The following is a 126,375-nucleotide window of genomic DNA, read 5'->3' as shown; positions in this document are numbered from 1 at the left end:
ACATCAATCCGTGCTTTGACATGTATTGTACAGTGACCTGTGTTTTTTTCTGTGTGTTCAAGGACACAGTGAAAATAAATAAATTGAATAAACCGGTTGCAGTCCACAAAGCCAACCGCTTTGTGCTCTGCACCTCGGTTTGTGCCCAGATTGTGCACCATGTAACTAGCAAAAGTGTGTCAGACGCGGCCTAAATCACTTAGCGCCATGCGCTTTAGACGGTGCACCTTCCACCGTCTAAAAAGGGCCCTTTGTGTGATTAACCAAAATAAAGTGTTGTTTAAGGAAAATTGAATGGACTTTTCTCCTTTATTATAGGAAAGTTTATGTGGTCAGTTAAGACCCACAACACAATCGATGCAACAATAATTGCATATTTATCATATGAGAAAATACAAACATTAATTTTTTTTTTTTTTATCAATAGCCTCTCATGGTCTTATAATATATTTGCCTGTTCTGATCATCAAAAGCAATACAATTAATTAATACGTTTTCTACATTGTAGATCAAGTTAAATGCGGTCTAAAGTACATAAAATATCGAAGTGTTTATATATATATATATATATATATATATTATGGTTATGGATGAATAATAAGTGAGAAGGAAATTGTACTGTTACTTGTTGTAGCGGCTCAAAGGACTAATAATTAATAACTAATTAATATCAAATTATGTAACAATAATCCATAACTCAACTCCCAAAAATACTCCAAAAAAAAGGAAGGCAAGGAAGAAGAGAGGAAGAAAAAGAACCTCTTAGTATGCCTCTCTGTTATATAGAAAAACATTGTATTTCCTTCATCTGTGATCGGTGGTATGGCTTTAACAGTGTGTGCTCAGGGTTTATAAGCAGTGTAGCGGCTCAAAGGACTAATAATTAATAACTAATTAATATCAAATTATGTAACAATAATCCATAAATCCAAGTTTTGCATCGTTATTACAGACATCGGTGTAAAAGCTGAAGGAGAGTGAGGGCACTCATCTTCGGCTCCTAGAAACGATTAGTTCATTACTAAATAACAGAATTTAGGTTTACCTTAAATTCAATGTTGGACGCCACCCAATTTTGACAAAACAGGGAAAACTTATAATTAGTTATTAATTAATTAAGGCTTGTGATCTCAGGGTTGCTACGAGGTTCTTGGCCACGGTGTACAGTGACTTTACCATTTCATACACACACAAATCACAGAATCAAGGTCTTTATAAATGAGATATTTATTAAACTACTGACTACATGACTAAACTACTAAATAGAAAATACATGAATGAATGAGGAATAAATGAGAGAGCACAATGAATAGGTTGCACAATGAACAATCTCTAAATAGGATTGACATTAAGTCAAGTCAAATCAGTGACCGTATCTTTGGAGGTTTATCAACTGATTGAACGTATAAAACACCATTCGGCAGAGTTTGAGGAGCATCATGGAAGACTGTGAAGCCATTTAATATTAGTTTTAACTGTAATTTTGATTAAGGATCCTAGTTTAGTTCTAATGCTTATTAAATCTCTTGATTAATTTCACAATTGGTCATTTAGCATCAGTTGTCTGACATCAACTCTTAACACTTGAAATAGTATTGTTCACCTGACGATGATCAGAGTGGCAGCAGCAGAAGTTCTTCCTGGCGGCCTCAGCATTTTGGGTCCCACGTTGCAGACTGCAGGCTTTGAGTCTGTGTCTCTCCATCTCTCTCAGCAGCAGCTGGAGCGTCTCTTCATGTCCTTTGGATGAGGGGGGTCATAATGGCAGCTTTGCCATATTCAAAGTCTCTTCCGTTCAAAGTCTTTGTCTCTAACGTCATCTTCGTTCAAAAGTTTTACTCAAGATAGTTGCAAGATTTGGCTCTCAGGCAAGTTCAGTGCAACTTAGGATTCAGGATTCAGGAGTCGCAGCAGGCGGTGTTTTCTGGCCCAGCATTCCGCAGGGCAGCATCAAGGTGAGAACCAGAGGCGAAGAGCACAAGCAGCATTAAGGGATCCTGGCTGGCAGGACTCAAAGTTCTAATTGTTTCCGAAATCAGAAGTTTTCTTTACGGGTTGGTTGGATGTCCCTTCCAACATGCTCGGTGTGGCTAGAACTCTGCAGCGGGCCTTGGGCGGCCAGACGGCAGGCTTTACCCCCCTCTCTCCGGCCTTCAGCCATTAGGCCAGAGAGAGGGAGAATCACATCAGTACATCAGTCCTGGGGTCTCAGCAGAAGAGCCACAGCAGAAGACCAGTCTTATCCCTTCTCCTTGGGTATTATCTTTTGTGAAAGGGGTGTTTTGCATTGGCAGGAGCTGCTGAACACTCCCCATCATAAACCATCTGTTGATTCTTTCAGTTAAACTTCTTTTACAAACTTAATTTTAATTCGCTTCACCTTTTTAACTCTACCATATTTGAAAGTTTTGCTCTCTCTCCTTTGAAACGATTTTTCTGCTTCCAAGACATCAACTTCAACAACTGACTGTTCACTTGCTGCGTAATATATCAGACAGCTTTTACAGCGTTTCTCATAGGACCGTGTCTAGCTTTTTGGGGGCCTTATGCAAGATAGTGTTTGGGGGCCCCTATTTTGTGAAGCTACTCTACGTCAATTAATGCAATGGATAGCATTTTCCTCAAAAATGTTTATTTTAAATTCTGCAAACAAAGTTTTTAAACATGAAACATAACTCAACATCGTGATGGGATATATAACCTCAAATTTACATCACAGTATGTTTTTTTTCCTTTTTGCAGTATCAGTATTATATCGCGGTATTACAAAATGAAAAGGGGTACTCTAAACAAAACATGATTGTAGCTCTTTTTGCTCTATTGTCAATGTCAGGGAACACATCTTAGCAGAGAAAAAATGTTTTTTTTAAAGAAACTAATGTGTTCAATGGTGCACAATAGGTATGAAGATGAGGTAAAGGCCTGCGTCATGTGTTTTGGGAGGAGTAGCCTGCACTATTTGGAGCTGTGAGTGAACAGAGCAACCTGGGTCTGAGCAATAAAGAATATTTGTGGAAATAATCTAAGACTTTCCCTATTTATTGCAATACAACAAATTATACCAGATAAATACACTGTTTTCATGTACATATAAACAATGAACAATATACTTAATATTATTTAGGACTTTTAAAGCTGCAGTAGGTAACATTATTAAAACTAACTTTTTGCTCAAACTGTGACTTTAAATGTGCTGTAGTACATGAGAGAGATAATGAGTGAAAAAATCCTGTTCCTCTGGCTCCTCCGACTGCTCTTAATGGCATCTGAAAGAATCCAATGCTCCCGAACCACATCAACCAATCAGAGACGAACAGTCTCTCAGGCTGCTGTCAATCACACGTTGCACAGCACCACTCCTCCGCGCGTGCTCACACGATCAAGCTCACTTCATTGTGCGCAGCGTCAGCCCATTTGTGTCCACAAAGGCTAAACACAACCACCGGGAATGAAAAACTGCACATCCCTCCATCCTTCAACATCAATCCGTGCTTTGACATGTATTGTACAGTGACCTGTGTTTTTTTCTGTGTGTTCAAGGACACAGTGAAAATAAATAAATTGAATAAACCGGTTGCAGTCCACAAAGCCAACCGCTTTGTGCTCTGCACCTCGGTTTGTGCCCAGATTGTGCACCATGTAACTAGCAAAAGTGTGTCAGACGCGGCCTAAATCACTTAGCGCCATGCGCTTTAGACGGTGCACCTTCCACCGTCTAAAAAGGGCCCTTTGTGTGATTGACCAAAATAAAGTGTTGTTTAAGGAAAATTGAATGGACTTTTCTCCTTTATTATAGGAAAGTTTATGTGGTCAATTAAGACCCACAACACAATCGATGCAACAATAATTGCATATTTAAAATATAAGAAAATACAAACATTAATTTTTTTTTTTTTTATCAATAGCCTCTCATGGTCTTTTAATATATTTGCCTGTTCTGATCATCAAAAGCAATACAATTAATTAATACGTTTTCTACATTGTAGATCAAGTTAAATGCGGTCTAAAGTACATAAAATATCGAAGTGTTTATATATATATATATATATATATATATTATGGTTATGGATGAATAATAAGTGAGAAGGAAATTGTACTGTTACTTGTTGTAGCGGCTCAAAGGACTAATAATTAATAACTAATTAATATCAAATTATGTAACAATAATCCATAACTCAACTCCCAAAAATACTCCAAAAAAAAGGAAGGCAAGGAAGAAGAGAGGAAGAAAAAGAACCTCTTAGTATGCCTCTCTGTTATATAGAAAAACACTGTATTTCCTTCATCTGTGATCGGTGGTATGGCTTTAACAGTGTGTGCTCAGGGTTTATAAGCAGTGTAGCGGCTCAAAGGACTAATAATTAATAACTAATTAATATCAAATTATGTAACAATAATCCATAACTCAAAGTTTTGCATCGTTATTACAGACATCGGTGTAAAAGCTGAAGGAGAGTGAGGGCACTCATCTTCGGCTCCTAGAAACGATAGTTCATTACTAAATAACAGAATTTAGGTTTACCTTAAATTCAATGTTGGACGCCACCCAATTTTGACAAAACAGGGAAAACTTATAATTAGTTATTAATTAATTAAGGCTTGTGATCTCAGGGTTGCTACGAGGTTCTTGGCCACGGTGTACAGTGACTTTACCATTTCATACACACACAAATCACAGAATCAAGGTCTTTATAAATGAGATATTTATTAAACTACTGACTACATGACTAAACTACTAAATAGAAAATACATAAATGAATGAGGAATAAATGAGTGAGCACAATGAATAGGTTGCACAATGAACAATCTCTAAATAGGATTGACATTAAGTCAAGTCAAATCAGTGACCGTATCTTTGGAGGTTTATCAACTGATTGAACGTATAAAACACCATTCGGCAGAGTTTGAGGAGCATCATGGAAGACTGTGAAGCCATTTAATATTAGGTTTAACTGTAATTTTGATTAAGGATCCTAGTTTAGTTCTAATGCTTATTAAATCTCTTGATTAATTTCACAATTGGTCATTTAGCATCAGTTGTCTGACATCAACTCTTAACACTTGAAATAGTATTGTTCACCTGACGATGATCAGAGTGGCAGCAGCAGAAGTTCTTCCTGGTGGCCTCAGCATTTTGGGTCCCACGTTGCAGACTGCAGGCTTTGAGTCTGTGTCTCTCCATCTCTCTCAGCAGCAGCTGGAGCGTCTCTTCATGTCCTTTGGATGAGGGGGGTCATAATGGCAGCTTTGCCATATTCAAAGTCTCTTCCGTTCAAAGTCTTTGTCTCTAACGTCATCTTCGTTCAAAAGTTTAACTCAAGATAGTTGCAAGATTTGGCTCTCAGGCAAGTTCAGTGCAACTTAGGATTCAGGATTCAGGAGTCGCACCAGGCGGCGTTTTCTGGCCCAGCATTCCGCAGGGCAGCATCAAGGGGAGAACCAGAGGCGAAGAGCACAAGCAGCAATAAGGGATCCTGGCTGGCAGGACTCAAAGTTCTAATTGTTTCCGAAATCAGAAGTTTTCTTTACGGGTTGGTTGGATGTCCCTTCCAACATGCTCGGTGTGGCTAGAACTCTGCAGCGGGCCTTGGGCGGCCAGACGGCAGGCTTTACCCCCCTCTCTCCGGCCTTCAGCCATTAGGCCAGAGAGAGGGAGAATCACATCAGTACATCAGTCCTGGGGTCTCAGCAGAAGAGCCACAGCAGAAGACCAGTCTTATCCCTTCTCCTTGGGTATTATCTTTTGTGAAAGGGGTGTTTTGCATTGGCGGGAGCTGCTGAACACTCCCCATCATAAACCATCTGTTGATTCTTTCAGTTAAACTTCTTTTAAAAACTTAATATTAATTCGCTTCACCTTTTTAACTCTACCATATTTGAAAGTTTTGCTCTCTCTCCTTTGAAACGATTTTTCTGCTTCCAAGACATCAACTTCAACAACTGACTGTTCACTTGCTGCGTAATATATCAGACAGTTTTTACAGCGTTTCTCATAGGACCGTGTCTAGCTTTTTGGGGGCCTTATGCAAGATAGTGTTTGGGGGCCCCTATTTTGTGAAGCTACTCTACGTCAATTAATGCAATGGATAGCATTTTCCTCAAAAATGTTTATTTTAAATTCTGAAAACAAAGTTTTTAAACATGAAACATAACTCAACATCGTGATGGGATATATAACCTCAAATTTACATCACAGTATGTTTTTTTTCCTTTTTGCAGTATCAGTATTATATCGCGGTATTACAAAATGAAAAGGGGTACTCTAAACAAAACATGATTGTAGCTCTTTTTGCTCTATTGTCAATGTCAGGGAACACATCTTAGCAGAGAAAAAATGTTTTTTTTAAAGAAACTAATGTGTTCAATGGTGCACAATAGGTATGAAGATGAGGTAAAGGCCTGCGTCATGTGTTTTGGGAGGAGTAGCCTGCACTATTTGGAGCTGTGAGTGAACAGAGCAACCTGGGTCTGAGCAATAAAGAATATTTGTGGAAATAATCTAAGACTTTCCCTATTTATTGCAATACAACAAATTATACCAGATAAATACACTGTTTTCATGTACATATAAACAATGAACAATATACTTAATATTATTTAGGACTTTTAAAGCTGCAGTAGGTAACATTATTAAAACTAACTTTTTGCTCAAACTGTGACTTTAAATGTGCTGTAGTACATGAGAGAGATAATGAGTGAAAAAATCCTGTTCCTCTGGCTCCTCCGACTGCTCTTAATGGCATCTGAAAGAATCCAATGCTCCCGAACCACATCAACCAATCAGAGACGAACAGTCTCTCAGGCTGCTGTCAATCACACGTTGCACAGCACCACTCCTCCGCGCGTGCTCACACGATCAAGCTCACTTCATTGTGCGCAGCGTCAGCCCATTTGTGTCCACAAAGGCTAAACACAACCACCGGGAATGAAAAACTGCACATCCCTCCATCCTTCAACATCAATCCGTGCTTTGACATGTATTGTACAGTGACCTGTGTTTTTTTCTGTGTGTTCAAGGACACAGTGAAAATAAATAAATTGAATAAACCGGTTGCAGTCCACAAAGCCAACCGCTTTGTGCTCTGCACCTCGGTTTGTGCCCAGATTGTGCACCATGTAACTAGCAAAAGTGTGTCAGACGCGGCCTAAATCACTTAGCGCCATGCGCTTTAGACGGTGCACCTTCCACCGTCTAAAAAGGGCCCTTTGTGTGATTAACCAAAATAAAGTGTTGTTTAAGGAAAATTGAATGGACTTTTCTCCTTTATTATAGGAAAGTTTATGTGGTCAGTTAAGACCCACAACACAATCGATGCAACAATAATTGCATATTTATCATATGAGAAAATACAAACATTAATTTTTTTTTTTTTTATCAATAGCCTCTCATGGTCTTATAATATATTTGCCTGTTCTGATCATCAAAAGCAATACAATTAATTAATACGTTTTCTACATTGTAGATCAAGTTAAATGCGGTCTAAAGTACATAAAATATCGAAGTGTTTATATATATATATATATATATATATATTATGGTTATGGATGAATAATAAGTGAGAAGGAAATTGTACTGTTACTTGTTGTAGCGGCTCAAAGGACTAATAATTAATAACTAATTAATATCAAATTATGTAACAATAATCCATAACTCAACTCCCAAAAATACTCCAAAAAAAAGGAAGGCAAGGAAGAAGAGAGGAAGAAAAAGAACCTCTTAGTATGCCTCTCTGTTATATAGAAAAACATTGTATTTCCTTCATCTGTGATCGGTGGTATGGCTTTAACAGTGTGTGCTCAGGGTTTATAAGCAGTGTAGCGGCTCAAAGGACTAATAATTAATAACTAATTAATATCAAATTATGTAACAATAATCCATAAATCCAAGTTTTGCATCGTTATTACAGACATCGGTGTAAAAGCTGAAGGAGAGTGAGGGCACTCATCTTCGGCTCCTAGAAACGATTAGTTCATTACTAAATAACAGAATTTAGGTTTACCTTAAATTCAATGTTGGACGCCACCCAATTTTGACAAAACAGGGAAAACTTATAATTAGTTATTAATTAATTAAGGCTTGTGATCTCAGGGTTGCTACGAGGTTCTTGGCCACGGTGTACAGTGACTTTACCATTTCATACACACACAAATCACAGAATCAAGGTCTTTATAAATGAGATATTTATTAAACTACTGACTACATGACTAAACTACTAAATAGAAAATACATGAATGAATGAGGAATAAATGAGAGAGCACAATGAATAGGTTGCACAATGAACAATCTCTAAATAGGATTGACATTAAGTCAAGTCAAATCAGTGACCGTATCTTTGGAGGTTTATCAACTGATTGAACGTATAAAACACCATTCGGCAGAGTTTGAGGAGCATCATGGAAGACTGTGAAGCCATTTAATATTAGTTTTAACTGTAATTTTGATTAAGGATCCTAGTTTAGTTCTAATGCTTATTAAATCTCTTGATTAATTTCACAATTGGTCATTTAGCATCAGTTGTCTGACATCAACTCTTAACACTTGAAATAGTATTGTTCACCTGACGATGATCAGAGTGGCAGCAGCAGAAGTTCTTCCTGGCGGCCTCAGCATTTTGGGTCCCACGTTGCAGACTGCAGGCTTTGAGTCTGTGTCTCTCCATCTCTCTCAGCAGCAGCTGGAGCGTCTCTTCATGTCCTTTGGATGAGGGGGGTCATAATGGCAGCTTTGCCATATTCAAAGTCTCTTCCGTTCAAAGTCTTTGTCTCTAACGTCATCTTCGTTCAAAAGTTTTACTCAAGATAGTTGCAAGATTTGGCTCTCAGGCAAGTTCAGTGCAACTTAGGATTCAGGATTCAGGAGTCGCAGCAGGCGGTGTTTTCTGGCCCAGCATTCCGCAGGGCAGCATCAAGGTGAGAACCAGAGGCGAAGAGCACAAGCAGCATTAAGGGATCCTGGCTGGCAGGACTCAAAGTTCTAATTGTTTCCGAAATCAGAAGTTTTCTTTACGGGTTGGTTGGATGTCCCTTCCAACATGCTCGGTGTGGCTAGAACTCTGCAGCGGGCCTTGGGCGGCCAGACGGCAGGCTTTACCCCCCTCTCTCCGGCCTTCAGCCATTAGGCCAGAGAGAGGGAGAATCACATCAGTACATCAGTCCTGGGGTCTCAGCAGAAGAGCCACAGCAGAAGACCAGTCTTATCCCTTCTCCTTGGGTATTATCTTTTGTGAAAGGGGTGTTTTGCATTGGCAGGAGCTGCTGAACACTCCCCATCATAAACCATCTGTTGATTCTTTCAGTTAAACTTCTTTTACAAACTTAATTTTAATTCGCTTCACCTTTTTAACTCTACCATATTTGAAAGTTTTGCTCTCTCTCCTTTGAAACGATTTTTCTGCTTCCAAGACATCAACTTCAACAACTGACTGTTCACTTGCTGCGTAATATATCAGACAGCTTTTACAGCGTTTCTCATAGGACCGTGTCTAGCTTTTTGGGGGCCTTATGCAAGATAGTGTTTGGGGGCCCCTATTTTGTGAAGCTACTCTACGTCAATTAATGCAATGGATAGCATTTTCCTCAAAAATGTTTATTTTAAATTCTGCAAACAAAGTTTTTAAACATGAAACATAACTCAACATCGTGATGGGATATATAACCTCAAATTTACATCACAGTATGTTTTTTTTCCTTTTTGCAGTATCAGTATTATATCGCGGTATTACAAAATGAAAAGGGGTACTCTAAACAAAACATGATTGTAGCTCTTTTTGCTCTATTGTCAATGTCAGGGAACACATCTTAGCAGAGAAAAAATGTTTTTTTTAAAGAAACTAATGTGTTCAATGGTGCACAATAGGTATGAAGATGAGGTAAAGGCCTGCGTCATGTGTTTTGGGAGGAGTAGCCTGCACTATTTGGAGCTGTGAGTGAACAGAGCAACCTGGGTCTGAGCAATAAAGAATATTTGTGGAAATAATCTAAGACTTTCCCTATTTATTGCAATACAACAAATTATACCAGATAAATACACTGTTTTCATGTACATATAAACAATGAACAATATACTTAATATTATTTAGGACTTTTAAAGCTGCAGTAGGTAACATTATTAAAACTAACTTTTTGCTCAAACTGTGACTTTAAATGTGCTGTAGTACATGAGAGAGATAATGAGTGAAAAAATCCTGTTCCTCTGGCTCCTCCGACTGCTCTTAATGGCATTTGAAAGAATCCAATGCTCCCGAACCTCATCAACCAATCAGAGACGAACAGTCTCTCAGGCTGCTGTCAATCACACGTTGCACAGCACCACTCCTCCGCGCGTGCTCACACGATCAAGCTCACTTCATTGTGCGCAGCGTCAGCCCATTTGTGTCCACAAAGGCTAAACACAACCACCGGGAATGAAAAACTGCACATCCCTCCATCCTTCAACATCAATCCGTGCTTTGACATGTATTGTACAGTGACCTGTGTTTTTTTCTGTGTGTTCAAGGACACAGTGAAAATAAATAAATTGAATAAACCGGTTGCAGTCCACAAAGCCAACCGCTTTGTGCTCTGCACCTCGGTTTGTGCCCAGATTGTGCACCATGTAACTAGCAAAAGTGTGTCAGACGCGGCCTAAATCACTTAGCGCCATGCGCTTTAGACGGTGCACCTTCCACCGTCTAAAAAGGGCCCTTTGTGTGATTGACCAAAATAAAGTGTTGTTTAAGGAAAATTGAATGGACTTTTCTCCTTTATTATAGGAAAGTTTATGTGGTCAATTAAGACCCACAACACAATCGATGCAACAATAATTGCATATTTAAAATATAAGAAAATACAAACATTAATTTTTTTTTTTTTTATCAATAGCCTCTCATGGTCTTTTAATATATTTGCCTGTTCTGATCATCAAAAGCAATACAATTAAATAATACGTTTTCTACATTGTAGATCAAGTTAAATGCGGTCTAAAGTACATAAAATATCGAAGTGTTTATATATATATATATATATATATATATTATGGTTATGGATGAATAATAAGTGAGAAGGAAATTGTACTGTTACTTGTTGTAGCGGCTCAAAGGACTAATAATTAATAACTAATTAATATCAAATTATGTAACAATAATCCATAACTCAACCCCCAAAAATACTCCAAAAAAAAGGAAGGCAAGGAAGAAGAGAGGAAGAAAAAGAACCTCTTAGTATGCCTCTCTGTTATATAGAAAAACACTGTATTTCCTTCATCTGTGATCGGTGGTATGGCTTTAACAGTGTGTGCTCAGGGTTTATAAGCAGTAAGACATTGTTTCAACATCAGAGCCAAAGTCTGTTCACTTCATGTGACCACTATAAACTACCTTTTCTGTTTTCTGCACCCTAAGAAAACATTACATGAATATATCCCTTTAAACATAACTGCATAACAACCAATTTGAAAAATGCCATCAGCAGCTTTGTTAGAATTTTGAGAAGCTGGAACATACGATGAGAACTCTGGAACTGTGACATCAACATGAACATTTGCTCATTTGCACTCAACCACCTGAACCGAGTAGCACCTCTCTCTGTGAACAAAGAGAAACCGACAACTTTTGAAAACTTTAACTTTATTGTATTTTACAACTTTGATTTCATTAACTACAAAGACAACTTCATCAGAAAGTTCTACAAGTCTGAGACTACAACACAGTTTCAACTTCGACTTCTACTGTAAAGTAGTGCATATATTCCTGTGACCTTTGCTGCCTCTCTGAAACCTTCACTGTGCCAACATGTATCCAAACTGGGTAAGATCTTGTTATTTTTTAGCCCTGTCTGTCAAAGCCAGGCTACTTTGAGCTGTTATTTCATCAGATTTTGACGAACGCTTTTCTTGAAAGAAGATTCATTTTATACAGTTTTTATAATGTTTCTTAACTTTAATAATTTATTGAAACCAAAACAACTCTAGTGCAACAGGAAGATAGATGGTGCAGAATGTCAGTGGTCATTTTGTGATATGATTAGAAATACAGCAAACACTTGTTTTCATCTGTGGTGTGGAGATCAGTATGTGTTTACGGTGTTGCTCTCTCTGTCCAAGGAGTGCTGTCCTTGTAGCTTCTTTTGTATGAATAAGTACACATAAGACCATATTTTTTAGCAAACAACCACATGTATGTTTCTCTTTCAGGCATTTAGGCCAATGTGTTTTGGTGCAGCCGTTAACGGCCAGATAAGACCCGCTGTTGCCCAGCCGCAGCAGCCTCAGCCGCTCACTCTAAACTCAGTTGTTCAGGGACTGAGGGAAGCCTTATTCTCTGCAATAACCGAGATAGAGTCTCTGAAAGAGCAGAACAAAACTCTGAATGAGAAGATTGGTCTGCTTGAACACAAGCAGGAGGAAGTGAGCCAGCTCAAGGAGGAGGTCAAAATGAAAGATGACCTCCTAAAAAGGGTCACTAAAAAGAGGCGAAAAAGAACCAAGGCCCACATCGAAGTCCTATACCTGCTCGCCGTAAAGGAGAAAGAGCTGCAGTGGAAAGAGGAGCAGTGGAAGGCAAGATGTGAGGCTCTGGAGGAGAGCCTCATTGACAAGACCAACCAGCTGCAGGTATGCTACCTCATCACAGGGTTTACCTCACAATAATGACTTGTTGGATCGTAATACATGTTGCAGATTGAGCTTTTGTATGTGCAGATAAATAAACGGGTTCTCTTTTTGCAGAAGCTCGTCATCAACATTAATGAGCAGCAGCCTGAAGAAGCCAAAGAAGAGCAGGTGGAGAAGGAAACTCTCCAGAATGAGAAGCAAAAGGAAGAGAAAGAAAGGATGACAGAGGAGGAAGACGAGGAGAGGAAAGAAGGGAATGAAAAGATGGAAAAGGAGGACAAAGAAAAGGTGAAAGAAGAGGACAAAGAAGAGATGGAAAAGCATGAGAAAGACAAGATGAAGGAAGAAAAGTTGAAGATGGAGCCCAAAGAAAAGACGGAGCTCGTTGGAAATCAAAAGGAGGAGAAGGACACAAAGACGAGTGAAAACAAAGAAATGAACGAGAAAAAAGAGAGGAAGGCAAGGAAGAAGAGAGGAAGAAAAAGAAAAGAGGGTAGCCACGGCTAAACCTCCTTCCTTCAGAAACCCCTCCCCCCTTCCCCTACCTGAACCCACTCCCCCTCCCCTCACTTCCTATCCTACCCCCCCCTTACCCCTTACCCTCCTATCCTACCCCCCTTACCCCTTACCTCCTATCCTACCCCCCTTACCCCTTACCCTCCTATCCTACCCCTCTTACCCCTTACCTCCTATCCTACCCCCCTTACCCTCCTATCCTACCCCTCTTACCCCTTACCTCCTATCCTACCCCCCTTACCCTCCTATCCTACCCCTCTTACCCCTTACCCTCCTATCCTACCCCCCTTACCCCTTACCCTCCTATCCTACCCCTCTTACCCCTTACCCTCCTATCCTATCCCCCCTTACCCCTTACCCCCTCCCTTCACCCTTTTCCCCACCCATCCAAACTTCAAAATAAGAAATAAAGAAATTTATTCACTTCAAATAAAACAAAAGCTAGAAACAGAATATGATTATCACAAAGCAAACGCTAATTTCCCTTTATGCACCTCTTAGTATGCCTCTCTGTTATATAGAAAAACACTGTATTTCCTTCATCTGTGATCGGTGGTATGGCTTTAACAGTGTGTGCTCAGGGTTTATAAGCAGTGTAGCGGCTCAAAGGACTAATAATTAATAACTAATTAATATCAAATTATGTAACAATAATCCATAACTCAAAGTTTTGCATCGTTATTACAGACATCGGTGTAAAAGCTGAAGGAGAGTGAGGGCACTCATCTTCGGCTCCTAGAAACGATAGTTCATTACTAAATAACAGAATTTAGGTTTACCTTAAATTCAATGTTGGACGCCACCCAATTTTGACAAAACAGGGAAAACTTATAATTAGTTATTAATTAATTTAGGCTTGTGATCTCAGGGTTGCTACGAGGTTCTTGGCCACGGTGTACAGTGACTTTACCATTTCATACACACACAAATCACAGAATCAAGGTCTTTATAAATGAGATATTTATTAAACTACTGACTACATGACTAAACTACTAAATAGAAAATACATAAATGAATGAGGAATAAATGAGTGAGCACAATGAATAGGTTGCACAATGAACAATCTCTAAATAGGATTGACATTAAGTCAAGTCAAATCAGTGACCGTATCTTTGGAGGTTTATCAACTGATTGAACGTATAAAACACCATTCGGCAGAGTTTGAGGAGCATCATGGAAGACTGTGAAGCCATTTAATATTAGTTTTAACTGTAATTTTGATTAAGGATCCTAGTTTAGTTCTAATGCTTATTAAATCTCTTGATTAATTTCACAATTGGTCATTTAGCATCAGTTGTCTGACATCAACTCTTAACACTTGAAATAGTATTGTTCACCTGACGATGATCAGAGTGGCAGCAGCAGAAGTTCTTCCTGGCGGCCTCAGCATTTTGGGTCCCACGTTGCAGACTGCAGGCTTTGAGTCTGTGTCTCTCCATCTCTCTCAGCAGCAGCTGGAGCATCTCTTTATGTCCTTTGGATGAGGGGGGTCATAATGGCAGCTTTGCCATATTCAAAGTCTCTTCCGTTCAAAGTCTTTGTCTCTAACGTCATCTTCGTTCAAAAGTTTTACTCAAGATAGTTGCAAGATTTGGCTCTCAGGCAAGTTCAGTGCAACTTAGGATTCAGGATTCAGGAGTCGCACCAGGCGGCGTTTTCTGGCCCAGCATTCCGCAGGGCAGCATCAAGGTGAGAACCAGAGGCGAAGAGCACAAGCAGCATTAAGGGATCCTGGCTGGCAGGACTCAAAGTTCTAATTGTTTCCGAAATCAGAAGTTTTCTTTACGGGTTGGTTGGATGTCCCTTCCAACATGCTCGGTGTGGCTAGAACTCTGCAGCGGGCCTTGGGCGGCCAGACGGCAGGCTTTACCCCCCTCTCTCCGGCCTTCAGCCATTAGGCCAGAGAGAGGGAGAATCACATCAGTACATCAGTCCTGGGGTCTCAGCAGAAGAGCCACAGCAGAAGACCAGTCTTATCCCTTCTCCTTGGGTATTATCTTTTGTGAAAGGGGTGTTTTGCATTGGCGGGAGCTGCTGAACACTCCCCATCATAAACCATCTGTTGATTCTTTCAGTTAAACTTCTTTTACAAACTTAATATTAATTCGCTTCACCTTTTTAACTCTACCATATTTGAAAGTTTTGCTCTCTCTCCTTTGAAACGATTTTTCTGCTTCCAAGACATCAACTTCAACAACTGACTGTTCACTTGCTGCGTAATATATCAGACAGCTTTTACAGCGTTTCTCATAGGACCGTGTCTAGCTTTTTGGGGGCCTTATGCAAGATAGTGTTTGGGGGCCCCTATTTTGTGAAGCTACTCTACGTCAATTAATGCAATGGATAGCATTTTCCTCAAAAATGTTTATTTTAAATTCTGAAAACAAAGTTTTTAAACATGAAACATAACTCAACATCGTGATGGGATATATAACCTCAAATTTACATCACAGTATGTTTTTTTTCCTTTTTGCAGTATCAGTATTATATCGCGGTATTACAAAATGAAAAGGGGTACTCTAAACAAAACATGATTGTAGCTCTTTTTGCTCTATTGTCAATGTCAGGGAACACATCTTAGCAGAGAAAAAATGTTTTTTTTAAAGAAACTAATGTGTTCAATGGTGCACAATAGGTATGAAGATGAGGTAAAGGCCTGCGTCATGTGTTTTGGGAGGAGTAGCCTGCACTATTTGGAGCTGTGAGTGAACAGAGCAACCTGGGTCTGAGCAATAAAGAATATTTGTGGAAATAATCTAAGACTTTCCCTATTTATTGCAATACAACAAATTATACCAGATAAATACACTGTTTTCATGTACATATAAACAATGAACAATATACTTAATATTATTTAGGACTTTTAAAGCTGCAGTAGGTAACATTATTAAAACTAACTTTTTGCTCAAACTATGACTTTAAATGTGCTGTAGTACATGAGAGAGATAATGAGTGAAAAAATCCTGTTCCTCTGGCTCCTCCGACTGCTCTTAATGGCATCTGAAAGAATCCAATGCTCCCAAACCACATCAACCAATCAGAGACGAACAGTCTCTCAGGCTGCTGTCAATCACACGTTGCACAGCACCACTCCTCCGCGCGTGCTCACACGATCAAGCTCACTTCATTGTGCGCAGCGTCAGCCCATTTGTGTCCACAAAGGCTAAACACAACCACCGGGAATGAAAAACTGCACATCCCTCCATCCTTCAACATCAATCCGTGCTTTGACATGTATTGTACAGTGACCTGTGTTTTTTTCTGTGTGTTCAAGGACACAGTGAAAATAAATAAATTGAATAAACCGGTTGCAGTCCACAAAGCCAACCGCTTTGTGCTCTGCACCTCAGTTTGTGCCCAGATTGTGCACCATGTAACTAGCAAAAGTGTGTCAGACGCGGCCTAAATCACTTAGCGCCATGCGCTTTAGACGGTGCACCTTCCACCGTCTAAAAAGGGCCCTTTGTGTGATTAACCAAAATAAAGTGTTGTTTAAGGAAAATTGAATGGACTTTTCTCCTTTATTATAGGAAAGCTTATGTGGTCAATTAAGACCCACAACACAATCGATGCAACAATAATTGCATATTTATCATATGAGAAAATACAAACATTAATTTATTTTTTTTTTATCAATAGCCTCTCATGGTCTTATAATATATTTGCCTGTTCTGATCATCAAAAGCAATACAATTAATTAATACGTTTTCTACATTGTAGATCAAGTTAAATGCGGTCTAAAGTACATAAAATATCGAAGTGTTTATATATATATATAAATATATATATATATTATGGTTATGGATGAATAATAAGTGAGAAGGAAATTGTACTGTTACTTGTTGTAGCGGCTCAAAGGACTAATAATTAATAACTAATTCATATCAAATTATGTAACAATAATCCATAACTCAACTCCCAAAAATACTCCAAAAAAAAGGAAGGCAAGGAAGAAGAGAGGAAGAAAAAGAACCTCTTAGTATGCCTCTCTGTTATATAGAAAAACACTGTATTTCCTTCATCTGTGATCGGTGGTATGGCTTTAACAGTGTGTGCTCAGGGTTTATAAGCAGTAAGACATTGTTTCATCATCAGAGCCAAAGTCTGTTCACTTCATGTGACCACTATAAACTACTTTTTCTGTTTTCTGCACCCTAAGAAAACATTACATGAATATATCCCTTTAAACATAACTGCATAACAACCAATTGGAAAAATGCCATCAGCAGCTTTGTTAGAATTTTGAGAAGCTGGAACATACGATGAGAACTCTGGAACTGTGACATCAACATGAACATTTGCTCATTTGCACTCAACCACCTGAACCGAGTAGCACCTCTCTCTGTGAACAAAGAGAAACCGACAACTTTTGAAAACTTTAACTTTATTGTATTTTACAACTTTGATTTCATTAACTACAAAGACAACTTCATCAGAAAGTTCTACAAGTCTGAGACTACAACACAGTTTCAACTTCGACTTCTACTGTAAAGTAGTGCATATATTCCTGTGACCTTTGCTGCCTCTCTGAAACCTTCACTGTGCCAACATGTATCCAAACTGGGTAAGATCTTGTTATTTTTTAGCCCTGTCTGTCAAAGCCAGGCTACTTTGAGCTGTTATTTCATCAGATTTTGACGAACGCTTTTCTTGAAAGAAGATTCATTTTATACAGTTTTTATAATGTTTCTTAACTTTAATAATTTATTGAAACCAAAACAACTCTAGTGCAACAGGAAGATAGATGGTGCAGAATGTCAGTGGTCATTTTGTGATATGATTAGAAATACAGCAAACACTTGTTTTCATCTGTGGTGTGGAGATCAGTATGTGTTTACGGTGTTGCTCTCTCTGTCCAAGGAGTGCTGTCCTTGTAGCTTCTTTTGTATGAATAAGTACACATAAGACCATATTTTTTAGCAAACAACCACATGTATGTTTCTCTTTCAGGCATTTAGGCCAATGTGTTTTGGTGCAGCCGTTAACGGCCAGATAAGACCCGCTGTCGCCCAGCCACAGCAGCCTCAGCCGCTCACTCTAAACTCAGTTGTTCAGGGACTGAGGGAAGCCTTATTCTCTGCAATAACCGAGATAGAGTCTCTGAAAGAGCAGAACAAAACTCTGAATGAGAAGATTGGTCTGCTTGAACACAAGCAGGAGGAAGTGAGCCAGCTCAAGGAGGAGGTCAAAATGAAAGATGACCTCCTAAAAAGGGTCACTAAAAAGAGGCGAAAAAGAACCAAGGCCCACATCGAAGTCCTATACCTGCTCGCCGTAAAGGAGAAAGAGCTGCAGTGGAAAGAGGAGCAGTGGAAGGCAAGATGTGAGGCTCTGGAGGAGAGCCTCATTGACAAGACCAACCAGCTGCAGGTATGCTACCTCATCACAGGGTTTACCTCACAATAATGACTTGTTGGATCGTAATACATGTTGCAGATTGAGCTTTTGTATGTGCAGATAAATAAACGGGTTCTCTTTTTGCAGAAGCTCGTCATCAACATTAATGAGCAGCAGCCTGAAGAAGCCAAAGAAGAGCAGGTGGAGAAGGAAACTCTCCAGAATGAGAAGCAAAAGGAAGAGAAAGAAAGGATGACAGAGGAGGAAGACGAGGAGAGGAAAGAAGGGAATGAAAAGATGGAAAAGGAGGACAAAGAAAAGGTGAAAGAAGAGGACAAAGAAGAGATGGAAAAGCATGAGAAAGACAAGATGAAGGAAGAAAAGTTGAAGATGGAGCCCAAAGAAAAGACGGAGCTCGTTGGAAATCAAAAGGAGGAGAAGGACACAAAGACGAGTGAAAACAAAGAAATGAACGAGAAAAAAGAGAGGAAGGCAAGGAAGAAGAGAGGAAGAAAAAGAAAAGAGGGTAGCCACGGCTAAACCTCCTTCCTTCAGAAACCCCTCCCCCCTTCCCCTACCTGAACCCACTCCCCCTCCCCTCACTTCCTATCCTACCCCCCCTTACCCCTTACCCTCCTATCCTACCCCCCTTACCCCTTACCTCCTATCCTACCCCCCTTACCCCTTACCCTCCTATCCTACCCCTCTTACCCCTTACCTCCTATCCTACCCCTCTTACCCTCCTATCCTACCCCTCTTACCCCATACCCTCCTATCCTACCCCCCTTACCCCTTACCCTCCTATCCTACCCCTCTTACCCCTTACCTCCTATCCTACCCCTCTTACCCCTTACCCTCCTATCCTACCCCTCTTACCCCTTACCCTCCTATCCTACCCCTCTTACCCCTTACCTCCTATCCTACCCCTCTTACCCCTTACCCTCCTATCCTACCCCTCTTACCCCATACCCTCCTATCCTACCCCTCTTACCCCTTCCCCTCCTATCCTACCCCTCTTACCCCTTACCCTCCTATCCTACCCCCCTTACCCCTTACCCTCCTATCCTACCCCTCTTACCCCTTACCCTCCTATCCTACCCCCCTTACCCCTTACCCTCCTATCCTACCCCTCTTACCCCTTACCCTCCTATCCCATCCCCCCTTACCCCTTACCCCCTCCCTTCACCCTTTTCCCCACCCATCCAAACTTCAAAATAAGAAATAAAGAAATTTATTCACTTCAAATAAAACAAAAGCTAGAAACAGAATATGATTATCACAAAGCAAACGCTAATTTCCCTTTATGCACCTCTTAGTATGCCTCTCTGTTATATAGAAAAACACTGTATTTCCTTCATCTGTGATCGGTGGTATGGCTTTAACAGTGTGTGCTCAGGTTTTATAAGCAGTGTATCGGCTCAAAGGACTAATTAATAACTAATTAATAACAAATTATGTAACAATAATCCATAACTCAAAGTTTTGCATCGTTATTACAGACATCGGTGTAAAAGCTGAAGGAGAGTGAGGGCACTCATCTTCGGCTCCTAGAAACGATTAGTTCATTACTAAATAACAGAATTTAGGTTGACCTTAAATTCAATGTTGGACGCCACCTAATTTTGACAAAACAGGGAAAACTTATAATTAGTTATTAATTAATTTAGGCTTGTGATCTCAGGGTTGCTACGAGGTTCTTGGCCACGGTGTACAGTGACTTTACCATTTCATACACACACAAATCACAGAATCAAGGTCTTTATAAATGAGATATTTATTAAACTACTGACTACATGGCTAAACTGCTAAACAGAAAATACATAAATGAATGAGGAATAAATGAGTGAGCACAATGAATAGGTTGCACAATGAACAATCTCTAAATAGGATTGACATTAATTCAAGTCAAATCAGTGACCGTATCTTTGGAGGTTTATCAACTGATTGAACGTATAAAACACCATTCGGCAGAGTTTGAGGAGCATCATGGAAGACTGTGAAGCCATTTAATATTAGGTTTAACTGTAATTTTGATTAAGGATCCTAGTTTAGTTCTAATGCTTATTAAATCTCTTGATTAATTTCACAATTGGTCATTTAGCATCAGTTGTCTGACATCAACTCTTAACACTTGAAATAGTATTGTTCACCTGACGATGATCAGAGTGGCAGCAGCAGAAGTTCTTCCTGGTGGCCTCAGCATTTTGGGTCCCACGTTGCAGACTGCAGGCTTTGAGTCTGTGTCTCTCCATCTCTCTCAGCAGCAGCTGGAGCGTCTCTTCATGTCCTTTGGATGAGGGGGGTCATAATGGCAGCTTTGCCATATTCAAAGTCTCTTCCGTTCAAAGTCTTTGTCTCTAACGTCATCTTCGTTCAAAAGTTTAACTCAAGATAGTTGCAAGATTTGGCTCTCAGGCAAGTTCAGTGCAACTTAGGATTCAGGATTCAGGAGTCGCACCAGGCGGCGTTTTCTGGCCCAGCATTCCGCAGGGCAGCATCAAGGGGAGAACCAGAGGCGAAGAGCACAAGCAGCAATAAGGGATCCTGGCTGGCAGGACTCAAAGTTCTAATTGTTTCCGAAATCAGAAGTTTCCTTCACGGGTTGGTTGGATGTCCCTTCCAACATGCTCGGTGTGGCTAGAACTCTGCAGCGGGCCTTGGGCGGCCAGACGGCAGGCTTTACCCCCCTCTCTCCGGCCTTCAGCCATTAGGCCAGAGAGAGGGAGAATCACATCAGTACATCAGTCCTGGGGTCTCAGCAGAAGAGCCACAGCAGAAGACCAGTCTTATCCCTTCTCCTTGGGTATTATCTTTTGTGAAAGGGGTGTTTTGCATTGGCGGGAGCTGCTGAACACTCCCCATCATAAACCATCTGTTGATTCTTTCAGTTAAACTTCTTTTACAAACTTCATATTAATTCGCTTCACCTTTTTAACTCTACCATATTTGAAAGTTTTGCTCTCTCTCCTTTGAAACGATTTTTCTGCTTCCAAGACATCAACTTCAACAACTGACTGTTCACTTGCTGCGTAATATATCAGACAGTTTTTACAGCGTTTCTCATAGGACCGTGTCTAGCTTTTTGGGGGCCTTATGCAAGATAGTGTTTGGGGGCCCCTATTTTGTGAAGCTACTCTACGTCAATTAATGCAATGGATAGCATTTTCCTCAAAAATGTTTATTTTAAATTCTGAAAACAAAGTTTTTAAACATGAAACATAACTCAACATCGTGATGGGATATATAACCTCAAATTTACATCACAGTATGTTTTTTTTCCTTTTTGCAGTATCAGTATTATATCGCGGTATTACAAAATGAAAAGGGGTACTCTAAACAAAACATGATTGTAGCTCTTTTTGCTCTATTGTCAATGTCAGGGAACACATCTTAGCAGAGAAAAAATGTTTTTTTTAAAGAAACTAATGTGTTCAATGGTGCACAATAGGTATGAAGATGAGGTAAAGGCCTGCGTCATGTGTTTTGGGAGGAGTAGCCTGCACTATTTGGAGCTGTGAGTGAACAGAGCAACCTGGGTCTGAGCAATAAAGAATATTTGTGGAAATAATCTAAGACTTTCCCTATTTATTGCAATACAACAAATTATACCAGATAAATACACTGTTTTCATGTACATATAAACAATGAACAATATACTTAATATTATTTAGGACTTTTAAAGCTGCAGTAGGTAACATTATTAAAACTAACTTTTTGCTCAAACTGTGACTTTAAATGTGCTGTAGTACATGAGAGAGATAATGAGTGAAAAAATCCTGTTCCTCTGGCTCCTCCGACTGCTCTTAATGGCATTTGAAAGAATCCAATGCTCCCGAACCACATCAACCAATCAGAGACGAACAGTCTCTCAGGCTGCTGTCAATCACACGTTGCACAGCACCACTCCTCCGCGCGTGCTCACACGATCAAGCTCACTTCATTGTGCGCAGCGTCAGCCCATTTGTGTCCACAAAGGCTAAACACAACCACCGGGAATGAAAAACTGCACATCCCTCCATCCTTCAACATCAATCCGTGCTTTGACATGTATTGTACAGTGACCTGTGTTTTTTTCTGTGTGTTCAAGGACACAGTGAAAATAAATAAATTGAATAAACCGGTTGCAGTCCACAAAGCCAACCGCTTTGTGCTCTGCACATCGGTTTGTCCCCAGATTGTGCACCATGTAACTAGCAAAAGTGTGTCAGACGCGGCCTAAATCACTTAGCGCCATGCGCTTTAGACGGTGCACCTTCCACCGTCTAAAAAGGGCCCTTTGTGTGATTAACCAAAATAAAGTGTTGTTTAAGGAAAATTGAATGGACTTTTCTCCTTTATTATAGGAAAGCTTATGTGGTCAATTAAGACCCACAACACAATCGATGCAACAATAATTGCATATTTATCATATAAGAAAATACAAACATTAATTTTTTTTTTTTTTATCAATAGCCTCTCATGGTCTTATAATATATTTGCCTGTTCTGATCATCAAAAGCAATACAATTAATTAATACGTTTTCTACATTGTAGATCAAGTTAAATGCGGTCTAAAGTACATAAAATATCGAAGTGTTTATATATATATATATATATATATATTATGGTTATGGATGAATAATAAGTGTGAAGGAAATTGTACTGTTACTTGTTGTAGCGGCTCAAAGGACTAATAATTAATAACTAATTAATATCAAATTATGTAACAATAATCCATAACTCAACTCCCAAAAATACTCCAAAAAAAAGGAAGGCAAGGAAGAAGAGAGGAAGAAAAAGAACCTCTTAGTATGCCTCTCTGTTATATAGAAAAACACTGTATTTCCTTCATCTGTGATCGGTGGTATGGCTTTAACAGTGTGTGCTCAGGGTTTATAAGCAGTAAGACATTGTTTCAACATCAGAGCCAAAGTCTGTTCACTTCATGTGACCACTATAAACTACCTTTTCTGTTTTCTGCACCCTAAGAAAACATTACATGAATATATCCCTTTAAACATAACTGCATAACAACCAATTTGAAAAATGCCATCAGCAGCTTTGTTAGAATTTTGAGAAGCTGGAACACACGATGAGAACTCTGGAACTGTGACATCAACATGAACATTTGCTCATTTGCACTCAACCACCTGAACCGAGTAGCACCTCTCTCTGTGAACAAAGAGAAACCGACAACTTTTGAAAACTTTAACTTTATTGTATTTTACAACTTTGATTTCATTAACTACAAAGACAACTTCATCAGAAAGTTCTACAAGTCTGAGACTACAACACAGTTTCAACTTCGACTTCTACTGTAAAGTAGTGCATATATTCCTGTGACCTTTGCTGCCTCTCTGAAACCTTCACTGTGCCAACATGTATCCAAACTGGGTAAGATCTTGTTATTTTTTAGCCCTGTCTGTCAAAGCCAGGCTACTTTGAGCTGTTATTTCATCAGATTTTGACGAACGCTTTTCTTGAAAGAAGATTCATTTTATACAGTTTTTATAATGTTTCTTAACTTTAATAATTTATTGAAACCAAAACAACTCTAGTGCAACAGGAAGATAGATGGTGCAGAATGTCAGTGGTCATTTTGTGATATGATTAGAAATACAGCAAACACTTGTTTTCATCTGTGGTGTGGAGATCAGTATGTGTTTACGGTGTTGCTCTCTCTGTCCAAGGAGTGCTGTCCTTGTAGCTTCTTTTGTATGAATAAGTACACATAAGACCATATTTTTTAGCAAACAACCACATGTATGTTTCTCTTTCAGGCATTTAGGCCAATGTGTTTTGGTGCAGCCGTTAACGGCCAGATAAGACCCGCTGTTGCCCAGCCGCAGCAGCCTCAGCCGCTCACTCTAAACTCAGTTGTTCAGGGACTGAGGGAAGCCTTATTCTCTGCAATAACCGAGATAGAGTCTCTGAAAGAGCAGAACAAAACTCTGAATGAGAAGATTGGTCTGCTTGAACACAAGCAGGAGGAAGTGAGCCAGCTCAAGGAGGAGGTCAAAATGAAAGATGACCTCCTAAAAAGGGTCACTAAAAAGAGGCGAAAAAGAACCAAGGCCCACATCGAAGTCCTATACCTGCTCGCCGTAAAGGAGAAAGAGCTGCAGTGGAAAGAGGAGCAGTGGAAGGCAAGATGTGAGGCTCTGGAGGAGAGCCTCATTGACAAGACCAACCAGCTGCAGGTATGCTACCTCATCACAGGGTTTACCTCACAATAATGACTTGTTGGATCGTAATACATGTTGCAGATTGAGCTTTTGTATGTGCAGATAAATAAACGGGTTCTCTTTTTGCAGAAGCTCGTCATCAACATTAATGAGCAGCAGCCTGAAGAAGCCAAAGAAGAGCAGGTGGAGAAGGAAACTCTCCAGAATGAGAAGCAAAAGGAAGAGAAAGAAAGGATGACAGAGGAGGAAGACGAGGAGAGGAAAGAAGGGAATGAAAAGATGGAAAAGGAGGACAAAGAAAAGGTGAAAGAAGAGGACAAAGAAGAGATGGAAAAGCATGAGAAAGACAAGATGAAGGAAGAAAAGTTGAAGATGGAGCCCAAAGAAAAGACGGAGCTCGTTGGAAATCAAAAGGAGGAGAAGGACACAAAGACGAGTGAAAACAAAGAAATGAACGAGAAAAAAGAGAGGAAGGCAAGGAAGAAGAGAGGAAGAAAAAGAAAAGAGGGTAGCCACGGCTAAACCTCCTTCCTTCAGAAACCCCTCCCCCCTTCCCCTACCTGAACCCACTCCCCCTCCCCTCACTTCCTATCCTACCCCCCCCTTACCCCTTACCCTCCAATCCTACCCCCCTTACCCCTTACCTCCTATCCTACCCCCCTTACCCCTTACCCTCCTATCCTACCCCTCTTACCCCTTACCTCCTATCCTACCCCCCTTACCCTCCTATCCTACCCCTCTTACCCCTTACCTCCTATCCTACCCCCCTTACCCTCCTATCCTACCCCTCTTACCCCTTACCCTCCTATCCTACCCCCCTTACCCCTTACCCTCCTATCCTACCCCTCTTACCCCTTACCCTCCTATCCTATCCCCCCTTACCCCTTACCCCCTCCCTTCACCCTTTTCCCCACCCATCCAAACTTCAAAATAAGAAATAAAGAAATTTATTCACTTCAAATAAAACAAAAGCTAGAAACAGAATATGATTATCACAAAGCAAACGCTAATTTCCCTTTATGCACCTCTTAGTATGCCTCTCTGTTATATAGAAAAACACTGTATTTCCTTCATCTGTGATCGGTGGTATGGCTTTAACAGTGTGTGCTCAGGTTTTATAAGCAGTGTAGCGGCTCAAAGGACTTATAATTAATAACTAATTAATATCAAATTATGTAACAATAATCCATAACTCAAAGTTTTGCATCGTTATTACAGACATCGGTGTAAAAGCTGAAGGAGAGTGAGGGCACTCATCTTCGGCTCCTAGAAACGATTAGTTCATTACTAAATAACAGAATTTAGGTTTACCTTAAATTCAATGTTGGACGCCACCCAATTTTGACAAAACAGGGAAAACTTATAATTAGTTATTAATTAATTAAGGCTTGTGATCTCAGGGTTGCTACGAGGTTCTTGGCCACGGTGTACAGTGACTTTACCATTTCATACACACACAAATCACAGAATCAAGGTCTTTATAAATGAGATATTTATTAAACTACTGACTACATGACTAAACTACTAAATAGAAAATACATAAATGAATGAGGAATAAATGAGTGAGCACAATGAATAGGTTGCACAATGAACAATCTCTAAAGAGGATTGACATTAATTCAAGTCAAATCAGTGACCGTATCTTTGGAGGTTTATCAACTGATTGAACGTATAAAACACCATTCGGCAGAGTTTGAGGAGCATCATGGAAGACTGCGAAGCCATTTAATATTAGTTTTAACTGTAATTTTGATTAAGGATCCTAGTTTAGTTCTAATGCTTATTAAATCTCTTGATTAATTTCACAATTGGTCATTTAGCATCAGTTGTCTGACATCAACTCTTAACACTTGAAATAGTATTGTTCACCTGATGATGATCAGAGTGGCAGCAGCAGAAGTTCTTCCTGGCGGCCTCAGCATTTTGGGTCCCACGTTGCAGACTGCAGGCTTTGAGTCTGTGTCTCTCCATCTCTCTCAGCAGCAGCTGGAGCGTCTCTTCATGTCCTTTGCATGAGGGGGGTCATAATGGCAGCTTTGCCATATTCAAAGTGTCTTCCGTTCAAAGTCTTTGTCTCTAACGTCATCTTCGTTCAAAAGTTTAACTCAAGATAGTTGCAAGATTTGGCTCTCAGGCAAGTTCAGTGCAACTTAGGATTCAGGATTCAGGAGTCGCACCAGGCGGCGTTTTCTGGCCCAGCATTCCGCAGGGCAGCATCAAGGGGAGAACCAGAGGCGAAGAGCACAAGCAGCAATAAGGGATCCTGGCTGGCAGGACTCAAAGTTCTAATTGTTTCCGAAATCAGAAGTTTTCTTTACGGGTTGGTTGGATGTCCCTTCCAACATGCTCGGTGTGGCTAGAACTCTGCAGCGGGCCTTGGGCGGCCAGACGGCAGGCTTTACCCCCCTCTCTCCGGCCTTCAGCCATTAGGCCAGAGAGAGGGAGAATCACATCAGTACATCAGTCCTGGGGTCTCAGCAGAAGAGCCACAGCAGAAGACCAGTCTTATCCCTTCTCCTTGGGTATTATCTTTTGTGAAAGGGGTGTTTTGCATTGGCGGGAGCTGCTGAACACTCCCCATCATAAACCATCTGTTGATTCTTTCAGTTAAACTTCTTTTAAAAACTTAATATTAATTCGCTTCACCTTTTTAACTCTACCATATTTGAAAGTTTTGCTCTCTCTCCTTTGAAACGATTTTTCTGCTTCCAAGACATCAACTTCAACAACTGACTGTTCACTTGCTGCGTAATATATCAGACAGTTTTTACAGCGTTTCTCATAGGACCGTGTCTAGCTTTTTGGGGGCCTTATGCAAGATAGTGTTTGGGGGCCCCTATTTTGTGAAGCTACTCTACGTCAATTAATGCAATGGATAGCATTTTCCTCAAAAATGTTTATTTTAAATTCTGAAAACAAAGTTTTTGAACATGAAACATAACTCAACATCGTGATGGGATATATAACCTCAAATTTACATCACAGTATGTTTTTTTTCCTTTTTGCAGTATCAGTATTATATCGCGGTATTACAAAATGAAAAGGGGTACTCTAAACAAAACATGATTGTAGCTCTTTTTGCTCTATTGTCAATGTCAGGGAACACATCTTAGCAGAGAAAAAATGTTTTTTTAAAAAAAACTAATGTGTTCAATGGTGCACAATAGGTATGAAGATGAGGTAAAGGCCTGCGTCATGTGTTTTGGGAGGAGTAGCCTGCACTATTTGGAGCTGTGAGTGAACAGAGCAACCTGGGTCTGAGCAATAAAGAATATTTGTGGAAATAATCTAAGACTTTCCCTATTTATTGCAATACAACAAATTATACCAGATAAATACACTGTTTTCATGTACATATAAACAATGAACAATATACTTAATATTATTTAGGACTTTTAAAGCTGCAGTAGGTAACATTATTAAAACTAACTTTTTGCTCAAACTGTGACTTTAAACGTGCTGTAGTACATGAGAGAGATAATGAGTGAAAAAATCCTGTTCCTCTGGCTCCTCCGACTGCTCTTAATGGCATTTGAAAGAATCCAATGCTCCCAAACCACATCAACCAATCAGAGACGAACAGTCTCTCAGGCTGCTGTCAATCACACGTTGCACAGCACCACTCCTCCGCGCGTGCTCACACGATCAAGCTCACTTCATTGTGCGCAGCGTCAGCCCATTTGTGTCCACAAAGGCTAAACACAACCACCGGGAATGAAAAACTGCACATCCCTCCATCCTTCAACATCAATCCGTGCTTTGACATGTATTGTACAGTGACCTGTGTTTTTTTCTGTGTGTTCAAGGACACAGTGAAAATAAATAAATTGAATAAACCGGTTGCAGTCCACAAAGCCAACCGCTTTGTGCTCTGCACCTCGGTTTGTGCCCAGATTGTGCACCATGTAACTAGCAAAAGTGTGTCAGACGCGGCCTAAATCACTTAGCGCCATGCGCTTTAGACGGTGCACCTTCCACCGTCTAAAAAGGGCCCTTTGTGTGATTGACCAAAATAAAGTGTTGTTTAAGGAAAATTGAATGGACTTTTCTCCTTTATTATAGGAAAGTTTATGTGGTCAATTAAGACCCACAACACAATCGATGCAACAATAATTGCATATTTATCATATAAGAAAATACAAACATTAATTTTTTTTTTTTTATCAATAGCCTCTCATGGTCTTATAATATATTTGCCTGTTCTGATCATCAAAAGCAATACAATTAATTAATACGTTTTCTACATTGTAGATCAAGTTAAATGCGGTCTAAAGTACATCAAATATCGAAGTGTTTATATATATATATATATATATATATATATATATATATATATATATATATATATATATATATATAATATGGTTATGGATGAATAATAAGTGAGAAGGAAATTGTACTGTTACTTGTTGTAGCGGCTCAAAGGACTAATAATTAATAACTAATTAATATCAAATTATGTAACAATAATCCATAACTCAACTCCCAAAAATACTCAAAAAAAAAGGAAGGCAAGGAAGAAGAGAGGAAGAAAAAGAACCTCTTAGTATGCCTCTCTGTTATATAGAAAAACACTGTATTTCCTTCATCTGTGATCGGTGGTATGGCTTTAACAGTGTGTGCTCAGGGTTTATAAGCAGTAAGACATTGTTTCAACATCAGAGCCAAAGTCTGTTCACTTCATGTGACCACTATAAACTACTTTTTCTGTTTTCTGCACCCTAAGAAAACATTACATGAATATATCCCTTTAAACATAACTGCATAACAACCAATTTGAAAAATGCCATCAGCAGCTTTGTTAGAATTTTGAGAAGCTGGAACACACGATGAGAACTCTGGAACTGTGACATCAACATGAACATTTGCTCATTTGCACTCAACCACCTGAACCGAGTAGCACCTCTCTCTGTGAACAAAGAGAAACCGACAACTTTTGAAAACTTTAACTTTATTGTATTTTACAACTTTGATTTCATTAACTACAAAGACAACTTCATCAGAAAGTTCTACAAGTCTGAGACTACAACACAGTTTCAACTTCGACTTCTACTGTAAAGTAGTGCATATATTCCTGTGACCTTTGCTGCCTCTCTGAAACCTTCACTGTGCCAACATGTATCCAAACTGGGTAAGATCTTGTTATTTTTTAGCCCTGTCTGTCAAAGCCAGGCTACTTTGAGCTGTTATTTCATCAGATTTTGACGAACGCTTTTCTTGAAAGAAGATTCATTTTATACAGTTTTTATAATGTTTCTTAACTTTAATAATTTATTGAAACCAAAACAACTCTAGTGCAACAGGAAGATAGATGGTGCAGAATGTCAGTGGCCATTTTGTAATATGATTAGAAATACAGCAAACACTTGTTTTCATCTGTGGTGTGGAGATCAGTATGTGTTTACGGTGTTGCTCTCTCTGTCCAAGGAGTGCTGTCCTTGTAGCTTCTTTTGTATGAATAAGTACACATAAGACCATATTTTTTAGCAAACAACCACATGTATGTTTCTCTTTCAGGCATTTAGGCCAATGTGTTTTGGTGCAGCCGTTAACGGCCAGATAAGACCCGCTGTTGCCCAGCCGCAGCAGCCTCAGCCGCTCACTCTAAACTCAGTTGTTCAGGGACTGAGGGAAGCCTTATTCTCTGCAATAACCGAGATAGAGTCTCTGAAAGAGCAGAACAAAACTCTGAATGAGAAGATTGGTCTGCTTGAACACAAGCAGGAGGAAGTGAGCCAGCTCAAGGAGGAGGTCAAAATGAAAGATGACCTCCTAAAAAGGGTCACTAAAAAGAGGCGAAAAAGAACCAAGGCCCACATCGAAGTCCTATACCTGCTCGCCGTAAAGGAGAAAGAGCTGCAGTGGAAAGAGGAGCAGTGGAAGGCAAGATGTGAGGCTCTGGAGGAGAGCCTCATTGACAAGACCAACCAGCTGCAGGTATGCTACCTCATCACAGGGTTTACCTCACAATAATGACTTGTTGGATCGTAATACATGTTGCAGATTGAGCTTTTGTATGTGCAGATAAATAAACGGGTTCTCTTTTTGCAGAAGCTCGTCATCAACATTAATGAGCAGCAGCCTGAAGAAGCCAAAGAAGAGCAGGTGGAGAAGGAAACTCTCCAGAATGAGAAGCAAAAGGAAGAGAAAGAAAGGATGACAGAGGAGGAAGACGAGGAGAGGAAAGAAGGGAATGAAAAGATGGAAAAGGAGGACAAAGAAAAGGTGAAAGAAGAGGACAAAGAAGAGATGGAAAAGCATGAGAAAGACAAGATGAAGGAAGAAAAGTTGAAGATGGAGCCCAAAGAAAAGACGGAGCTCGTTGGAAATCAAAAGGAGGAGAACGACACAAAGACGAGTGAAAACAAAGAAATGAACGAGAAAAAAGAGAGGAAGGCAAGGAAGAAGAGAGGAAGAAAAAGAAAAGAGGGTAGCCACGGCTAAACCTCCTTCCTTCAGAAACCCCTCCCCCCTTCCCCTACCTGAACCCACTCCCCCTCCCCTCACTTCCTATCCTACCCCCCCTTACCCCTTACCCTCCTATCCTACCCCCCTTACCCCTTACCTCCTATCCTACCCCCCTTACCCCTTACCCTCCTATCCTACCCCTCTTACCCCTTACCTCCTATCCTACCCCCCTTACCCTCCTATCCTACCCCTCTTACCCCATACCCTCCTATCCTACCCCCCTTACCCCTTACCCTCCTATCCTACCCCTCTTACCCCTTACCTCCTATCCTACCCCTCTTACCCCTTACCCTCCTATCCTACCCCTCTTACCCCTTACCCTCCTATCCTATCCCCCCTTACCCCTTACCCCCTCCCTTCACCCTTTTCCCCACCCATCCAAACTTCAAAATAAGAAATAAAGAAATTTATTCACTTCAAATAAAACAAAAGCTAGAAACAGAATATGATTATCACAAAGCAAATGCTAATTTCCCTTTATGCACCTCTTAGTATGCCTCTCTGTTATATAGAAAAACACTGTATTTCCTTCATCTGTGATCGGTGGTATGGCTTTAACAGTGTGTGCTCAGGTTTTATAAGCAGTGTAGCGGCTCAAAGGACTAATTAATAACTAATTAATATCAAATTATGTAACAATAATCCATAACTCAAAGTTTTGCATCGTTATTACAGACATCGGTGTAAAAGCTGAAGGAGAGTGAGGGCACTCATCTTCGGCTCCTAGAAACGATTAGTTCATTACTAAATAACAGAATTTAGGTTTACCTTAAATTCAATGTTGGACGCCACCCAAATTTGACAAAACAGGGAAAACTTATAATTAGTTATTAATCAATTTAGGCTTGTGATCTCAGGGTTGCTACGAGGTTCTTGGCCACGGTGTACAGTGACTTTACCATTTCATACACACACAAATCACAGAATCAAGGTCTTTATAAATGAGATATTTATTAAACTACTGACTACATGACTAAACTACTAAATAGAAAATACATAAATGAATGAGGAATAAATGAGTGAGCACAATGAATAGGTTGCACAATGAACAATCTCTAAATAGGATTGACATTAAGTCAAGTCAAATCAGTGACCGTATCTTTGGAGGTTTATCAACTGATTGAACGTATAAAACACCATTCGGCAGAGTTTGAGGAGCATCATGGAAGACTGTGAAGCCATTTAATATTAGTTTTAACTGTAATTTTGATTAAGGATCCTAGTTTAGTTCTAATGCTTATTAAATCTCTTTGTTTATTTTAAATTCTGAAAACAAAGTTTTTAAACATGAAACATAACTCAACATCGTGATGGGATATATAACCTCAAATTTACATCACAGTATGTTTTTTTTCCTTTTTGCAGTATCAGTATTATATCGCGGTATTACAAAATGAAAAGGGGTACTCTAAACAAAACATGATTGTAGCTCTTTTTGCTCTATTGTCAATGTCAGGGAACACATCTTAGCAGAGAAAAAATGTTATTTTTAAAAAAACTAATGTGTTCAATGGTGCACAATAGGTATGAAGATGAGGTAAAGGCCTGCGTCATGTGTTTTGGGAGGAGTAGCCTGCACTATTTGGAGCTGTGAGTGAACAGAGCAACCTGGGTCTGAGCAATAAAGAATATTTGTGGAAATAATCTAAGACTTTCCCTATTTATTGCAATACAACAAATTATACCAGATAAATACACTGTTTTCATGTACATATAAACAATGAACAATATACTTAATATTATTTAGGACTTTTAAAGCTGCAGCAGGTAACATTATTAAAACTAACTTTTTGCTCAAACTGTGACTTTAAATGTGCTGTAGTACATGAGAGAGATAATGAGTGAAAAAATCCTGTTCCTCTGGCTCCTCCGACTGCTCTTAATGGCATTTGAAAGAATCCAATGCTCCCGAACCACATCAACCAATCAGAGACGAACAGTCTCTCAGGCTGCTGTCAATCACACGTTGCGCAGCACCACTCCTCCGCGCGTGCTCACACGATCAAGCTCACTTCATTGTGCGCAGCGTCAGCCCATTTGTGTCCACAAAGGCTAAACACAACCACCGGGAATGAAAAACTGCACATCCCTCCATTGCCATCTACTGCTTACACTACAGGACTGTTAAACGGAAGAAGACAAAAGAGGAAAAGGCAAGCTAAAAAGAAAGAGTTCGACGAAGGCTTAAACAAAACAAGCGGTTGTTCCGGCTGTGCAGGCCTCTTCCTCTCCCTGAGTAAGGCACTGATTGAATGCCACACCTCAGCCCTGTCGGGTCTGCTCAGACAGTTGAGGTTCTCAAACCTAGGATCCAGTGCTTTCGCAACCCTCAGCAATGTGACATTTTTTACTTGCGTTTCTCCTTGTCTGCTGCAAAGGTCTCCTTGAATTTAACCATGTAAGCTGGGTCATCCTCAGAGATCTCTTGCAATAGATGACACAATGCTGGCAGCACCACTGAACAGGAAACAAACTTCTCTCCTCCCAGAAGTACCTGCAATAATAGGGAAGCACTTCAGTTAGGAACTTGTTTCTCTCTCCCTCTCTGTCACATACACACACACACACACACACACACACACACAATTAAAACATGCATGTCGAGTATTCAGTCAGATTCAGTCAGTTTTCCTCTCCAACTTCTAGCTTATCATCAATAAAGTGTAAGATACTGCGGGTCAATATTTTGTTTCAAATGTTGATATGCAGTAAAGTTACTTTTTTCAAAGGCTGAGAATTAAGATTTTGTATTAGGTGTGACAACATTTATATAGTAGGAGTAGGGAGAATGTCCACATGCTGAGCTTTCTTTGTGTCTCAGTGTTTCACCCCTGAATTAACGCACACTGTGTTGCTGCTGAAGAGAACTGGGAGTAAGAAATAAGAAACATGCTTTCTGTTCTTTTAAATTCTACACCTTTCCGTCCTTGGACAACTTTTGGTAAGTACTGACCACTGCAGACCGGGGACACCCCACAAGAGCCGCAGTTTTGGAGAGGCTCTGACCCAGTCGTCCAGCCATCACAGTTTGGCCCTTACAGTCGCTGACATCCTTCCACTCACCCATTTTTCCTGCTTCCAACTTCATGTCAGGTTGTTAAGAGTTTTGTGTGTGTGTCTGTGTGCGTATGTGTTTGGGTGGGTTGGTTTGTGTGTGTGTGTGTTGAGGGGGGGAGAGACATAGCGTGAGCTTACCTAAAAAGTGTTCACTAGCCAGTTGAGATAAATTTCCATGTCACGCAAATATAATGTAAAAAATTCTATCATCTATAATATTATTAATTTTGACTAGCATAGTGTACACTATCATTAATCATTTTATATGAGTTCTATTATTTGACAGGCCTCATAAAGTCAACGCAGTATAATCCGGTTGCTATTCCACTCATGACCAGCAGGTGGCAGCATAAACTCTCTCATGGCTGGCTCGAAAATTACCTGAGAAAACATTAGGTTATAATTCCAGGGCATGATAGTGATTTTAAGGAAGGTTGTTTGAATCAGGGTTCATAAAAAATGTCCTGCAGTTTGGGTTTAGACATAAAACTTTTCTTATTGCTTCACTTATTAATATTCAATTCAATAGATTTCCTATGTCTAAAAAACCTTCTTTCTTCTCTCTTTCATCTACTTCCTCGCATCACCTATGACCTCCACCACCTCCTCGTGTACATCTTCTCATTCCCTACTTGCCTGCAACCCCTCTAAGATCCCACCACCCATCAGATCCCACAACAGACAGGATCTATAAAACACAGAGCAGAGTTTCACTCAGCCAGTGAAAAGTCGGAGCCAACAACCCCCGCTGAGTGTCCTCTACGTGATAAACGCTCAGAGCTCCAGTTTACTGGGAGGTTGCAGCTCCTTTCATGTTTTACCACCATTTCGCTGGATGTCACATTGCTTATTTTCAGAGGGTCTCCTTCTAGGAGACATCAGAAGGTCCTGAGAACGGTTGCAACACGATTAAGGATGCTATTCAACATGTGTAAACAATAATATACATTACTTAATGAAGGCTGTACTCTCGTTCCCACAGAGATAAAGAGTGCAGTGTATTTTTTTTGTTGTTATTTAAGTCTGGCCTGAGCCATTTACTTCTGTCCACAAACTCTCTTCAGTGCAAATAACACAATAATGAATCATTAAAATTACAGTAAGAAGATGTTTACATGTGTGTCAGTTTAAGCTGCAGAGCGAGTGAAAACACAGAAATAAAGAGTTATTTTTATTGGTTCAGCCCTTCACCGCATCTGCAACAAGAACAGCCTGTGCTGAGTGCATGAGTAATTAAATAGTCCAGTTTTTTCAAAGTATTTCACACACATAAATGCTGCAAGCAAGGTCTAAAGTTTGCATAGCATACATCCTACAGGCTACATGTAATGTATGTATGACTGATGCTATGAAATGCTAACGCGCAGGGCCAGCCTGCTGTGCAAGTGAGACATCTGCAATAACAGAAAGTAACATCTATTAACATCTATTACTGCCCTGCTGCTTGGTAAAGAAGGGTTGTATTCTCATTGTGTGTGTCTGTGTGTGTATAAATCGTTGTGAAAATCAATTAGGTTTAGAGCTTACATTGAACACAAGTTAGGGTAAGGGTTTGGGTAGCCATCTAGTTGTGATGGTTAAGGTTAGGGCTGGTGATGGTATTATTTCAATAAGGATCCTCATAAGTGTAGCAGTACAAACGTGTGTTTACTTGCATGCGTGTCTGTGTGCGTATAAAGCTATCAATGTGAAAATCATTTCGCTTTAGACGTTCTTTTGGATACGCCCTGGTGATGGCATTATTTCAGTAAGAGTCTTCATAAGTATGGCAATACAAACATGTGTGTGTGTGTGATGTGTACGCGCATCTACCTATCTAACAGTGGACTTGTGCGTTGTCACACAATCACCAACAGGAGACTTGCCATCCAATAGGGGACATTTTTTAAGTCCCCTCTTGAAAAACACATTTGAAGTAATATTATGGTAAAAGACTCTGAAGGTAAATTTTCTATTTGATTTTTGTTTTGTTTTTTTGGAGTAGAAACAGAAGTCCACACTTGTTCAGTGTGGCATGGGGGTCCACTGTTGGTAGGGTTAGGAAGTATTTATGTGTGTTTGTGTGAGTGTGCACGGACACATGCATGCTGTTTAAAGATCTGAGAGTGCAGGAGGAGGATCACTGACATACTGTACCCAAGAGTGTCACTGCTTCACATGATGTCACACACACACACACACCTTTTCACACAAAAACACGCACAGGGCTCACAGTTTCACACGCACACTTAAGAGTTGTTTCCAAACAGCTTAAAGACTCTTTATTCCTCGGCTGTCCAATAAACGAAACACATGTTTTCTTTTTAAATAACAATACTCTTATTAAACAATATAAAAACTGATTTGTGAGAAGCTTTTTTTCTCTCTTTCACATACTGAAAAAATTGTTAGCTGTCATCCATGTGTTGCTTAAGTTTCGTCAGGCCGTAAGTGTCTCCACATGGCCAGAGGAGGCACATGGGGAATAAATAAAAGCTTTTGTCAGAAGCCTGCTGGCCCTCGTCCCAGGTTCTCCTCCTCTTCCTCTCCTCAGTGTCCCTCCATCAGGAAGCAGAGCAGATCAACATTTTATCCACGAACGACTGTACAGTATGTCAGCTTGTAGTTCAACTGTCTTTCAAGTGTGTGTACACCTTAAATTCACGTTTTACATGTCACAGTAAACGGGCGTCTCTCTCAGTCTCAGGTGTGTGTATATCAGAGTTCGTCCCGTGAGGCTCGAGCGGCGGGAGGCGGCGAGTCTCCGGTGACGCTGTTCTGAGCCACCGGGCGAATGCTGCCCTGTTGGGCCGTCTTGCGGGCGTGCTGTCGGTCCCAGTCTGTGGCCACGGCCTCGTCGTCCCAGATGGTGGAGGTCTCCGTGTCGCTGACGTAGCCCGGCTCTCCGGTGTAGTGGGTCGGGTAGATGAGGAGAGGCTCGACGGAGAAGGCCTTCAGGTCCCGCGGCTCGAAGTGAGACATGTACTGAGTGCTGAGGGGAAGGAGGGAGTGATGGGGGGGAAGGGAGAGAGAAGCAAAGAAGAAATAATACGTGAATTTAAACAGTACTTGTCAACCAGCTAAATTATTCAACCCTAAATTTATACTAATGAGAGATTAATCTTCAAGAAACCAATCTCACAATAGGAATCTTTACATACAGGTTGCCCTGCAGCTAGAAATGCCATGTCATTACACCACCATGGCTGTGATAACCAAACAGCCCTCTCTGTGACTGCGTTAAAGGTCACCAAAGAGAAGAGGAAGGAAGGTTAAACAGGACAGCAGTCACTCATTGCTGTTGTCATGAAGATTTTGCAATTAGCCTCTGACGCATCAGATCCTGTTAACTGGATGTTCAGCAAATCTACAGGATGTCAAATAAGGGAACAGGACATTTACTGTTCAACACAAGTGAGTCATTATAGGCGTAGGAACAAAAGTACATGATCTAAAATAACAGTGGTGAAAGTGTTCAGACTTCAGATCAACTCATGTAAAGATAAAATGAGTTTAAGTGAAGTGAATTGAACGAAACATACTTTGGTGTATATATCATATCTCACAGGTTGTCACAAGGTCAGAAGGGAGAGAGAATACATTTAATGTATGTGCAAAATGACGACCACAAATTGGAATGGTAGTTCAAAATAATTGCTTATAAGTTGTCTAATTTGGTTTCTTATTTCTTTAATTTCATCAGAAATGTATGTTTCTACTTTTTTGTTTCCATCCATCCATTATCTATACCAGGGTCAAGGGGCCTATCCTAGCTGTCACTGGGTGAGAGGCGGGGTACACCCTGGGCTGAACTCTAGTCAATCACAGGGCTGACACATAGAGACAGACAACCTTTCAACTCAATTTTAGAGTCACCAATTAACTTAACTACCATGTCTTTGGACTGTGGGAGGAACCGTTGCATGCATAGGGAGAACATGCAAACTCCTCACACTTCGTAGAAGTTTGAACCAGGAACCTTCCAGCTGTGAGGCAACAACGCTAACCACTGCACCCTGATTTTTAGTTTCTTTTCTTTAAATAGTGTCTTCTTGTAAGCCTGTTTTGCGCTGGTTTTATTATTTATGCGTGATACGACATTTTTTTATATGCTGATCATATGTTTTATAGCTAAAAACTCAAGTTGAAGTGTCAGATAAATGTACTGGACCTTTTGGACTGTTTTTTTTGTTGGTCAGAGAAAACATAACTTATGGTTTCACTTATGGTTTGAAAATGTACTGATCTTTTATGGACCACAGTTGAAGTTAAATACGGTAATTGTGTAATTGTTCTCACGTCACAGTGTTATGCTGACACTGGGTATGATGCTCAAAAATCCGTAAACATTTAAACCTGCAGATTCAAATCAAATCTTCACTCTGTCGTGGAAACTATCACCACATTGTGTCACACTTCAAACAGCAAAGAATGATCGGCCTGCAGCGGGGTCAGAGGGAGAAATGAGGGCTGTGTGGGGTTTGACACGTCAGCCAGGCCCGAGTCACACTCCTGCAGACAGAGGTCACTACAGAGGTCAACTCCCTGCTGCCCCCTTCCCCTGCTTAAAGCCTGTCAGCGCTCCATCAGGACGGTGAAACCCTACACCTTTATTAGAGCTCAGAGGAGCTGACCTGCTGCAACAGACACTCACATACACGTTTCCGACACAATTTTGTGTCTACTTATTTTGCGCTTTTAGACATTAAACTGACTCATAAAGCATCATAATAATAAAGAAAGGGAGGAGAGAAGCACTTAACTAAGCTTATGAAGACAATACGTCTGACATAATGTTCACAATTTAAACAGAGCACAGAACGCCCTGCTGTTAGTTTGTCGTATATACTGTACCTGTTACATATTTTTCCAGCTACCTCGCCACATTTCCTTCCATATTTCCTTTTCTTGCAGTTTTAAACAAACTCACTCTTCCACTGTTGAATACACACACACAGTGTATTCACAAGTAATCTATATACGCCACACTGGACACACATATTCACGTATTTATATAGTAACACACACACACACACACGCTCACACACACAGTGTTCATCTCTACCCCACCTCCCCCCGCTCAGCCCTCTATCAATGGGAATCCTGTCCCCTTCTCCAACCAGCAGGAAGAGCTGCACTGGCCCACATTCCTCAAAGAGAGAGGAGGAAGGGGGAGGAGAAGCGGGTGACACGGGGGGGAGTAGGTGTGCAAAAAAGTAAAGTTCTGTTGGGGAGTGAGGGGACGCAAAAGAAGCAAAAAAGAAAGAAAAGAGGATGAAGAATCAATGCAGAGCGAGGGAAAGGTAGAGGGCTGACTTAAAGGATTAAAAAGGTAGAAATGGGAGGGAGGATGACGGAGGTGGAGGTGGAGGAGAACAGGGCATGGCTGGAATCCCCAAGGAGAAAAGAAACAGAAAAGCAGGCATTGTGTGCACCGTACCCACTGAACCCCCGAGAACAATCCCTGCCCTGTGTGCGAGGGAGCACAGAAGAAGAAGTAGAAGGAGAAGAAGGGGGGTTGAGCTGGAAAGAAAAAGCAAGGAAGAGGGACACAATCTGGGGGACAAACAGTGGAGGTAGAGACTTATAGGGAACAAACGTGGAGTTAAACTGGACAGAGGTTGTGGTGTACCACCAGGGAACAAACTAGAAGTGTACACACTGCCCCACAGTCCAAACGGGGCACGGGCATGCATGTTTGTTTCTATGTATAGATAATTACTGTACAGTAGGTCCGTCAGTATTTCTGCACTGCTTTATTGCCCCAAGTTTGTTTTTGTGCATGCACGGGATCCATGCATGCCTTAATTACACTTTAAATATAACTTTCATTTTGCTACTTCGTATTTATTCTGGATGAGGATTGACTGATATATTCTTATGTAAGAGTGCACCTGTAATAATGTATTCGTGGTCTTTGGTAAATATTTGCATCTCTGTTCATAAACCAGACTGTCTAAAAGGGTTTTTCTGAACAGAAATAGTTCTTTCTGCAGCCTTGTGGTTTTCCACAAGATATGACTTAAATAAATCCCTTTGTAGCTCATGTGCATGTTACTCCTGTCATATTTTGCATGTGATTTAAATAAAAGAAATCTGAAGTAAAGACTGACTTGGGGTGTTTGTCGAACATGACGGGCAGGAACTCGTCAACAGGCAGCATCCTCGTGAAGGGATCAGCAGCCATTAACTTTCTCGCTCCTTGCTGCGAAAGCGCATAGCCGAGAGTCCAGTAGGAGTAGTCGGCCTTCACCAGGTTGTTTACACCGTCCACTGACTGCTCCGGCTGCTGCACCTGCATACGCTTACGCCCAACGTAGCTGGAACAGAAGCAGAAAGAGTGTTTTGATGAGGCGCCACACAAAACCTGTTTTAGAGTCGATCAGATTAGATATACTTTATTGCAAGACGTGCAACCATACAAACAATTCAAGTACAATAAATAAGATTCCTCAATATGCACACATTTATTTGGAATAAAAACTGTGAGCATGTGTGTGAATGTTCTTACATGAGGTCCCAGTCCAGCTGGGTCTGGTCTATGTCACCCATTATGGCTTGGAGTCGTCGTTTAAACCTGGGCTCAAACCTGACGTCGTCCTCTAAAACAAGAACTCTCTCGAGGCCCTGCTCCAACATCTGACAGACAGAAAAAATAAAGAATGAAAACTGTGGTTTTGCCAGATTTTCCCATTCCATTAACAGACTAACAACCAGATCAAGTAATTAGCTGTGTGTTGCAGTGGGACATTAGTTTGTTGCTTCATATCAGTGCAAAATGTATCCTCATGCAACTCGTAATCTGGATCTGTGCAGCCCCAGGATGGCAAATGGTGAATGACTGCACTTACATAGCACTTATCTAGTCTCTCTTTGAACTACATGCCACATTCATCCATTTGTACACACACTCAACTCTGATGTCTTGCCCAAGGTCTTTTCCCTATGCTGTTGGTGCGTAATGTTTCCCTGATCTCACCTGTGTCCATATCGAGTGATGGCTGAGGAAGCAACCGATCTCCCCTCTAGTCAGCACTCGACCAGAGTACGGATCCTTGTAGTCCGGCATCATCTCTATCCCCAGCGCCTGCAGCTGGGACGTGTTGAGAGCCCTGAGAGAGACAGGAAGAAGGGGAACAAAGATGTAGATCATCATCGAAAAGAACATTTGTCATTTTGCATCTGAGTCCGTCGTCAGTGGAAACAGCTTCACTGTAAATTTCAGCAAGTTGCAACAAGCAACACATTTTGTCAGACAAACAAAGGCTGGAAGAAGGATTAGGACTTTCTCAACAGTGGATTAGAGTAAGCACCAAGAAGGGAACAAAAGTAAGTCAAGCATGTTTCTACAAACACCAATCTTTGTTTAGACAGGATGTCTGGATATGGAAAAGTAGCGACAGATGGGACACAGAAGACATCACCCCTCTGTAGCTGTCTTTCAGGGCGCACTCTCAACGTCTAGACCTCAAAGGAGAGGGTTGTTTTTTCCCAAGATTAAATCAGCCTTCAGGTCAGTTCATGAAGTGCATGGGTTGCTTTGTGACTTTGACCTACTTGCCGTCCACTGCGTCTGTCAGCGTGATGTGTAAACCCAGCGAATCCATTGTTTTCAACATCCTGGTTCTTCTGTCCAGACGGCGCTTCAGGTTGATCAGGAAAATCTAAGAAGAATAAATGAAGAAATATTGTTCTTGTTTACGACAACTGTTTTTTATTTTGTAAAATAGGAGATGCATGACCTAAAGTAACAGATAAAACAGGATGTCAAGGCAAGGGCAAAGGAAGAAGAAGAACTTCAGAGACACAATGAAAGCAGAGAAACGGCTACAAAAACAGGAAGTGGGAATTCCATAAACAGTAAAAACAACGAGAGAAAGAAGTTGTTCCTTGAGCATCCTCATAACTCACTTTATCGAAGCCAATCGTGTCCTGCGGCGATGGCGCAGAGTACAGGTGCTCAGTGGGCTCAATGTCGTGGTCGACTGTTGGCAGGGTGATGAAGGAGGGGAGAGGTTAAAACAACAACAAGATTAGAAAAAAGCAGAATTTCCTGTGGATTGTGGTCGTTTGTTTGATTTGGTTTATTCAAAGGCTGAGCAGAGCAGTGAGGGGGTATGAGGGAGAGAAAGTGAGAGGGGTGATGGGGCTGGAAAAACAGGGAGAAAGAGGAGGAGACAGTATGGAGGAGGAGGGTTGACAGGATGCAATCATGAAGGGTCATGCAGGTCACGAAGGAGAAGAAACAAACCTGAGAGGCGAAGTAATCAAGGAGTGACAGATAGTGGAATCACAAAAGCTGGAAAGTGTGTGCGTGTGTGTGTGTGTGTGTGTGTGTACTTACTCAAAGCCTCGGTGATGGTGTGTATGAAACTCTCGCTCTCATCCTCCACACTCTGCTGTGCTTTGAGAGGGACGGTCAGGAAACCGTAGTGCTCTCTGTTACACACATACATCTGCACACCTTGAACACACACACACACACACACACACACACACACACACACACACAAAGGGATCTGTAAATACAACCTCTTGACCCATACATTTCAAATGAACATGCTAATTAGCCCACTCAAGGGCCCTCATACCTCGTCCCGCCTGCATGAGTTCCACTTTGGAGCCGACATGCTTCACCAAAGATATAGAAAATAAACTACTTGATGTTTTGTACAGCCTTTTCGGTTTGCATAATGCTTATTCATTAAATTAAATGATATACAGTGGCTATTATTTGTGAATATACTCGATCTATTGTAACAGATGTCCATCATTTTATGGCAAATTTAAAATGGGTTCTGTTTCATTACTAAATTACAATGATCTATTTCTATAGATGAGAGCAGGCTGTTCACGACCACGCCCCCTTTAGGGTAAAAAACAAAGCGCTTGCAGTACGATGACTTAGGTCGAATTTTGTGTCTCAAACAGTTTTTGTTTTGAGCTGATCTAAAACGACTGGTTACACTGAGCTTATGTAAGGAAATACTCGATAATATTATCATTTTATTCTCGAAACTACGGCTATTTTAACAACTACATAACAGCCTACATTACTACACTACGCATTACAACAAATACATTTTAAAAAGACAATCCAACTGAGGTAACAGGGTTTAAGTCAGTTTATGACACCGACGGTCACAAGATGGGGACGTTCATCAACTTTGATGAAGGCAGACATGAGAGGACACTCGTGTACACCTGTAACTTTGATCATTTTTAACGTTACGACACAAATCGTCGATCGGAAAAGTCAGAATATATCTGTTTGCCTGACTGGCCATTGGATTTGGGCTCTTGATAGCGTTAAAACTGTACAGTATTCTTATTTTAAGTTATGAAATCGTCAAAGACCCCAGGATTTCTATTTACCACCAGTCATATTAGAGGGACTGCTGTCACCCAAAAAGGGGCGGGGCCACGACTTTTGGGCAATGTACCTGGATGGGTTGCTCTTATCTATTGTGTTCCACTGACGACACATTGATTGATTTTTCACCATACTTATCACATATTGGTGTTCAGTACAAATATTTGTATATGCTTGTTAAAAGCAAGCTTATGCAACTTTTAATGAAAAGCTGCTACAGTTATTACAGATTACATAAACTGGATAATAGAGATGCTAATATGTAGTGTAACAGCAAAGAAGATCAAGTCAAAAAGTCAGTGTATAACTTGATGACTTTGTTATATCAGCTGCACAAGGACATTATCCATCATTTGCTAGCGTTAGCTAACATTAGCCACCATAAGCTACTAGTCAGGGCTGCATCAAACTCTTGAGTAGGTCGAAATGAGCAATGTGTTCCTTATGAATTAAATTGTTTATTTGTGGGAACAAAAATGCATAAATAAATGCAAGAATCGTCCTCTTCTTTCCAAAGTTACATAGCCCCTGTGTTTACTTTTACTTGGCAAACACTTTTATTGTCTTTATATGAAAAGTAGACGTTTCTGTTTGTTCCCTCTGGACCATTACTCACTGCAAACTCACAAATCTACACACTCTGGAATTGTTGCATTCTTACCAATAAACAGATGCAAATTCAGGACACACACATGGATCCATTTTTCTCTGATCTTATTCATCTGTTTTAATCCGTCACATGTGCATAGACCCCATAAAAAACCCTCTGTGTTAAAGCAGTACCAACATGCAGATTCAAACCAGGGAGACTACAAATGAACAAGTACGTCACTGACATTCCCCAGGTCCTGGGCCATTTGACGCCCTGCTGCAAATGTAGTAGTTTGTTGTTGGTTGAGCTTTCAGACTGACCTGTTTGACGTGCCGAGAAAGCAAACACCATGATGTCATCAAATGCCCAGCTGTAGTCCGGGTGAGGAGGGTAGAAGGTCAGTTCCCTGCTGGATTCACGACGCAGGTCTACTAAGAAGGTGCTGTGCACCATGGGAACAGGGAAGCAGCCGAGACGCTTCCACTCCCTGATGGGCTGGTAGTCTGGGGTTCGCTTGTAGTAACCCTGAAAATGAACATATACAGGTTCAGGCTACATATCTAGCTGAGTGACTTGGCAGATATACACATTAAAGTCTAAACTGGACCTGTGGGGTGATGCCACACCAGAAGTTGGAGTAGAGTGAGCGAGACTCTAACATGGGAGCCACCAGGGTCAGGTTTTCAGCCATCATCAGGTTGAGTACGTGTGGGTTGGTCAACAGGTTGTCACTGTCCACAAACTAAAGAGGGGAGAAGGTCTGAGTATACATGTCACTCATATAATACTATGTGAATATATACTGTGAAACTAGTCTCATCTATAAGCACTAGCAAAAAAGGTATTTGATATCAATAACAGTAGCCTACTGAAAAACAAATGCTGCCTTAAATGCAGTAGGCTATCTGGCATTGGAGCTTATATCAGCTAATTTACAAATCTGATACCATAATTCATTAGCCTGCTCCCAAAAAACAGGGTTTTTTTCTCCTAAACAGTCGCCTACGAAACAATATAATACATATGTTTTCTGCTAAAAACTACTGCTTCAAAATGGCAAAAAAAAGAACAGACCGTTGCTATCAGAGGGTGCTAACGTCAAGCTAGCAAAATGACAGCAATCTAGAGTTTTCCCATCCCAATTTTTGAGGCTATATTTTTTTAAATTTTAGAGTTAAGGTAATTAAAACCTGAAAAAAAACAATAAAGAAGTTTAATGTCTAAAAAAAGGTTTTTCTGATGCTTTTCTGTCTATGAAAGATATAAGGAGAAGGCTCTGAGCAAGGCAGCTGCTAACGTTAGCTTAGATTGTTTCTAGGAGCTAGCTTGTTTTAGGGTTAGGATTCCTTCAGTATAATGAAACAGGCCGTATAACAATGGTAGCGATCATATCACATGTAATATAGGTAAATAGTATAGCCTACAGCTGTGATATAATAATAATATGTATATTTTTTTATCAGGCTAGTTTTGAGCTGGTACTCGGTGTTGGCTAATACTCAAGAAAGGAAAAAATGGTATTGAAACATCTAAACTAAAATGTATTCTTCATGCATGTGTTAGGTAACATAGTGTCCGGGTCTTACGAGTATGTAGTCAGCCCATCGCTCCCTGGCAGATTTCAGCGCCGCCTGCCTCAGCTTCATCACATGGTTGAACCTTGACGGAGGCCAGTGCTTCGGACCCCACTCGTCTGTATATGACCTGAGATAGACAGAGATGAAGGTAGTTCATTTTTTCTTCAACATCCTATAAATAAAACACTAATTATGTGAGGGAACCAGAACAAATAAGTAACAGAATTAAGTCTGAAGGACTTTGAATTGATGCTAATAAATGATTGCTGGAAACAGTGATTCACCTTGGCTCCTCCATGGGTCTCCACTCCACGTAATGGTAGACACTCTGAGCTCCCTTCAACCACTCTCTCAACATGGCAGTAGTGTTGTCCATATTATGGTCTGTTGCTGCCCTGAAACACAAACACAGACGACACAGGATGTCATTGAAATGAAGCAAATTGAGCATCAATTGTATATGACAGAAAAGCCGCAGTTTCAGTCCCTGTAAGAACTACGCTTCCTGTTTTGGCGCATCTGCTGAACACTTGTAAACAGCTGCCTCTTGGCGTGTCAGGACTGTTTTCAGGCATGAGACCCTCTGGAAAAATAAGAGGACGTGAAGCTGAGCCAAACATAATGCACAAAGCTGCAAACTGTCATTAGCTGAGGTAACAGGGGAGAGGTTGTGACGCTCAGGACATTCCGACAGTGTGTTATGGAAGAAGGCCTCCAGATTTGTCCAATTACTGTCTGGTGTTACAACAGCTTTGCAAAGCCGCTTAACTGCATAATTAACTGCACTACTGGAGCAGGGACAAAGAGTAAGAAGTCACAGTGCAGATAGACTCCATTCTGGGGCACTCTGGGTACAAAAAAAGTTTTTTGCACAAAACAAAAAGCTGTCGAAGTCTAAAGAAGCCTCTAGAAACTTTAGTGGTTGCTTGACAAGGACATCCAAAATGCGTTATTTGAATGTGACTATTGATGTACTTTTTTGTTCAATTTAACTCAGAAATGCTGCACAGACAGAACACTAAAATAGACTCACACTCATACCTGTAAGCAAATGATGTCAGTGTAAAAGTTAGCGAAGTTGCAGCTGCTTATTTGTTACCCTTGTGGTTTTTCACTCTGCGAGAGATTTCCACCTCAGCTCCCAGAGCTGACTCAGAGAACACACTGTGGCTACTGTACGTGTGGGTGAGCGTGTGTGTATATGAAATTAAAACTGTAATATACAAAGTTCTGTATTACTATGCAGTTTGATATCATGTGAGTATCAAATCTGTCTTTGCATATAAACTGCCCGTAAAAGAGGAAAGGTCAACAGAATGGGACGCCTGTGCTTGATGCGTTCGTACAAACACACACACACACACACACACACTCTTAGAGAGATGGAGTTTTCCACAGTTTGCTGTAATATTCCTCGCTGCACTCTCTCCAAAATAACACCCAATTTTAGACTGGCTGGACGGAGATAGAAACACACACACACACACACACACACACACACACTTACGTACCCTCTCCTCGGTAAGTACACTCTCAACAGAAGATAACAGTGTTGACACTCTTCATTTACCCACATTTAACACAAACAGCAATACAGAAACACCTGTTTGCACACAGACGTGCACTCAGATGCTTATGTCATTACACAAACACATGAACAAAAACTACACACATTACAAAACACAGTCTGGCATCACACACAAATGATGAGTCAAAAAGAGGCAGCGCTCTCTTCTGTTTGGAATCTCAATAATGCTCATTCACATGGATGAGCAGCTCATCAGCAGCAGCTGGAGAGGGGCCGAAAGCCTGAAGGAGAACATGTGGTCAATAATTTTAATAGCATGTAAGTGTGTGTGCGTGCCTACACATGCAGGTGTGTGACAAAACATAAGGATGTTTATTTTTCTGTCTTGGGAATGTTGGTTTAACAGCGGCGCGTCTGGTGATTTATCTGTTGCACAAGTACAGGTTTACAGGTCTGTTGGAGTGTGGGTAAAAGGTTATGAGCGTGTGTGTAAAGAGTAAAAACCTGTTTATGCAAGCATGTGCATGTGTGTAAATTAGTGCATGAGAGTAATAAAGGACTCGATGACTAGCTGTTGTTTTTTATCATAGGCTAGAAACACACTGACACACCTGACTGGCTGTTAATGAGCAGATGTGCTCACGTATTTACACGCTTTTTAAACCGCTAAACAGCACATCGCTGGGGGAAATCAATGTGTTTCTACACGCCGCCTTTCAATGACTCAGCTGCAGGCAGGGATTTAAACAAGGGAACTTCTGGATAGTGAGAAAAAAATTATACATGGTACAATATGTGCGAACATACAGCTTATATAAGGATCACTATGTATGCTTTGGGGTGTGCTTTGAGACAGCAGGGAAGAGAGCGGGATCGAGAGGAAAAAGGGGGAAAAGACAAGATTTGTGTTTTACTGCCGAACATGAACGTATTGTTCTAAAGCTTTCTCATCAATAAAGAATTAACATTTTGGTGAATTCCTCACTGAGCTCATTAAAACTCTTCCTAAACTTTTAAATGATCAGATTATCTCGGTTTTATAGATTTGACATTACAATGCTAACGAGGATTTTTCCTTTGCGCACAAAATCAGAAGGAATATAAATCCCACTAGTCTTTTTTGTATTTTTACAGGCTGTTCCTGGCAGAACATGTGCTCATTGTGTCCAGGGAATATAATGGGGAAGGTTTATGGCTGTTCACGAAAGAAAAGTGTCTTAGGAATGGATAAGAAATGTGGCAGGCAGATTAAGCCAATAAAAAGGAATCATTATCCAAACTTTGTTATGAAGCTTTGGGGTTAAAAAGGAATAAATATGCACATCGTAGCTTCTGCAGGATTATTAAGGTACAAAATGCCTCTACCAAGGGTCGTTTTTCACAAGCACATCCTACATGCCCATCCCTCGCACTGCCCAGCCAAGGACTCTGTGTGACTTCAATACAAACATAACATCTGAGTGTGCCGTTTGATTTCTGTGCATGTGAAACGTACTTATTACATCAAAGCAGCGTCTGTGCACTGGATTTATATGTGGCCTCCTCTCCTCTATCTCTGTTTATTCAAGACACATTTGTCCAACGTCAGGAGACAACAATGTGTTTCATCTCCTCAATTTCCTCTACCTTCAGGCGAGATTACCCATTGCAGCCGAACTGTACTCTAATCCAGCCTTCACAGTCCTGCCAAATACTTCAACATGATGTCTCTGAGGCTGCACGATTGTCAATATTTTGTCAATCTGACTGGGAACACATTTCATGGATATCTATGTCTATACTCAAATGCACATGATCAAAAGATACAATCATCTCGGCCCTTGGTATACCCCCGTCCTTCCATACCTCTATCTTCTCTGCCTTGAGTGTCTCCTCCTCATTCCTGTTTTGAAGTTTACAGTAAGCTGCAGCCTCATTATTCTGCTGTCTGCAGGGTTGGAGTTGGGGTTGGGCTTCCTCTCCCCTTTTCTAGCTTTATAATCAACATCTGGACAACACATGCTTCCGCTGGCTTTACCTACACATCCCACCACTTCCTCTCTCTATCGCTTCCGAGATGTACTTTTATTTCAGACCCAATGTCTCTGCACTATAGACCATCTGTCCTTTCACCTACATGCGTCAATCCATATGGACAGTTTTTAGTCCCTCTTGTGCACATCTTAAAGTGTCCACGTACAAAACCTGTCCTTAATCGGTACTAAAGCAACTAGTGTGTAGAGTGTATATTTAAACTGTCTGTCTGGGTTTTTATAAATGTACAACAAGTTTTGTGACTAATTCAGTAAAAAAAAAAATCATCACAGACAAAAAAGAATTGGTGTGAGCCCTTTTTGATTTGGTCAGACAGCACAGCACTAAAATTGTAGGTAATTCGTTGGTCACACCTGCACCTATATCAGCGTTATTATCACTCTCTCCAGCGCTCTCCCTCCCTCTCTTTAGGGTAATCCACAGCAGGAGCGTGTCAGATAACAGGGACGGTGTCGAAGGCTGACATCTGGCCTTAAACACAGAGGCTCGCCTTGTGTCTGGCCCTTTAAGGTAAACACACACCTGAATGGCTCCAGCAGGCCAGTGTCAGCTGACTGTTGATCAAATAAACTATCTAATATCCCTGCCAATAATGACCGGGTGCTGCATATAATTAAGAAGCAAGAATGCCTCTTTCAGACCCGAGCGTACATGCCCTTAAAACATAATAACCATACTCGCATGTGTGTGTGTGTGTCTGTGTTGACTTTGCAATATAGGCTGACGTGGCTGTGAGCCTCTTGATGGCCTAGCGGGGCAAAGGAGAAAGAGGAGGGGTTAGATGGGTAAGGAGAGGGAGGGAAAGGTACAAGAAGAGTGAAAGGGAGGGTGGAAGGAGGGGTCGGTGAGACTGGACCTCCTGACTGAAATTCCTCATGAGTCTAAGGGTCAACAAAGGTAGCCAAGGCCGGCAGGCTTACAAAGAAGTGTAATATTTGGTATTCATAGTCAAGATTTGGAGAATTATTCATCATGGTAAATATTAAAATAAGCTGGTGTTGACTGTCGGTAGGAGATGGGATGAGAAGTCTATTCACCACCTTCATCTCTGCGCTTTTAGCAAACTTTTGCCTTGGACGTTCATTTTGTGTAGGTTTCTATTTTCCTGATCAGAGGGGAGAGATTTTTAGAGAGCCTGGGTTTAAACAAGAAAAGCTGCAGTGGTATCTGTCACAAATTGACCCCCTTCCTTTTCTTTGTATCCAGAGAAATGAAAACAGAACTCCAGGATGGTAGCCATTAATCCTTGAAAAAGAAAGGCTGGTTAACAAGCACATGCACCAAAAAAAGGCTCTGGGAAAGTATTATATTTGAACAGTAGTGTGTCATACCGACCCTGTTTGCAATCCTGGGTGTCAGTGTCAGCCATATTTGGACACATTCGGCAACTTGAGCAAAAGTGACCCGTCAAGCAGTATCTCTTTAAGGTGGGGTGACAATTCTTATCCCTACACTTAATGTCAAATTTAGCGTCATTTTTGCTAGCTGTCCAATAGTTTCCTGAGGACATTCATTTTACTTTCTAGTGTGCGTAGATTGCTGGAGATTTGCAGGAGAGTATATTTGTCTGAAACTGTTTAGCTAGCTCTGGGAGCTGTCTCATTTTTGCTGCATGTAAGCTTTGAGCAGCAGTTTGCTAACCCGTTACCTAGCTTACTTTAGCTACATTAGGCGAGCTTGCTGTGTCTCTGTACACCAACCGGGATTCCAACGTTGAAATTTGGTTGAAAACACGGTGAAATCAGGTGTAAGGCCTAATTTCAACCTTGTTTCAGCCGGCTAAAGTACGGTTACGACATCAGCGTGTCAGAAAAACATTAAAAAAAAAAAAAGTTTTTCAAAAATGTTGTTCAACTTAGGGTTGAAAGGAAGACAGAAATGATGATTGTAGCGGCATTTCACCAAAGTAATTTTGAGGTGGTGGGTGAAATCTGGTCTACACAAAGATGTAATTTCAACACATGCTGTGTGTTGTTAACAAGAAGGTTCAGAGACAGCTGTTTTAAAATATTCCCCACAGAAGAAGAAAAAATAAGACTGCTCTGAAGATGAAGACAGAGCGACCCCTGGATAAAGACGTAGGTGATTAATACCTGACAGGAAAACACGCCATCAGAGTCCTCAGTGGCCGACGGTGATGAGTGCTGGACTTGAATGCTGCTCTTGTGAGATCAAATCCAACTCCCCGCATGTTTGGAATAAAGAATTTTGGTTGGTGACTGTGAAGCACTGCTCACTTGTACAACAATTTTAGTTACTAAATATATGAGAAGTGATCTGTTACTATATGTGTGAATGTCTGATAAGTCTTGATAAGTCAAAGGTAAGCAGGTAAAATCTAGTCCAAACATAAACGTTTGATCAACGTCTTCAATAAGTCGGTGAAAAAACGTTCACTTTTGAACCAGTTTTGAACGTCTTTTCAACAGTGGCAATAGTCGTCTTCTAAACGTCTTTTCAACAGAAAAATGCTCCCTGGGTACACACAATATTAACGTTTCCCTGACTCACACATGCAGCCTTTAATACATGTATGCACTTCTGCTGTGGCCACAAGACATTTCTAAAGGTACGTCAATATGCTGATGATATTCTCTTGTATGTCTCCAATCTAGTACCTTCTTTCCCTGCTGTTCAGGAACAATTTGGTAAACCAGCGCCCTAAACATTTTCTACAAAACCATTTGAGGCTATTCTTCTCTGGACCCTCGGGTCAATAATTGATTGTGTACTGTTTAAATACTTTCTATGGGATAAAAGGAATTATTTAAACTATGCAAACATCCAGAACAACATTAGTCATACACTCATAACAGCTCATTATATGAAACACAATATGATTATGACAAAGGTAAAATGGAGAGGGAGGAAGTAAGCTGAAACTAAATAAAACAGATGGAAGAAGTGATGGAGGAAGAGACGGATGTCAGGACTTTACCTGACTGATGAACAGGACATTTTTCTGCCTCTACGTAACCTTACTCGTCCACATCCAGACCTTCCCATTTAAAGATGAGAGCACTCATACCAACCTACCTCGTGTTCAGTGTTTGGCAGCTCTATCATTGCGTGGCTGCCACGCTCTGACAATACTGCTGGAAATGTGCAAGAACACATGGGGCATCTAAGCAGGAATTCATACCAGAGCCAAGTCCGGGAACTGCAATTTCAATCCAAAGGAGAGAGAGCTCACAAAGGCTCAGGGATTGGAAAATCAATTCTATTTGTTTACAGCCCTTTAATTGAACAGATATGTTGGGTCTACTGAGAAATCCTTCCCATGAATACTTCTTGCTAAAGGGCAGAGATCATACGCTTGGACAGTTGGCAGGTAAAACATCACTGGCTGCATCCCTTCAGCTTTTCTGAGAGCTTTGTGGTTGAGAGGCTCATTGACTGTCTGGCAAAGATTTGGCTGTGAAGTCACTGTGTTTGGAAAGTGGACAGCGGCCCACATGGTAAATTCTGCTAATAACACGTCATCATTAAGTGTGAAAAGTCTTTATTGCAACAGATACCCTGCAGGTATTTGAGTGGTATAATAAAAAACGTGACTCATAACAGCTTGAGTTACACTGAACATTTCAAAGCGATGTGTCAACCACCTTGGGCCATGTGCTTTGTGTTCTGTTGATGCAAGAAGAGTAAAAAAACACATCAATCAGTCACTCAGTTGCACTGTACGACGATGTTTCTCTTTTGCTATGAAGACAGTTTACTTAGAGTCAATTACAAATGCACTGTCCTGCTCCAGTAAACACTCACTAGACCTCCAAATATATATTCATCCACAGCTGAAAATAGTCCACAACAGATGCACTATTAACTCTTGTTTGAGTAACATTTGAAAATGATCTCCATGTTTTCAAAGATTAAATTCTTCACTGGAAACTAATTGGCTTTGGGCAGAAGGCCCTGGGAAGTTGGAGTTGTAATTAAGAGAATAACTTACACATTGCTGGTTTCGACCTTGTTGGCAGTTAGAAAAATAAAAGAGCAGCAAACAGTACCCTTATATATTATTATTATATGATCAAAAGTAGGGCTGCAACTAACTCAACTGGTCATTGATCATTGAAATGATGAATCGACTAATCATACAATGAGTTGCAAAATTAGCTACTTAATGGCGCTTATTTAGCTATCAGCTATTAAATTCAATTTGAGGTTCTTTTAAGCATGTGCTAACTAATGATAAAGCCAATAACTGAGTTTCTTATATTCAAAAATATGTCTTTTTATAAACTTTGCTGTTGATTTGGCTACTACTGATACAAAGATAAAAAATCCAAGTATATTTTTTTACCATTTAAAAACTGAACAAAGAGCTAATTTAAAAGTATCCAACCATAACAGCAACAAATAAAAGTACTTTAAACACTATATCAACCGAGTTACACAGACCTCTGTGCCTCAGATACTTAGAAAGCCAACGCTACACTTTTAAATGGTTGTGACGCTCGCGCATTACTGACATGCTCCCTTTATAAGCAACGTCAGCCATACAAGTCTTGCAGGCAATTCTTTTCAATTTGCAGCGTTGAGCGTGAAAAGCTCACAGACTTTATACGTTTTAGGATGCGATGGTGTTGCATCGGCCGCCGCTATTTTGTTATGTGTCATTTACCTGTTGCTTCCAAGTCGCTGTTTTTGCATGTGCAACTCTCAGCAGAGATAGTATGGATACGAGATGGCTCACCCCTCAGCATCTCAGCTCCGGAAAATGATCCGCGCACAGCATGAAAAACACACGTAATGACTATTTTCTACAATTAAATTTGTTAACTAATTTTGTTATCAATTTTTGTCGACTATGTCGACTGCTAGTTGTACTTCTAATCCAAAGCGACAAGAGCAATGTGTCTCAGAAATCTTTTGCTATGGAGGGAAAATGCTCCAGATGTAGCTTTATCACCAATGGCTTACTTTGTCGCATCAGAGTGGCGATGAGGCGCTGCCAGATGTACTGCCAGATGATTTTGTTTGAGGGGATCTGAGAATCAACTTAAATAAGCCATGTCTGCAAATGAGTCTTTGGCTTTGATGTTAAATAGACTGTAAAATGTTCCAAAATGGTGAGCAGCTATCTGCTGCGTGTAACATCAGTTTTCTTGGCAAAGTATTCCTCCAGTCCTGAGAAAAAGATAAAAGATCTTCTGCTCCACTGAGTTTTTTTCATTACAAGCTGCAAGCTGCATATCTGAGAACCATCCCAGTGCGTTTTATCTATCATGTCAAATACCTGAGCAGATGTTAAAGGACCTTTACAGTTTCCCACAGATTGTGTAGCAGAATACGACTCCTAAGGTGATACTGATTGGGAGGTCAGGGATGATTGTGGCCTGTTGCTCTGCACATGGAGATCTGGCTCACCGTGGCCCTTATGAGGTAATTAGGAAAGTGGATGGAAAACAGGGGCCGAGCCAGAGGAGCAAAGCAGAAATACACACACAAACACACCTATCAAACGCAGGGCACATGTGAGAATGCATATTTATACACACGCTTGCACAAGTACGTTGATAATCCAACACTGATTAGTGCCGATCATGCCATTACTGTGATCTGTTAAATATTGACACACACTAAAAAGCGTATGCTGCTAATCATTCACAAATGTGCAAGTTGTCAGCACCAGATAACACACAACAGCCTACCCCATCCAGATCATTTATTCCATACACTTGGATAAGCAGCTCTCCTAAATGGCCAAACTCCCTGCATTACAAAATCAGGAACAATGTGTGCTACCGCGGAGGAATGAGGCCTGAGGTAACACACCTGGCATGTGGAAACCTCCTGTGCCACAATGGAACATCACAACTCTGATAAGCCTTTAATGCTTTCCATTTTGTTATTTTTCATACCTGTCAGTCAGACTGAACACAGATAAGGAACAATAGATCTGCTCAGTAAGTAAAACCAGATCAAACAATCATTGGCTCCCACAGACTCTCTGCCAGGTAACATTAAAGAACTGTGCTGCAGGAAGATCTTTACAGTCTGTTTGGTTCCCTTAATGCATGCCTGCACTCAGCAGCACACGTGTGTTCATGTTAAGGATAAATTGACAGATGTGGTACATATTTTCACTAATTAAATATGTTGAAGATTGATGACAGCATGATCAGTAACTGCCAATGCCACAATGGTGGAATGTAACTAAGAACACGTACTGCAGAAGTACATATTAAAGGAGCTTTAACTTTGCTTATTTTCTGTTTTATACAACTCTATATCTTAACTCCATTATAACTCTGAGGCAGTGCTTAGCTCTGTCACCTCACAGCTAGAAAGGTTCATAGTTTGAATCCCAGCTCGGACGAAGTCGGCCTTTCTGTGTGGAGTTTCCTCCCACAATCCAAAGACATCCTCGTTAGGTTCATGATTGACTCTAAAGTGCCCGTAGGTGTGAGTGTGGGCGTGAAAGGTTGTCTATCTCTATGTGTCAGCCCTGTGATTGACTGGTGCTCAGTCCAGGGTGTACCCCACCTCTCGCCCAATGACTGCTGGGATTGGCTCTGCGACCCTGAACAGGATAAGCGGTATAGATAATGGATGGATGGATACCCTCTCCCTATCCAATGAAAACAATGCAATGCAAAACAGTAAGTGATTTTGAATGTAATGGTTTCTGATTAACCAAAGGAGTACGTGTCCTCTTATGGGTCCAGTACATTCCCCCCTGTTAAACTTATGACAATATTTGAAAGACACCTGGTTTTTACAGGACAGCGTTAAGTATACATTAATGCTGTAAAGTCAGCACTGTCCACTGAGCCTTTTTTTTCTAGTTTGTTTTGGAATATTTATAGACATTTTCGATTTTATGACACTTTGTTCTCAGTAAATTTCATTGGCAGGATATGTTTAGCAACATTTCAAAATGTTTAGCTGAGGTGAAAGCACAAAGTCATGTCAGGATAATTAGGTAAAGAAAACTATATGTATGTTTATTATTTGACTAAGTCTTCAACTAATAACCCTACACTAAGAAATCAGCTGCTTGACCGTGAGGTTAAGTTTTCCACCGTGGCTAAGCTAGCTGTTTAAGGTCAATACCGCTTAACTGCTGGTAACCGTCTTGTTAAATCTTTGCTCTATGTCTACACATGTTTAAGGATGAGCTGGCATGTGGGAAGGGTTTGGAGTTGTTTTTTAAACAAAAGTAATTATGTTTGCTGTTGAATGATACATACATAATTACTTTCATTATGAGTAATGTGTGAGTCACTTCAGTCCAACACATTTACACAAGTTAAGTTTCTCTGCATTTCTGTCGTGTTAATTGTTGCCCCAAGGTCAAACCAGAGCAGCACTTCTGTTAACCAGCAGGACACCCAGACCAAGTGAAATAAACATTTAAGTGTCTGTCAGGGCGCAGACATTTCCTGGTTTCAAAGGGATTTATAAAAGTCAAACTTTATGCTGACTGAAGGGCAGGCTGCTGCAAAGCACAACACATGATTCAGCGTAAATCATCCAGTGTGAAAGACTTTTACTCAGCATTCAAGTCCAGTTTGCTTTGCTTCATTTATTACTGAGTTACTCTGTGAAACTGTAAGAATAACTTTAAAAAGGTGGATTCTGTGCCGCCGGATTAGCTCAGTGGTTAAATCGGCGGCCATATACAGAGGCTATAGTCCTCGATGTGGCGGCCCTAGGTTTCAACTCCTGCCCTCGGCCCTTTGCCGCGTGTCATCCCCACTCTCTTCCCCTGTTTCCAACACTATCCACTGTCAACTTTGTACTCTCAATAAAGACATGAAAGGCCCAAAAAATAATCTTGAAAAAAAAAAAAAAAGGTGCATCTGCATCACATCACATGGCATAATGATTTCTATCAAATGCTCCGGTGTAGCTGCATATATGTTATGGAGTATCTAATAATCTCACATTAATCTCCTTATGACATGATAGATATAGGATACAATTATATAACACTTCTCTACATGTCTGACAGGAGCTACGGGATACGTTCATGGTACATCTGTCACCAGGGGATTCAGCACATACTGTGTGTATTATGGCGGCTGTGGAAAATTCTTTACTTATAAAGTCACATCATACCTCGCGGTGCATCAGGATTTACAGTGGCTGTAAAGTTATAGATTTAGTTGGTTGTTAAAAATTGGCAGTGGAAAATTTATATCACAAATACATCACTATCCGTGAAATGTGTCGGGGTAGGCCCTAAGGTACAATGACAGTCATACATATGAAATAAGTGGTTATATGATACATAGGTGGAAAAACAATGGTAGGCTATTATTTAAGAGGAAGGCTGTCCTGCTGGGAAGGCGGATGATGTCAGCGCTCTGACATCCTCTCTAACATTCAGCATGTCTCTCTGACAAGTCCACAAATCATCATCTCGACCCCCCGGCTCAGCACCTGGGGAAGCACTCTACCACCTGAACACAGCCGGGAGGCAGGAAGCAGCAGGTATTCAGCAACAAGCGGCATCAGGAGCAGAATAATAAGAATTGTCTGCAGTGTGCCTGAGGTGTTTCGACAAACAATTCACTGCTTCTCTGATTTCCTTTGAAGCTGCTTATGTGAAAAAATACCTCAACTGTTAACTGGATGAAGATAAATGCTGTTAAATACTGAACATTGTTTCACGACTTGGGAAATATTTTTCTTCACTTTCTTGTAGAGTTAGATAAAAACTTCAGCCCTTTTTACATTGCAATTCCGCCACAACGCTGTAACGACGCTGCAGCGCTATGCCTTTGTCATTTTACATTGGACCAAGCAACGCCAGCGAAAATTGAGGGTGGCCCAGTTTCCGTATACCCTGACGCCGTTTTGCCTCTGTTATGTAAATACCTCCGATGCAGACTCAGAGGCAGGTGAAGTCTTTCCACCTCTGTGCGTTTTACAGAAAAGATGAGGCGTAACAGAGAAGTAATAATCACGCCTTGAACTGGCAGTTTATAAGGATTAACTGAAAAGCTAGGTATGGCGGTTAGCTTAGTTTAGCATACACACTGGAGTTTATGCTGGTTGCCTGGTAAACTCTTAATGATGAAAAGACTCCAAGTACAAACAGCCAAGATATAGTCCAGCACATATCTACTCTATGTAGTCTGTAAAAGCATAAATTGACAATATTATGTTTGCTTGACAACATAGGCCTATGGCACGCTAATCCACAGTATTCACATGACAGCCATTGTCGTCTGAATTCACCGTTTCCTGTTTTTTTTAGCAACTGAAAAAATATTTTTTTGTGAAAATCTGGAGAGACAACAGGCCATGTTTCAAAAAATAACCACATATTTCATAACCCATTAGCTACCACTACAAAACAGCTAACATTAGCACTAAACCAATACCTTACTTATATCATGTTAGCTAGGAAGTAAATTCCAAGCTACATTTGCTAGGAATTTACTCCTTTCCCATTGTATTGTATAACGGTACCAAATAACGGTGATAGTTTTCAGCTACTTCCTAGCTTACGGTTTTCAGGTGTGTTCTAACATGAAATATGGCCAGATTCCCCTCCTGATTTTCACTGTTAAAGATTTACAACATGAACTACAGTAGTATGACATTTGAGCTTCCCAACTTAAGGGGAAAATGGCCGACGTGTGAATATAGTCAATTAGTTAGCTTAAGAAGGCAGAGTCTTTTAGAGAGCCAGAGCCAAACTGTTTCAGACTTTATGCTAGGCTAAGCTAACTTGGAGCTGGTTCCAGCTATAGCTACACACTGGACAAATGACAACATTCAAATTCACATTGACACAGTGTGGCATCTGGAGCTTTCCAGTTCACTTGACCTGCATGTCTCAGAGCTGAGCAGAACACCTGGACACAACCAACAATGACAAACAACAGGTCAGGTTCAACCCCAGGACCATGTTGCTGCAGGGAACAATTGTTAACCACTGAGTCTTCACGCTGACTTCAGTTTGACAGCGTCCTCTGGACTTTTACACATGAATGGTGTAAAGCTCACCTGTCACCTAATGACTGAAGAGAACTGACACATAATTCCTCGGTCTGACGTTTGCCTTCTGTCGCTTCTGCTAGCACACATTTTCCTGACTCATAGCGACTACAGGGTTTTTGCAAAGCTCAGTCACAATGTGTGTGGCTGGTACTGTTTTGAAAACAAAGTATCAGAGTTTTTAATAGCAAGATTATTAGTCTTTTCTTAGAACATAATTGTTTTGTAGAGCCTTAAATTTCACTGTTTTACTTTAGGTCAGAAGATTAGATGTGGTCAAGCTACTGTGGGAATGTGGATTAACTAACCTGCTGAATGCCCTCTGGGTAATTTCCCAACATTGCTGACCACCTCCTCTCCGCCCGACCAGCCCCCTCTCTCTATAATACCCTGCATTCTTTCATTCTTTAACAACAGTGTGAGAGTCTTTTTCACCGCTCTGACACTTCCTTGTCAGACTTGCGCCCACTTGCAGAGGGAAAACTTCTAAAGGCAGATTTTACTGACCATCCCAACTGTCAGCATGAGTCAGGGCTGAAGTAACGGGGTGGAGAGGACACGACCTGGACATTAAATACAGATTATCCTGTGAACAGGCTCCAACTGGAAAACTTTGGTGCTCTAAGCATCTTCACACGGGCCAAAGCCTGTCTAGATTTTTGGACCTTTTTGTCATCTGACAGGGTTGTTACTTAGTTTAAGACTCTTAAAGACTGCTGTCATCATGTTAATTCGACAACGCCCTCTCACATGTAGATTCTCCAGTCGTTCCGTCTGTGGTTTTCATTGTTAAATACCCTTCCTGTCAAAAATAGTCGAGCGCAAAGTCTTTAATCAAGTCTCTGACCTACCATTGTTATGTGGACGATACCCAGTTCTTCCTGTCATTCCCACCAGACGCCACCACGGTCTCAGCACTGATCTTGTCATGCCGTTCCGATATCTCTTAATGGATGAAAGAACGCCACCTTCAGCTCAACCTATCCAAGACTGACCTCCTTGTCATCCCAGCCAGTCCCTCTATGCAACTACAGATCAATATCCAGCTTGGACAAACTGAACTCATACCCACTAAGTCTGCCTGGAACCTGGGCGTCATAATTGACGACCAGCTAACCTTTAAGGTCCACGTGGCCTCGATTGCTCGGTCATGTCAATTTGCCCTGGCCAACATCAGGAAGATCAGAGCCTGCCTATCAGAGCATGCAACACAACTGCTGGTACAGGCTCTCGTGATATCACACATTGACTGCTGTAACTCCCTACTGGCAGGCCTTCCTGCATGCACATTCAAACCTCTGCAGATGATCCAGAATGCAGCAGCGCGACTGGTTTCCAATCAACCCAAAACAGCACACGTTACTCCACTGTTCATATCCCTCCACCCTGTTGCTCGCTTACAAAACAACAACCAAAACGGCTCCTGCCTACCTCTCGCCCACTACGCTCTGCCAATGAAAGGCGCCTGGTACTCCCATCACAACAGGGCCCTAAGTCGCTAACTAGACTCTTCTCCTCTGTAGTCTCCCGGTGGTGGAACGAGCTACCAAACTCCATTCGGTCCGCAGAGTCCCTTTCACCTTTAAGAAGACGCTAAAGACCCAGCTCTTTCATGAACACCTCTGACCTTAATGATATTGCTGATGATGATTTAAAAACTAAGACCAGAGAGACTGCATATTTTCAGTACTTCCCCTTGGAGCAGGGACCTTTTGGGTAAAATAATGTGACTTCTTTATTTAGACCCTGGTCTAGTACCTCCAAAAGTTCCTTGTTTCTGGATAAAGTTCCTGCACTGGAAAGCAGCTTTAGTTAACTTTTCAAACAACAAAGAGTCCAATATGTTTCCCTAATAAGCTTTCTTTATGTTTCAACTGTTTTGTCGCCCTGTACATGCACACCCACACAGATGCAGTACAACCGCACATTATCACAAATTTCCATGATGGCATGGGTGGGAATGAAAGAGGAGCTGGGGTCCAGCCGCCACTGCTAAACTATAAAGACACACTTATTATTATGTTTAACCATCTGTTTCTCTCGTGTTGCGTGTGTGAAATGAGTAGAGGGGAGATGAAGAAGAGGAAAAACGATCCTCCGTTCTGCTCAACCTGATCTCAGCAGAGGAACTATAGGGAGGAACATTTTGTCCCCGCACAAACACTGAAGCTCCACAGCCAGATGCTGTATCTGTTTCTTCATGATTGTTTCCTGATTTCTTTACATCAGTCCGTCCATGATCTCTCCAGACGAGCTGTGGAGAAAAGTAAAGTGGAGAAAGCTGGCTGCTTCACGGGGGGAAGATGTGTATCATGTAGCCGCAAAGTCCTTGGCTTGAGTCCAGATGGAGACCCCCGTCTCACGTCATCCCCCTCTCTCTGTTTAACCCTAAATTCGTGCTCCTCTTACTGCTTACTGTGGAGTCAAGTTAAGTTATAAAATCAAAGAATAATAATTTGCCGTAGTAGAAACTGTACTTGCTTTAAGACCTCTCTTTAGACGTCTTGAGTCTGTAGTTGTCCTGACATGTCACCATGAATTAGTGCTCTGTAAACTGCTCTAATGTGGATTCACGCCTTAATTAAAGGCTGCATTGTAATTTGGCATTTATTGGGTGGTTTGGCTTACATGGTGGGCAGACATAATGAGGACAAAGTGAAACAAAGACCCACAGAGCTGCAAGAGTTATGATGTGTATATTGTGTCATTACGGTAACCGGTGTAGCCACAAAAAGCCAATACAGTACATCATCCTAAGAAAAATCATCAAATTAAGAATATTTAAGTGTTTCTAATTCGCAACTTTCTTCTCAGATGAATGTGTCAAATACTTCTCATGTGATCAACTAGTGGCCTCTTGGACGACATGTATGCTTCAGACAGAACTTTCTCCATGTGCTCGTATATGTTTACGATTAATCTTACTGGATTTAAAGTAGACTAACCTAAGACTGCCTCACATATGCCCATGGATTTTTTTCCTGCACTGGCTGCAGGGGAGGGGGATGCCACTCATAACTGATGGGGCCCTTCTTGTGTTAGTTAAACCACTCACAAAGCCGTGTTAGCTCAGTCGCTCTGCCACTTTGCTCCACAGAGAAGGCCCACCTCCCTGTATTTAGTTTCTCCAGCGTGCCTGTGTGTGTGTTTTGTGGAGGGTCTCTGAATTAGAAGCAGACAGTCACCCATGCAAACAAAAGCAAGGCATCCAGTGAAGGAAGGGTGGGAAACAAAACAGAGGAATGCCAGCCGGGGCACAACAAGGTCTCTGAGAAAGTACAAACATCCACCAGCAGATCTGCATGTTATTCCCTCCATCTCACATTCTTCCCATCTGAAGTTTGATAACCAACCTGCCTCTAGTCTGAAATATCTTCTAGCTTCTGTGTGATTCTATCAAAAAACCCTCATGCAGACACACACATTTTACGCATGACTTCCCAGAACTCACACCCCCCCAAAGCCCTGCTGTCAGACTAACTCAATGTCTCCTTTCATCCTCCACCTGCAGGCTACCTCTTTGATAGCTTCACATTATCTCGCCATGAGACCTGAACACACAACAGGACCCTACCTGGGTTTGAGCCCCCTTTCATACCTGCCTGCCCTGCTGTTTTAAAGCCTCGTTTCCGCAGGTTTGTGCTGAATCAGGCGGAGGGAACTGTGATTAAGGGTTAAGCCAAAGCCAACATGCACAGAAGCTCTTTCATCTTCTCCCACAGTGTGCAATTTGGACGCCGGCAGACACGCGAGGTGAGTGCATCGTAAAAACGCAGCAACAGGTCTGTGTGCTCATTCTGACGATCTGTTATTATAATTAACGCGGACACACGCTGCTTTTCTTTAGCCTACAACACGCTCCAGTGCAGATCCAAATTACGCACTGAATGCACTTTCTAAACTATGGAAAATGACTCAACAAGACAGGTAAATACCTCAATATACATATAAAGATTAGAGAAATCTTTGCACAGTGTTTTGTAATGAATCAAACCATTTCTAAGAGTCATGTTATCCCCACAAAGAAAACAAACTCCATCCTGTCGCGTCCCCGTTCGTGTGTCTCTTACCAGATCGCTATGCGCTCCTTCGGGTACTCCAGCCTCTCTATGCAGCCCAGGTAGTGAGGCAGGCTGTGCGCCGCGTTACGAGCCACAATGGCGATCATAACCTTTGGCTTCAGCAGCGTAGACTCGGTCTTCACCGGTTCGTGCACCAGCGTCACCAGCTCCGACGCGCCGCCGGGAACCAGAGCGCCCAGCAGAGCCCACAGCAGCCCGACTCCCACGGCCCCGAGCGCAAGCATCTTGGCTTCAAGTCTCCGCCGTGATTCCGTCCAGACCCAGCAGCCCTGAGACTGAACGAGGGAGAAGTCTGAGTAGTGAGTGAGAGAGGGAGGGAGAGGGAGTGAGCGAGCGGAGTGGAGGAAGGAAGGTAATAGAGGGGGGATAGGGTGGGTGGCGAGCTTCCTCCCTCTTTTACCCCACCCACACCCCCTGCTGATTGCTGATACTTCTTGTGTTTACCCTTCCACCAGAACATCCCCCCAAAAACAACAATGGCAACAATAATAATAACAATAAAAATAAGTTTCTCTGTGTTAAATGGATTTTGTGTGTTGTTTAAGTACACCATGTTCTCAGGGATTACCCATGATGCCTGTCTGTCAGTTGAACCATGTCTGTTTCTACTCAGCTCCCTGCTGCTTTCTGAATGTTTCTTTCCTTCTCCACGCCTTCGTCCTTGACAGCCTCTTGGATGCTGCAGAGCTGCAGACCATGAAGTCACTGGCTGTGACATCAGCCCTCAGGCAGACTGCTTTTTTTTTATTTCTCTTCTTCTGATGTTTTTCTGTTCAGTGACAAAGCTGATGTCCTTTGCAGCTGGAGAAATGTATTTTAATCACAGCAAGGTGTAACACTTTACTTAAGCCCTCCTATTCTTCACCTATAAGCCGTGTTTAAACAAAGTTTGAAATAATGCTGTTGTAAGCAGCTACAAGGACATATTTAATTCATATGCAAGCAGTTACTTGAATCTTATATCTGCTTACATCTATATTTTTACTGCTTATTCTTGCTCAACTGAATGAAAATGTTACCCTAAAGGGAATAAATAGTGAAGTGATGTTTCCTTCTTTTTAAGCAAAACTAACCAACAAAAAAGTCCCATTAGACTGGCAGTTAAAATGTAATGTCCCAAAGCTAAAGAGAAAAGTTTTTGAGATTCATTGTTGTTTTTGTTGACAACGAAAAATAAGACAGTAAAATAAAAGAGCAAGAGCAGAGTGTAAAAATGTGGGGACAATATTCTCTTTCTTTTACACCACATGTCACATTCTACCTTTCACGCTCACATTCATACACTGATGGCAGAGGCTGCTATGTAAAAGGCCAATGTCCAATAATGTTCCAATCATTCATGCGCACTCATACAGCAACAGCTATACCTTCAGGGGCAATTTGGTGTACAGTGTCTTGCCCAAGGACACTTTGACATGTGGCTGTAGCAGTCAGGGATCGATCACCCTCCTGTACTGTCTTGACGTTTTCACAAGGTGCTTGGGTTTTACGGTGTCCATGTCATGGGAATGAATTGGAATCTTTCAGGTCAGAATCCAGCTGGTGATCACAGCCAGGCTTTTGGTAACTTTTTCTGTGGTGCAATCGACCAAACAGTTGCATAGTGAGCTGCAAATCTTTATCAATAGACTTTTTTTCCGGACTCAACCGCTGAGCCACAGCCGCCCAAGAAGGAAAACATTGTATTGTGTTTGTAAGTTTGTAATTAAAAAGTTTATGTTTCTGTGTTAAATGTCACTGACAAAAAGACTCTCAGTTGCACTGAAAGCTAAAACAATCATGGCACCGGAACAAAGCATTTAACTAGTGCATTAAAAAACATGCCAAACCCGTATGACACCATGACACAAAGATTTCATTGCATTACATCCAGTTATAACATTATACTGCTTGTTATTATATGATTATGGTTACCCTCTTGTAACCTTTTTTAATCATAGTGCAGTTACAGCAGACGGTCGAGCGAGGCCAGCGTGCTTCTGTCCCCGTCTCAGCTCAGCTCTGTTTATTTAAGCCAGGATCTCTGCCACCTGTTTTCCCTCTTCTTTGAGTTAAACTCTGCCATGTTGGAGGTTGTTGGATGCTCTAAGTTACTGCAGATTGAAGACAGAGACAGAGAGAGGGAGAGCAGGGACTTTTATTCAATCTGTCCCAGTAATCCCTTAGCTCCCTCTAGTGCTTCCCCAAAGACAGCTGAGATGTGTTAAATAACTTTTGAGGGAAGCCGCCGCACGTTCACAACCTCTCTGTATCTGAGCCTAAATGTATCGCCTCAAACAACATCATTTGCTAGGAACTTTGCTTGGCTAAGGTTTGCTGACCTTTCAACTTGCAATGTAGCTGCGATTCCTGCAGACAGAACAAAGGTCAAAGGTCAGGATCAGCAATAACAGCCGATGGGAGGAATGTGCAGGCGTTGTAGTTTGCTCAGAGGCACATCAACAGGAAAAAGTTTGTTCAAATTAAATTCTGAATGTTTAGCTTTCAAACTGAACTGAACTGAAAATGGAAATAAATAAATGACTTATGTCTGGTGTTAGTCACTCTCGTCTGCACTCTCTACTCCCTTCTTAAAAAACAACCTCACCCTCCTGGCCCAGTGTCAGTCTTCAACACTGTGCAGTCTATGATACATATTTTATTATACAAATGGCTCGTGTACTCCCTCTTCTGTCGTAGCAAAACATCTGCTTTGTAATTGTGGTTGTGAACTTGACATGCAGCCATTTGTCTCTCGGCAACTGAACTATGGATGCCGAATAGAGCCGGACTGTATCATTTTAAGTTACGTTTAGGATAAATGTATGTTTAAAGATTGGCCAAGCTTCTGGTTTGTTAAAACGCGGTTGCAGAGAAAGCGTAGCTTGAAATAGCAGGGTAAATCCTTTATTTCTAGGTTCAATGAGGGGAAAATATTTTGGAAAACTCCTGCAAGAAAAGTTTAAAGGAGTAGGCATGAAAAAAATGTAGAAAGCTAAAGGATTGTGGCAAGTTTTACAGATGTCGGGAAAAAAATTGTAGTTTTTACACAGCAGTCTGGTGAGGGTCTATTTGTACGGCTCAGTGCGATTTCAGGAGAGCGAAGGCATGCACTCTTGTAATTCCACTAAGCTGTTTTGTGTGTGTGTGTGTGTGTGTGTGTGTGTGTGTGAGTGGGTTGGTGGTTTATAGGACTTTCACAGCTGTCAGGGTGATGTACAGCTCTAATAGACAGTACTTGATCATGCAGTGCACGTGTATGTGTGTGTGTCAGCGTCTCGGGAAAGCCCAAACCAGCAGATGGTGCTCTTGTTTCATCCTTGACGCTCTCTCTCTCTTTTTCAAACACATTCATTCACACGCACAGTCTTGTCTCATGTTCCAGACAGTGTGAAAGGAAACCACTCACCCTGGTCTGATGATTGAGATTGTTGAACCTGTCCCACGCATGTGACTAAGCCTCCTCTGCCTCGGTCTCCTCGGTGCCACTGCGCTCAGGTCAGCCGTCCTGCTCCGGGCCTGACTGCTTGCTCAGCTAATGTGAATCTGGCAGACTGCAGGAAAATGCAATACGAGTGCACAACCATAAAGCAATCAGGCTCTCTTGGAATCCATTTCAATCCTTCCCACTCTGCTGGCCACTTCAGCGATGCAGGGAATTCAAAAACTATTTCCAGTAGAGCTTAGCCCTCAATGTTTTAGCACCTGGAATTAGAAGGATGCTCATATATGACATAAAATGTGTCAACAATTTGCATCCCTGATTTAAGTAGGTCACTTCTTGTGGATGTGCGGCATGAATGCAAATGCATCCATACTACCTTCCTAAGGCATTGGCCTCATGTGAGTTGCTTCACTGCCAAGATAATCCACAGTATGGATCTGCATCAAGAGGCTTTACATACAAATGGATGCTGAGGAGAGAGAGAGAGAGAGAGAGAGAGAGCTGCAGGGCTGATTTAACAGAAGCAGGAAGATAGCTGCTGTACTGCAGATGGATGCTAAAACGATGCTTTCTAGATGAATGTGTTTCAAGCTGCTAGAGGTAGTTTACTCCAAAGTGGGAATTATGCAGCGAGGAGCTGCTGGAGAGAGTTAAGACAGTGAGCAGGGGCCTGCTGGGCATCTAGGCACAGATCCATCCCTTTGCCTCTGTGAGTTGACTCATACTCTCTATGTGGGCATGTTTGCATGTACACACACACAAGCAAAGGCAAAGATTTCCCCCCTCATTATGTAAAACCTGGCAATATAAAAGATTAACATTTTGGATTCATGAAATTGCAATCTCATTAAGTGTATTTAATAATTAGATGACCACAATAGTTTTGATTCAGAGGTTCACCAACCAGCCAGGAACATTTTAAACATGCTAAAATAGGCGACCGAATTCAAGAATGACTGACTGCAAACATTTGTTAAACATGTATATTTTTAGCTGTAATATCAAGATCACAAGTTATTTATTTCAATAGCTTTCAAAGTGAGTTTTGTCTGTCATTATTTTTTCAAGACAACCAAAGGCCGCTTGCTGTTTTGTTTCCCTGGATCACAGGGAACTATAGAGAACGTGAGAATGAGTGGCTCCGACATTTGATAACATCTGATTTAGGGCTTCAAGATTCCTTTCATGACTGTCTGACAGGATTCATAACACAGCAGTGATTGATGATCAGTCTGAAGCGTTGATCAATAATGGATTCTCCTTCATCTGACGTTTCCAGCTTAAATCAGTTGCTACAGTTGTTGAGATGCTGTTTGTGAATGCAAAATGTGATCTCTTATAGTAAATATTGAAAGAAATAAGAGAAAATGATAACAAAGTAACTCACTGTTCTTCTTGAGATAACAGCATTAAACAAACCGTTGCAGGCGTGGCCCGTTTTGGGCTAAAACACTTTTTTTGCTTTAAACTTTAAGTCTCTTTGGCTCATATTTTTCTTATTGCTGATGTCTGTATTACCTGTAAAAATGTATTGTCACATAATTTGTAGCTTTATAAAAGTGCAGGAACAACAAAAAATGGAGTAAATATCAAACTACAGTGACTAATCTCAGGCCAGTTAAAGCTAACTGGACTGCAGTCAAAGCTATTCTTAGCTTAAGCTAAACATGTCAAACCTTTTTCCTTTAACTGAAGTACCTTTTTTTAGTGAGCCATCATCTTTTGTGCACTACAGTTGTTAAATTCAATCATAATGAAGAAAAAAGGAAAATTAACAGTATCCTGCAAAAAGCTAGCAAGCCTAGCTTAAAGCAAACACCCTTCTGACTTTTTGGAGTTAAAATCCTCCTAAAAAGTCAGACAATTACAAATTATACTGCTTTACAAAGCTAATGGTTTAAGTAGCCTAGCCTTCAAACTTTGAAATATTTTTCAAACATCTTCACTTCAGGGTTTGGAGGCTTGGCACTGGGCTATTTATGCTAGCTCCAAGGCTCTATCTATCATTTCCAGATTGATTGGCAGTAGTTTTAATACATGACTGCAACTAAAACCATGTTATTATTGTTTCAGAAACTGTCGAGGGAGTGTTTTCATCAGTAATGTCTATGAACACGCCAGTTATCTTCCTGTTTCTGACAAAAACACGACCGACTTGTCATCATTATGACACATTTTCAGGTATGAATGCTAGTGTGGCTCAGATTTATTTTAGGACTTGGACTTAAATCACACTAGCAGCCAAGAACATGTTGTACCCTAATAAGGACTCTCACACTTAGGGCTCTATATCACTCACACACACTGAAGCAGTTAAACACACACACGCACACACAAGGCAGGGAGGAGGGGGATCTTTATTGGTACTTGCGTCAGGGTGGAAAGAACATTTTCTTGCCCATATTCCTGTCTGAGGTTAACGGGCAACATCCGTCTCTTCCTCGCTCTCTCCCTCCCTCCCACATTCTCACTTTCCCACCTCCCTCCTCCTAATTTTCTCACTCGTACCTCGCCCACCTCTCTCTCCCTCTGCCTCTCACTCTCTCTGTCTGCCTTCAGCACACATTTATTTCTCTGTGTGGGAGAGCCTTGCTGCGAGCACTGGCCCACAGGGACCCTTTCATGCTGCTGCTGTGCACAGCGGCTGCAGATTGTAACCTGATGTGCCCCTGCTAGTGAGTCATGCAAGGTAAAGAAGGAGTTGAGTGTGTGTGATGTGTTACAGAGAGACGGTATAAAACACAGCCAGGCTATTGTTCCTTTCATAAGGTGGTAATCGACTAAGCCATTGACACTTAGTGAGAGCATCCACGGCATCCGGGCCCGCACGGGGCACATTAGGCCGAGCATAGGAGCAGATATCGATTCAGCGATGAGGGGTTTTATGAAGGCTTCTTACACATCATCATATGTGCAGAAAATATGTCTATACGTTATCAGTCATTGTCAGGACCGATGATTGGTGTCTGTATTTATTAGGATGAGCTAAACACATTTTGTTCCCAATGCTTCCATCCTCTGAATTTTGTAAATGAGACATTGAACTCATGAAGAGAAGTAGAGCTATTTTTTAACTTCTGGTCATACTTTCTATTGATTTCCCAGCAAATACAGCAGCATAATGGGCCATGGAACAAAAAGTTATTACTAACATAACCCACATCCTTCCTGAGCTACATGATTAGATCTATAATTATTGAATATAACACATTCAAGCTGAAGGCCAAAACAGCAAACGCAAACAAAAGGCTAAAGATGCCAGAGAGGGACACAGAGCTGAGGGGACCTGCAAAGTTGGGGTGACCCTTTTTAAATAGCAATTACTTATTTGAATCAGCAAATCAGCAATGTCAAACACACAGTAACATTAGCTTAATTGTGCAATAGCAATGTGCAAAATATAGTGCAATAACAGAAAGTGCAATAATATATGTGCAAAATGTTCATGTGCAATAATATACTACTACTTTTATATACTTTTTGGAAAGTGTGGATCTTTTATATAGTGTATATGTTTCGTTCTATTTTAATTTAGTTTATTTTATATTTTGTGAAGCCGACATGAGAAGAATGCACACAAATTCCAAAGTACCTGTCCTGTCCCTGTGCAAATGGCAATAAATATCTATTCTATTATGCGCCATCATAAACTGCTGGTCATACCAGACTACATAATGATGTAGCAACAAAAAGCAGTGTCTGTCTTAGAAAGACGCTAAGCTTGCCTGACTCAGACATTAATCTCCCAGATAATTAAATAAATTAATAACAACATAAAAAGTTAACTTTTCTTTGCTAGTTTTGACAGTTAACATGATTGTTGTGTTCAATTGTGGAGCAGATGCAACTTAGTTTAGATTTTGTGTTCTAGCCTGCAGTACTGATGTTCTGCCAGCAGGTGGCATAACGCCGTCTCTGTGTTCTGAGTGAATCTGCTCTGACTGCACGGCTTTAGGCAGCATGACCACAGGAAAATAGACTGACTTCACACTCCTCATTACACTGCCAGCATGACGGCGCTCCATTACTCAGCTTAGAGCAACACACACACAGTTACACAATAAACACACACGCACACAATACACACACTCAGACACACTCTCAGACACACACATTAAGAGCTTCTTTGTTTTTATTTTTAATAGAAAAAAAGTATTCAAAATAATACAACAGGAAGTATCCAGTAAAGATGACAACAAAAAAATGTGATCAGGTCTGTGTCTACACGGCAACCACACATCCTCCTCTTGAGCTCAGCCCTGTTTGCTGCTCCAGTGCCAGAGTGTGTGTGTGTGTGTGTGTGTGTTTCTGTATGTGTGTGTTTGAACACTGAACCAAAGCAGATACGGTGCTTCACAGAACACCTCTGACTGATGCACACGACAGTCTGCTGGTGAAATGAAATGGATACCGTAACGTGTGTGTGTTTGTGTGGTGAATATGTACATGCTGGGGGTAGTGTAGGAATGAGTGAGGAGTGTGTAGCCATATGTACAATAAAAATACTCATGTATGTGTGTATGTGTGTGTGTGTATGTGTGTGTGTGTGTGTGTGTCAGCTAGGATCTGGTTCCTGAAGGAGGACGGATGGGGTTGAGACACAGATGCTCTGAAGTCACGCAGCTTCACTCTGCCTGCTGCGGTGACAGGGATGATAATGACATTGATGATGATACATTAAGAAGGAAGCCAAGAGTAAAAACAAACGGAAGAAGAAAAGGAACATCAGAAAAAGGAGGAAAACAACTGAACGAGTGACAGCAGAACAGCTAAAAAAAAAAAAGGTCCTTGACTTCAGAAGGCAGGAGGAGTTTTAGAGTTTCTCAATCGCCAGCGGCTTCCTACTCTCTCTTATTAAAATATCACAAATTTCTTCTCCACGCTTCCTTACCCACTCTCACCCATTCTCTCAATCCGACCTGGCTGTAGGTCGGCAGGCCGAACAAGTTCAGTGTGGATCCTGGTGGTGTGAAGTAACTCCTCTGCCTCCTCCTCAGGCTTCCTGTCTTCTCTTACTTGCGTGTCACTGAGTCCACCACAAACTGCACCAAGACACTTCCTGGGCATCCATATTAGGAAGTTCCTTTGTCCAATAGCAGGGGTTAAATCTTCAGGATCAGACCAGGCGGACAGATGCGGAGTGACAGATGGAGGGATGAGGTGCTGCTGTTGTCCTGCTTGAGGAAATAACTGTTTTAGACTGTGGCTAGTCCTGTTTTTCCACGTTCATGGCGATGTGTGCCAATCCGTCGTCACATCCTCCTCTGTCTCTCCCTCATCTGTCCATCCTGTTATCGCTCTGCCACCTCCATCTGTCCGCTCAGACGCCTGAAGGGCTGAGGGCGGGCTCTCGGAAAAGTGTCCTTTATCCCATTCTCTCTCTCTCCCGCTCGCTCTCTCTCACATTTATTCCCCACTCTTTCACTTTCTATTAAAATACTATCTTTGCCATACGTTCCAAAACACACACATGCTCACACCAACACATAAAGTGTCCCGTCACGTCAGCGCCCCATTGGTTAAACACTGAATCAACTCTTTCTCTCACTCTCTCAGGCACACATGTACTCACTCACACACATACACACACACTGTGAGGCTCTCTGTGGGGGGGTAACTCGGGGGCCTCTGTGCTATGTCCCATCTTCCTCCTCCTCCTCCTCCGAACAGTAGTCTCGCCCCTGCAAAGAAAGACAGACTATGAAATAGGTGCATCATTTTCATGTTTTTCACTCTAATTTTCTCCCGTTAAGAGCACTCAGTAATAACCTACTTGAATCGACTGAACCTGACTGAAACCCCCACGCACCTGTTACTCCCGTCACATCTACACAAACCCTCATCTATTTGCAGGTTCTGGCATAGAAAACACTGGATGAGGCGGCAAAGTGCTGACAGGTGGGCTGTTATGTTGTTTTGTTTCTTCCATTATGATGAGGAGCTAACTTAAGTGCCTCCCCTTCCCCTCCTCAGCCGCCTAACAGCTTGTTTAAATCTCAGTCTTCCTCTCTTAAATAAGCCTTTAAAACACAGTCAGCCTCAGTTATACACTGCGAAACAGAGCTGCAAAGTAGTTTCAAAGTGCAGCGACTGCCTCAGGGACTAACCTGCTGTTTAATTATTTATTATATTTATTTGTATAGGGAGAAGTATGAAGCAATGGAACCAATGCCACACACTATAACATTTATACCCTCGGTTAATATGTATTTACAGGCAGGTATATGGAATTTAGGGATGGCAGGTGTTCTGGTTTCCGTTTGTAGTGCACTTGTAGTCCGAGTAATATTGACCAATCATGTATCAGCAGGCTGCAGCGTATGCAGGAAAAACAGGCTGAACGTAATGCGCCGTAATGACATCCCGGCTCCCATCAGCGTCATCTGACAATGATTTAGCTTCTTATTAATCACTATAAACAGACATCTGCATGCAACAGCTAACAATCTGCTTGAGATCTAAAATTCAACTTGCGATACATTCACTAGACGCTGTGTCATGAAAGCCGTTCAGCGTTCAGATTTCCCGACTTCCTCGAATGCATCAGAAATTATCGTTCCGACCTCCGTTCAACAAATGAGCATTTTAGAAGTAGTTTTCTTCTCCTCTTGAGGACAGACCTGACAAAGCTTCATTTTTACTTTTTACTAATCTGATCATGATGTTGACATTTCAGCAAACTTAAGACCCGTTAATTTAAGTAAATCACAAGAAAAACGGGTCCTTTTCCTGTAAACAATGCAGCACGCGGAAAAGGAAGTCTTGACTGGAAGTCGTTTATCGCCAACCGCTGGCTACACGCCCGGCATGTTCACTGTGGTCCCCAGAGGGTATGTCGTCGTCAGACTACAAATATTGACATTCTGGCACCAAATATTTATATTTTAATTTACAGATATGTGGCGCTCTAAACAGATTTCCCTGCGATTTTGACTCACATCCTCACTACTTCATGACTCCTTTTGACATTTATCGCGTATCGTATCCTGAGTTACCCTGCGATTATCACTACTACAGGAGACAGTACAAAACGGACTCAACAATAAAACAGTCAATCTTATCCTAATTTAAACATTTAATTCACTACATATTCCACAATTCAATTTTCCATTTAACTTTCCCACTACATTTATCTGACATCTATAGTTTGTGGTCTACTAAAGAAGCAATTTTGAAGACGTCACCTTTGGGGGTTAGGAGGTCTGTGATTATTTTTTTTTTTCTCCAGCAAAATATGAAAAAAAAACTATTTTTTTATATTTATAGTTAATTAAAAATAATCATTACTACGGCACTATTGCGCCTCTAGAAAAAAAGAAACACAAACAGTTGCCTCTTTATACACCCAGCTGCCTCGGTGTTACATTAGTGTTCGATTTGAGTTGTAAACCCAATGTTCTTCTAGCTCTGTTCAGGCCTCCACCCACTGCTGAGGGTTATATCTGCCTCTCTCACTGATAAATGCTCCACTATGTTCAACAGCTAGTTGACAATGTTGTCTGCTCTCTGGTGTTGAGGAGATCGGGCTCAGTGGGTTATAAAACAGCCTCCTGCCGTGGATGAAAAAGATGCCGATGAGAGGAGGGAGTGAATCAGAACGAGTTGTGGGACGTGAAAATGAAACTATGAGCTAAAACGTTCTGTAGAGATGTGTGACCTGCAGAGCATGAAGGAGCTCAAGTGTATTTTCCTTATTAGAATCTGTGGTTTTAACTGTGGCTGAGTGTTTTGTGCAATGTAATATTACTACAGTCAAATAAAGGAAGCTGAATACTTCTCCAACACTTGTTTGAAGGTAGCTGAATCCAGCAGCCTCATCTGTAGTCAGAAACAACTGTTATAATACCAGTGTCACACTGAGAGGAGTAAGTGCTCATCACGACAGCAGTGGCCTCTTCCTCCCCCTCACACGTGTGGAGCGCAGCGCTGACGGTGTGAACTGATGGATGTTGTTATACAGCCTGCCTCTTTAAATGTTAAGACCCAACTGTTTCTCCAAACGCTCGAAGACCCCCTCATACACCAACCTCCCCCTCACCCAGTCCGTCAGAGTGTGCAAAAACACATACACGCACATCTATACACACACACACCCTCACCTTCTCAATCTTCTCATCCAGCATCCTGAAAAATTCCTGCTGGCTCTCTGACGTGTGAATACTGAGAGAGAGAGAGAGAGAGAGAGAGGCGAGAGAGCGAGGGAGGGGGAGAGGAAGTTCGAGGTTGGAGATGAGGAGGAGAAGGGAGGCAACAAATACATCATGAGAATTTTCCATTACACCCCCCACACAGCACACCAGTACACGCACGCACGCACGCCCGCACGTCTCTGCTGTGTGAGAAAATGGCTTGTGTGCCTGTGGAGGGATTTAAATGATTACTTTATAAAGTATTAACCCTGTCTATCATCCACAGGGTAATTACTCTGCAGCCACAACAACTTATATGTAAACATAAACAAAGAATGATAAGATAGTTGCATCTCTAATGCACACAATGGACATTATTGTTATTAAAGGAACAGTCCAGGCAAATTACAACTAAAACAGCTGTTTGCTTTTTATTGGAACTACTTTCTGTGGAAGTAATACTCCCTATGAAAACTGTGTGTGTTTATTTAAGGGTTTGTGTGAACTGACCTTTTAAATTTCTATAATCAAGTGTTCAAGACATCAAAGTTGACCACAATATATAGAAAAGATTATTTTATGCAATATCCACTGGACATTTACAGCATGCAAATGCCTGCTTCTCACTTACTTCGACTTGATGTTGGCAGCAGCGACCTCTTTCTGCTGCTTGCCTTTGAACTGCACATTACTCTTCTCCTGAAACACACACACACGCAAGCACACACACACACACCATTAGTTTTCATTATCAGCTGATAAAACAGGAAAAAACAAACAGCTCATATCAGCAAACAGCCACACTGCTGAAAATACACCGTCACATCTGCATTATTGAATTAAGTCCTCGCCCAGCTGGCACCGATTGCACAACAACCACAAGACATCAGACAGAAAGGTAATGCATGTAGGTCTAATGAAACATCAATTCTGAAGCAGGTTGGCCGCCTCGCCTTCCATGTCTTTGTGAGCTGCTACGCGAGTCCTGCTGTGGTAAAATAATACAGAAATTCTGCAGGAATCAACCACAAATACTGCAACCTGCATGATCACCACTACCTGTGTGTTTGCTTTGTGCGTATGTTGACAAAGTTTTCCTTTGAATAGAAACACTAACAGTAATGATGACAAATGGTAGGAAACAAATACAGGTCTGACCACATGTAGCGGCTGAGCTGGTCTGGGTAAAAATGCAGTTCTGGTCTTCTAGTTACTCATTCAACCAAAACACGTACCATAGCTCAACTTTTGAAACAAGACAACAGTCTTTTAAACAATTCATGCAGCTCACTCGCATGGGTTTGTCTGCGACAGAAAATCAGACAGGCAGAGTGTTTGTTGAATGCAAGAGATACTAGGAAAAGTGGCTAACAAAGTATAGGTATGTCATTTCTTAAAGACCCCCTTCAGTGAAAATTAAGTGTTTAACCTTGTAAACATCTCCATGTGCTACAAGACATATCAGGGACAACATCAGCAGTCATCTCCATGCCTGGGCCTGTCTGCTTTTAAACTGCAGTGTACCAAGGACAGGCTGAACAACACGTTTTCAGATTGGCAGGTTTGAGACGTCACAAACCTAAGGAGCCAATCCCGTTAAAGGACGGGGTGACGCTATGCATATCATTATGTGCAACCTATGGCAACCACTTCAGCGATGCGTGAGCCAGCTGTAACCGCCATCGTCATTTTTGCAAACTCACTACTGACTACTAACGTTAACGTTACTACTACTAATCACTACATTTCAAGCTAGCTAAGTTTCAACAAGTTGCCACTAAACGATGGCAGAGACGTGTTTTGTTTTCGGCTGTTATTTTACAAAAGGAGAAATGCACAATGGGCGGGGACTATGCAGAGTTAATGAGGGAGAAGGAGGAGATGCCTTGAGAGGATTTTTACAAGGTAATTAAACGTATTTTGCAGAAAAAAACATATCAGACACAATTCATTATTTCAAACAGAGCATTTTATACGTCTTAAAACATGACTGGAGCTGCTCTTTAAGATAAAACTGGTTCTTCCTGTGCTGCTGTGGCTTTAAGTTTCAGAGTATGAGGTGCTTACTCTCTGGATTGTAGCCTGTTACTGTGATAAGGACAGTTTTTAAGCTGCAGTAATATAAATGAGAGACATTGTGACATTGTCATATTGGTTATTGTTTCAGCCCTTCTGGGCTGACCTGATGCACTAAAAGGCACACTGGCTCTCGCTTCAAGTCATTAAGTGTGGAGAAGGATGTTCATATGAACAAACTTTATACAATAGAGGTCATGTGCACAGGGGATTGTATAACCAGTTTATCTGGCAAGTTATTTATGAAAAATAAATACTTCCTTAATGAAGATATTGCATCTCTTGCAGAAGGAGCTTCAGTATTCATTGTGCAGGTTTGTGTGCTCATACAAGTAATTTGACTCCACTTTTTAAGAGCACAGGTTTTGCAGGAAGGACACAAACCAACCAGGTGATCGGCCCCCACATTCCACGCACGCCGGCATGTCGTCTCTACCTGCGTGTGAGGCACCACACGTATCTTTGTGTATTGTTGTGCTCATGTACAATAGACAATAAGTGTGTATGTGGGAGCTGCTGCGGCTGACGGAGCTGCCCGTGGACACAAACACGAAGCCTGTTCGCTTGAGCTGATAAACTGTCAGGAAAAGGTCTGAGGCTCTGTGAGGATGACGGGCTGTCAGTGGGGTTGACGTTAGAGTGTGTGTGTGTGTTCGTGTTTCTCACCAGGTTCTCCTGGTTGCGTGCATTCACCCGGTTTTCTTCCCCTCTCATGTACTTCACCTCCTCCACTCCCTTCATCTTGTATTCATCTGAGGAGAGAGAGAGAGCCACGATTAAATGAGGGAGAGAGAGACAGGTAGGAAATAACATTTATTTATCAGGGATCTCCCACAGAAGAAACACTGACCAGACTCCCGTCATTCTTCCTGTTTAGTTTGACCTTAAAGGCTAAAATAATTGAACCAAGACCTATCAGCTTCACTTCACTCTCACTGCAACATTACATGATGACTTTAGCCGTGATTTAAAGTCATAATTTGTCCCTGGAAATCTGATAACTGCAATCAGACAGAGCGCTTCAGAAAGCGGACATGACAGCTGAGGTATTATTAGTAGAAGGACACAAGTCATCTCCTCTCCATTTGAGCTGTAGCCGCTCATCCGAGGAAAGAGAAAGCAAAAGCAGAGAGACAGCGAGAGGGGATACACGTGTATGTGAAGTAAGAGAAGAGACAGGAGGGAGAAAAAAAGGGACGGATGAGAGGGTGAAAGCAGGAGGGGATTACAGATCAGTTAAACTGCTTCTGGGCTACATGGGAAGCTTAGACAGTAAAGACATTTTAATACAAACTGTGCAGCATAAACACCACACCTACTCTGGTATCATAAAGTCTGCTATATGTGTAAATTGGGCCCAATGTGTGGACTTATGCATCTCTTACTGAGCCTCAATTTGCACTTTACACTTAAAATACAACATGAATAAAATAGATGCAACAGCCAGTAACATATAACCAGAGGTGCAACACATTAATCTGCCAACAGTCCACAATCTCTAAAAGGATATAAACCAGGAAGAATCAAGCATTTTACACTTACAGTGAAAAATCAATGTGAATATTCATTTGTATAGATTTGGAGCGGGGTACATCCTGGACTGAACGCCAGTCAGTCACAGGGCTGACACATAAAGACAGACATCCGAGAAGGGTCCAAACGCAGACCTCTTTCCTCAGGCACGTAGTTCTGTGAGCCAATTGGCCAGCAGACGTTTTTACATCCAACAGGAGGAAAAGTGCGGGTGTTTATAGTAGCAATAATGATGGCTGTATTCCATTTAGCTGCTTCAATTTCATTTCTATCAGGGTTGTGTGCATGCTGACTGCCTGGCATGGCTCTCTCAGACACCTAAATAAAACAGAACCATAGTTAAAGTTATTATTAACACCTGTGCTTTTCCTCCTGTTGGCTGTAAAAATGTCCGCTGTGAAATAAACCCATGGGGTTTCAGCACGGGCACACGTAACCTCCAGGCTCAAGCACTAGCTCATAGGTGCTAGCTTTCCAATGCTGGTTAATAAACTAAATGAACAATGTGTGATCGGCAAATAACTTTACAACTAAAACGGAGATGTTTATTCTCATTTCTCCCGATCCATGACAATACAATACATCCTCCTGCATAAGGTGCCCGAGCAGGTTTATGGTGCCTGAGCAGAGAGGTCTGAGGTGCCTGAGCAGAGAGGTCTGAGGTGCCTGAGCAGAGACGTCCGAGGTGCCTGAGCAGAGAGGTCTGAGGTGCCTGAGCAGAGACGTCTGAGGTGCCTGAGCAGAGAGGTCTGAGGTGCCTGAGCAGAGAGGTCTGAGGTGCCTGAGCAGGTTTATGGTGTCTGAGCAGAGAGGTCTGAGGTGCCTGAGCAGGTTTATGGTGTCTGAGCAGAGAGGTCTGAGGTGCCTGAGCAGAGAAGTCTGAGGTGCCTGAGCAGAGAGGTCTGAGGTGCCTGAGCAGGTTTATGGTGTCTGAGCAGAGAGGTCTGAGGTGCCTGAGCAGAGAAGTCTGAGGTGTCTGAGCAGAGAAGTCTGAGGTGTCTGAGCAGAGACGTCTGAGGTGTCTGAGCAGAGAGGTCTGAGGTGCCTGAGCAGGTTTATGGTGTCTGAACAGAGACGTCTGAGCAGAGAGATCTGAGCTACTGCATTTGGACCCTCTTGAACCAATCATAACCAACCATAGGTCCAACTCATTTACTTTCCCCTAAATATTAAACACTCAATAGTTGTTCCATAATGAGCATTACATTATTTTATTTTCACAATTTGAATCTGAAAATTAAAAAAAATGGTGGAAAGTTAACACAGTGCACTCTTAAGGAAAAAGTGACTGATTATGAACACACATCCACATTGTTTCTGCACCATTAAGGCTCAAAAATACCTGGACCACACAGGTGCAAACAATAATATATAATATTGCAAGTAATCTGACAGCAGTGTAACTGATACGAAACCTCCACATACAGCACCTTTACGTAAGACCAAACCCCACCTAACCTTGAGCAGAACAAAACGAGCGCACTGGGTTTCTGCTGACTACCTGGCTGTTGGGCATTTCACTGATAAAGTAGCCGAGACACTGATACGCACGCACGCACACACACACTGACTCGCAGCTCTCTTCTTTATCTGCTGCACTCTTTGTATTTTGCCCTCACTCTATCAGCAGCGTGTTTATCCACGAGTCTGTCTGCGCCACTCTGTACCCAGCTGAAGGCTTCCCCCCTCCCTCTGCGATGTTGCTCACAATCCACCTAGATCATGTGTGTGTTTTTGCCTCTGCATGTGTGTGATCACCTGTGTGTCTACATCTTACACGTGCGTCACTCACTGTAAAGCCAAACACGGCCTGCATCGGTCTGCTGATTTGAAATCATTTCAAAGAGCGGGTGAAAAAGAAGGAGGAGGAGATCTGGCTCATTTAAGGGAAAGAGAAGAAACAAATGCCGACTACTTTTCTGCTGTTCTGTTTGTCTCAGGAATGTAAACGTGTCGGAGCGAAGCAGCTCCCGTCTGAACACGCAGACACACACAAATGGTTTTATAACACTGCACAGGCCCTCCACACTGAGATCTGCTCTGTAAACATGCAGCACATACAGTGATCGCAGCAGGAAACAGAATTAAGAGCCTGTATACTACAGGGGCAATCCACATAAATTAAAAGCTATATAACCTGCACTTTAAGGTGGATACACATGATGAGGAAGGTGTAAAATTAGCCGCCGCCGCGGGCTAAGTGAATAAATCCAAATGGACGTTTTTCAAGCTGCAATTGAGAAAAATGTCATTTCATAATTTGGATGAGCGTCAGCCTGATGTTCTGCTCCTGTTACAGGATCCTTCCCTGAGCTTAATGTGACGGGTTTACATAGATCAAAGTGACCCAGCTTACACCAATCAGGACTCATCACATCACAGACTTTGCTTCAATTTAGAGAGGAGCGAAAACCCGTCATGCTGTGTGAGCTGTACGCATGTGTGCGAGTGTGTGCGGCAGTCATTGTCACAAGAAACGACAAGGGGGTTTCGTCACGCCATTGCCCGGACGGCTTTGGGGGAGAAGGAGGGGAAACGTCACAGAGAGAGGGAGAGAGAGGGAGAGAAACCGAAACAGAGAGAGGGAGAGAGAGAGACTGAGACAGAGACAGAGACAGAGAGAGAGAGAGAGAGAGAGAGAGAGAAACTGAGACAGATAGAGAGAGAGAGACAAACAGCGACAGAGACCCTGACAAAGAGAGAGAGGGAGAGAAACCGAGACAGAGACAGACACAGACAGAGAGAGAGAGGGAGAGAGACTGAGACAGAGAGAGAGAGAGAGAGAGAGAGAAACTGAGACAGATAGAGAGAGAGAGACAAACAGCGACAGAGACCCTGACAAAGAGAGAGAGGGAGAGAAACCGAGACAGAGACAGAGAGAGGGAGAGAAACCGAGACAGAGACAGACACAGACAGAGAGAGAGAGGGAGAGAAACTGAGACAGAGACAGAGACACAGAGAGAGAGAGAGAGAGAGAGAGAGAGAGAGAGAGAGAGAGAGAGAGACAGAGACACAGACGGAGAGAGAGAGAGACAGAGACACAGACAGAGAGAGAGAGAGAGAGAGAAACACGAGACAGAGAGGGGAAGATTTAAGGCAAGAACTATTTTGAGAAGCTGTGATTTTGTGATGTGGACATCTTTCTCATCTCTGATTAGAGACTAAAGCTCTGCGCTGACCTTAAGATACCAAAAGTCACTGCCTGTGCACATGTGTACGTGTTTGTGTGTGTTTCTGCTGCAGATAACGCTGTGTCTGTTAATCAGCACGTTTTTAATTTTTTTGCAAGTGTGCCCTTTGTGTGGGTGTGACTCATTTAAATAGCCATATTTGGGAGCGTGTATGTGTCAGTGTGCGTGTGTGTGTGTGTGCGTTCTCTAGCCTGTCCTGTGGCTATGTCACTCTGTCCTTCCTGCTTTCTGTCCTCCCTCCCGGCCTCTCTGGCTCTAGGCCATCATCTCCAACCCGGCCATGACATTTACACCTGAACACAAGTCTCATCTCAAACACACAATCTCACACACACAAATCACATCCCATCAAGGAGGAAGGAGTTTGAAAATAAATGTATAAATACTGTTCATAACTGGCTTTTGCTGGTAGGGACAAAATGATCAAACTACTCAACATTGCTTAAAGGCCTGAGGATGCTCAGGAGACCTCAGACAACAACCATCTGATCTAAAAATAAGTGTTACATTAAATTCCTTTTCTGGTCCCATAAAAAATGATCCATTACATAGTTATACTACATAAATAACCTTCAGCCTCCGTCTGTGGCCATGCAGCAGTGTTCACTGAATGCTGCAGAATTAGTCTGTTTCGTATGATGTAGTAGATGGTGATACATCGGGCTGTTATTGGCCTGAGTCTACAAAAATGATCACTGAAGTTCCAAAGTGTCTCATGATGATGATCTAAATGCTGGGAGCGATGGGGGGGGAGGCCAAAAATGATTGTCCTGTCCAGAATTAGTCTAATTTAATGTCTGAATTAAACATAAAAAGACTGTGGCCTGCTGGAGCTGTGTCCTAAAAATACCAAAGGAAGAAACCGACGACTGATGCGGGCGCTGATGTCATAGTTTCATTGGATAGAAGATGTTAGCATGGCTTAGGATGGTCAGACAGTTTGACATGATTATAATAAATGGAGAAACTATTCCTAAACGGCAAGTACTCATATAAATATACTTTAAAGGCTGGCGCACAAGGGCTGGACAGGTGAGGGTGTTGTGTGAATGTACTCATTAAGTATGCATATTAAATGTACTGTGCAGTACCAATACATGTTTGTGTAAGTATTGGTACATACGCACATGCACTACTCTCATTCTGCTGACTTACAGAAAGGGTTATCTGTCTATATATTTAAATGTTCTTTTAGTCCTCTTCTCACTTGACTAAGCCTGGTGCATGTTCATCTGTATCTAACATTCTGTATCTAGTGCTTCTAAGCTTAATGCAAAAGGCAACTGGACTTGGGTGAAGTTCTTGAAGACGTTTCACCTTCTTCTGTTCTAACTGACTGGTGGACGGAGCTAGAAATATAAGCCTTTTGCTGCCACAACAGCCCTGACCCTTCGAGGCATGGACTCCACCAACCTCTGAAGGTGTGCTGAGGTATCTGGCACCAAGACGTCAGCAGCAGATCCTTTAAGTCCTGTAATTTGGTAGGTGGGGCCTCCATGGTTCCGACTTGTTTGTCCAGCACATCCCGCAGATGCTCCATTGGATTGAGATCTGGGGAATTTGGAGGCCAAGTCAACACGTTGAACTCGTCGTCGTGTTCCTCAAACCATTCCTGAACCATGTCTGCAGAGTGGCAGGGAGCATGATCCTGCTGAAAGAGGCCACTGCCTTTAGGGACTACTGTTTCCATGAAGTTCACTTGGTCTGCAACAATGTTTAGGTAGGTGGTATGTGTCAAAGTAACATCCACATGAATGGCAGGACCTAAGGATTCAGAACATTGCCCAAAGCATCACACTGTCTCCGCCGGCCTGCCTTCTTCACATAGTGCATCCTGATGCCATGTCTTCCCACGTTCCCATGTCTGAACATGCATCCAGCCATCCACATGATGTAAGAGAAAACATGATTCATCAGACCAGGCCGCCTTCTCTCCGTGGTTCTGTTTTGATGCTCACATGCCCATTGTAGGTGCTTTCGAAGGTGGACAGGGGTCAGCATGGGCACCCAGACCAGTCTGCAGCTACGCAGCCCCATACACAACCAACTGCGATGCACTTTGTGTTCTGACACCTTTCTATCAGAACCAGCATTATCATTTTCAGCAGGAACACCCCACAAGAGCTGCAGTTTTGGAGATGCTCTGACCCAGTCGTCACAATTTGGCCCTTTTCAAAGTCACTCACATCCGTAAACATGCCCATTTTTCCTGCTTCCAACACATCAACTTTGAGGACAAAGGGTTCACCTGCTGCCCAACATATCTCACCCACTGACAGGTGCCATTGTAACAAGAGAACCAATGTTGTTCACTTCACCTGTCAGTGGTCATCTGGCTGATTGGAGTATATCAAACCCTTATTCATCTTATTTTCCAGGAACAAGAAGTCAGATACGGAGGCTTCCTGGTACAACCAAAGTAAATCACTATACCTCCCTGGAGCAGCTGCGCAGCCTTGTTGAAGCAGTGACAGAGACCTGCTCTTTAACCTTGGGGGCAGGGGGTTCGACCCAGCGACCCTTTTACATCACTAGTGTGTCTCTCAATTTCTGCAAATTAAGCTGAATTACTTCTCTCTCCACGCGATGTGCAGAACACTCAGTTGTGAGTTTGCTTGCTCGGTCATTGATGATTAAAAAGAAGAGAATCCTCTGAAAAGCCTGAGCACAAAATGTTCATTCAAGGATGTAACTGCTCTCTTTGAGCTGTGCGCGTGTGATATAATATTTCCAAGGACTGCGGACTGATAAAGAAAGCTCAGTTCATTCAAGTGCAGGCTATTCTATCTGGCACTTGTAAAACAATTACTTTAGAGTGATAGCGCTTTATTCACTAGGAGTGAAAACACGCCGTTGATCCTTTGGCAGGTGGCTCGGCATCAATCATTGAAGAAAATACCTCAAACAACCCAGCTGCTCCAGGTCGAATCCCTGAACAAACAGTGAAATCTGCATGCCACCATGTTGTGTATACATGTTAGTATGCAATCATATTCACATACAGTACTCCATTCGCTATCTGCACTCCAATCTGTTCCGACTGTGATGATTGTAGACATCAATAGCGTGATGTTGTGGAAAGTGTTGCTATTTTCCCTCGTCGTCCTTCAGTGTTTGTGTAATAGAGCTCAGACGTTTCCGGTTATTGTGCGAGAGCGACGGAGGGAGGGGCGGAGGGGGTTGTTAGTGGCCGGAGTCTGACAGAGCGAGAATATCTGGGACACACACACACACACAAAAGTACACACTGGCAGATTGAGTGGCAGACAAATATGTAAGAGGCGGATCAGTGTGTGCAAGAAGAGGGCTCAGTGTCTGACTAGATAGGCAATATACAAACATATTTAAGCACAAATACACGCACACACACGCACATGCAGTCTTCAGGGGGTTTATTTATGTGTGTATGCAGGCTGACCAACCGGGGCCGACTAATCTTTTCCGCCCCCATCATTAGAAGTACACCGGATGCAGCGAGGCAGTTTGACCCAAGTTGGAGTCGAGCAGAAAAGAATGACTACGCAGTGCGTGAAGATGACAAAACCCTTTAAATATGGACGGCACAGAGAGCTGGAAGTGATGAAGAAATAAAGATAAGAGTGGATGAAGATGAGATGAAGACAAACAGGGGGGTTGAGAAAGGATGTTATTAACTCTAATCCACATTATTCAGGCCACCACCTCCACATACACGCACTCAAACAGTAGTCTCGACCAGCCATCGCTACTCACGATTCCCCTTTAACCAACTTACAGCAAGAGTGAGGGATGGGATGGAAGAGGGAGGATATAAGGAGAGGGAGGGGGCGAAAGGACAAAAGGTTATGACCTAATGTTGTGCCAGAGAAGAGAGGAAAAGAACTGGGGACAAGAAACACTGGGAGATGCAGGCAGGAAGAGAGGGAGGGAGGGAGGGAGGAGGGATACAGAGACCGAAAATAGAGAGACAGAGAAAGAGAGAGAGAGGAAGGGGAGACGAGGCCTTGAGCAGGGGAAGGGAAGAGGCAGAGCAGCATCAAAACACATCACTCTGCCTTCCTCTCTCAAGGAAAAAAGCTCCACTCCTCCCATCTCTCCCTTTCTCGTCTCCTGCCTCGTTCCCTAAAAAGACGAGGAGGGTGAGAGCAGACAGAGACGTCGCAGGGAGGGGCGGGCGAGGGGAGGGTGGATGACGCGAACGTGTCGGAGAGAGAACAGCAGAGACGAGAAAGAGTCAGAGAGAGGTCGCTGAAAGAGGGCGAGAGGCTGAGGGAGATGGGTCAGAGGGAGAGAGAGATGACAGAGAGGGAGGGAGAGACCTCCTGTGGATCGTCATCTGCCACGTCCATCCGCCCGCGTGCAGTCATACCAGAGTGTTGCTCCTAATTCTTAATCGCTGTTAATCCCTCCACCACCCATCATCGCTCTCCTCGTCTGGCTTTCACTCAAAGTTCCATCCCTTATTGCACAACAGCCGGCGAGCCATTATTAAAGCTCGAGCGGCATTGAACAATTATATTCATTAGAGATTAATCCATGATTAATTTTACGATCAATCGATTGTGTAAAAGGACATCATGTTGGGCAGGCGCTTTAGTACAGAGCGACCATCTCACCCACGTAGGGAGCAATAGGAGGAGCTCAGTGTCATGCTCAGGGACACTTTGACAGACCAAACCACGAGCCCTGCCTTATAATGAATGGATGAGACACGTTATGAGCTGATCTACAGCCAGATGAATGTTGAAATAACGTTTAAAATTCAACATTTTGTAAGACCAAAATAGTCCGATATTATCAGTCTGAAATAATGTAAAACAGAGGAGCAGCAAATCAGTGCAGTGAAGGAGGAGGAACCAGAAGCTGCTGCTTGAGAATCAATTATTAAGATTGTCGTTGATTGTCTCTACATCTAATCCAGTGTATAATCAAGGTGTTCCCAAACTTGTTTGAGGTTTGTGAACAGTTTCTTTCACTGGAGTATGTAGCCAAGCAGACGTGTGCTTTTCAATGCAAAAACAAAGATTAGAAAACATCTAAACAAAAACTCCGGCACATTTTTTATTTTGTTTAGGGCAATGTGAACGGTTTGCATCACGTGGGTCAGGGGTGATAATCGCAGGGTAACTCACGGTACGATGCATGATGTGTGGCCCACGATAATGATAATATCATGATACAGCGAGTCTGTGATAATTGATATAATGCAAGACAATCATAAAATGATACATCAGGATATCTGATTAACATAAGAGTATGCACCTTAAAGAGCAGCTCCAGTCATGTTTTAAGACATATAATGCTCTGCTTGAAATAGCAAATTGTGTCCAATAACAAATGTTTTTTCTGCAAAATGTGTTTAATTACCTTGTAAAAATCCTCCCAAGCATCTCCTCCTTCTCCCTCATTAAAAATTCCACAATTCTGCACAGTCCCCGCCCACTATGCACCTTTCCAACCGCCCACTCCATCACGAAAACAAAACATGTCTCTGCCATCGTTTAGTGGCAACTACCTTGAAATGTATAATTAGTAGAAGTAACGTTAACGTTAGTAGTCAGTAGTGAGTTTGCAAACATTACGATGACGGTTACAGCTGGCTCACACATAGCCGAAGTGGTTGCCATAGGTTACACATAATGATATGCATAGCGTCACCCCGTCCATTAACAAGATTGGCTCCTTAGGTTTGTGAAGTCTCAAACCTGCCAATCTGAAAACGTGTTGTTCAGCCTGTCCTTGGTACACTGCAGTTTAAAAGCAGACAGGCCCAGCCACGGAGATGATTGCTTTTGTTGTCCCTGATATGTCTTGTAGCTCATGGAGATGTTTACAAGGTTAATCACTTGATTTTTATTGGAGGGGTCTTTAAAAAGGTAAAGTGCAGGATTAATGTATTCACTGCAATTTGGTGTCAGTTTCACAGAATGTGACACAAACTGAGATGAAACAATGTACATGTTTTCAGTCTGTAAAAAACATTTACAGAAGAACAACTGTAAAAACAAATTAGGACTTTGGATTTGAAAGTGGCTGGCACATCTTTTAACTTCTTTTCACCACTGTCCAACATTATCCCGCCGTCTTCTTCTTTTATCCTGCTGTGAACTTCTTCTTCGGCCAATTAATTTCCATTCATGTTAAGCAGAAGCGTCACGACGAGGAGTCATGAAGTAGTCAGAATCACAAAATCAGCAGCATATAATTGTAAATTACAATATCAATATTTGGCGCCAGGGTAATTGTATTGCACGAGTTAGGACCACAATATATTGCTGTATTGATAGTTGACCCACCACTGATCTGGTATTTTACTTCTTTTCTTCCATGGTGTATGAACACTCAACAGAGTGACCAATCACAGCTGCAGAAGCCAAGGTGTTTAGTCCCTAGCATGAGTCAATGTTGCAACCCCATTAGCATTGTATTAATCAAACACCCGTGCCTCCTAGATACCCATATCTTAGTCGGATGTCATCAGGGGTCTATTTTGTCAAACTTTGGAAAACGTCTCAATAATAACAGATAATAATAATAGATAATGAAAAATCCCATTTCCATAGCATTAGAAGAAGAAGAAGAAGAAGAAGGCTTCCCTTTCGGCTTGCTTTCCTTTCTCTCAGTTTCCCTCGATCGAGATCCAAATAGTTACACATTAAGGACGTCAAGGATTCACAACACTTGTGCCAGCTCAGAGTTAACGCTGCACTCTCACTAACTGGTAACTTCCTCTCTCTTTCATGAACTGTCAACACGCATGTCTCCCGTAAAACTGCGGTGTTGACAGTTATTGTGTGAAATGGAGAACTGAACACTCTGCCAGAGGACGATGAGCCATAATGAAGGGAATATAATGTGAGGGCAGACGAGGCAATGGGTCTGTACTGAGCAATTAACTGAGTGAAATGGAGATGTGAAGCTTTTATTGACATCGGTCTGTGTGTGCGTGTGTGTGTGTGTGTGTCTGTGCGTACTGACCGCTGAAGAGGTCTCCGTTGCTGTAGGCCTTGCCGCGTCCCTCCTCATCATTGGGCACGGCCGACACCTGCTTGGCCGAGGTGCAGCCCATGGCCTCACACTCTGAAAGCTCTCCTCATCGCACTCTCACCTGCACAGAGACAAACCGCATTAAATGTTGTTTTTAATGTGAACTTTACAGATGTCACTATTAACTAACCTCTGCTTCTTCATCATCCCAAACTAACACAGTCAATCAATGTAAAATGCACCAGCAAGATATATTCAAAGCTGCAGTTGTAAACAGTGGCACCACTTCCGAGCGAGTGTTTCAGTCTAAACTCGTGTTAAAAATTGTGCTTCCTATTTTTGACTTTGAACCTTAAACGCATAATTTCCTCACAGCATTTTCTCTCCCACACCCGGCGTTCACAGCCACAAATGTAGGTTGAGTGAGTCATAATACATCAGTGGAAAGTGAAGCGAACATTTATTTGAAAGTGTTGTAGATTATTTCTTTAAACTCAGAAGTGTTTCTTTCGGGGGCCAAGAATAACCGCTGTTATTATATGTGGAGAGCGGGAGCAGCAGGGGAGGGCTAGTGGGTAAATAAACAACACAATGTGGTTTGTAAATAAATTAGCATTTCTTTGTTCGTATTAGTCGTCAGATTATCATATTTCATTGTATACTGTCTGTTATTTGTTCTTAGTCAAAACATAAGGATTAATTTTCAAGCTGTCAGAGCAACAAAACAAACAACTGTTTCTTTTTATGTCTGAAAAACATTTAAAGGGATTCAATTTTACAAGATAAAATACAGAAAAGCTGCAAATCCTCAAATTGACATCCTAATTATTTGGTGTTTTTATGTCATGAATCACTTAAAGGAGTATTCATTAATTTTTTTGTCCAAACAGGGGAGCAGAATAAACAGTTAAAGCGGACATGTTTTAGCTATGCAATCAATTTTCTATTATGCTAATGTGTTTTTAAATCACGTTGGTAAAGTTTGTTTAGTTTTAAAAATTGTATACATGAAACAAACAAGCTGTGAACAACTGTGAACAATAAACCCATGCAAAATATGAGAACATCCATTCGAAAGACATGGCCTCTTTAACACAAGACTGACATTAAGTCGATAAAGCTAACATGTTAGCAAACAGACTATTTACACATCCTGCAGACACAGGGCAACATGAGCATCCAATACTGGAGTTTGATGCTAAACTATGTTCACAAATTAGCATTTCTTGTCTGCTGTTTGGTGGATGGTACAAACTGTGAGTACACAGTGTGCATTGTAAAGCAGGTTAATCTGAGCTTTTTTGCTTAAATCTACTGCCTGCTGTGGCGGTAAATATGGTTTCAAAGTTGCTGGCCAGAAAACCAAAACAATAAGCTAACAGATGCTAGCCGAGCTGGGGGCTCTGACGGATGAGTTCGGTCCCCTTCCTGTTCAGGAAGAGGTCCAGCCGACCTGGCCCAGGTCAGGCCAATCACAACCGGACGGAGGTTTTAATATGATGACCGACTTTACAGAGGGGTCCAGCGCTAATGAGGCATTTTTGTTATTAACAAAGATGGCTGCCGCTGATGTGAAACGTTTTGAATTAGCCATTGCTTCAGTATTAAAGAAACCAGAGTGTCGGATACTGAATCAGGTCAAGTAAAAGTCTGGTTATCATTTTCTACTACAATCAAATTTGCTGTTGGAACTAGCTAACTAAGCTAGCTGCCTATCGCTACTATTCATTTCTCTGATTGATTGTGGGTCAATGCTATTGGATCCACAGGCAGTTAAGTCTTTGCTTCTTTGTTTTCAATCCTGTCAGACAAATAATTTCAACACTATTTTGAATCTTGCCGTCGGCCTTAAGCAGCCAGTGTCTTTAAACTACACACCACTGCCTTTTTACACACTGAGGGTGGGAATAAAAATTAACTTAAACCTTCATTATTATTCAGCAAAGAGGAAAGCAGAGCCCTCCCACCCAGAGGGACGGCTGACTTGAAGCTTTAAATGTCACTGTCAGTCAATCGCACACACTCAGACACAATGCACTATAGACAGTCTACATGTCACTCACACATGCCATATGCTGTCATTGACAGAGCCCATCTGACTGCTGCCAGTTATTAAAAAGCACACACCCAGACAGATTTACACACATTAAAGCAGCCAATGATTACCCATCATCAAAATGAAATCTGCAGCGCCGGTACATAAGTGAGAGGAGAAGGAGTCTCAGATGAAGAGAGGGGAGGGGGCTGGGGAGGCAGAAAGACACAGAAAGGGAGGAAGAAGGCGGAGGACAGGGGTCAAGTAAGGATGGAAAATAGATGGAATAGAGAGAGGTGCTGGAGAAAACACAAGTGCAGGGCTTCAAAAGAGCGCCGCCTGCCCCTCCTCCCTCCTTCAGTGATCCTCAGAGCGTTTGAAGTTGACAGGAGGACAGTGTTTACTCCTGTGTTTAGGCTGCAGCCGACCAGCCTCCATCTCCTGGACAGGACACAAAGCACCAGGTGTACAGGGTGCAGGGAGGGGTGCTGTGAGATGGGTGCTGTATAACTGTATGGATTGTAACATTACTGTATATAGTTGTGGTTGAATAGAATGATTCCATTGTAGCATTAACTGGGTTTTCTTATCATAGCCTTTTACCGTAATTTCTAATCAGTTATAACAAGATGATACAGATAATTTTCTGCTGGGATTTTGGAACTCAATTAAAACCCCTAAAAGAAGTCTAAAGAGTTAAGGGACTGGTTCTGTCAGAACACAGTGCGTCGCAGTTTGTTGCGTATGGGGCCGCGTAGCCGCAGACCAGTCAGGGTGCCCATGCGGACCCCTGTTCACTGTCGAAAGCGCCTAAAATGGGCATGTGAGCATCAAAACTGGACCATGGCACCAGGATGCACTATGGGAATAAGGCAGTGTGATGCTTTAGGCAAAGTTCTGCTGAGAAACCTTGGGTCCGACCATTCATGCAAAGGACACCTACCTAAACATTGTTGCAGACCAAGTACACCCCTTCATGGAAACAGTAGTCCCTAATAGCAGTGGCCTCTTTCAGCAGGATTATGCGCCCTGCCACTCTGCAGAAATGGTTTTACGACTAGTTCAACGTGTTGACTTGGCCTCCAAATTCCCCAGATGTCAATCCAATGGAGCATCTGTGGGATGTGCTGGACAAACAAGTCAGATCCATGGAGACCCGACCTCGCAACTTACAGGACTTAAGGAATCTGCTGCTAACGTCTTGGTGCCAGATACCTCAGCACACCTTCAGAGGTCTAGTGGAGTCCAAGCCTCGACGGGTGAGGGCTGTTTTGGCGGCAAAAGGGGGACCTACAGAATACTAGGCAGGGGGTCATAATGTATCAATAGCAGGATAGTGGCGACATCGGCTGTAGGCTTAACGTGTGTATTTGTTTCACTCTGAAAATTGGAGAAAACAAACCAACCAAATCGTAAATCATGATTGGTTTGGAAATGTCACCACATATATGGATAAATCATGAATACATTAAAGGCTATTCAATTCCCCTTTAAGTTCCAACTGCTTTACAGTAAAAGCAGCACTACGTCACTTCTGCATGTACCTGTTCGCTTGTCAAGTGAAGGAGTGGAGGAGAGCAGTCAAAAGGAAACCTCATCAATTCTACGGTGTAGTTTTGGGTTGTTATTGGAGTTGCCAAAAAATGTGTTTGAATGACAAGAACAGTGTTATAACTAATAGACAAAACTATGAATAAAAGGCTCCAGATTAAGTCAACTATCCTTTAATTTAGCTGTGGATGTGTGACGTGTGTATGCTCAGCAGAGGATGAGGGAATTTCATCTCTTTCCCAGCTCTCCAGGTAAAGCGACAGTAATCTCTGGAGAGTCAGCAGAGTTTACACATGAATATCTCACAGGACCCGCAGGTGAGAGGAGGCTGTACTGAGGGAGACAGAATCAACACACGCAGACACACACACAAGCTTTGGACGTGTGTAGTTGTGTGTAGTGTCACCTGTGGCCTGTAGCGTGTGTGTCCTGGTCTAGTGAGCAGCTTATCAGCTCGTTCCAGGCAGCCTGGGACACCTCTTATTACAACTGCCGCTCTGGAGCAACTCAATTACGGCTCACACACACACACACGCCCACGCAGACATGCACAGCTGGAAGGTCTTAATGCAGTCTCAGGCACGTCGACTCACAGACACTAGCGGCAAAGTTTCAAAATATAAGCTCATCCAGCCTAATCTGCCTCATGACAGAGTCGCTTCAGCGAGGATTCTGGGAGGTGGGGGACCAGGTTTGTACCCGGAAACGCTGCCGCAGGGCTGCATGTCGCCTGTCAGAAAATCACAGCAGAGAAAAAACTAGAAAGACGACGACGGAGACAGAAAAAAAGAAGGAAAAGCACCTACAAGCACCGACAGAGAGCAGACAGAGTGGTCTCTCTGTACTCTCTGTACAACTGAAGTGAATATTAGATCAGCAGATTCCCCTCTGAAACCACTGAAGGAAGAGCATTGAGAAATGTGAGCAGCCTTGATAGATTTGAAGTTTCAAAAGGGGTCTCCAGCGTGTGGGCAGCATCTGTTAGAAGAGCTTTGATTTGTGTGAATTGAAACATCAAATTGTGAGTAGGAGCGGGCTAAAAATAGACCCAGCACTCCCAGAGCTATTGTTGTGTGCAGGGATAATGTGGGGCTGTGTGGATCTGTAAGCCAAGCTGCTATTACTTGGCTTATAGATATAAGCTACGGTCGGCTAGGAGGTCAAAGACAAATACACCTATAAATAAATAAATAAATAAATAACTGCAAGGCCTGGAGTAAGGAAGAGGGTACAGCTTCAGGACACAACAATCAGTTATGTGTTGAAATTTAAGGAGTCAGGTCAGTAAATAAAAAATGGGGTGTTTTGCAAGATATGCAAGTCATATTTTAGAGCTCATCTTTCTACACTCGAGAAAGTCCTCAAAATCCTTCATTGGGAGTTTCTTTAGGATCCCTAGTGTGATGAGAGATATACAATATCATTTTTCGGCATTAGGTCTGTGTCCACTTAGGTGTTCTTTTTGCACTGGCAGCGCCCACGACCTTAATTTCAGAGCTCTTCTCACCAGCGCTTACTGTTGCTAGGCAATCTCGGATCCCATCGGCTATAGCCCGAGGACGATATAACCTCTGGGCACAACGGTGAAGATGCCAGGCGTGTAGCCGGTGGTTAGCGATGAACGACATTTTTTACAGAAAAAGAACCCGTTTTTCTTGTGATTTACTTTAATTAACGGGTCTTCCTTTGCCGAGATTTCAACATCATGATGCAGATTAGTAATAAGTAAAAATTAAGCTTTGTCAGGTCTGTCCTGAGAAGAAAACTATTTGCTTGTTTGTTTTTGCTAAATGCTCGTTTATTGAACGGAGGTCGGATCGATTATTTCTGATGCATTCCAGGAAGTCGGGAAATCTGAACGCTGAATGGCTTTCGTTGCACCGCGTCAGGCAATTTGTCTCAAGTTGAGTTTTAGATCTAGAGCAGGATTGTTAGCTGTTAGCATGCAGATGTCTGTTTATAGAAATGAATAAGAAGCTTAATTATTGTCAGATGACTGCTGATGGGAGCCGGGATGTCATTACGACGCATTACATCCAGCCTGCTTTTACTCTCCACACGGACCATTTTTCCTGCATACGCCGCAGCCTGCTGATATGTGATTGGTCAATATTACTCAGACTACAAGCGTAGTACAAACGGAAACCGTCCTGGAAATCCACGTCCCTGCATACAGAGTCTACATGTCTATGTAGAATCTGTAAATAGAGATTAGGGTCTGTGTCCAATTACGCGTTTTTTTGTGCTGGCAGCGGCAACAACCTCAATTTCAGATCTCTTCTCACCGGCACGTACTGTTGCTAGGTAACAAAAGTTGTCTGGCAGCACTTCTGCTTCCCTCGGTAGTGATCGTTATGTCTGTTTAAAATTGCTCTGTATGTTTATGATTTACTTTTATTCAGTGATTTTAACAAAGAAAACATAAACATTGATTACGTAAGTTCCGCCCCTTCTTGACTTTGATTGGTCACTGAGGGAGAAGTGACATTGATGAGTGCTGCGGTGTTCCAAAAGTTGATCTATTTTCAACTGAGAGCGCAGCTACAAAAAACAGCTGATGGCGAGGGAAAGCGCTGAAAACACTGAACTGCATTGGTTTTGAATAGAAAATAGACACAGGCTGTTATAATTCAATCAAAAACAATGATTTTGCTTTGATGTCTTAAATGCGGCAACAGAGCTGACCACCGTCCTCGGGGGTCACAAAATGATTACAAGAGTAGAAGATGAGAAACTTTTGGTGCATGAAAATGGGTTGAATTATGTGACAGGCTTTTTCTCAAGCAGAGTCTGTTTTTACCGTTTCAAGCCTCTCAAAAGTCTTCAAATGAGACAGTCAGAGAGGGGAGAATTACTTTTTGACTGAACTGCTCACACCTCACACTGCTTTGTATCAAAATTCCTCTGAACCACTGCAATAAAGAAGACACAGAGGAAAATTTCAGTGTGCAAATGCTCCTTTGCATCCCCTCACTCTTTTGCATGCGTTTCCCTATGCAATGAGATCAGTGCATACACTCTTTTGGCATGAGTTAGCAGCACTGAGCTCTGCCCAATGAGCCGCTCAGTGGTGCCACATGTTGGACCACAGTGGGGCGTTGCACAGTGTTGATTTAACCCACAGGACAGCTGCTGTGTGCTTGCCTACTCCTGTCGAAGCAGAAGTGTGTCAATGGGACAAGCTTAGTCGGGGAAGTCAGCTAAGACCCTCGTATCGACCAGCTATCTCGGGCTCCTGCTGTCGCACACACATAAACACACACAAGATGAGCCGACATGATCTGATAAACATCACATCGTCTGAAGGGGATAAGAGTTTTTAATACCGACTGGCACACACAACCACCTCGAGATCCACGCAACTCTTTCCAAATGCTTCACATTCATCAGCGGCACGCTCGCCAAAGCGAGGCAAAGTTGTAGCCTAATTTAGATATAAATAATGGTGATGTCAGCCTGGAGGTCTTACGTCATTTCCAGCTAAAATTACACCAGATTTGGCAGAGAGGCTTCTTGTAATGTTTTACCCCATGAGCGACCGTAAATACATCAAAAGAATCACATAAACCTCGGCAACACAAACTCTTCTACCTCCTTTAAATGCACTGAGGCGAAAAGGAATCCTTAACACATGGCAAAAGACCAAGACATTCAAATGAGTACGACTTGGCAAACTCATAGGCCTGCCCATGCCTGCATACCTGGAGGTGGGACGTGACCTACTCTCAGTCGACTAAATAAGCCTCTATTTACAAGTCAGTTTGTCGAAGGTGGAACTCAACAGGACTGTGCAGGGAGATGTGAGCGTACATGCATAAACACACGCAGCGCACACAGGCCGAGCAGTGTGCAGTCAGCGCAAAAGGTTTCTCAAACACAGGGCCGTGCCAGAGGCAGAGCGAGCAACCACAGAGCTGGAAAAACAGGCCGGGCCGAGTTGTGGGAAGGTGTGTAACAGGTAATCTTTGAGGGGATGGATTTGTTCGTCGGATCCTGTCATTGGGCTGCTGCAGCAGGAGTGGCTGACTGTGATTCAGCTTCCTGGTACAAAAGAGATTTTAAAGCCTAGGGAGGGGAAGTGATGACTTCAGCTGTGGTCAAAGCCACAGGGAGACGCTCAGCACACCCACCTGTGACAGGGCAGAGATTCATCTTCCTCCTGTATCACGCCGCACCACTGGGTGCTGAGCCAGGCTCTGCTGGTCTGCACTGCTCTGAGATACTGAAATGAGCTGGTAACTGCATTATAATATGAGACGGTGCTCTGGTTACAGTGGCACAGTTTAGTATTAGATGGTATGACTAAGCCAAAGTCCTAATCATTAAATGAGACATGTGAAATAGTGCCTCAGAGGTCAGTGTTTAATATCATATGAACTTTTTATGATGTTAGCGGGGTGAGGCTACCTGCCTCTGGTATTAAAACGGCAGACACCATAGAAAAGGATTGGGAAATATCATCATATATAACACAATGAAGATAAGAAAGAACTAGAAATCCAGTTAATATCTCCGGGTGTGCTAAGCAATCACTACACTAATCCCATGCGCAAATCTATGACAAATCTAGATCATTAAAAGCTAAATCCATGACTCAGAGATATTAAAGTCGTAGCTATCAGTATGAGAAGAATGGCAAAATCTATTATAACATCTCATGAACCAGCAAAAACATGCACTCCCCCTGGTGACTGCCCTCACAGATTTAACATCCTGTCTGCTCTTTACAGTAAAAGAAGTCGTACCTGAAGCCAGTTGGAGAATCACTGCTGTGTGCTGCAGTGTGTCCAGCGTGTCTCTGCCGCTCTCTGTGACAGAGCAGAGCCTCAGTACAACTCCTGGGCCAACGCGCCATAATATTTACTCTAGCCAGGCAGCAAATGCTGCACCTCTCCTCTTGTCCCACTTTAAGCACTCCATCAGTCTGACAGGCCTGGGAAGACGAGCCAACACACACGACAGTGGACAGTTAAGGTTTCTCCCGAGTGTGCGCTGTTGCTTAAAGCTCTCCGTCTCCTCTCTCTCTCTCTCCGTGCTGCTGAGTGATCAGCGGCTCTATAGTCGTTCTCACTGTTGTACAGAGGGTATAAGTGGTTACAGAGGAAGGGACGGGGGTAGAAACAGAGTCGGTATGTGTCAGAGGTAGATACAGGAGCTCCTCTGTTCTGGTGGGTGAAACTATAGTGTGGCTATGTGACTGACAATGAGGGATACATCATGCATAGCTGAGGCATGTGCTGGTAAAGACATAAGGGCAGCTTTAAGGCAAGTTGTTACATACGTATACTTTGGCGAGAGGCCTATGTTTTTACTCCAGGCCCATAAAAAGAGTGGCGCTGAAATTGAGAGTGAAAAAAGGAGTGAAAACAGAAGGTGGTGGATGAGAAAATTTCAGACTAGAGGCCTAACTTCAGGAACCAGCACGGTAGTCTAATTGAAATCCGAGCTTTATTGGGCCACCACTCGGTGCGGGCAGAACCAACCCGCACAAAAACGAATTGTTCCGCCTAATACAGTCTAGGCTAGAGGATAAAATGTCTCCTCTGAGGCCCATTACTGGCTGGCTTTTGTAGCACCGGCTTCTCAGCAGCGAGACCGATTCTGCGGAAGAGCAAAAAAAAAAAAAAAAAAAAGCAAGTAGTCATGCCGGTTTCTTTCCCTGTGAAACTACCGCTCTGTTCTGCTGCTTCGGTTTGTGAGGGAGGTAAAAGCAGGTCAGAGCCTGAGGTGATCGGTGGGTGAAGAGCAGGATCAAAAGGGTGGGAAAGTATGTGAAGAGAAATGCAAAATTTTGACTTCCTCCTGCACACACAACAAAGTCAGAGAGAGAATATTTGAGCAGCATCAGGTGGGTGATTAAAACGTCTGACTTTTCTAACAGATTTTTGCCTGACCTTTGATTTGACATCTTGTTATTCTTCAGAGGTGTATTTTTAGACTTGACAGTTACTCTTGTCTAAAGAAAGAGTGTCTGTACGTCTCTGCGCTGGTTGTACTTCCTCTTCAGTAAAAGGTCCGCCAGTAATTGCTGACAGTAGACCTCCAAAGGTGTTCCTCATTTATAGTTTTACTACCATTGCTGCTACATTCAGTATGTGTGAGTAAGTGCTTGTTCATCACATTTACTATCAGACAGCCGCACATGGCTGATAGAGCCGGCCTACACAAGGTCAAGCATGTTTACGTCCTCTCGTCCAAATCCATCTGAATCGCTAACAAACCAACCCACAACGGGCAAAAGAAAAGAAAAGCAGCATTGATATTCATTAAAAATTAGCACAGCTGAAGAAATAAATATCAATCTGTGAGTAATTGGCGAGCGTGCAGCAGGATAATTGGCAAAGCTGTTTCACATGTCAGTCTGTGTGTGAATGAAACACGTTGAACTGTTCGGAGGCCTTCACCGAGGAGCTGCAGGTGAGCCTGTGTTTCATGGCTCGACGCGGCTGGTGTGATATAACACCCACAACGCTTTCGCTTTCAGATGCAAACCAGCGCTTTTCCATGTCTGTCATCCAGCACAGTGACGCACAGGCCACAGCCTGGAAGGCTTCCATTCAATGGACTCTTCAACAGGTTTTAATCAGCTGTCCGAGAGAATAATGACACCAAACATGAGGTGATAGCTATTCACTGTCCACTGACTCGGCAGCAGTTGTGCAGGGTGAGTTTATATAGCCTATATCACAATATAACAAATGTATGCAAAATCATGTAACACTGTGACGCACGTCCTACGACACATTTTCTTATTTGACTTGGACCAGACTGGGACTGTGAAAGAAACAAAAACTAATTTTATGTAGGGCTGGGCGATATCATGATATAGGATTTTTTATATCTCAAGAATGATATATATCACGTAATTTAACAAATAATTAATCCGTATGAAATAACCACATGGTAAAGCCTCTTTCCGTTTTCGCTTGGGCTGAGCCTGAGTCCGTTCCTGCACGTTAATGTCCATGTTAATAAACAGCGCCTCCCTCTATGGTTCACTCCAGGTTCACTCCCCTGTGCAAGGATTAGAACGTAAAGCGTTGTCAAACTGATGTAAAAAAAAAATAGCTGTCAATGGCCGCTGGTTTTGTGACCTGACAATGAAGACGAAATAGAAAAACACATACGATGGTCATGTCGTTTTGATGATATATATATCATCATATTGCCCAGCCCTTACTTTACATTGGTTTTAAATTGTGACTTGACCAAAATCTATTAGTTTGCAGACACAATGACGGCAGACAGAAGATGTCCAACTTTTTCCATAAAAAGGTTGATTTGTTTCAGTCAAGATACCAAACATTTGCTTGGTTTTTCTGTCATACGATAGTACATTTCATCTCTGGGGACTGATGGCTGAATAAACAAATTAACAAATGATTTGAATTTGCGCTGAAACATTTGGTCAAGGGACAAACATTCTGCAGAGACTTATTTTGGCTTTGATGATTTTTTTTAGGCAAAAAATGCCAGACATCCACTGCCTCCAGGGCCTTTTCAATACTCTCTGACATTTTTCCATCAAAACGATGAACAGATAAAATGTGGCAGCCCTTAAAGCGATACAATCATTATATGATTCAGCGGGAAATCATTAAACCATATTGCCCTGCCTCATGCAGTTGAAGTTTTGGGTGTTTAAAGTAAACACTGATCACTGTCACAGCAGTCAAACTTCTGCACTAAACGTCACGATTTTTGCCGAAGTAACATTTTTTAAGTAGATTTATCACGTCCAGAAATACAACTAGAGTGAACAGGAGTTAAACATTAAGTTTCACACCAAAACTTCACATGAAGAAATGAGCTAATCCAGTGTTTGTGCACATAAACTGTAGTGTGAAAATGGCATGTAAACAAGGAACATTAGCATGTTTGTTTGTGGTGTCTACATTATGAATGTACAGGCCTTTATTGAAAGCTGAATCCTGCACATTGTTTCAACCTTGAATCTTACAGTAGATTTATGGTTATTAAGGAATGGGCCTGAAGAAATCCTATCGGAGAGCATTTCATCTACAGTAGCGACGGGAAGCTTTGCATTCTGTCTGATGGGAAAACACTGTGCACAGGTTCACACAGCACTTCAGAGTGAGCGTACAAGTGAGAATAAGAGATAAGGAAAGAACATAAAAAAAAAACTGGCAGGCTAAATCAGTGCTGGACCCTGTCTGCACGTCTCATCCCAACTGGACTATGAACACAAACTGCACTGTAAACACAGTCAGGGACACAGAGAGACGCTGCTTTATCATGGGACGGACACAAATACACAAAGCAGGCATGCAGGCTGCACTGCTAGACGCTGCTGACTCAAAAGGCGAGCAAGAAGACCACCGATGTTAGAAACAGGCCGCATCCACTGATCTGCACGTCGACTGCAATGCAGACACATATAGCCACAGCAAAAAGAAAACACAAAAGCAGGCGAAGTTTTATGGTTTTATGCTGCAACATTTGCTGCTTTGATTATTCAGTCAGGTGGAGAAAACGATTGGCCAGCAAGGTCCTCAGTCAAACACACACACACACACACACACACACACACACACACACACAGAGAGAAGCCAGAGGGATCGTGTTGTGCTGGCCTTGTGCTTTCTGCACTGCAATACAGACCACCTCCTCACACCTGACAGCACTAAGCACTGCCTCGCAGAGAGCACAACGCGCCCAGAGCAAACACAAAGTGGATGTTAGAGACAGTCATGGGAACTCCCTCCTACGCCCACAAACACACAGTCCGACAGACGGAGGAGACATCCTTGTAACCATGGAAACCCTCCACCTTCTCAAGCAATGACATCACAGGTGTTGCATCATGACCCAGGCAGGCGCCAAATGACCACCTGAAGTTCTGGTCAATCAGCTCAAGAGGAGGAGGAGTGAGACTCTTGTGCTTCGGCTTCTCTTGTTGCCTCGTGAAGCAAAAGCCATATGTGAGAGCGCACACACACACACACACACACACACACACACACACAAACACACGCATACACAATCAGGGATAAGCAAGTGAGAGAGGATAGGAGAGACAAGCGGATGGAGGTAGATTGATGAAGATGGATGGATAAATATAGTAGGCACGGGGACAGAGGGCCAGTACTTTATGCTAACCTATATAACCCTGATGTAAGCTGCTGGAGACAGGATGCTGTGCTCTGTAATGCTGAGCCACACCAACCTAATTTCACACCAGGGTGCTGCGGCCACCAAATGGATGTAATGGTCTGGTGTTGATCACATGGGGGAATCTACAGTAGCTAATGGCCATATGGCACTTTTAAACACAGCAGCTAGCCAGGCAGGAAGGCAGTTATGAAGTCCCTTAGCTGATGTATATTAGTTTCTTGGGAAGTGAAGAAGGACACATTTGAAATGGACTGAGGCTAAGTTTAAGCTAATGAGCTGCCTGCAAATGAGTGTGTATATCAAATCTAAGTGTGGCTCCTGTGACTTTCTTGATATTACCCAGAAGCCCCCGTCTTCCCTCTGAGGCAGACAGCTGTAATGAGCAACCAGCCTTTAGTAGTTTCTAAAAGAAAGCCAAAAAGCCTGAGGGTCAACAGAAGCTAATGGGTTTCTCCTATCAAACACAGGCTGTACAGCTGAAGTAGAAGCCCCTGGCCCGGCTAAGAGCTCCGACCAGTCCCGGGGCTCGAGCTGCGGCTCGGCTCAACAGCTGTGTCCAGCTGCGCTATCAGGAGACACTGGGCGCTTTGTTCCCTACAGGCTGACTTGGAGGCAGAGGGAGAGTGCAACCAGTCTCCGTGTGTGTACATAGTTTCATTTCCACAAAGGTTAACGGCCTCCGTGAGCCCAGGTCCGTCTCCCCTCTGTTGAGTGTTTCCCCCACAGCAAACGGCCTCCAAGCGGCGGCAGGCAGGGAGGGAGCAGCGGGACAGGGTGGCACGAGCCAACCAGGATGTGTGGAAAATTTGAAATGCGCTGAGCCAACGCTGTCCAAGCCGCGCGAGCATATTGACACACTCCACGCGAGGGAAATGTACACGTCTCATTTGAAGCCAGTACAAAATGCAGAAATTAAAGCCATATTAGCGTTGCAGCAAGCACCACAAGCAGAAACAACAACAAAACATCGACAGATGCGAAGCCCCGTGTGCAGGAAGGAAAGCGCCGGGTAATCACGGTACTCTCAGGAAACAACAACAAAAGAGAGGAGTAAAGAGAGAAAGAAACCACAGGCAGGAGCGTAGTTCACACTGAGGGATAAATGACACCTTTGGGAGACGATTAACGACTAATTCACGCTGGTACTCACTCAGTTGAACCGGTTCCGCTCGGTCCACTGGAGGATAGCCGGTCCGTCTTCCGGCTGTGAGTCGGGCGGGATCTGCGCTATGGAGACTGGAGAGCAGCTCAGAGCCTCGAGGACTGAACGTAAACTGTGGCTTGCGTCATTTCACCAGGATGCCACTATTGCGCGCAGCAATGCAGCCATCTTGCTGAGGAGTGCCCCACCAACTCAGCAACCTCTGCTGGACCTGAGCTGAGCTCTTATGTTGGTCACAGAAATGAAAGTGATTCACTTGAACTGATTTAGCAAAGACAACTTGTAGGGTTCACCATCTATAATGAAGGGGATGTCTGAAGGAAATCTTGCATGGCAAAAATGTGATTTCAAAAATGATTTTGGAAATATCCTGTTTGATCTCACTTTAAAGGTCCTGTGAGGAGTTGTTCACTGGTTATGAAACAGACTGAAATTAATTCTGATTACTCTATATGACTTACAAAAGCAAACCAGACCATCAGCGATAAGATTTATTATTTCTATAAAGTTATTTTTCATGCCTGAAACTGCTGGCAAGGTATCAGGCGAAGCGATTAACTATACGTTGCCTTTGTTTACATTTTCCAGGGCAAAAATGTAAAGTGAGTGATACATATAAATATTCAAGAACGCAGGATGAGATTTTTTGTTTAAAACCACCACTTAAGCACGTACAGGACAAAATCAGTACTAGATAAAAGGTGCGGCTTTGTCCACAGGGGTCTCCAAAAACAACACAAACCGAAAGATCCTCACAGTAGCTTTAATATAGTAGTGGAAAGTAACTAAGTATATTGACTCAAGTACTGTACTTGAGCACAGTTAAAATTTTATGCTAGGCTATTTAATGTTTCTGTTACACTTCACTGCCAAATATTTGATATTACATTTATCTAAAAGCTGTATGTACTTATCAGTTCGAGTTTGACCAGCCTTTAAATTACAACACAGCTTACATGTTAGTTTGTTAACAATATAACAAAAATGTTTTAGTAATAATCTCTGAAAGAGGCCATTCTCCCGACCAGTTTACTGTAACTCGACATTGCTGTTTTTACTCACTTGAAACCTATGAGTGGGCTTCTTCCATCCCTGCTTTAATCACTCTTACAGTAACACTTCGGTGCTTACTGAGAAATTTCCAAATAGACATCTTTTACATGTTGACTCAACTGATTTTATGTGGGTGTCCGCCCACTGTTTTTACAAGTGTGTCTGATGGAAAAGAAGTGATTTAAAGATTCTCACCTTTACTCAAATATGCGGTCACGTACTGTATAATTTAACATGCTTTAACATCTTATCTTAAAAGCTACAGATATGCAATGTGCAAAATATTCTGTAAGGGCTATTTTTCATAATTACAAAGTGGTATATCAATTAAAAATTGTTTAAAAAGCAGAAACTCAAAGAACCACACCAGCCTTCCCGATTTCCCTCTCAACATTTATTTTATTTCATCATGTTAACTTATTGGCTCATTGCTGGCCCTTCCAATCAGTCAGCAGCTACAGCCTGACAGACAGATCACATAGCGCCCCCCTGTGGCTGCCTGCGGATGTGTGATCCATCTCGCAGTGCTGCTGAGGGTGTGTCTGCTCCACCCGCTGTGGTCCAGAGATGGTTGTTTGTGGGGTGAACCAGAACCTGAGCAAAGCAGCACTTTATAGTTTCCGTCCATATATCTCAACAAATACATATTTATATTGACAAATGACTTCATGTATCCTCCAGAGAGAGTTTGGTGTTCAGTTTGTCTTCTCTTAAGCCATTTAAAAAATCCTGCAGCTTACTCCCCACATGAATAACTCCTTAACTCACAACAATGTGTACATATGATTAGGCCCGAGACCATGACGACAGCTAATGTCTCATCACAAATAATCATCACATTTAAATAAAATTAATTGGTCGATGGATTAATTAGTCAGAACTTAGTTGTTGGACCAGCGTTGATTTGATCAGAAATGCATAGAGAATAACAGTGTGAGATGAGAGTGGAAAATAGAGGCTGTTACACACAGTCTGGTCCATTTCATTCGTTAAGGTTGGTTATGACAGAGAAACAGAAACTGTACGAGATAGTGAGGTAAGAACCCTGGTCTCTCGGGCTAAAAAGGACTCCCCTATGGTCCAGAGATACAGTATGTGGGCTGTCTTGGCACGTGATACCATCCACAGAGAGCGAGAGTAGAAACAGTCATGAAAGACATCTCCCCAGCTTCCTCAGCCTTCATCACATCGAGGCTGGCGATGTGTGGAGATGTGTTCCCTCCAGGTGTCTCTGCACAGTGGGATCAAACCCACAGTCACAGGTCACGACGCGGACGGCTGTCAGAGCTCATCTTTCTCCATCTGCTTGAACGCCTCCAAGTCTTCCCGCCAATCAGCCAGCAGTTCGTCCACTGACTGGCTGTTTGAGTCTGTGTCGGACTCCCCTCCCTCCCCTGAGTCTCTCTCCTTGTCGGGCTGTGCCACATTAGCCTCTTCCTCTGAAGGTCTAGCTTCCTCTTCTGGTGATGTAACTTTCTTTGCAGGTTTAGCGTCTTCTACTACAGCGTTGACTTTCGTCTGTAATGGAGTAACCTCCTCTGCAGTCACTTCCTCCATCTCCATTGTGCGTAATTGGTTTAGGCCTACAGGTTCAAAGGAGGTGGGAGTTGTGGCCTCAGTTATGCAGTCTTCCTGCACCACACCTGAAAAGAAAGCAGGGGCGTGTGACGGAACAGCTTTATACAAATAGATGCGCGGGACACACGCACGTACACACGCACAAGCCTCCTTTCCTCCTCCTCAGTCAGTAATCTATACAACATGCCCCCTGGTAGCCATTCTCAGTCAGAAATAGACCAGTATTCAGAGGCTGTCAACTACAACAGTATGATGCTGATGGTGAGTCATGTTTCACACAGGATAAAGTCTTTCACACAACCGAACCGAGAGTCAACTGAGAAAAGAAATCTGGCAAAAAGGAATACCGTGAAATTTGCACGGATCTGGCTAAAAAAGATGTTATAATTTCTAAAAATGTCGCCGCTTCCTTAACTGCAGATTGTAAAGGTGTCAAGAAACAAGTCTGTGCTTTTTATTATACAGTCAGGGGGAATGCACTGTGGTCTGCTGCAAGGACAACAGGCAGTGAATCAATGTAATTTCACGGCTTTATAATTAAGAGTTCAGACAGGTACAGGTTCTCTGGTCTTTCTTGTGTCATTGGGGCTTTCTGGATACAGAGACAAGCCATATATCAAAGGATTTGTGGTTAAGCGTCTGCTTTGAAAGATTATTATCTGAGTGCAGTTGTCCTGGATGCTCTGATCCACAGCAGCCTCTAGTTACTTGGAATGATCACAGTCTCATATCAGACTTTTTAGCATTCGTTATAAAGTCTTGCCAACATGGCTGAACATGTAAAAGAAGTAAAAACACTGTTGTGTGGCTCAGGCGGAAGGCGGCCACACTGTCCAGCTATGCTGTGTGTAACTAATGGTTTGCTCCGCTTACAAAAACACATAAAGAGCTGTCATGTCCTAACCTCTGGCTGGGAAAAGGATGAAGACAGAGTGGCTGCACTCAGCTTTTCTATCAAACAGACAGAACCCTGCGGTCAGAGGGTAGAGTTTAAGGACGGGGAAGGAGAGAAGAAAGCATTTTAATAAGGAGGGAAAAAAGATTAGGGATAGAGAAAGGATGAGAAGTGTGGATGACGTGCAAAGAAAGAAGGAAAAGAATACTTACTGCCCTCAATTAGGCTGCCAGGAAGAGGTTTACCTTTGAATATGGCTGCTGCTCATCCAGAGGGGAGAGGGTGATGAAAAAAAAAGAAGAGAAACCGAGAGAGAGAGGAGAGGAAAGCCACTGTTACAGTCCACCACGGGGAATAGAGGGATTTGGCAAATGAGGATAAAGAGGAGAAGAATGAGGATGAAATATTGATATGGGTGTAAACCTCCACCATGCACCATTACAACCACAGCTGGTGGGTGGCTGTGGAATGAGTCACCATCTACTAAATATGCCTGGATCCCTACGGCTCATCTTTATTTTATGAAGCAGAGCACATAATGGGGCTCGGGCAGTGGAGACGGATAAGATCATTCATTTAAAGAGAGTATGAGTAGAACAAAGAGAGTTTTAACAATTTAAGAGGCGTATGAAAGGGAGGGATGTCACACCTCTGTCTCTGGCTTTGTCGCTCAGCAGCACCTCCACCTCTCTGTACACCTTCAGCGCCTCCAACAGGATGTTGCCCTCCTTGTGGAAGAGGAAGAGGATCGGCAAGGTGACGTCTTCTGTGTTGCGGCCGTCGCCTGCCATCTGAAACAGGGGAGCTGTGTCGCTGCTGCTGCCCTCGTTGTCGTCTGGAACGAGAGAGGGAAGAAGATGTGTGAGATATAAGCACCGACATAGCTGATTACAGCTGATTAATCGATTGATTAATATTGTAACATACTGTTTGCAAGTTTTAAAGAGATTCTTAACTGTTAAGAAGGATCACACATAGATTCATATAATATTAAGCTTATAATTTCTAGTGCAGGACTCTATCCGACTGGCTCCTCAAGATAATCCATTTATCTAGTAATCGAGTAGTCATCTTCCGTCTTGTGTTGTTAGCGGCTCTCACTCACCGATGACTATGCCTCCGATGGCGCCAGCCTTCTGGATGTTTCTGGCCTTCTCTGCAAACATACACTGACCCCTCTGAAGCAGAGCGATGTGGCCTTGGACATACTCAGCGTTGGTGATCTCGGAACAGCCGCTGTAGGGTTCAGCCACAGTCACAAAGCCTCGTACCTGAGCGAACAGAAGGAAAAGTCAGGTTGAGAGACTAAAGGAACAAATAATATTGATTAATAATTAATGTAATTATATGTGTCGTACAGTCATTATTTCCTTTGTTTAAAGAAGGTCATTCTAGGAGAGGAGGAAACAAATCAAATATACCAGGGTGGCTCTCCTTAAATAAAAAAATAAAAAAATAAAAAAAGGAAGACAGTTTGCGGATTTGAAACCTGGCAGCAACAAACCCACTCACCCCTGTGGAACTTTTGGACAGGTCTGTGCCAAACTGTGCCGGGCCGGCGGTTAGCACAACCCTGCCAAAGAAAGGATGTGAGACGATTTGAATGGCTCTGGGAGGAAGCTGCTCTTTCTGCTGCTGGCTGGACAGCTCCATCATCTCCTGCATGAAGCGCACGCCGTCCTCTGCTGCTATCGCACTCACCGCCTAGGTGTGGGTGAGCCAGAGTGGGAGAGGAGAGGAAAGAGAGCGAGAGAGCGAGAGAGAGGGTTTTAAATAGGCAGGACAGAAAAGAACACCATGACTTGCGGAGTTGGAACAAAGAATATATCCTCTGATAAAGACGAATTTCTTTACAGAACGGCAGCAGGATCACAGAAAGGTCTTTGTTTTGCTGATGCACAAGCTCTTGCAGGTATAAAGACATCATGTATTTCAATGCACAATTTGTAACGCTATAAATAGTGGTAGTTGATGCCTTTTGATAATTTTACGTCATTTGTTCTAGAGATAACGACGTTCCAGAGATGTCCTGCAGTACTTTGCATATTGTAGTTTTGCATGTGGTGGAAAAGTAAAACCATTATACTCCTAGTAATTTAAACCAAACCGCAGAGAAGCAGTATAATATTAAGTAACTAAATAGTTTCAGCCTTGGATTGTGTGCTTTTTATGCCTATTTTTTCTGCTAGACTGTTTACCTGTGTGGCGTGCTGGACCAGCTGCACCCTGCCATCTTTCAGGTGGATGAGACTGACTCCCATCCTCCTCAGCAGCTCCAGATGTTCAGGATTGTTTGCCATGAAGTCCTGAGCCCTCAGAGGAGGACGGCCCATACCAGGCTCCCTGAGAGGAAGGAGAGGGAGGAAAAAGAGAAGTTAGAAAACATAGAAGTGAAACTCTTATTAGGAAAAATATCTGCAGGTATAGATACCTGAAAGGAGCAGGACGGGGGCAGCTCTTGTCCACAGCGCTACGGATCGGGTCTCTCAGGTTACGAGGGAAGGCGGGGTCAGGGAACAGGAGGCGAGTGTTCGGGCACGTCCAATCGAAGTTTGAGTCGTCCAGCTCCTCCTCTGACTGAAGAATCACATAAACATTACATATCGTCATAAAAAAAGATTCTGAAGTGAAGATTTTATATTGCAATTGTAACACGTTGATTACCGTTGAGTTTGAGGGAATAGATGATGAGTGAGGGGCTGTGGAGAGGGACAGGGGCAGCAGGTGGGCCTCAGTTGTGAATACGTAGTCCTCAACATCAAACGGTAGGTCCTCGGCATCAGCAAACAGCAGGAAGAGGTATTTGAACATCTCAGCGAGGAAGAACGAGTCCATTCTGACAGGAGAGAGGATGGGTGTGATAAGAGGCAAGCAGGGCAAACAAACTGAAGGAACTACTGTTTTATTGATCACTTATTCTAGGAATGAAGCCAGAATTATGAGCGGGTGTTTATGTGATGTTTCTACGTCTAAAGTCTTTATAGTAATTCTTGATAATAAGACAATAATCAGATTTTACTGCTCTAAATTTCTACTTTGAGATGTCCTCTCTATAAATAGAGATAATTGATAACATTTCCTGCCTCAGTGCACAGCCATGTCACAACTATTCAAGCCTGCATGAGGAGTTTCTAACTGGTTATGAAACAGTCTCAATGTAATACTGATGGCGTTATATAACCAACAAAAGCAACTCAGAACATGAGCTAGAAGATGGACTCATTCTACACATATTGCTATTGTGTTATGCTTAATGCAGACCAGTGGAGCCTCTGTTTACAATTTACCCAGCAACTAGTATTTAAACTTAATGCATGTAAAGCATGTCTAAAGGGTGTGTACGGCAGCATTACAAAAGTCCATCATCGTTTTTAGATCCTTACCTGTCCTCGTGGCTCCCTGTGCGTACATCCTTCATTGCAGCGAAGCCGCAGGGGACACGAGCAAAGCGGTTGAGGTTGTCCAGGATGGTGCGACCTGCCTCCAGGTAGTACGGGTCTCCTGTGGCCTGGGACGAGAGGACAAAGTGATCATTAGAGAGGGCAATTCATCAACTGTGAAGAAGGCTCCAGTCAGATACGGTCACAAAGATGTCATTTCCATTCCTAAGAAAAATTATAGCAGTGTGTAATCATTTTATGTTCCGTCATACATTTTGACACCAGAATGCCACAGGCAACATACTGTTATATGATAATTGCGAACAGTAATTAGTGCTCTGTATGCTGGAGGCGATAAACTGCGATAAAGCTATTGAACTATAGTACAGCAGTCCTTTAACATCAAACTCCAAGTTATCAACATTAAACAAAACCTGGTACATGATGAAAAACAGTCTGTTCTGTGGCAGTGAAAGGGAGCCTCTGCATTACGTCAAGCTTCCTTGATAAATTACCTTGTAAAGGAAATAGGTGCTCTCTGCAAACTCAGGCCTCAGGGGATGTTGGGCCCAGTGTACCCTGAAATCAGTAGTGAAGGCCTGGGGATAAACGGAGAAGGACGAAGGGGTCAGTACACCGTCCAAGCATTGTAATTACAACAATTGGATGAAGCTTAAATGCAACATAAATTTCAGGCTTGTTTGCATCCAAGCAGTTTTAGTTTGTAATAATAAGCCACTTCTTTGCGGCTACTTGACTCCAAGGTCAAACAACACCAAGTCATTTGTTTGGGGAGTAATTGGACGCTAAATATGGGATTAAAAGTTGGATACACAGAGAGAGAGAGAGAGAGAGGGAGGGATTACCTCTGGGAGGAAGTTGTGTTTCTTTGTGACTTGATACAACATCTCATGAGTCTCGATGGCAGGACGGATATCTCCCTTCAACACCTGGGACATGTACAGTGCAAAGAGTATGTAAAATATGACTGAAATCACAGTGGCATATGAAGTAAAGGGGTAAAAATTTCAATTCAATCTGACCTGCAGTCCAGGGAAGAATGCCAGCAGAGAGTCCATCCAGGTGCGAGCAGGGAGGAGAGGTTTGTGGATGTGGACGTCCAGCAGCAGTGGAGGCTGGCTGATGTACTTCATTATAGATGCATAGTGCTGAACAAAGGGGCAAACAAAGAGGAAGGATCGAGGATGTAACAGTGTTAAACTGAATAAACAGAACTTAAAATGTGATGCAAAAATCATCTCTTATCAGATTTGTGTGCGTGTGCATGAGTGTGCGTGTCCTCACAATATTAAACCGCTGCAGAAACTGATCATCTCCCAAGAGGACGTAGGCCTTCAGCAGGTATTCATAGTATGAGTCAATTCCAGCTCCGACTCCACTGTCTGGAGAAAGACACAATCATACATCACTTTAGACAGAGAAATCAGATGACATAACATTTTATACCATGTCCTTGCATCCTCATCACAGCCTCCTCCCCTCTTCTCCCAAACCCACAACACTCCCTCCATCCACCCTCTTCACATTCCCTTCCACTTATCGTGATCTCTCTTACCTCTGCGCACCCACTCTCCAGAGTGGATGTTGATGGTGGTTCCCACCAGGTTGCTGTTTCTCTGCCTCTTCTCCCACAGAAAGTCCATGGCTCTCCGGGCATGGGCCTGTGTGTGTGTGTGGGTGTGAGAGAGAGGAAGGGTGCATTATTGATTGAGAAAGTTAAAAATCGATATGCAGTAGCTGTCCACGGTGAGAAAGATTAAAGTGATTGACTCCGTGCTGGATCAGCAGACTTCTGCTGCCAGGAAGTGAACCACTGCCAGGAAATAATACTTTAGCACGGTGAAAAATATCAAACTTTTTTTTAACAAATACTGAACACTTACATTTTTCACTAGATCAAGATAGATTGAATCCAACTTAGATGCTTCAGTTTTAGTGTCCTTGTATTTTGGCCAACTTTCAAAACCACGCTTTGACCTTTGACACTTGGCACTAGCCAGTTTCTTCTAAATTGAGGTGCATGCATGAGCCCAAATATTCCTAAATACATTGTGCCGTTCCCTTCCAGCCAGGAGTAATCTTAAGTAGAGAGAAAACTAAGACTGTATTCTGATCAAGATCAATGGATTGTGATACACAGTACTCTAAACTTGTGTGTATCTTGGGTCAGATTTTCCCTGCTGTCAAAATTATCAATATGTGGGGGGGCTCAGTTGGTAGAACAGGCGCCCCATATACAATGGCTACAATCCTCAACGCACTGCTTGCAGGATCGACTCCCGGGCTGCCGGTGCATGTCATCCCTCACTCTCTCCTCCCCACATTTCCTGTCTCTCCTCAGATGTCCTATGAATGACGGCTAAAGCCAAAAAATAATCTTAAAATTATAAATACACTACACCTAATGCAGGGTGGTTTAACAAAAGTCTTTGCAGCCTGATCCCTAAGACTTGACAAAATGTGACCAGTTAAGTAAACAAAGAAAGACAAGCCACTTGTAGGGTGTGGCTGTTCACAGCTGATCACGTGTCTGTACAAACAGCTTATGGCTTTGTCTCTATTTATACGTCTTTAAGAGTGTTGATAGATAAATGTCAAAGTGAGGGCACAGGTTGGGATGCTTACTGTGCAAGCACGAAATGTCAGCTTTTATGTTTTAACACTTAGAACTAAATTTGCATGTAGTGCTCCTTTTCTGTTGAACAAGTAGCCGAGATTAAGATACTTTAAGTTTAAAGTGTATATTATTCTAAATAATCATTTTGTTATTTTAGGCATCCTGATTAACTAAAATATCTGGCCTCCTCATTTATAACACTTTCCTGAACAACAGCATAAATCTCTTCACACTGAAATAACAGCACGACCGCTGATATTTAACATGGCTTTCTACAGTTAATTTTGAATGACAACATGTTAATGTAGGCATACAAAGATCTTGTGCTGAACATGTGATACCTCAAACACTGGATCCCCAGTGAAGCGACTTAAGGCAGCAAACTCCAGGATGATGGTTCCCGCACACGCAGTGCAGGTGTCCGTCTCTGTGCCTGTTCTCGTCTCAGGACCCCTGACACCGTATTTCAAGTTCACCTGTCAAGCAAAAAGAAAGAAAGAACTTACACAATCTGTTTGTAAGAGTCACACTCGGTTTACATTTTAAAAAAACTAGTCAGACATGAAAATGTGTGCGTTCAAAAGATGAGACAGCTGTTGGCAGTGAAGCAGAAAATGAAAATATGTCCTCATGATGTAAGAGGCAAACCTGTCATGTAACAACTTAAGTGTGGGAATATATTGTAATATTTCTGTTTGTATATAATACATGATTTAATCAGTCTTATTTAGACAATGTTAAAGTTTGTAAGAGGCATTTTTTTTCAAATACCATACAGTGCAGATTTCCATTGACTACACTCTTCTCTGTAAACAATGGCTTCAACTCAGTAGTTTCCCCTCATTTACATAGCCTAAACAACTACAGATCAGTATTTGACTGCCAATGATAAGACAAAAAATGCATTTATAAAACTATCTTTTAATATTCCCATATTTAAAGACTACATTGTATGTAGGTTTATTTCTGGTATTGAAGGGCTGAAAGTATTGTATTTCTGCCTATGACCATGTGTCTCACCCTGGGATAAGGCAAGCCGCTGGTGGTGTTGAAGGCTGGCAGCAGTCGGAGGCCCAGGTCTTTGGCCATGTGCAGGAGCTCATCCTGGTACCACTGCATGTTTTGACCTCCCTCCTTCAGCATCACAGCCATGGAGTGTCCTCCCAACAGACCTCTGAACACACACACACACACAACCAAAAAGACACATACTTATAACTAAGTGCAGCAGAATCCAGTGCTGTTCTGTTTGCTGCCTGCCCGAAAGTATACATTTACAGTTTATTAATTAATGTATATTCATAGTGGAGTCCAATCTCACCCAAGGACTCGAATATTGGTTTCAAAGACTGACACCACGATGTCGTTGTCCAGCCTCACGTCTGTCAGCACTCTCCTTACTGCAGCTTCAAACTCTGTCGTCTTGTTCAAAAGCTGGCAATTAAGAAATTACACAACTTTTAAAACCAGGATTAATAATAGAACATTTTACAATTTAACATTTGACTGACTTATTGGCCAAATTAATATTTTGTAAAATATTTTTTATTTGTTATTTTTCATTTGTAAGAATTTCATGAATCTCTAAAAATCTCTTCAGTTATCATTGCGCTTGTAAAACATAACTCTAACTTGTTTGATACCTCCACTTTGTTATGTTATTAAATTACATACAGTCCGAAATGACAACCAGAAATATTAGTTTAAGAAAGCCAAACACAAAATACACAAAACAATTCTCACCACCAGAGTATCCAGAGTGTCGATGAGGGTTAGAGAGAACCTGTCAGAGAGAGACGGGAACTATTTACCAAGGGTGTCGACTGCCTCCTCGTTATACTTGTTAGTAATATTCAACATAATTATGGTTATTTGACATTGTGCACCTGAAACCTTTGCCAAGTGCTCAATCAGGTGTGGTAACACATGTGAACCCGCGTCATTAGTGGTCCGTTATTGCGTTATATTCCAAGGAACAAAGACAGCATGCTACTCACTTTCCCAGAGCGTCGTCTACGTCTCCACGACTGGGTTCGAGCCCACGTACTCTTCCTCTGCATGTCAGAGGCATCAGCTCATCTGCTGGATATGCGTGGTCCTGAGAAACACACAACAAAGACACTTTCAACACCACGCTTTGACCTTCAGTTCTCTTTATTATGTCGGAGAAGACCGTGGTAATCCAAACATGTACAAGATATTTCATGTAATCCAACCTAACAGTTATAAGTTGTCATACCAAAAAATGTAAAAATTCTGAATTATAAATAACCAAGAGAACTATTACATCCAGTATTAGCAAGGATGCAAATAGGACTTCAAAACTTTGTCAAATCCAAATATGAAGGCTGCAGCACAACGACTTTTTAAATTCATGTAAAGCAATCCAGTTAAAATAGATGACTTACCATATAATTCTGATATGCATGGTCAAACATCTCAACCACTTGGTTCCTTTGGTAAGAGGATAACACAAACACATGTCAGCGAGCAGAACATTTTTTGGGAGAGAAAATGTTTTGCCTCACATTAAGCCCTAAGGACGTGTATTTCTCAACTCACCTCAACCTGCTCTTCTCTTCAGTTGACATGGCCTGTCCGGGGCTGCATAATGCTCCAAGCAGCACCAATACGAACAGTAGAGCTGGCATTGTGGTAGCTGGGCAAGATCTCATAAATGTACATACAACTACAGCTCGGCTCTGAGACAGACACTTTGCAAACAACGTGTCATTACCACTACTCTCAGCAAACAGCTAAAATGAACAAAATCACCTAAGAATCCAATCCTACACACTCCCATTAAGTCTACACCTTGGAGAACATGTTGAAGCACCTTTTGGTTTTTGCCTAAGACGTACCACCTAATCATTAATGGCTACTGGAAAGCATCTTAGAAAAACTGTTGTTCAGCTATAGCCCACGCAAACACTAAAACAGGACTACGAGTCAAAGAGCAACCGTGTACAATTTGCGCTTCAAAAACGACGCCAAAACAGCAATAAAATATATATTTTAGGAATGTTGCTATTTCAAGTAACGAGATATCTATTTGAAACTTACAGAGATCAACCCGGCAGCAGCTGTAGTGCAAAGTTATTCCAAGTCCTGTTTGCAGGTTAGTTCGTCACACCTGTTTACTTTTCCAAGGTGTCAACCGGACCTAAAGACACGTGTGACACTTTGACGTCCACACGACTGTTATAACATGTAACTCTGCCTTAGACATATGCTAATAACAGTAATGTAATTTTCGAGATAAAACCATCGAGCAACAACGATCGAGGAGACTTCTAGTCTTTAAGCTATCCAGACACTTCGTCATATTTGAGACTTACTGTAAAGCAAAGCAATCAACGCCAAGTTAACAGCCCCTGTTTGTTTGTGTGTTTATAATTCCAACCCTCAAGTCGTCCACTTAGTTTACACAATCTAACGTTAAAGCCACTAAAACCAAAAGACAGTCCAGTTCACTCCAGCTCCTGTTATCACTCTGTCAACTGTACACCTTTTATAAGATAATTATTTCCTCATCTTGACAGCTCTACTTCGTCAGCTAGTCCAAACAGCAGCCGACCACTTGTCAGGCTTTAATTAGCCAGTTAGCCACCTCTGCTAACTAGCCAAGCCGGTGACAACGGACAGACCAAAAATACAAGTCAAAATGACAAAAACAGCCTTCATTGTTGAGCAGCGGACTTGGTCGAGCTATATTATTTGTCCTTTGTGATATAAATTTGTTTTTTCCCCCGTAAGCTACAGTTTCTCTATGCTAGCTTGCCTTCAAAACCGGATGCCGTTGCGACGAAAACGTCAACACATCCGCTTCCTGGAACGCACGGCTATTATGCCCTGAGTTCATGTCTCAGGCAGCATTTTGATAGTGGGCTGGCCGTCAAAGTCGCTTAATCTTCGTCGGGATTCGCATACGTTAGTCTAAATATGACCTAAGCTCTTCTGTCAGTTAAATATAATTATCATCTAAGCATAACCAGTAGTTTAATTGTTTTATAGGGCTTTCAGAGCAGGCGAAGCAGTAACCTTACAGTCATACTTAGGGAGGGGAGAAACGCTCTGAATAATACCCACTTGTGTTGCCTTTTTAATAAGCTTGGAGACGTGAATTTCAACGCGTCTCGCACTCCAAAGTGCACTTGTAACCTGTAACAAAATGCAATATTTGATAATAATATACACATTTGTAATTATTTTTCAAAAATTAAAAACTCAAAAGCAGTGCTTACACTGATTCATGCTATTCGTAATGCTGTGCTTGTACAGTTAGTAGCCTGTTTAACATCGTTTTTGTGCCCAACAGTGAAAAAAAATCCCGACCGCTTCTGAACGCAACGTTGGTCTTTTATGAAATTAAAGAATCACTCTATTCAAATCTCTAAATGCGTTTCAAAGCTGTAGTAAACACAGTCTAAGTGTTTACATGCGAACTTAATATCCTCCTATATATAAATGTTCGAAGTCCTTGTTTATTTCGGCGTATTGGCTTTTTTCATTCATTAACTACATGTCCCATGAAGCTTTGCGGCATCACTTGATACTTGGACGTTTTCACATGACAGCTACATCAACAAATCCCAAATCAGTGACAAAGAAAACAAGTTCCCTATAATGAAAACCGCACAGAAGGAATAGCGACTTAACGGGTTGGTTAGAGCACAAATTCTGACTTAAAAGAAAACTTCGAGGCTATGTTTTAGTGTCCTCTCCATAACAGATAAATGCCTGTCTTTATTATCTAATCACCGTATCCTGCCGGTGAATCGTGCAATATTTTAATTATTTAAGCTTAGCTTTTAACAAGATTTACATGTTACATGTGTAACATTTGGCTTTTAACTATCTTTTGTTCTTACACAGATTATCGTTTCTTTGACCTTTCTCTTTTTTGTATGCCAGGTAGTTATGTCAGTCATGACTCCTCTTGCCGATAACAAGCTGACAGGACTTGTTGCAGCCACATTTACTCCGTTAACTACACAGGGGTAAGCAATCTTTTAAAGTCACCTCCTTTTCTATGTCTGGTTTTCCAGTAGCCCAGCACTGAATGATATGTTTCATGTGGGAGATTGTATATTCGGTTCCCTGAAAACTGTGGTCCTCATACACTGCATCTATTATCGCATGTTTGGTACTTATTTGCCAAATGTGTTTGCGGATATTTTGTCACGTTTTTGTAACATTTTCCCCAAACAGTGAAATAGACACATCAGTGATTGGACCTTATATTGAGTACTTGACAGAGCAGCAGGGTGTCCATAATATATTTGGTAAGTTTACATGTTGGTTCTTTTTTTTTTGTCTGCCTTTGTCTTTGTTACAATCTAAATCAACCCTGCATGTTTATATGTGGCTCCTCTGTTAACAAATGAAAACCTTTCTTACTGGTAAAAAAAGAAAAAAAATTATTACTCAACTGTGTATTATTCACTCATTGATTTTCACCATAAGCTTGAGGGTCCCCTCTTCCAAAGAACATGTAAACTTCTTCATAGGAATTGTTCCTACATTTAAAGACACACCTTTAAATTAACAATTTACAAAGTAAATATTTTTTTATTTACTTTGAATACTTTGAACTTTGAATTGAATTTTGAGGTTTTTTTAATCTTGCATTGATTACTTTGTCCAAAATCCATGCTACGTCAGCAGATTTTTTGCAGAAGTGTGGTAATCAGGGAGATTAAAAAAAGTCTACTCAAAACGAGGCATTCAACTGATTATAGTTTAATCTGTTTATTAATTAAAATTTGACAAAACCCAGAGTGACAACTTCAAATGTCTACTTTTGTCCAACCTTCGAATTTAATCTGTTGAAATAACATTGCTTCATACTGCATCACTTTCTGTATATCTGACCTTTATGGCACTATAAGAATATATTGTTTTGTGTCAAGCCTGTTTTTGTTTCACTCCGTTCTACTACAAACGTCCTTTAAACAGAAACACAGAGAAAGGTTAAATAAGTTAAAGATAAAAAGTCTTCCCTTTTCTGTATGTTGATCAATGCCAGTCAGTGTGTTCTGAGTGTGAAAAGGGATGACTGCTCATTAACACTTCCCTAACACCCAGTGAATCATTATTGTTTTTGCTCAGCTTTTTTAAAAAACTTTTTTTTACCTTACACAACTCACCGTGTGAATTAAGACACATAGCCAATATTTTTTAGTTCTGGTGGATCCCACTATAAATGGGCCATTATTCCATACTTTATTACATCTGCATTATTCTTTTGTTCTCTTAACCTTCCTTTAAGATATATACAATTCTGTTTCAATAAGAAAAGCCTTTACTTGCTTACAGTCAATGGCACCACTGGAGAGAGCATGTCTCTCAGTGTTGCAGAGAGAAAGACCCTAGCAGAGGAGTGGTGTAAGAAAGCCAAGAGCAAGTAAGTCAACACCCATCACGACTCTTTGTCTGGAGATGTATGCATATGTTGAGTCTGATGCTGATTGGTTTATTTGTGTGCATGTCACTACAGAACGGTTAAGGTGATTGTGCATGTTGGCTGCTTGAGTCTGAAAGACTCCCAAGAACTGGTGAGTTGCTGCCCTCAAGTCACCTACAGTGATGTGAAAGCGGACCTTGTTTTTAAACATATTTTCTATTTTATTTTTTATTTACCATACATTTTCCATATTTTTTAGCCTTTGTTACAAGTTTACTTACAGCACCATTTATCTTCAAGTAGCTCTATGTAGAACTTAGATCACTCTAAATGATCTGCACGGCATTCCAGTCACTGTTTATGTTTTACATTGCACTTGTACTAACATAGAGCTAAGACATACAGTACATTTGAGCCACCCTCAGCAATTAATCTGAACTGGTTGATTGACAACCTGTTGTCAAAAGTTTTCTCTGGCTTTGTTTATTCAATTACTTGCAACATTTCTTTCTTCAATATTTTATTCTCCTCCAACCGTTATGTAACAACTGCTGAAACCTAATTTCTCCATATTCCCTTTGTTGGATGTAATTTCACTAAGCCCCAAGTCCTTAGTTCATTTGGCAATTTCCCAAAATCTTCAGTGCGTCAGCATGATGATGATTGTCTTTACTAATAATGATAACGTGAAGGAAGCAAGTTCTACACCCTTAAAGATGCTGTTTCACATACACATACAGTATATAATGTTACAATGTTGGATGTCCAGACTAAATGTGGGTGAAGTTTCAAATCTGTAGGTAAAAGTATGTTGGAGTAATCCCCAGGTTTCTCAGCTCAGTCTGCAGGCTGCTGTAAACAACAGGTTTCACACAGTTTTTTCTACACCCTGCCCGGCCAATCAGAATAAAGCTGGCTTGTAGGGGCGGGGTTTCTTAAAGGGACAGAGCTGACTGAGTCGTTTCAGTCAGAGGCTGTATTAGGGCCTGCGCAGAGCACCAGTGTGAGAAAAATTAGGTGTTTTTTTAACTGTAAATTATGCTAAGCTGCTCCACAGGTATCACAGAGTGAAATATGAAGTTTCAAACTAGCATAATACCCCCCATTTAACAAAAAAAAAACATTATTGTGTAGCTCCATCCTTTTCTCTGTTAATTTGTGGTCCACTTTGGGGTCTGGACAAAGCTTTTGATGTTTAATTTCAAGCATCTTGCAATCAGGTGTCCCAGAAATATTTGGATGTCAGTATGTAATAGCATGCTACATCTATGTTAAAGTAAGGGTTTGTCATTGTGGGGAAATTGCCATTTTATGAGAGGTTACGTACTATTTCTGAGCATTTGCCAGGAAACAACTGAAGACTTTAGGAGCGATAATGAGTTGTGGCCAAGAAATATTCAGGCCCATAGCTCCCTGTAAAATTTCAAACTGTTATAAATGGGTTTTTGTATGGTTAAAAGAAGTTTTAACAATGTGTTGAACATTGTTAATGTTCCCTGCAGGCTCGCCATGCAGCACAGATCGGGGTTGATGGGATATCAGTCATGGCTCCCTTCTTCTTCAAGCCCAGCAATGCAAGTACGTGATGGTTTTAGTGGGAAGGACATATAACACCTGCTTTGTCATTCACATGTCAAAACTGTACTTATAAAGCTTGGTTGTAACATGAAACCAAACTATGTTCTTCCATAATATGCATTTCTCTCCCTCTCCTCCTGCCTCAGATGTGTTGAGAAAGTTCCTCCAGGAGGTGGCTTCAGTCGCCCCAGATGTGCCCTTCTACTATTATCATATCCCGGGTGTCACCGGTGTAAATGGTAAGAGGCATTAAGGATCAATTGATTGATAAATATAACCGATGGCATACTCAATGTGAGACTGTGGTTGTTCTTGTTTCCATCAGTGCCTGTGAGAGACATGTTGGAAGACATTGAGAAGCACATTCCCTCCTTCAGAGGTGTAAAGTTCAGTGGGCCTGACCTGATGGACTTCGGCCTGTGTGTCAGCTACAGTCAGCCTCAGTGGTCACTCCTTTACGGCATAGACGAGGTCAGCCTTTTCACCGTCTGATTTTTGCTGAATTGTTTTGAGACTCTAACCTTCACAACAAAACCTTAAACAACTTTCTGTCTTGTTACCGCAGCAACTGCTGGCAGGTCTGACTATGGGAGCTCAGGGAGCAGTTGGCAGGTCTGTGTGTGATCCTTTGTCTCTTTTTAGACGTGGTGCTAAACAGTTGATTACATGTATTATTTATTTTTTCATTCCAGCACCTATAACTACCTGGGATGTCATATCAACAAGCTCATATCAGCATTCGAGAAAGGTGACCTTGTGAAAGCCAGGACGATACAGGTGCTGTGTAATTCTCTGCTGTTCTCCACAACTGTGATATTTTCCATCACTTTTGGCGACTGACATCTTTATTTGATTTCCATGAACAGTTCAAGCTTCAGGAGCTTCTCAAATATGCCAAGACATTTGGTGAGTGAGATTTGCGTTATGATGTTTCCTACCAAACACTCTTGCTCTTGTACTATAACATCAGCAGGTCTTTCTCTACTCCTGACACGTCTTTATTGTCATCAACAGGCTTTGATGTGGGAGTGAACAAGCAGCTGATGGTGGAGTTGTCAGGCTTGCATCTGGGACCTCCTCGACTCCCTGTGATGCAGTGTCCCCAAGCTAGCGCTGTCTCCATCGCAAAGAAATATCACCAGCTTTTCCCTCAACAGTTACTTGTTCAACCAGATTGAATTATGAGTGCAAAATCAATCCTCAGAAATCTTTGAATCTTATGGCATTTATATGGCATTTTGCGTGCTAGACAAATCAGCAGTATTATCTTTTAACCGTTTACTTTGTAAGAACTGAATCTCATTGAGCACTCCAAGCCTCGTTTTGTAAGTCATTACATTGTACATTACTTTGTTTTTCTACGTAGAAAATCACAGTAATGGAGAAGCCTTGAGCGAACGCTGACTCCATCAGAGGGAGGACGGGGGGGGGCACGGATATCAACTCTGTTTATGACACTCCAATAAAGGGCTTAATAAAACTGTTACAAGGGAACATAAAACACTTGCACAAAAGTTCAGACGTTATTTTAAGTAAGGATGCCTAAACTTTTATGAAATGTATACTTTTTACATAAAGGGAACCGTGTGTGTATTCAAATTATTTCTGCTTTGATGTCAATAACAAATGATAACTAATTTCTTACCAATAAATGTGCTGATCCCATATGTTGGTTCACACTGATTAAAGTTTCCGTCTTGTGTTTTTCTGTTCTTGGAGAGTTTGGAAATCACAAGGCCAGATTATCTCAAAGACTCGCACAAACAAGCAGGGGTTGGTATGTGTTTGTGTGTTAGAGACAGAAAGAGTGTGCAGCGTGTTTTTCACATGATCATTGTGTCTAATCAGTTTGCATCAAGTCTTACTGTTCTTTTTTCTGAATATAAAGCTCAGTATTGACTAATGTTTTCGCAAAGAAATGATAGTTTACCATACTTTTTGGCTACAGTGGTGCAGTGGTTAGCGCTGTCGCCCCACAGCTAGAAGTTTGCTAGATCGAATCCCAGTTTGGACGTAGTGGAGTTTGTGTCTGGGTGGAGTTTGCATGTTGCATCCCACAGTCCAAAGACATGCTCGTTAGGTTAAATGATGACCTAAAACTGCCCGTAGGTGTGAGCGCGAGCACGAAAGATTGTCTGTTTCTATGTGTCCGCCCTGTGATTGACTGGTGATCAGCAGGGCTGCTCATAAGGGGGGAGAAGGGGGAAAGCTTTCAGTGGCCAAGGTGCTACTGGGGCACCAGATTAACTTTAAACCTTAATTAAATGTCTGTTCATCTTTTATTATGTCCTACCCAATAAAGAACCCAATTTTCATAGGAAATTAAAAACCCTTTTCATCACAGATAAGTTGACCCTAAAGCTGATTGTCACTCCAGTGTTTCCAATTTGACTGTACACCTTTAATCAGTGGGGTTACATTAAATAAATCTGCCTCTATAAACAGCACAAAAAGAAAGTGAATTAACATTAACGGATATGAGAAAGCTATGCCACCCACTGAGAGAGACAAATCCACTGTTTATGGGTTTGCAGCTGTGTAACTGTCTCGCCTGCATATCATGTAACACTACATTCATTCACCCTGACCTTGTTCAAGCCCTGCTTTGCCATGAGTCGGCGCATATTTCTCTAATATAACATTTAGATTCAAAACAAGTCCAGTGAGTCGTCTGCGCGTGTTTTAGCAGCAGCATTCGCCTCAGGCTGGGTGTCGCTGTGAACTCTGTGAGGACTGTGTGTGTGAGTCAGGGGAATCTGGGTCGGGCTTCAGTGAGCCCACGAGTTCTAGTAAAGGCCTTTATAGTGATGTTTATTGTTATTTATCCGAGTAGTAAGCCTGTGCTTTTTTTCCTTTTAGCATTATTAGCCACTATCACAGAGAGCTCAGACAGGCGTGTTAACAAAAGCATTCATACAAATAAATTGTGTTTACACCCTCAGGCTTGTTCTTAAATGGTTACAGCTGCACACATTCATTACACTTCGGTGTCAGCATCAAATTAATCTCCTGCATGTAAATATTTTAGATGTAAGCAATAAGAGTCACCAAGTCATCTACAGCTGAGCGTAATTTGCCTCACTGTGACTAAACCTGACTCTGTACCATGCGTGTATGACCCTTGCAGCTGCAGTGGAACAGGACTGGTGCCATGTTAACAGATGGATCTCAGGGGGCAAACAGAGGAGGAAGATGGTATATGATGGCTCTTTTGTGATCCCCATGAGGACACTGAGCTTTTAAAGCTTCAAAAAAAGGAAACCATAGAACATAATGATCATTGCAAATCTTGATTAGATCATGCACATGATGCTGAACTGTGTACTTCCTCTGTTTCAGTGTTGTTCTGCGTTGATTGTTCTTTCCATCTCTTATCTAATCTTACTGCTCCTTTGATTCCCTTTGGCCTCCTGTCTTAAAGTATGCAACATGAGCATCATGTCGTATTAACTTAACCGAACTTTAGAGATGGCTGGTTCTGTTATATATCCAACCAGGGAGACACATTTCTGGTATCTCACTCCTCTAAGCTCGTGCCATGTCAGGCAGCAGATGTGCTGTGTGGCAGACGCCAGCAGGGGTCACTTTGTGGGGTCTGTCACGTCAGGCCCGCAGTCTGTGATAGTGACTTTCTACACGCAACCTGACTCACTTGTAGCAAGGGCGTCGGAGTGGGGTGAATAAGGGGGACTGAGTACGCATGGCTCACAAAGATACAAGAAAGAATAGAGGTGGATGTGAGAGGGCTCTATGTCTATGTCAAATTGCCCTTTCAGTACAGTAAAGATATGTTTGACCATCGCTGTTTGTTTGCTTTGACACACGACCAGCACAATGCTGCTGTCTTACTTATATGTAGGTTGAAAACAACAACACTTTTTGATTTTATTTATTTTGACCTTTTGTCTGATGTACATGACATTGGTAAATTAATTGTACCTGTAAGTCTCAGAGCTGTTTATCAGTCCCTCCTCTAAACACAGGACCATACTGATTACATTACAATTGCAAGATGTTTGCACAGACTGCAGACAGTGTTACTGTTTGAGCTAAGAGAGAAAACGGCGTTACACAAGTGTGGTTTTACAGATGTTTTGTGTTGTACTGTTTCTCGGCTGTCACCACCGATTCTTTTTATTTAATACATTTTCTCATTTCTATAAAAACAAAAGGGTGCTATGATTTCCACTGTTATAAAAGCAATTAATATCTCCTTGTTTTGCTCCTTTCAGCCATTTAGAGAAATTCATTAAAAGAGGGTCTGATTTGTATCCTTTTTTTGTAATTGTGTTTTTACAATCAATACACAGTATTTTACACTAATACCAGCCTTATTCTACCATCGCATACTGTTTTATTACACCTAGATAAAGGACCTTAACATCAGTAAGAATTCCATATTTCCAAATCTTTCTCAGAGCTAAACATATTCCCAAAGATTTTTTTATTTTTTATATGATGGGAGTAACTGGCATCCTTGTTCCTGCACCATCTACAGCACTGTCGTTGTGACTGAGATTGCTGAATTTAATGTGGGGGGCTATACAAAAAATCCAGTATTATTCCTTTCCTGCTTCTGGAATCCCTGGTATAGTTTGGAAATCATTTTCTAGCTGTTCTGTTTATACGCTTTAGTCAGAATATCTATCACTGCATCACCCTCCTCTCATTATTCTGGATTTATCTCTTTTTTAATCGTTATCTCAATTTTTTCAGTATCAGAAGAATTTGTTTTTTCCCGTTTTAATTCTCTCTGCAGTTTTTCAAACTTTTGAATTCTTCAGCCGCTTGAGGTCCCTGAAGGATGAATTATGGTGACGTTGGCCGAACTTTGTGTTCAGTGCTTTTTAACACGATGGTGAACACTTTAAACGTTACACCTGCTTACCATCTGCATGTTAGGTCGATGACGTTAGCATTAAGCTTAAAGCTCTGCTGTGCCTGAGTTTAGCCTCACAGAGCAGGAACATGGCTGTAGACTCTTGTCTTGTAGCCTCTTGACCTCAACCTAAGTATCACTTTAATATATGTAAGCACATCTTAACTATCAGTTTATGTAAGAAGGTAATCAGTATGTTTCACTGCAATGTGCTAAATTACAAAACAACAAAGAAACAAAGCAAAGAAGAAACATAGATTTTGTCATGATTCACGGACTCTGTTTGTACTTCCTGTTTTATTTTAAGTTTAGTTTCATCCTCACTTTCTGATGTCATTTCCTGTAAGTTTCCCGCCTTGCAATCAGCCATAACTGTTGTCTATTTCCAATCAGTCGTTCAGTATATATACCACCACCATTTCACTTGTACTCTGCCAGATTGTCTTCGTTCTTTTGCAACAAGCTTTCCAGCCTTTTTTCTTGTGTTTTGCCTTCGTGTGTTTTTGACCTCTGCTTTGCCTGACCCTGATCTGTACTGTTGCTGTTCTGACTGACCTCCTGTGTATGACCTACTTCCTGACTTGACTGTTCCGCCTGCTGCTCTCCGTGTGATCCCTGCATTTGAGTCTTTTTCTGAGCACCAGTTGTTACAGATATGAGGATGTTGTTTCAGTTTGCAGCAAACCTTACAGTGTAACAGTCGTAATGCCGGGAAACATGGCCGGCTCTGCATACCTTGACAGCAGTCCATCGGGCATACTGCTCCTCAGCCTTCAGCTTTCTCTTCTCATCTTTTCTCTCTGAATGGTCCCGGTATTTGTCCATCCAGTACCCAACCTTCCATTTGTCCGGCAGCCCCTGCAGGCGCTCGCTGGGTTTGGCTGTTTCTATGTTTTTCTTAAGTTGAGAGAAGATAAAAGTTTCAGTTTGACAGACAAGAATTTATAATGGTGCTCACATAAAATGAAATTTTCAAATATTGTAAAATTAGAAAACAATATTAAAAAATTCTCAAAATTCATAATTTTTAGTCAAATATGACCCACTTAAGGGGTCAATGTGTACAGTATTTAATAAGCAGGATAAAGAAACATGTTGTAAATATGATATAAACCTTCAGTCTTTGGGACTTCTCTCGCAGTAAAGAGGAGGTAGGTGGAGCTGTTCAGGTGGAGCTTCTCTTCGACAGCCTCAGTGTCTGGTTTTTGCTCTCCAACCCAGTTGTTCATCAGGGTTTTCGTTTTGCCCTGCTGCTTGTCGGCCTTCAGGTCAGAGGTCAGGCGATTGTGGCTGGCTTCGCCCCCCACTTTTGGCAGATGACAGAGCTCAGCATCCTCTCGCCTCCTCTGCTGCTCCTCTCTCAGAGCACTGATGGTGTACCTGGCCCTTTTCACAGGCTTCTCCTCCACCTGCATCACCTTTTCCCACTGAAGCCTTTCTTTCTTGTTCAGCTTTCTGCAGGGCCTTCCATTCATTGGCCTTCTTCTCTTCCTCCTCTCTGTCTTTGGCC

General features: G+C 42.0%; 4 protein-coding genes across 6 annotated transcripts; 1 reads left to right on the top strand and 3 right to left on the bottom strand.

Moving 5' to 3' along the window:
* Nucleotides 1-35,317: 35,317 nt before the first annotated feature.
* colgalt2b (collagen beta(1-O)galactosyltransferase 2b) lies at nucleotides 35,318-63,493 on the bottom strand. Its single transcript, XM_069679903.1, has 12 exons — nucleotides 63,245-63,493; nucleotides 45,937-46,047; nucleotides 45,662-45,779; nucleotides 44,683-44,817; nucleotides 44,396-44,600; nucleotides 42,455-42,574; nucleotides 42,022-42,095; nucleotides 41,668-41,774; nucleotides 41,090-41,222; nucleotides 40,622-40,749; nucleotides 40,224-40,430; nucleotides 35,318-37,102 (listed from the first exon to the last, which is right to left on the bottom strand). The coding sequence occupies exons 1-12, from the start codon at nucleotides 63,478-63,480 to the stop codon at nucleotides 36,829-36,831; spliced, it is 1,848 nt and encodes a 615-aa protein (XP_069536004.1). The 5' UTR covers nucleotides 63,481-63,493; the 3' UTR covers nucleotides 35,318-36,828.
* A 7,299-nt stretch (nucleotides 63,494-70,792) lies between these two features.
* LOC138606845 (uncharacterized protein C1orf21 homolog) lies at nucleotides 70,793-102,651 on the bottom strand. Its single transcript, XM_069679308.1, has 6 exons — nucleotides 102,447-102,651; nucleotides 88,567-88,696; nucleotides 77,552-77,637; nucleotides 75,441-75,508; nucleotides 74,780-74,840; nucleotides 70,793-72,361 (listed from the first exon to the last, which is right to left on the bottom strand). The coding sequence occupies exons 2-6, from the start codon at nucleotides 88,655-88,657 to the stop codon at nucleotides 72,314-72,316; spliced, it is 354 nt and encodes a 117-aa protein (XP_069535409.1). The 5' UTR covers nucleotides 88,658-88,696; nucleotides 102,447-102,651; the 3' UTR covers nucleotides 70,793-72,313.
* Nucleotides 102,652-103,890: 1,239 nt separating this feature from the next.
* edem3 (ER degradation enhancer, mannosidase alpha-like 3) lies at nucleotides 103,891-115,802 on the bottom strand. Of its 3 annotated transcripts, XM_069679679.1 has the most exons (21): nucleotides 114,565-115,802; nucleotides 114,411-114,456; nucleotides 114,000-114,100; nucleotides 113,746-113,785; nucleotides 113,324-113,436; nucleotides 113,023-113,176; nucleotides 112,344-112,478; nucleotides 110,941-111,046; nucleotides 110,670-110,767; nucleotides 110,408-110,533; nucleotides 110,231-110,314; nucleotides 109,880-109,963; nucleotides 109,368-109,492; nucleotides 108,649-108,820; nucleotides 108,416-108,561; nucleotides 108,183-108,327; nucleotides 107,497-107,688; nucleotides 107,090-107,255; nucleotides 106,634-106,819; nucleotides 106,197-106,244; nucleotides 103,891-105,154 (listed from the first exon to the last, which is right to left on the bottom strand). In XM_069679679.1, the coding sequence occupies exons 1-21, from the start codon at nucleotides 114,675-114,677 to the stop codon at nucleotides 104,793-104,795; spliced, it is 2,742 nt and encodes a 913-aa protein (XP_069535780.1). In that variant the 5' UTR covers nucleotides 114,678-115,802; the 3' UTR covers nucleotides 103,891-104,792. The 3 variants fall into 3 exon arrangements, with proteins under 3 accessions (XP_069535780.1, XP_069535779.1, XP_069535781.1); XM_069679678.1 differs by having other exon boundaries at nucleotides 108,416-108,820; XM_069679680.1 differs by lacking the exon at nucleotides 106,197-106,244.
* An 820-nt stretch (nucleotides 115,803-116,622) lies between these two features.
* On the top strand, nucleotides 116,623-121,637 carry npl (N-acetylneuraminate pyruvate lyase (dihydrodipicolinate synthase)). The gene is made up of 12 exons (XM_069679681.1): nucleotides 116,623-116,663; nucleotides 116,917-117,002; nucleotides 117,214-117,287; nucleotides 118,321-118,408; nucleotides 118,502-118,559; nucleotides 119,911-119,986; nucleotides 120,133-120,225; nucleotides 120,312-120,457; nucleotides 120,552-120,598; nucleotides 120,679-120,763; nucleotides 120,853-120,892; nucleotides 121,001-121,637. The coding sequence occupies exons 2-12, from the start codon at nucleotides 116,923-116,925 to the stop codon at nucleotides 121,162-121,164; spliced, it is 951 nt and encodes a 316-aa protein (XP_069535782.1). The 5' UTR covers nucleotides 116,623-116,663; nucleotides 116,917-116,922; the 3' UTR covers nucleotides 121,165-121,637.
* The last annotated feature ends 4,738 nt before the right edge of the window (nucleotides 121,638-126,375 follow it).

The sequence above is a fragment of the Semicossyphus pulcher genome, unplaced genomic scaffold (assembly GCF_022749685.1).
Source record: "Semicossyphus pulcher isolate SPU_LCO1_2020_fin unplaced genomic scaffold, fSemPul1.0.p SCAF_4, whole genome shotgun sequence".
In the NCBI taxonomy this organism is placed as follows: Eukaryota; Metazoa; Chordata; class Actinopteri; order Labriformes; family Labridae; genus Semicossyphus; species Semicossyphus pulcher.
This window is presented reverse-complemented; position numbering and strand designations above follow the sequence as displayed.

Bases quoted from the DNA above. Each gene is read 5' to 3' on its own strand.
- edem3 (XM_069679678.1), bottom strand. From the start codon at position 114,677: ATGAGATCTTGCCCAGCTACCACAATGCCAGCTCTACTGTTCGTATTG. The intron at 110,768-110,940 runs GTAAGAGAGATC...GTCTTTCTCCAG, and splicing joins TGGAGAGTGGGTGCGCAGAG to ACAGTGGAGTCGGAGCTGGA. The intron at 106,820-107,089 runs GTGAGTGAGAGC...CTCTCGTTCCAG, and splicing joins CATCGGAGGCATAGTCATCG to ACGACAACGAGGGCAGCAGC.
- colgalt2b (XM_069679903.1), bottom strand. From the start codon at position 63,480: ATGCTTGCGCTCGGGGCCGTGGGAGTCGGGCTGCTGTGGGCTCTGCTG. The intron at 42,575-44,395 runs GTCAGTCTGAAA...TGTGTGTTCAAG, and splicing joins TTTCTCGGCACGTCAAACAG to GTGTGCAGATGTATGTGTGT. The intron at 41,775-42,021 runs GTGAGTTATGAG...TATTCTTCTTAG, and splicing joins ACACGATTGGCTTCGATAAA to ATTTTCCTGATCAACCTGAA.
- npl (XM_069679681.1), top strand. From the start codon at position 116,923: ATGTCAGTCATGACTCCTCTTGCCGATAACAAGCTGACAGGACTTGTT. The intron at 119,987-120,132 runs GTACGTGATGGT...CTCCTGCCTCAG, and splicing joins CTTCAAGCCCAGCAATGCAA to ATGTGTTGAGAAAGTTCCTC. The intron at 120,599-120,678 runs GTCTGTGTGTGA...TTTTCATTCCAG, and splicing joins GCTCAGGGAGCAGTTGGCAG to CACCTATAACTACCTGGGAT.
- LOC138606845 (XM_069679308.1), bottom strand. From the start codon at position 88,657: ATGGGCTGCACCTCGGCCAAGCAGGTGTCGGCCGTGCCCAATGATGAG. The intron at 75,509-77,551 runs GTGAGAAACACG...TGTGTGTTTCAG, and splicing joins CACGCAACCAGGAGAACCTG to GAGAAGAGTAATGTGCAGTT. The intron at 74,841-75,440 runs GTAAGTGAGAAG...TCTCTCTCTCAG, and splicing joins GCTGCCAACATCAAGTCGAA to TATTCACACGTCAGAGAGCC.